This window comes from Podarcis muralis, chromosome 15 (genome assembly GCF_964188315.1).
Source record: "Podarcis muralis chromosome 15, rPodMur119.hap1.1, whole genome shotgun sequence".
Taxonomy (NCBI): domain Eukaryota; kingdom Metazoa; phylum Chordata; class Lepidosauria; order Squamata; family Lacertidae; genus Podarcis; species Podarcis muralis.
In genome coordinates, this window is record NC_135669.1 from 29,009,079 (window position 1) to 29,120,830 (window position 111,752).

The following is a 111,752-nucleotide window of genomic DNA, read 5'->3' on the forward strand; positions in this document are numbered from 1 at the left end:
CAGAGCTCTTCTCATGTGTGGCTCAGAGGAGCCTCTCACAGGGAGGAAAGCCTCTCTCTTGCATCCTGGCTCCTTTGGGATTTAGCCTTCAGCAGTGAAGACAATGAGGAGATGGAGGGGGCAAGAGCTACATCATTCCCTGGCTCACACAGAAGGTCTTTGTCTGCTTCATCTCCCCTATAAAACTGTCACTGGGGGAGGGTCAATGGCAGGGGGTGTTTACGCCTCCCATCTTCCCTGTGTTTATCTTTCTGTGATGTTGACATGAGAAGGTCTTGGGGATCACATTCCTGGGCAAAGCCACGGATGATGGAGACGTCACGCTGATGGGAAGGCTGATGGCGCAGAGACTCTTGGGTTCCAGGAGCCCAATTATACCTTGGGGAGCTTTTGCTGAAACCCTCACCTGAGGCGGGGGGGGGGGGGACGGGACGGTGCTTTGTGGAGCAAGCTTGTTTTCTGCTGCTCCAGAGAGGAGGCGCCGAGCCAATGGATTCAAATGACAAGAAAGGAGAGTCCGACTAAGCCTTAGGAAGGACTCTCTGACAGTAAGAGCTGTTTGACAGTGGGACAGATTCCCCCTGAAGGTGGTGGACTCTCCTTCCTTGGAGGGTTTTAAACAGGGGTTGAATGGCCACCCATCAGAGATTCTTCAGCCACGATTCCCGCATAGCAGGGGGTTGGACTAGATGACCCTCGGGGTGCCTTCAAACTCTACAGTTCTATGATTCTGTTAATCCAGTGGTTCTCAAAGGATGTGGTGCACCATACTGGTGTGGCAGGAGAGGATGGTAAGTGTGGCAGGAAGATTCAAGGGCAATCAATATTATATTTTGGGAATGATTCATGTTCTTATGTAGCTGCCTTGTTTTATACTTCCTGGATGTCCCACGATCATATTATATGTGTTCTATTTTTGTTTTCCAATGTATTTCTTGTCAATAAAAATAATAATTGGTGGGGCATGAGCAATTTTTTATTCTGAAAGTGTGGCCCGTGAAACAAAAAGTTTGGGAACCACTGTATTAATCTGTCAGTTTGGGTCCTACACTCTGCAGCTGCAGAAAACAGGCTTGCTCCATCTTCCATGGGGTATTTGAAGGTGGCTCTCATATCACCTCTCCATCAACTCTTCTCCAAGCTAAACATGTCCAATTCCATCAACCATTCCTCATAAGGCTTGGTTCCCAGACCCTTGATCCCCTCAATCACCCTCCTCATCTTGCTGATATCCCACACGGAAGTGGTCAGAGCTCAGATTCAGAGCCAGAAGGCCTAATCCTGTCCCTGCCTACATGGATTTCACGTTCTCTGCACGGAACAAAAAGAGACTGGTTCAAGTGTGGCCAACGACTTGCTAAGGCTGGCTCACCCTCTTTGAATATCCATAGAAGCAAGTCAAGAGCTGCGTTCCTTTTGACTCTTGAGAGCTGGACATGCGGAACTGGACATTCCAAGGCTGCCTTTCGTTCCCCCGTCTTGGGGGAATTTGTCATGATGTACACAATGCAAGGCAAGTGGATTGAATCCTCTCCAAGGGAGGCAACAAAACTGTCACACTTCAGAAAAGTGGAATGTGGGTCAGCCCTGCACGTTCTGCAGAAGAAACTCTTGGCTTCGTCATGGATGAGAAAAAAGGAGCTGAGCTTGAATCCTGGCAGGATGGAGACCCTGTGGATGAGCTGTTCCCGTGTCTGAGAGATTGCTAAGTTGCCTGTCCTGAATGCAGTGGCACTCCCCCTGAAGGAGCAGGCTCGCAGTTTGGGGGTGCTTCTGTATCCAACTCTGTCACGGGAGGCTCAGGTAGCAGACCCTTCAAGTGTCCATATTTTCCAGGGACAGTCCCAGATTTACAGAAGCCGTCCCAGTTTCTGATTTGATCCCATGTTATGTACTGAGTTGAATAGGATCCAAATTGCAGCAGTCTGATTGGTCCTAGAACAATAGGATCCAGAATGCAGCAGTCTGAGTGGTCCGCAGGAGCCACCCAATCTAACTCCAGGTGGAAGTGAATCTGCAACCTGATTGGCCTACAGGAGAATCCCAGAATGAGCCAATCATGTGGGGCCCATTGTGTAAATAATGTATATAAAGCAGACATTTCAGGGGAACTTCCATTCCTCACTACTATGAGCTGAATAAAGAGCATGAAATCCACACACGACTCCGAGTATATTTCATCCCGGAATGTCCTGCTTTTCTTTAGGATGCCTCTATTCTCATCAAAGAAATACTGGAGGGTATGACTGAATTACGTGACCCCTTCCAGCTCTACCATTCCTTGATTCTATTATTCTAATCGTTTGGGATCCCAACAGATTGTGATTTGTGCGGCTAAGGCTGTGTGCATGAAAAACAAAGAGAATTACGAGGGGAAGGAAGGAAGACAGTTACACTCACAGAACAGTGACTTCACTGCATCCTCGGAAGCTGGAACTTTGCAGAGTGTGAAGCTGGTTCCCCTCAAGATCCCTGGATGGTGGAGAAAGCAAGCAGTGAATTTTTTTTAATCCTGGGAACTGTAGTTTGTTAAGGGCACTAATAGACCCCTCAGAGAGCTGCAGGTGGTTTATAAATCGTAGAATCATAGAACTGATGTAGTCCAACCCCCTGCACTGCAGGAAACACATCGATCCCTCTCGCCTTCTGGGAATTGTAGCTCCACGAGGGGAAGAGGGATCTCTTAGTGACTCTCAGCAACATTAACAAACTACACTTCCCAGGATTCTTTGAGGGAATCCATGACCGCAGAGTGCTTTAAATATATAATGTAGATGGGGCCACCACCAGAAAGCCAGCCTTGCCTTTGTAAAAGGATTTGAACAATCCCGAGGCTTTCTATTTGATGTTGCCTATCCCAGCCCTTCTCTGCGCCCAGCCAGGGTGCCAAGGCCTGACCCCTCCATCCACAACCAGCCAAACCCTCCACAGTCTTCAAAAAGGAGGCTGAGACGGGTGACCCTCCTCTACGTGGGTGCAGGCAGACAACAGCAGCACGTCCCTCTGCCTGCCGTCTCTCCTTAAACAGGGCCTGCTGCCCCCTTCTCCAATCCCACCCACCCTCTAGCCAAAGCAGCTCTCCAGAGAAGAGCTGAACGCAGAGGATGGCTGAACCTTGCCCAAGTCAGATGGGCCCCTCCCGGTCTTCTGTTCCCAAAATCCAAAGAGGGGGAACTCACAACCAGTTCAGCTTTGGCATTTCTGAACAAATCGACGTGTTGGGGAGGCCTCTCAGGAGGTTGTTGTGCAGGTCCCTGGAATGGAAGGACAAAGGGTGATGGACAATGTGCACCCATGAAAATAGAAACAGTCCATGCCAGGGATTACAGTGATGCCTCAGGTTACATACGCTTCAGGTTACATACGCTTCAGGTTACAGACTCCGCTAACCCAGAAATAGTACCTTGGGTTAAGAACTTTGCTGCAGGATGAGAACAGAAATTGTGTGGCGGCAGTGGGAGGCCCCATTAGCTAAAGTGGTACCTCAGGTTAAGAACAGTTTCAGGTTAAGAACGGACCTCCAGAACAAATTAAGTACTTAACCCGAGGTACCACTGTATAAGGAACTGAAAACAGAATTGGCAATGCCGTAATGCAGTTAGGTTTAGGGTTGGTGATGGGGTGTTCAGCAGCAAAGCAGACTCTTTCAGGGGGTGGTGAGCTCTCCTATGGAGGCTTTTAAACCAAGGCATAATAATAATAATAATAATAATAATAATAATAATAATAATAATAATAATAATTTGTTATTTATACCCCACCCATCTGGCTGGGTTTCCCCAGCCATTCTGGGCGGCTTCCAACAGAATGTCAAAATACAATAATCTATTAAACATTAAAAGCTTCCCTGAACAGCGCTGCCTTCAGATGTCTTCTAAAAGTCTGGTAGTTGTTTTTCTCTTTGACATCTGATGGGAGGGCGTTGCACAGGGCGGGCGCCACTACCAAGAAGGCCCTCTGCCTGGTTCCCTGTAACATGGCTTCTCACAGTGAGGGAACTGCCAGAAGGCCCTCGGAGCTGGACCTCAGTGTCCGGGCAGAACGATGTGGGTGGAGCCGCTCCTTCAGGTATACTGGGCCGAGGCCGTTTAGGGCTTTAAAGATCAGCACCAACACTTTGAATTATGCTCAGAAACATACTGGGAGCCAGTGTAGGTCCAGATGGCCACCTGTCAGGGATTCATTGTAAGGGGGTTGGAGAAGGAAGCCCAGCCAAAGCCAAGCTTTCAGCACCACAATTCTATGGCTCTATAGTCCAAGTGTAACTTAATATTCTGCCTGTATTTGCTTGCTGTGAATTAAAGACTGTGAGTGCCCCCGGCTGAAAACACATGCAGATTTCATTTAAACATGACATCATTCCCAGGACAGAATCTGGAGCAGAGGATGTGGAAGCAAGACTCCAGTGCCCCCTTCCCTCCCCGCCCCGCCCCCATAAACTCCATACTTACAGAAATAGAAGCGATTTCAGCCCCTCAAAAGCAGTTGCAAGGATTTCAGTTATGTTGTTGTTCTCCAGGATTCTAGGGTGGGGCGAAATGGAGATCATAGTATGGTGAGCTTACTGATATAGCTCCATCCAGCATGAGACATTTAATCTCAGGGTCGAGGGTTTGAGCCCCACATGGGGCAAACGATTCCTGCATGGGGTGGGGTTGGACTAGGGGACTCTCGTGGTCCCTTCCAACTCCACAGTTCTATGATTCTGTGTACTTACAGCCATTTGAGACGAAACAAGTTGTGGAAGATGCGAGGCTTCAGATGAGTGATGTTGTTGGAATTGAGATACCTGGAATGACAAGGGAAGGGTTGGGTTTCTTCTGGATAATACAGTCAAGGTTCAGGCTTCCTAACTCCTATGGGGAATAGACAATGGAGGTCTCTTTCCGGCATTCTGGTTTTACAGGTCTATGCCTGATCTGGTGTGGGGGTCATTATTTCTACTGGAAAACAACCACACCTGGTACCTGGAAGGAGCCTGGTTGGAGGAGCAGGTGGGGAAAGGGGCGTGGTCTGCTGAGGTGTGGGGCTGGGCTCCCAGTGGGGTGAGGGGTAAAGAAGCAGAGCTCTGCATCCAGCAGGGAAGGGGCCACACGAGGGCAAAGCTCTCTTTGCCCCAGACAAAGCATGTGTAGAGCCTCCTAACTCCAAGCCATCCATAGACAATACGAAGTCATAGGCAGCCCTGTTTAGGGACGTTTTTAATATTTAATGCTGTATTGTTTTTAACACTCGACTGGGAGCTGCCCTGGGACATGGGTGGCACTGTGGGTTAAACCACAGAGCCTAGGGCTTGCCGATCAGAAGGTTGGCAGTTCAAATCCCCGCGACAGGGTGAGCTCCCATTGCTCGGTCCCTGCTCCTGCCAACCTAATGGTCAGGGGTCCCTTTACCTTTACCTTTACCTTTACCTTGGGAGCCGCCCAGAGTGGCTGGGGAAACTCAGCCAGATGGGCAGGGTATAAATAATAAAAAATTATTATTATTATTATTATTATTATTATTATTATTATTATTATTATTGAATCATCAAGAATCATCTCTCTCTCTCTCTGTCCTCCTGCACCTGTTCTTCCCTCTCCTGCCTCTGCCTCTTGTCTCCTAGCTGTTACTGGATCCCCCAGATCACTGATTCCATCTTCCACATCAGTCCCCAATGCCACTTCTTCCAGACACCACTCCTGTGTCCAGCCAGTCCCTGACACCCTGTTAACCTACTGGAATGTGTAAAGCTGGGGTTGGCAAGGTGATTCCCTGCCCCCCCCCCCCCGCAGAAGTCTTTCTTTCCTTTTTGCATGACCTGCCTGATCCCATGCAGCAAAACCAAAGCTCATCACTCACAGCTTCTTGAGCTTGACAAGTCCAGCAAATGCAGAGGCGGATATTGACTGGATCTTGTTATCTTGTAAGAAGCTGTTTGGAAAGAAAATTATGCAAAAGAGAGATATCCTCAGGATTAATATTGAATCCATGGTATTCCTGCCCCCTCCCACCAGAACCTGGGAAATCAATCATGGAATCGTAGAATTGTGGCATCGGAAGCCACCCCAAGAGTCTTGCAGTCCAACCCCCTGCAATGCAATGATCGCAAAGGCCAGCGTTCATTGTTGGATTAGTTGGATTTTACACCTGAGGGTTCCACATTGGCTCAGGAACATTTAATTCCAGGCTGGAGACATTTCATTGTTATTGTTGTTGTTTTAAAAAAGAACACTATGAAAACAGAGGGTTCTAAAATGCAGATTTTTAAAGGCTGGTATCAAATCCCCTGCATAGGCTGTGCAGTTCATACAATTGTCAAATTGCAGAGTTGGAAGGGTCCAAAGGGTCATCTAGTCCAACCCCCCTGCAAGTTGCAGAAATGTAGGGATTGGGTATCATACTTACAGTAACTCCAGTTGCTCATAGGCAATGAACTGATAGTCCAGCAGGGAAACGATCTCATTATTCTTCAGATCTCTAGGAAAAATAGAAAAAAAGTGACTCCAGCAGCTGCGAAGGTGGTTTCACACATTACACAGCAACAAACCCAAGTTTGCAAATGAATGTATGTGCACCACAGAGGCATGGTCAATCCTGGCCCTCTGATGAGGGCACCTGTATGAAACAGGTGTCTATAAACACCTGTTGGATGCATTCACACTTTAGGTGCAGACCTAGAGACAGCATAATTGGGAGATTTTGCTGAATTCCCAGAGTCGTCCCTAACAACTGAAAGACCCAGAATGGTGGGGGGAAGGAATTAATCTTTGGACAAAAATCAGATGTGACTGCAAAAAAAATCAAATTTATATATTTTTAAATTACCTTTTCCTAACACTCCCAGTTAAAGATACTGTTGAGATTAGGAAAACGACAGACAGAAACCTCAGGGCAAAATCCAGTCAAAGTTGAGCACTTTCCATCCCCACTGATTTCAATGGTTAAATAGCTGCTGGTCAGATTCTTAACTATTCTTTTTAAAAGATAGGAAGTTAGCTGCGATTCCTGCATTATTGCAAGGGGTTGGAGTAGATGACTCTTGTGGCCCCTTCCAATTCTACAAGTCTGTAATTCTCCTACCTCGCGGTATCAACCTTTCTCCCTGCAGTTTAACCCCATTGCTCTATGCCTGAATTAAAAATCACCACCCCACTTGTGAGCCTACCTGTCAGGAGGATCTGGCAGGTGCCAGCATCACACCTGTGTACAGAATCATAGAATCTTGGAAGGGACCCCAAGGCTGGTCTAGTGCAACCGTTTGCAATGCAGGCGTGCCATTTCCTCTGCCCTACATATTTCCACCTGCCTTGGGGTGCGGAGAGTGGCTTTGGTCTGCGTAGACTTAGCTCCTTGTTGTTGAATGAAGCCACCTCCACACACCCCATGGCATTCCTCCTCCACCCCTGTGCCGGCTGCCCAAAGACTAGGATGGCAGGGACATTTCACCCGCCATTACTCACAGCTCCGTCACGCTGGGTGAGACCTGGGGTACAGCACGCAGGCCCTGATCCTGACAGTTCACAGCGGTCCCCGAACACCCGCATCCGGCTGGGTATTGATTTAGGGCTGAGGGAACAGAGCGGAAGGCCGGCTAAGAGTCCAGAAATGGAATAATGATGATTTTGCACAAGGAACAGAATGGTTGGGGGGAGGCAGATTAGGCAGGAAAAGGGATGGCAGGGTGAAGACAGCTATGGATGGAAACAATAGCAGAATCATAGTATTGCAGGGACTCCCCCAAGGGTCATCTAGCCCATCCCCGTGCTGTGGGTGGTGTGAATGTGGCCACACACAAAAATATACTCACTGCAGTTGGCCACTCTTGATCCATCACTCGTCCTGCTGCTGCTGCTGCTGCTGTTGTTGCTGAGAAGTTCATTGAAAATCTTGGGCCACCCAACATCATTCACTGCAAGGAAGGATTTAGATTCTGTTATGGATGGAAGTTCGGGCATCTGAGCTTCATCCTCTCCCTCAGTACTTAGCATAGTTAGTTAGTTAGTTAGTTAGTTAGTTAGTTAGTTAGTTAGTTAGTTATAGAGCCCACTTTTCCTCCAGGGAGCTCATGGTAGCCTATGTACTTCCCCTCCCCATTTTAGCCTTACAACAACATCCCTGTGAGGTAGGTTAGGCTGAGAGGCAGTGACTGGCCTCCAGGGTCATCCAGTGAGCTGCATGGCCAAGTGGGGATTTGAACCCTCGTCTCTCCCAGGTCTTAGTCTGGTGCTCTAACCACTACACCACACTGGCGCTCTTTGTCAGAGAGCCTTTGCCCATGTACCAAGACCACCAAGCTCCCTTCTTCCCATACATACACCTGCATTCCCAACTTGAGAAGTGGAAACCAAAGGTTACCCTAAAGTTTCTCCTTAACAGTTGCCACCAACTTTGGACTTCAGGAGGCCTGAACTCTGGGGCCACCGAAAACCTGAATCTCATAGCTGAGCTTTATCTTCATAATGCTACAATTCTGTTATTGGAAATCAGCCCTGAGTGCTCACTGGAAGGACAGATCCTGAAGCTGAGACTCCAATACTTTGGCCACCTCATGAGAAGAGAAGACTCCCTAGAAAAGAACCTGAGGTTGGGAAAGATGGAGGGCACAAGGAGAAGGGGACGACAGAGGACGAGATGGTTGGACAGTGTTTACGAAGCTACCAGCATGAGTTTGACCAAACTGCGAGAGGCAGTGGAAGACAGAAGTGCCTGGCATGCTCTGGTCCATGGGGTCATGAAGAGTCGGACACGACTAAACAACAACAAAGCAGAGGTTGGATAACTGTCTGTCAGAGATTCTCAACCTGTGATTCCTTCACTGCAGGGGGTTGAATTTGATGACTCGTGAGGATCCCTTCCAATTCTGCGATCCTGTGATTCTAGGAATCTCTGAAGGCTCCCTGAGCCACCAAAGGTCAGAATGCTTTCTTTGGCCACCTCTTGAGGGGGGAAAGCCTCACAGAGTCTAAGAAGGAATTACCACAGTTCTCTTCGTCGGCTCCGTCGTCACAGTTGATCACCCCATTGCAATGGAGAAGTTGAGGTAAGCAAACGGTCATGTTTTCGCATGGGAACATTCCGGAAGAACAGCCGCCATGATCTGGATGAGAGTCAGCCAGAAAAGCCTCTGTCAAAGGGGAATTTGAGACAAAACACCAGAAATATTATATCCCGCTTCTTCATGCTTAGACAGTAATATTGACATGCTTTCCCTGAGCATATAAAGAGTGCCAGTCTTGCAAGTATAGGGAATGTCCCTAGGAGGGAGTACCAGGAGTCAGGAAGACTAACTCCTGGGGGAGCAGGCTGGCCCTATTCAAAATGTTGATGTCCACTAGCCATGAGGGCTTCACAGTAATTTTGTTTGTTTGTTTATGTTTATTTATGCCTTGATAGCCCACCTTTCTTCCAAGGAGCTCCAGGTGGAATACATGGCTCTCCCCCCTCTCATATTGTATTCACAACAACCCTGCAAGGCAGGTTAGGCTGAGCAGCAGTGACTGACGCCCAACGTCACACTCAGTGAGCTTCATGGCCGAGTGCGGGATTTGAACCCGGGTCTTCCACATCCTGGTCCTATACCTTAACCACTACACCACTCTCAAGGGGCTTGTGTTCAGAAATGTCAGTTTTGATCTAGGAGGTGTTGTCACAGGCAATTAAAACCACAGTCTATTCTGTCACAAGGGCTGTGTTGTGTAGTGGTTAGAGTGTCAGATTAGGACCTGGGATTTGCAGCTGGGACTCACCGTCCCCAGTTGGACTGTGCCATGATTCCCTCATTGCAGGGCGTTGGACTCTACAATTCTTTGAGTCTATGATTCACTGGATTCTTGAGCAGTGATTTCTGCATTGCGGGGGGGCTGGACTAGATGACCCCTGGGCTCCCTTCCAGCTCTACAGTTCTATGATCCTGTGATTCTAATCTAGCTTGCTCAAACGATGACCGACTGCAGTCCATTAGATGCCCCCGAGCAGGCAGCAAGAAGCTAGAGGTTTGCTCTACTGGGCCAGAGTCATCCTGAGGATTCGAGACCAGGTCTACGTGCAGGAAAGATCATCACATTGGGACAGGGAGGGGGGAGAAGACCTGAAAAAATTCCCAAAGTTGACATCCCATGAGCTATTGTTCGCTTACAGGCAAGGCATTTTTTCCACATCAGCTCTGAATTATGGCCCACATTTCAACTACCTTGTTGACTACTCTTCGCCAAAGTTAGAAATAGACGGCAAATATTTGGGAAGGCCTGAAGCTCTGCAAAAAAAAACCCCGTCCCTTTGAGGCCCAACAGCAGCTTACCCAAATTTACTATTGTTTGTATCTGAAATGTTTGCTCTTGGGGAGGATTCGGGGACAGGGGGAGGATCCTAAATCCCAACGAAACCTGCAGGAGTTAACATCAACCTTCTGCAAACTACTTAAAAGTCCTGGGCCTGGAGCAAAAGTTTTCCTGCAGCTTTGATTAATCACTCTCCAAACATGAGAGCTGGTCCAGGAGTTGCTGGGAGTCTGGACCATAAAGAATACCAGAAGTATGAGTCCAGCTGTCAACATCTGAGCACCTTCTAAAGCAGGGGGGGGTTTCCAATGCACGGCCCAAGTGTGACCGTTTTTGGTGATCGTCAGCAACGTTTGGACTCTATCGGAAGGTGGTGCACGCTTCATCATTGGAGCTTTTCAAACAGAGGTTGGATGGCCCTCTGCATGGGGTTCTTTAGCATGTGATTCCTGCGATGCAGCGGGTTGGACTAAAGGACCCTTAGGGATCCCTTTCAACTGTGACTAAGCAGGCAAATCTCAGAAAGGGGAAACAACTCTCAAAATCCTGGCCTGACAAACAGAATCCGCAATGCCTTGTGAGCAAAGGTGAGGACTTCTTTACTATGGAAGAAAATATCCTAATTGACCAATTCTGGATGTTCCCACCATTAATACAAACTGACTAGACAAGCTAAGAGATAAGCTGGCCGAGAGAGCTTCAGGCAACGAGGTTGCAATTCTATGATTTTAAAATGTAACTGCATTTTGCTTCCTGCAGGGCAGGGCAAAATGGGGGATCTTCCTTTTCCACCTTGACCAGACTGGCCGTTGAATTCCACGGCAAGCCCAGCAAGTGGTCCACACTCTTCATGGCATCTGAGGGCAGCCTCCTAGTCTAGCTGGCCACGGGATACATGTTATGTATTCATTGGTCTGTGTTTGCCTGAGCTTGAGTCTGGACTAAGGATTCTGAGCTCCTGTGTTCTGATTCGATACATGTTGTCTAATCACAGAACATTTCAGGATTTGGGCCTCTGCCATTGGCCCTTGAACTCTGAGTCATGATTCGCAGTTTGGAAGTTTAGACAGCCAATCATTTGGGGAGTGGGAGTGGCCCAGGCTTTCAGAAATGTATACAGTGGTACCTCTGGATGTGAACGGGATCTGTTCCAGAGCCCCGTTCGCATCCTGAAGCGAACATAAGATGTGACTGCGTGGGTCATGTTTCGCCACTTCCACACATGCACGTGATGCCATTTTGAGCGTCTGCGCATGCGCGAATGGCGAAACCCGGAAGTAACGTGCTCTGTTACTTCCGGGTCGCTGCGGAGCGCAACCCGAAAATATTTAAGCTGAAGTGTATTCATCCCGAGGTATGACTGTACAAGTGGTACCTCGGGTTAATAACTTAATTCGTTCCAGAGGTCCGTTCTTAACCAGAAACCTGAGGTACCACTTTAGCTAATGGGGCCTTCCGCTGCCACCGCGCTACGGTGGCACAATTTCTGTTCTCATCCTGAAGCAAAATTCTTAACCTGAGGTACTATTTCTCGGTTAGCCGAGTCTGTAACCTGAAGCGTCTGTAACCTGAAGCGTCTGTAACACGAGGTACCACTGTATAAGCAGTTGCTTTGCCTCTGTTTCCCAGTTATGTAGTTCAATAAAGGTTTTTGCTGTTATCACTGTGCCTTGCCCCATGGAAACCCACCTACACTTCAGTACATACAGAAGAAAACAGCCATGGATCTGCCACCACTGCCCTCCCACTTCCCCCAGCATCTGCTACCTGAGGCAGGCAGCCCACTTTGCCCAATGCTAGGGCTGGGCCGATTTAACAGGCCAGTGCCATTTGTTTATTAGATTTCCATCCCACCTTTCCTCCATGGAGCTCAAGGTGGCGACACATGAGATTCCTTCCTCCTCCCATTTCATTTTCTCTCCACAACAACCCTGTGAGGTAGATTAGGCTAAGAGAGACTGACTGGCCCAAGGTTGACCAATGAGCTTTGTAACTGGGTGGGGATTTGAACCCTGGACTCTCCTAAGTCCTAGGCCAACATTCTGACCACAATACCACACTGGCTGCCTGGTGAAATCTCAGAAGCCAGAGGGTGGCTCAACAGGAAATTTGCCTCTCCATGATTGTATGAGTGTACATCTCAACAGTTTGCACGCACAGGCAAGCAGGGGTCGTACACTCATTGAACAAAATGTGTGGATGCAATAGTGGAATATTGTAGAAGACGGTCACAGCGTGGAATCGTCATTGCTGTTTCTAGACTCCTAACAACTGTACGAGCAGAAGATCATTTAATCCATTAGCAGTGGACCAACGTTCCCCGTAAATGTTGACGCAAGCAGACTTCGCAGGATCCGTGCTGAATGGCTGGTTCACTCAAGCATTTCCGAGCGTTGGACATCACACATAAACAGACTCACTCATGCAAAGGAAGGACACGACATCCGCAGAGCTGAAGGAAGGGGGGGGGGTGTCAACTGCCACAAATACCAAACGGATAAAGAAATGCTCAGGGTTACATTCTTTTGGGGGTGAAGATACTCAGAGGAATGGGTTCACACAATGCTTCTGGTTGAGGAGATCATGGGAGGAGGGGAGATTTAAGGCAGCGCAAGCCCAGAGGGAGCCACAGGGCACCACAACTATGACATAGTGAACTGAGCAGAACAGAAGGCAAGAGGGATGCTGAATTTTGGCCTCTCACAGGGCTCCGCTGAAATGTGAAAGACCCAAGTCCGCCCCTGCTCTGGTGCTGCTTGCAGATACCTTTTTGGGTCATCTGCTTGGACACTGGGAGAAGAGGATGCTGAACTAGCTGAGCCATTGGCCTAAACCAGTGGTTTTCAACCAGTGGGCTGTGGCACCCTGGGGTGCCTTGAATGCTGGCCAGGGGTGCCACGAGCAACACTCGCCTCTGTCCCTCTTTCCTTTCCTCCCTCCTCTGATGCCCTTTTGTGTCTTTGCCTTCCAAAGGCTTGTACAGCTGTTCGTTGCAGCAGCCCTGACTACAAGTTCCGCAGGCAAATGGTGCCTCTGGGGCTGATTGCCAGGAGCTGAGGATGCTTTGGAGTAAGCAAGCAAGCAAGCGGGCGAGAGAGCCCAGCCAGCCAGTCTGCCAGCCCTTGCTGTCGGGAAGGGATGGACAAGTGGGAGACTGGGCAGACAGGCAGTGTGCTGGCCTATCTTGTCCTTGTTGTGTGCAAGGTCTACCTGGGAGAGTCAGTGAGAGTCAGTGTGGTGTAGTGGTTAAGAGCGATATACTTGTAATCTGGGGGACCGGGTTCGCTTCCCCGCTCCTCCACATGCAGCTGCTGGGTGACCTTGGTCTAGTCACACTTCTCTGAAGTCTCTCAGCCTCACTCACCTCACAAGAGTGTTTGTTGTGGGGGAGGAAGGGAAAGGAGAATGTTAGCCGCTTCAAATCCAAACTCTTCTTCTTCTTCTGAAGGGGAGCCTTTCCAACATGTAGGCACAGCAGTGCCCACTGCTACCTCCTAGGGTAAGGTGCTGGTCTCACGTTCACCCTTGGCCAGTCTCTGTTGGGGCACTAAGGCTGGGGGCATCCTCTTCCCAGGCCCCTGTGGGGCAGTGTGGGGAGAAACCTCTCTTTGGGGCGGGGGGGGGGGCAGCTCAGAGACCAGGGGTGGCAGCAGCGGCTGCTCAGAAGACTCCCAAGGAGAGGCAAGAGGAGAGGAGGCTGAGGGAACACTCCCCAAGGGAGGGTGTTCGAAAAAGGGTGAGAGACTGCCAGCTCTGCAGACAAAGGGTGGCATAATCGGGTTCCTGAGCCCCACAGGGGTGGCACAGAAAAAAACGTCGTGGTCAAGGGAACCGTGGACTCAAAAAGGGTGGAAACCTCTGGCCTTAACCACCAGGCTCTTCTGAGCCTCTTGTGGAACCTCCGGGTCAAAAGGCAGGCTATCTAGATCCCCAAGTTGTTACATACCTTCCAACATTATGGGAGGGCAAAGTGGGACACCCACCATCACCATCCAAGCCTCCCAGTCTCCGCTGTCCTTAGCCCCTCCCCCACCTCCTGATCTCTGCTTGCCCTCAGCCACCTGCTGAATGTTATGATGCCAAAAATATGGGAAATACGTGCAAAAATGCATGATTGGGGGGGTAGGTGGGAGATGTCCTGAGAGAAATTGAAATTGAGAGTCAATTACCAGTTTGCATGAAACTGACCAAATAGTGCCATTCCCATACCTGATGCCCTCCAAACTCCCATCGTTTCCAGTCAGAGGAGCCATTTGATGATGCAAACTGATCTAGAGTTGTGGTCCAAAGAGGGTTGAGAACCAGTGTGGCGTAGTGGTTAGAGTGTCAGACCAGGACCTGGGAGAGACGGGGGTTCAAATCCCCACGCAGCCATGAAGCTCACTGGGTGACCCTGGGCCAGCAGTCACTGCTTCTCAGCCTATTCTACCTCACAGGGTCATTGTGGGGATTAAATGAGGAGGGGGAGGAGAACCAAGCCACCTTGAGCCCCTTGGAGGAAAAGATGGGCTAGAAAATAAATAAATATTCTGCCTTTTGCCAACCCATCAGTGCCAACCCATCTGGGCAACCCAGCACTTAACATTTCCCCTCCCATGACTGATATGTTGGGTTCTGTGCAAGAGGCGAAAAGGGTGGTGGTTTTGTTTTTTTTTTTTAAAGAAAAAGCCACTTACTTGTAACCATCTGGAGGATCACCAGAAACAGCTTCATGGTGAACTTGGAAATCATCACTCCAGGAAAGGAGAAATCTTTAGAGGTGCCCCCTCCCCAGTAAAGATGCTTCTGCCTCTACTCTGCTAGGATCCCGCACAAGGTGACAGCTGCCTTCTGTGCAAATGTTTTGTCGCTTCCGGAAGAATCCCAATGAGGTCTGTCGATCAGGAACTGCATCCTTGAGTCAAAGAATATCCCCAAACGCCAACCACTCTGGTGCCGTCCACAGCTTCTCCTGGGGAGCCCCAGATCCCCTTTCAAGGCTGTTTCGAAGGCTGACATCCACAAGTGCCTGGCTCCCCTTGCGATGTAATAAAAAGTGGAAAAGGAATAAAATACAGGCAGCTTGATGGTTACTTCTTTCTGCTTCTCCTGCTGCAGGTCATTTTGAAACGGAATAAATAAATGCCTTTCCTTTGTGTGTGTGTCTAACTTTTTCTCTGTTGAATAGGGAGCCTGCTGGAAGGTTTCTCTTCAGACTGTCCAGATGGGGACTATAAGATATAGTGAAGAGGAGGAGGAGGAGGAGAGTCCACAGTTCTTCCCCACCACCAACCCTGGTGGCTCTCTCTGTAATACTTGACAGAAGGGCCCTCTGCTGGACTAGCCACTGAATGAAAAGTTGCTACATAGAATCAAAGACTTGTGTAGTCAGACGAGACCCCCAAGGGGCATCTAGTCCACCCCCTGCAATGCGGGAATCACAGCTCAAGAACACCTGACAGGTGGCCAGTCAACCTCTGCTTGGAAACCTCCGAGGAAGGAAAGTCCACCATCTTCAGAGGGAGTGAGATGCCCACTTTGGAACAACTCTGGAACAACTCTGGACTGCTGTCGTTTTCCTAACGAGGCAAAGCAGATCTTACTCTGTCTTTATTCCCAAGTTAAATACTCTCTCCAAGGCAAAGTGTCCTTTTTTTCACCCTGGTTTGTGTGTTTTTTACTGGACCAGTCTTTTCAGCATAACTTTCCCATAAGTCTAATGAAACCAGCTCCTGGAAGATTTTAAACAGCTTGTATTTCTGAGACATGATGCTTATTTAAAGTTCAAAAACAGCTTGAAGGGAAATACTACAGAACATCCAGATTGGCTGTAGTGGTTTAATTTTCAAAGGAGAAGCCAGGCTGTTTGCATGTGGGAGCCCATGAAGATAGAGAAGGAAGCAGACTAACAGAGATGCATGATTGGCAGTGGGGAGAGATTTGAAAGCCTGGCTCATAAGTTGATCACGGGGACATCAGAAGTAAATTCTTGGAATGGCACTAAGAACATAAGAGCCTTCTGGATCAGACAAGTGGCCCATCTACTCCAGCATCCTAGAATCCTAGAATTGGAGAACTGGAAGAGACCCTGAGAGTCATCTAATTCCAACCACCTGCAATGTAGGAATCACAGCTAAGGAATCCCTGATGGATGGCCACCCAACCTCTCTTTGAAAACCTCCAAGAAAAGAGAGTCTACCTTCTGGGTTCTCACAGTGGCTGACCAGATGCTCCAAAGGGAAACCCACAATCAGGATTCGAGTGCAGAAGCACTCTCCCCTCCTGTGGTCTCCAGAAACTGGTATTCAGAAGCGTCATCAGCTTCTGAAACAACATGAGCAGCTCACATAAAGCGAGGGTTCTTAACAGGACTTCAGCAGCCAGCAAAAGTGACACGTATCATTATCAACCGAAACTCCAGGGAGGAAATTCATGCTCTGTATTCAGAGCTGATCATGTTCCTTCTGGCCCTTAGCAATTCTCAGGCAGCTGGCTATTAGGGGTGCAATAAAAGCTACCCTGACTCAGAGAGGAATTACCATAAAATCTTCTGCAAAGGATGTTCACATGGAGTGACTGAAATTGCATCCGGCAAAGCTTGCTCCCCCAGAGAGCTTATCTCAAGTGGACAGAAAAATCTCACAGGCCTTACTCTAATGCTAGCCAAATAAAAAATAAAAATATCAGTTTTAGCTTGCAGCAGGAAATGCAGCCACCAGCCACCATTAAGGGTGGATAGATTGATAACTGCTTGGAGCAAATAGTTTTAAGGTATCAATTCACATCTGAAATTGGAGCCCACTGGATCAGGCCAAAAGAGGTCCATCTAGTCCAGCCTCCTCTTCTCACAGCACTGTGCATAAGAACTGCAACAGGAGAGCAGCTCCAGTCTCTGCAGCCACAAACAGAGTTGGTCCCTTTGAAATAAGTGCTCTGATGTTTTCAGCACCTGGCTGTTGGAAGTGCATTTTCTTATTGAGACAGGTGCTACTTCAGAATGGTGGGCACTCTGGTGCTGCAAGCAGAGGGTACAAACAGCCCTGCCTCCCCCCCCGAAAAACAGGGAGAGGGATACCAGGGGCCCATTTGAATCACAGAATCAGAGTACTGTATAGTTGGAAGGGACCCCATGGGTCATCTAGTCCAACCCTCTGCAATGCAGGATTCACAACTCATTCCATGGAGTCTTTGAAGACCATAGATCTCTTCCTGAAGGAGAGTCTCCACCCCCGTTGTTCTGCCCGGATGCTGAGGTCCAGCGCCGAGGGCCTTCTGGCGGTTCCCACATTCCAGAAGCAAAGCTACAGGGAACTAGGCAGAGGGCCTTCTCGGTAGTGGCACCCACCCTGTGGAACACCCTCCCATCAGATGTCAAAGAGATAAACGACTACCTGGCATTTGGAAGACATCTGAAGGCAGCCCTGTTCAGGGAAGTTTTTAATGTGTGACATTTTAATGTATTTTTAATCTTTGTTGGAAGCTGCCCAGAGTGGCTGGGGAAACCCAGCCAGATGGGTGGGGTACAAATAATAAGTTGTTGTTGTTGTTATTCCTGCAGGATGTTTTCTGCCTGCATGCGTCTAACTGGCTTAGTCAAACACTGTTTAAGTGCTTAGCTGCACTTCTGGGACTTGAAGAACAAATCTGAGCCATTTAAAGAGGAGGTGGAGGGTCTTCTCTGCAATAGGACAAGGCGCCCCAAACATTTTAACAACTCAGAGGGAATTTGTTAGGCATTTGATAAACAGCGCAAAGTACTTCTTGATTCAGTAATAATAAAACAAACTGAAAGCTTTATTGCCCTTTACACAATTGGTGTCTGTTGTAAAACTATTTTCTAGAATCCATGTCTGGAAGAGCATCTGTACTCTTGCCAAAGTTAATTTCTTTCCTACTGGTCTTAATGAAAGTGTTGTTCCTTGTGAGCCTGGGGCAAATAAAGCAGGAAGCAAGCAGATGTGCAGCCTTCCCTCCAACCTCTGGAACCACTGAACTGTAGTGCTGAAAGGGACCCTCAAGGTCACACAGTAAGGTAAAAAGGTAAAGGCGACGATGGGGTATGGCGCCGTTTACCTTCCCGCCACAGTGGTACCTATTTATCTACTCGCACTGGTATGCTTTCAAACTGCTAGGTTGGCAGGAGCTGGGACAGAGCAATGGGACCTCACCCCGTCACGGGGATTCAAACCACTGACCTTCTTTAATCTGCTTCTCTGCCCCTGCAAGTGACTCTAATGTTCACTTTTCATAGAATCCTATAATTGTAGACTGGCCAACTTCCTCCATCTCAAGCCCATCCTCCCCCCCCCCCATCCCAACTTGCTCCTTTGCAGGGAGAAAAGCCAATGACTTACATTACTCAAGGGATGAGATCCCATGTCCTGCTAATGGTTCCTAATTCAAATTATAAGGAGGATTTTTTGTTGAGACAAATGCATTGCGCGCGCGCACACACACACACACACACACACACACGGGAGGGGGGAAATGCTGATTATCTGCTGAGGGTATTTTTCCACAGCACAAAGCGTTTTTCTTCTTATTTCTCAGAAGAAACTAAGCTATTCCACTCCTAAACTGGAGAGAAGCGTTCCCCAGAAAACTGAAAATTCTCCCAGGTGAATTACAATCCGGTAGCTGCACTTGAACCCTTGGTTTTGTCCAGAATCAAATTTGAGATAAAATCATAGAATAGTAGAGTTGGAAGGGACCCGAAGCGTCATCTAGTCCAACCCTCTGCAATACAGGAATCCCAGCTGATCCTGGGTTCTTACCAATGGAAGAGTGTTGCAAGCTACAAATCAAACCGAAACGTAAGCATTCCTGTTAATTCCAAGCCTTTAGGACGCGTCAGGTTTCCTAGCTCCACTTCCTCCCTCCCGCAATTTTTACTGCTGTGCTCGAGACATTAATGCAAGAGGTTCTGATAAATTTGCCAGGGTCACCTACAGCAAATAGCTGGATGCCCTTTATTGCAGCTGGCAGGGAGCAATAAATGGGTCTGAGGGAGTCGGCCCAAATAATCCAGATACTAGCGCTTTGTTGCAAAGAAGTGAAGGAAACCCTTTCATTTTTATTTTATTTTTAAAGTACCTAGTGTCTTACTATATAGGATCTGCTGCTGGGTGTGCCCAGGAACACCCCTGGGGTCCCTTCCAACTCTCCAACCCTGCAAGTCTATTTTCCCTCAGCTAGTGTGTTGTAGTGGTTAGAGTGTCAGACTAGGGACCTTCGAGAGTCCAAGGTTTATTTTTATTTTATTTTATTTTTTTAAAATATTACTTTTTTATTATTAAAATAATTCAACATTAATACATACATGTTACGAATATACAAATATACATACATTTCAAACAATCCTTAAAAATATTCATACATACCCACACTCAATCCCACAAATACTTCATTTTCCCACCACCTCACCCCTCACCCCACCCTTGTGATAAACTTCCAATCTACTCAATTGCAGTTTCTTTCCACTTCTATTACTTTCTTTCACATACTTTTAAACCAATTTTCTGCTTCTTTTTCTGCTACACATTGTTATCAATCTTATTTATAACGGAACTTGTTTATTCTAATAGGAGTTCTGATTTTTCAATATAATTTTGCAAGTATCCTTTAAACACCTTCCAGTCCTTGTCTATCTTCTCTTTTGAGATCCTTCCAATTTCTCCCATTGTTTTGGATATATTGCAATACTGCACTAATTTGGCAAGTCACTCTGTTTTTGTCGGTATAATACCACTTTTCCAATTTTTCGCAATCAATAGCTTTGCGGCTAAAGGTACCCCTGCCCGTACGGGCCAGTCTTGCCAGACTCTAGGGTTGTGCACTCATCTCACTCTAGAGGCCGGGAGCCGGCGCCGTCCGCAGACACTTCCGGGTCACGTGGCCAGTGTGACATCGCTGCTCTGGCGAGCCAGCACCAGTGCAGCACACGGAACGCCGTTTACCTTCCCGCTATAAAGCGGTACCTATTTATCTACTTGCACTTTAAGGGTGCTTTCGAACTGCTAGGTGGGGAGGAGCTGGGACCGAAAGACGGGAGCTCACCCCGCCGCGGGGATTCAAACCGCCGACCATACAATCGGCAAGTCCTAGGCACTGTGGTTTTACCCACAGCGCCACCCGCATCCCAGCTTTGCGGCTACTGTTGCGTATAAATATAATGTCTTGTCTTCTTCCTTTAGACTTCCTGGTACTATTCCCAATAGAGAGTCCAGGGTTCAAATCCCCCCCAACTGGGCCATGAAGCTCACTAGGTGACCTGTGGGGCCAGCCACTGCCTCTCAGCCTGAGCTACCTCACAGGTTTGTTGTGGGGCTTAAATGAGGGAGAGCACCCCAAGGGTCATCTAGTCCAACCCCCTGCAATGCAGAAATCACAGCTGGGTGTGATACTAGACTCCCTTCAGCCATTAGGTACACCTTTTATGGGTCTGTTTGGTACAAGGGAAGTAGCTTTCAAGGTAAATATTTGCCCATCGCTCTCCTCTTTGGATAACTGTAGAAACAGAGATCTTATCAGTTGCTTTATGGTTGAGAGCCTATGGTAGTGGGCAGGTGGTATCACTTAAGGGAGAAGCCCCCTGAATCAGCCTTATTACGCCATCCCAGCAGCCATCTGGTACAAGTTCTCTCTGTCCGTCTCCAGGAAAGGGGTAGAAAATAAAACTCTGCCAGTCTGGTAATCCCCTGTTGCAAATGGATGAGGCCACCCATGGAATAATGTATTGCTGGGTGGCCATCTGTCAGGGATTATTTAGCTGTGATTCCTGCAATGGCTAGATGACTCTTGGGTTCCCTTCCAATTCTACAGTTCTAGGATTCAGTCTCCAAGAGGTGGGAGACTCCAGGGGATACCCTCCAACATTTCTCCAATGAAAATAGGGAAGTCCTGTTTCATCATCACCATCATTTAACTGGGTTTCCCCAGCCATTCTGTGCAGCTTCCAACATATATAAGAACATAATACTGTAAAACATTAAACAACTTCCCTATAAGTTGGCAACCATCACGGTCTCCTGCAGGCATGAGTTCCATAGTTCAACTCCTTGCTGCACAAATGAGTCCTTTGTTTTATCTATCTTCCAACATTCAGCTCCATTGGATGTCTATAAGTTATGAGAGAGGGAGAAAAACTTTTCTCTGTCTGCTTTCTCCATGCCATGCATCGCTTTATAGGCCTTTATCATGTCTCCTCTTACTCAACTATTTGCTAAACTAAAAAGTCCCAGGTGCTGCAAATAGGGGTGTTGCCCTTCTCCGGAGGACCCTAAGAGTCATTTAGCCTAACCTTCTGAAATGCAGCAATCACTGCTATGCTATTCTCTCTGAGGTCAGGTGCACAGAATTACATAGAATATGCCATATGTAATCGCACAATAGAGTTGTATAATGGCATTATATTGCCTTTTTTATCACTTTACTGAGGCTGTGAATTTGCATTTTATACTTTGCATTTTGCCTTATTGTACACTTCAACTCATGACACAGGTACAGTGGTGCCTTGGTAGTCGAATGGCTTGGCTCCCAAACAAATTGGCTCCCAAACGCCACAAACCCAGAAGTGATCCAGTTTACGAATGTTTTTCGGAAGCTGAACATCTGACACACCTTCTGTGACTTCTGATTGAGTGCAGGATGTTCCTGCAGTCAATCAAAAGCTGCACCTTGGTTTTCGAACCGTTTCGGAGGTCGAATGGACTCCCGGAAAGGATTAAAATTGAGAACTAAGGTCCACTGTATTCTGCCGTAAGTGGGGAAATGGGCCCACATCTCCCCAATGGCTGCTTGATGAACAGCCATCGTCACATTCCTGGCAGCACCACATAATGTAATAAGAACAAGATTGTGACTTCCTATAATATTAGAAAGGCAAAACTTTATTGTATTGTTTGAGCTGAAGAATTTTCAAGGCGCAAATTCAATTTCATTGCATCATATATACACCTACACTCAGTTATTTCCAAGTCAGGATTTGTAAATTGGCATATGATCACTTCCAGTTGGAATTATATGATATGTAAGCTGGTATACGACGACTTATTTTGGATGGTTGAGAAATTTGATTCCATTCAGTTGCAGGCCAAGCTCCCTGATTTGCAATTCCCAGAACTGAAAAACAGCACCCATCCTTTTATTATTATAGTAGTTATTTTTTAATTTATTATTTATTACATTTCTCTACCGCCCTTCCTCAGGGCAGCTTACAATATAAACACTCAAAAATACATAACAGTCATAAACAAAAACAATAACCCCCCCCAAGAGTTTATTGTGCATTATTGGGCAAATTTGCATGCAAAAATGTGTATATTAGAAGACATTTGCAGTAGAATACTGATTTTCATTATATTTATATATATATATGTGTGTGTGTGTGTGTGTGTGTGTGTGTGTGTGTGTGTATATATATATATATGTATATATATAGAGAGAGGGGGGGGGGAAATGTGAAGAACTGAATTGAAGCTTGGAAAGACGAGAAATCTAAACTGAAAGTTTTCCCCATATCAGCGATGCAGAAACAGAATTTGACTTAAAACAAGGTCCATTTATTCCAAGAGAAGGTGGAAAGACGTGAAAAGTGCCGCATTAGGATTCAGTGGCTGAAATGCCAAAAGAGGAATTAATCAATTAATAAGTCAAGCAGAGGCACCTAACGAGATGCCCTCCAGATGTTGGGGGGCTGCACTCCCACATAGGCAGTGGCGCTTAAGGAGGGCGGGAGTTGTCCAACATATGGATACGCCCTCCCTGAAATACGGACTAGATCCAGCTCAGAAACGCACCCCCCCCCCCGCGCTGCACAATGGTCTCTTCCTCCCTCTTCGCCCGCCTGCCGAATGACGAGCAGAGCGCTTTTCGCGGGCTGCCGCGGTGCTTGCTGGGAGCCGTACTCTTCCCTTGCTTTCCCGCCTTGCAAGGGAAGCCAGGGACGGGCTTCCCGCCGCACACGAAATGGAGTCCTCGGCTCCTCCCAGAAGCCGCCGCCCTTCAGCTCCCCCAAGATTCCGAGATGGTACGTTCGAACCAATCAGCCGCCAGTTCCTTTTTGCCGCCACCTCCCGCCCGTCTACATGGTACGTCCCGAGCGCTTAAAGGGAGCCGCACGCGGTTCGTTCGTTCTTTCGCTCGCGCCGCTGCTCGTCTTGTGTCTGGTCTGCGGAGGGGAGGAAGGAAACGATGAGGCCTTGCAGGCGCCGAGGTTTGTACTCGGGGCGGGGAGCGAGGCCGAGCCTCGGGGTTCTTTCAACACTGGGCCTTTTTCTTGGGAGGGGGGGATTCCCTCTCCGCGGGATGATGATGCCGTGATAGGAAGTGCCGTCAGATGCGAGAACTGACGAGAGATTCCCACCGGCTGACCTCGGAGCAGAGTCACGCGGGCCGCCTTTGACCCCCGCCCCATAGGGGCCCGTGAAGAAGAAGCCGCCCCCCATAACCCCCTCGTGGGGATGGAGAAGGCCGTGGGTGCGTTTGAGTCCCCCCTTGAAAGCACGTGGTAGCGAGATCTGGCCTTGGCTGCGAGGCGCGGGTTGGGCGCTCGTGGAGAGGCTGGATCTGCAGATCCAAACGGAGGATCTGCCCACGCGGTTAGCAGGGGGTACCATATCAGAAGTTATTTTGTCTACCGCCCCCCATTTGAAATAACGGCCACGAGGGTGGGCAGTGGGCTTCCGAAGTGCAGGGTTGTTGCTTTCCAGCTTACATACACCATAAGCTCATGGAATAATAATGGGGGGGGGGGTTGGTACCTCGCCCATTTGACTGGGTTGCCCAGTAAATTGACATCACAGCTGGGCTCCTGCAGAACTGGATTCTTCCAGCCTCTTCCTTGAGCCACTTACTTTTGAGGCGGAGGGAGCCCTTCACTTAACTGCCTCCCTGACATTTGCTCTCTTGTTGCAGGTTTGTTTCATTTGCCACGTGGGGCCAGACCTGAAGTGGCAGGAGGGAGGATGGATCCTGACCCGCCTGCTTAGAAGCTAGCTGCCCTAAAGGTAAGCCTACAAGTCCCTGATACAGAGTAGTATTCCCTAGGGAAAGCCTCACAGTGATGAAACAAAACCTCAACTAAGCTGGAATTACCGTCAGACTTCTGCTGTTGAGAAGGTTCTTTCTGAGCAATCCACACCCCAGTGGGGAGGAAGTGCAGCTGCTTCTGCTCCCTCCACAAAAAATAGCTCTGGTTAACAGGGTTGTCCTTTTTCTCTGCAGGGAGCTGAAGCTGTCCTCTTCCCAAGAGGAGCATTCCTGATTCCTGTAGCCCTGGCTTCAAAGGTATGATGAGGCATTTTTGATTTCAGAAATGGGAGGGGAGGTCTTTGTGTCCTGGCTGGTGAGAGCAAGAACATTAGTTTTGCTGCTTGAGGATAGCCCAGTTCACATCTAAAGCTACGTTAATGCTTCCTGTGAATGAAAATGTTGCAGCCACAAGTTTGCAAACCACCTGGGCCAAGCCAGTTTGGATTAAGCTAGCACAGTAGAGCATGACTCTTCATCTCAGAGTGATGGGATCGAGCTCCATGTTGAATTTCTAGATGGCCCTTGTGATCCCTTCCAATTACAATTTTATATATTATTGATGTTTAATAATGTCTCTATAATCCACCTGGATCAGGGCTCATTTGTTTGGAGCACTGTTACAGTAATCCAAACAGATTTAGCATCAGGACTTGGGTTGGAGCAGCTGCAGCCTTCAGTCTGGGAACTAAACTGGCTTGGGGAACATTTTTTCCGTCCGAGAGCCACAATAGGTTGCCGGGGGAGTTCTCTCACCCTTGTTTTAGTGTTACATGTTGAGCAGTCTGCTAAGTAGCAATTGTTGAAGGGGAAACAAATTGAACCTGTGATCCTCTGCTGAAAACCATTTGTGCTTTCTTGTTCATAGAGGGTGAAAAGAAGCAACTGTTTGATTTCTCCTCTGGGTGGCAGCAGGGTCAAGAACAGAGGGCAATGGATTTCCAAGAGCCTGGAAAAGCCAAATGCTTCCCAACCAAGAGGTATGTGTGTTCCCTTGCCTACACTTGCTCACTGAGGCCTGGCACATTAGCAGGGCAAATACGTAATGACTGCCTTCAAAGCACTGCACTCTGGTTTCTAGCGTCTCCTGAATTGCTGTGACTGGGTGTAATTAAGTGTGGTACCACTTAGCCCTTAGGCGATCTCTGCTGTAGATTCCTTGTGCCTGCTTCTTCACAGAGTGGAGAGGGGTGAAGATTAAATCATTAGGGCCTATGGCAGGGCTGGGCAATACCTGGTTTTGAACATTTGAATATATCACAAGGTCTGAAATAAGAGTGGAACTATGTAGAAGCAGCGACTGGCTTCAGGTTTTTCCCACATTGTGATTTTTGCATAGCGCAGACATACGAGAAACTAATATGATATGGACTGGTTTGGGACAATATATTGATATATTGCCCAGCCCTAGTCTGTGGTAGATGGTGCAGTTAACTTAAGCAGTGCTGGTCATGGTATTTCTACTGAAATGAGTTTGTTGGAAGGAGTGCCAGTTACTGTATTTACATGTAAATTTTCATGATGTCTTTTCAGGTTAGTGGCTGGTGACTTGTTAACCACATACAGCTCAAAAGCGGCCTCCCCAGCATTTTCTTCAAGGCCTTCCCAGGTGCACCCCACCACCTCTATCTCTTTGCATATGGCATACCTGGCAGTGTGGCTGTGACTCCAAGAAAACAAGTAGAGGCCCATTCCAATCCAACCCATCTTTGCAAAGTTTTGGGAACAGGGCAGAAGACAGAAACCTGTTTTGAAAAGTCTCTTCTGTATGTGGCCACAAATATTTATAAGCTGTGAGAGTGAATAAAACTTATTTTTGAATGTACAACTGCATTGCACTGGTTTTTTACGTGTGCCTGAAGGAAAGCGTGCGAACAGGCTACTGTGCTATAGGCTGTGTTCTGTGTTCAAACTAGGTCAAATGCTCATTGTCTGCAGATGTTGGTGGGTTTCAGTTATCACCCTCTGCCAGCACACCCAGTAGTGTAAAATTCCAGGAGTTGTAGTGTGGAAGGCTACAAGCTAGCCCTTTTAAGTATAAAGCAAGCCAGGAAACATTGCTTGAGTTTGAGATGCTTCTGGGCCAGAGAGGTGGCCCTCAAATCAAATACTTATGTGTGCACACAGAAGATGTTTAGACTTGGTGGTTCTCGCTATCCTGTTGGTGATAGACCAACCAGGCCCATCATATCCTATGAGCAAGCAGGAGTGACAACCTGCCCACTGCTTCTCAGGCTCTTTCAGAACTTTAGATGGCTTTTGCCTTTCCTCTGCTGTATAGCACCAGGCAACATGGTAGCTGTCAGCTATAACACCCTCACAGGGCTAGTGGGAGTGAAATACCATCTGTAAGGCAACAGGCCCTGTGGTGTAGCCATTGTCTTGGGTTTTTTTTTCAGGGAGTGTTGCCACATGGTGACATTTTGCCCATCAACAAAGAGTGAGGCTACAGGGATTTATCCTTTCCTGTGAGTTTTAAGTGGGAGGGGGGCAACTTATTTAAACATTGCAGTCCTTTGTGTTGCACCAAAGTCACCTCTATTGAGCTTGCTTATTTGCTCAGACACCTGTAAGTGTAGCAGCTCACTGGAGAGAAACTTGAAAAATGTGCTTTTGTGTGAATTGATGCCTTGGCAGATACTTTAAAAACACTTAAGATTCCCTGATGGAAGTTCAGTTAACCAAAGAGATTTGGCACCAGCAATTTGAGTTAATAGTGTGAGAGAGGCTCATTCTATTTGCCGTAGAAGCCTCACGCACAAGGTATCCGTAGTTTTGGCACTCAGCCCCTCCTTTGTTTTTTTTAAAAAATATGCTTTTTATTAGGTTTTCATTTCATATACCCCTTGTCCACTCTCAAAAGGGGCAGTGTGCTCATTCCCTGTATGGTGAATGGTGGGTAGCTGGTTGTTCAGAGACGCTTGGTGAGTCTATCACAGACTTGGCCCTCCCTGAGACTGGCATGGTTAGTAATAATAGTCTTAAGCACTGCAGGCTGTGAGGCAGTAAACACTTGTATCTCGTAGGCAGCAGGATGTTGCCTTCATTAATGCGCCTGCCTGCATTTCCCAAGCAGACAGGTGCATGGATGATTACAAATTGAAGGCTGAAGCTACACAGGAAGCGAAAATGGAAGGGGTAATGTCACATCTCTCGGGCATGCTTCTGCCATGCAGCTTTCCCTTACTGCCTCCCCCAACTGATGCCATCCAAGGGGAGAAGCTCAATAGATGGCTAAATCTTAGCTGCTGGCATGTAAGCAGTACTGTTGGGCGCTCTTTTGAAACAGCCGGAGCTTGTGGTGAGCAACAGCCAGTGGATTTGCTCATTCTGTTCACGTGCCTGGGAGTATCTGGCTCACAATCCAGTATGCAGAGCATTCAGCCTTTTTGTCACGGCAACACTCTCATTCTGAAGGTGTCACAGATAAGCCCAGATGCACAAGGGCAAAATCTCAAAGAAACTGAAGCAGAGCTTGGACTGCTGTTTGAACACATGAAGGTGATCAACACAAAGTCTCGCTCTTGGGCTCTCAAAATCCTGCCTTCGCTCTTCCAACCAGCTTCAGGTAGTGGGAGAAGAGCCTTGTGGCCATGCTGCTGCCTCCTGGGCTCTTAACAGAGGCCATTGGTAATGGAGTTACACCCCCACTCTGCCAAGGCACCTCCTGTCACTCCCCCTCCCCCTGTGCTAGCCACCCTGGCTAGAAGGCAGAGGAAAGAGCACATTCTTTGGTTCAGTGTCTCCTTGCTTCAGCTGCAGCCTTTGCCTCTTAAGAGCACTATTGCAGGATTAGCTCCCAGCACACAAGACGAAGACTGTCACTTAAGCTGACAGCTGAGAAACCCTTCTATTTAAATAAAATACTTTTATTGTTACGCCTGCTTGACAAAGCATATAAAAACAGTTTCAGCTACATGCAAACTATGACAACATTTGGAGCCACCGATGGGGGTGGGGGGCAGGGTTAGGTTGGTCCCTCTGGAGTGTAAAAGTGGGCACTCCGGTCAACTGAAAATGTGGAGTTGCATTTGTGCCATGGGGGAAACAGCTGAAATAAGCCTGGTCCAGTGTCTCCCCCCGTCCCTCCCCCGTGGAGAAGAGAGGTGTTGGAAGCTGAAATAGGCTTTATGAAGATCCTGGCAGTTGTGCAGGGCCTGTTTCAAATTGGGTGTTTACCCAAATTAAAGCACTTAATGCATATGGGGTTACTGACTTAATCCTGGGTGGGTGGAGTGGGAAGTGAGTGGTGGCTTACCATGTCCACAGGCAGACTGGAAAACGACAAGAGCTAATATGCTCGCATGGAGCTGAAGTTCAGCAAGGCCTTAGCTGGCAAACGGTCCACTAGTGGAGGCCCCAGGGCTGCGTTTTGTAAACTAGTAACTCCCCTCTACGGTCTCCTCCTCTGTCACAGTGATGGGAAATCCAAAAGAACCGAAGACACCACACGGAGAGACTGTTGACACACGACAGCTATTTCACACCACAATTGCGACATGAACATCTGGAAGCATTGGCTTGATTCCCTCTGGTATTGTCACCAGAAGCCACATGTTGGTGACCCCTGAAGCAAAGCAGGCCACACTTAAGCCCCAGCAGCTTTGGAGGGGAGAGTGAAGCAAAGGGAGTTTGGCTTTTCCTGCTTTGCTGGATCAACTGACCTAGAATCTGAGGCTTAGGGCAGCAACTTTTGCACCTGCCTTCACTGCACTGAAACTCAGCGTGTTAAATTGTGAGACTCAGCGGCAGGGGAGGGGAGAGGCAAAATCCACTTATTTCTTGCATTGTTGGTGCTAGTGAACAGTGTCTGTTCCTCTGCTGCATGTGGGAATGGGGAGAGAAAGGCAATTTCCCAGTCCTTCTGGATCAGGCTGATGATATGCACTCCTAACATTTGAAAAATCAGCATTTCCCCCAGTTCTGTGGGATAACTGGCCCCCTGCCTTTGATGCAAGGATGAAAATCCTTTCCTGAAACTTCTACCACGAAAACACTTGGGAACTTTTTTTAAAAAAGCAATCAATCTGTAACCACTATGAGGAACAGAAAATAAGCAAACGTGAAAGTCCTGGTGAAGAGTTCTGCGTAACTGGGAACCTACACCGGACAAAGACTGGCTCAGTAGTGGTGTTGCCTTCTCAGTCTGTCTTTCGTTCTCTGGAACTAAAGAGGCTGCAGCACTAGAGATCTCCCCTCTGTGTCACAAGATCTTGGGAGTTGAAGGGCCGAGAGCATCACTAATGTGCTGAAGGGTGCAGCCTGCCTCCCCAACGCCACTTCTTTCTGTCCTCTCGTTTATTATCCTCACAAGAGGACCCTCCTCAGTATCTGTGGAGTCTGGGGCCAAGATCTTTGCTGCTGATGCTGCTGTCACCGGGGTGGGAAATGGGTGGGTGTCTGCTGAGAGCATTCTGGCCAAGTGAGAGGTGCCTGCACCTCATGTCTGAAGCAGCCCCAGGGGACCTGCCTCCTCGCCTGCCACTTGACTCTCCAGCAGCCTGACCTCAATCGCCTCGCCTGTCTGCAGCTCTCCGGGACTGGCAGTGCCCACACTGCTGCTGCCGCCACTTGCATCCTCATCCACGGAAGGCAGACCCTCCTGACTCTCCAAGTCACTCACCTGGCCCTCCCCGAACTCCAGGATGGTGGGGAGGTTCCCCTGGGTGGGGCAGCGTTTCTTGAGGCTGACCAGGAAAGGCTGTGGCAGGGAAAAGATGTCGACGTTGTTGCCCAGGTCGATCCACGTCATGCTGGGGAAGTTCCTGGGGTCCTTCAGCGCCTCTGTCAGGTCCCGCAGGATAGCCTTGGTCAGCCTGTTGCCGTTGAGGGAGAGGGTGGAGAGGTGGGGCAGGGCGCTCAGGACGGGCAGCAGCTGCAGGAACACCTCGTCCGTCAGGTCCGTGAAGCAGAGCTCCACGTTCTCGATGTACTCCGAGGTCTGCTGGAGGTAGGGGATGACCCGGTCCAGCTCCTTCAGGGTCAGGGGGATGCCCGACAGGTCGACGGTGTTGTCCCGGGGATTCCCCACCAGGATCATTTTCAAGCTGCAAGAGAAGAGGAAGAGGCTTCGTGAATTGTCTCTGGCCAGTCCCTAACCCGCACTGCTGGAAGGTGGAGGCACCATGGAAAACCTCCCGTTAAGGACACAAAGAGGAGGAAATGGAAAGAAACTAGGCAGACATTTCAGGGCCAGGTGTAAGAGAGGCTCAAGCAGCCATCAGTTTTGATCGTGGCTACAAAATTCCCATGTGTGCTCAGAATTCAGCCCAGGGTTCCCCAAATGGCTAAAGTAGTCCACCTACATTTTTAGGTGAGCAAGCTGTCCTGTAAGGTCAGCAAGTGACAGAGAGAAAACAGGTGCATCTCAACTTCCATATACGTTTGGATAAAAGGCACAGACAGTGCTATTTTTCTAGGGGTGAAATTAGTTAACCCTTGACCAAATAAAATAGTTAATCCTTGACTAGAATTCAGTGTTTCCCAACCTTGTGCCTCCAGCTGTTTTTGGACTACAATTCCCATCATCCCTTGCCACTGGTCTTGCTAGTCAGGGATGATGGGAGATGTAGTTCAAAAACAGCTGGAGGCACAAGGTTGGGAAACACTGGACTAGATAACCCTTAGGGTCCCTGTCAACTAGGATTCAATCCTACAGAAACACATTTTATTTTTTAAGTTTGGGGGGGGGGGAATCTACCCCACAGGACAAAGAACCTGGGAGCCCCTCAACTCTATAATGCTCCTCAAGAGCATGCTAAGCGGCTCAGGCAGCGGCAGCATCTCGCCCTCAAATGTAATCTGCCGTCCAGCAAAAGGGCTGCAGAGGTTGTGGCTGCCAGATGCTTTCGAGGTGCAAATCTGCTGCCTACGAAATCCCTTCCTCTGGCTTTGTAAGCACCGCCTTACCCCACCATGCTGCAGAGCCTGACGTTGCAGTGGAGAGTCTCTGCCAAGCTCAGAGTCGGCTGCCAGGGCCAGCTGCTCTTCCTCACCCTGCAGAGCCACCTGTGGGTGGCCACTGAGCACCCGCCTTCCCTGCTTGGGGGAAAGGGCTCCCTGACTCACACGAGGACCCTTCTGAACACAAGAGCAGGCAGGCACAGACCCGCAGGCGGAAGCCGGCCAAAAGCAAGGCATTCATCACACGGCTCGTGGCTGGAGCAGAAGGCAGCCCAGATGCACTGTTGTCGGCAGCCCACACAGGCGCCTCAAGAAGCTTCCTTCTGGGGCCTCAGATGCAGGGGGGAGCACTGAAGTCAGTGGCCTCGACAAGGATGCAGAGTCACAGCCACAGTGGCGCCTGGAGAGCATCCAGCCACGCTTTGACCACTCAAAAGCAGAGCAAGTCACGTCGCTCCCTGAATCAAGTGAGGGGGGGGCAGAAGCACAGGCAGAGCCAGACTCCACCAGTCGCTGCTGGGCTGACTTCTCCTGCTCCAAATCCAATTGTACGACGCAGCACTGCTGAAAAGCAAGGCGGCGGGCAGCTGTACACCCTGTACACTGTTATCTTGCGCCACGGGGCCCTCTGCTCTTGCTCAGAGGCACGTATCGCTGGTTTGTTGTTTTTTAATCCAGTGTTTCTCCTATCCAGCCCTTCTGCTCCCGACTGAGCTACTGTCCGTCTGAGATTCAAGGGGGAGGGAATAAAACAGATTATCAGGCATCGTGGTGGCTCTTCTCTCTCTTAATGGAAGACTCTCAAATGAAGAGTTGGCCACACAGAGAACCAGAGAGGGTCTGTGCCAGAGCCAAGCCCTACTAGGGAGGGGTATTCCTGGCTGCTCCTGCTGCAACCCCAGCCAGTCCATGTCCCCCACTCCACCTTGACTGAGGGGCAGCTGCAGCCAGGAGAGGGTTCCCCTGCCGGGTGCGGAGCCCTTCTGGTGAACATGAGAGAAGCATCCGCTTTAAGACGTAAATAATTTTCCCCCTGTGATGCTAAGCAGCAAGGAAGGGAAGCCAATTCAGATGCTTGCCTGCCTGCCTGCTCTGACCTTCCCGCTGGCTGGCCAGGAGTCAGCCTTGCCAGAAAGGGCAGCAGAGAATCTGAAGTGACAAGTGCCGTTTGTGCCGCTAAAGCGAAGGCAGCAGCTGGCTGGGAGCTGCAGCCTGGAGGGACACAGCCGAAGAAGCAGCAGGAGGTGAAGGAGTTTGCCACGGAGGCTGGGGTGCGGTGGGGGGGAAGGCCACCCCCTGGTGCTCGGTGGCTGAGAACACAATTTAAGGATGAGGCTCAAAATGTCCGCAGGATCTGGAGCCCCGCTCAAGACCCCAGGAACCGTTCCAGTCCAGCTGCTACCCAGAACGGTTCAAGTTTGGCAAAAAGCAGGGAAGAGGAGGGGGCTCCCTTGGAAGAGTCACCCTGCAAAACGTTCGCCCACGTGGGGAGGGCGGGCTTGTCAAATTTACATCCTAAAGTTGTTCCCCACCACCAAGAAACAGAGGATGGAGGCAACTCCTGCGAGAGACAAGTGCTGTCTCTGCTTTTTCCAGAGGAGCGATTCCACCCACCTGGGAGCTCGCCTGCCTCCCATCACAGGCCCGGCCAGCCTGCGTTGCATCGAAACTGCAAATTACTGCATTTAGAGAGAGAGAGAGAGAACTGCTCCGTAAACAATCCCGTTGCACATTCCTTCCTTGCAAAATGGAATCCGCTGCCTTGCTGGCTCCACAGGCTGGCTGTAGTTATGTCCGCACGTAAAAAGAAACTGCCAGAAAGCAGTGGCAGATGGGACAAGAACCCTCTCTCATTTTGGGTGGCGGGGAGACTTGCAGGTGCAGGTGTCCAAGACTTTTCCAAGGGCCTTGTGAGCAGAGGGTACATATCAAGGCAGCAGCAGTTGGGAACAGACCCTTTTCCTCTTGGGTTTGCTACCCTTGTGGTTCACTACCTGCAGCCTCTGCCTGGGGCATTAAAATGCAGGCATTGCTCTGGGAAGTGAATGCAAGTATTTCCTTTCTGACTTTAGCATGATACACAGACAGAGAGCCTACCAATTTGTTAGAGGCAGCTGAGGGGGAAATGTCTCCTCCTGCCAGAGTCACGCAGCCAGTAAAAAAAGTGTGTTTATTCTGTTGGAAAATGTTTTAATTTTTAACAAATAAAATTTTCTGCTTCCAATTGTCCTGAAACTATATAAAAAGTAGGGTGAGGGAACTTAAAAGCCAGGAAAAAGGAGAAGGAGAGAAGGAAGGAAGGAAGGACGGACTCTAATGGAATGGGAGAATAGGGTAGCTGCAAGAGGCATCAGGGGCCACATGCAATGGAGTCAAGGGCCGCATGTGACCATATAACTAGACATTAACCAACCATTAACAGCTAAATCTATGTAGAGATGCATTTTCTTCTGAAATTTTTGCCAGAATTATCTAAAAGACAAGGGCAGAGTATTAAATTTTAACAACGCAACAAAAAGCATGCATTTTTATTCTCTCCCTTTTACTGCCTTCAATAATAACCCCACAAAATAGTTCTTTCCAAGAGAGTTCATGGCTTAATCACATCATCTGCTGCTACAAAACCCACTTCAATTCGTAGGATGAAAATCACTAAGGGGAAGTGGAGGGGATCCAGGTCACTGTGTGTCACGATGAAAAGGAGGCTCTCTGTTAAAGAAATAACTCCTAAATACATTAACATTCTGCCTGAAGACAAGAACACAGGAAGGCAGGAGGCATCTTCTTGCCCCTCCAAGATCAGCAGGGATTTCCCTCTGGAGGGAAACTTCAAAGTGTTTCCAATTTCTCTGACAGCAGGTTGGCAGATGAAGCCAAACAGAAATTAATCTCCAATTAATCTGAACAAAGATTAGAAGGAAGGCTGGTGCCCAGCCAGGATCACTCAGGGTGAGATGATTATTTTTTTAAGCGGGGGGTGAGGGGTGGAGTAAGGAAGCCAGGAAAGAACCCCTACCAACCCCTGTCTTACTTTACCCAGCAACAGAGCATCTCCACCCTAGGCACATCCTACAACCTGCAAGCTCACTCTCTCCTCTGGCTCCTGAGCTCACAAGAGGCTTCAGTCCGCATTTCCCCTGTCAGAGGGAGGGGAAGCCCCGCCTTTATGAGCAGGGCACAGTAGGTACAAAATAAAATAGGCAATAACAATACGCTTAGATGTAATATAGCACCGTGTATTGCAAGCACTACAGCAGGCAGAAAAACCATTACGTGCACCCACCAAGGCCCTCTAAAATTGTCAAGCACTTCTCGGGGGGCAGGGTGTGGATAGGAAACTTGCTTTATTGTATTTGTACATATTTTAAGGCACCTTGATATCCTGTGTGAGTGGGCGGCATACAAATATTTTTTATAAATCAGCAACGTCAGCACAGAGAAGCAACAAACAGCCAAGCCCAGCCACATTTTGCATGGAGAGGCTGGCACTCTGCACTGTTCTTTCTGCAAGAGGGGAGATTTACGGGTCTCCAGGTGCTTATGAAGCCAACCCTGGAGGGGGTGGGGGGAACCCCTCCACACAAGAGAGACAATAACAGCTCTACTGCGCCAGGCCTCCTCCTCCTTTACGTGCTCCAGCTTATCTGCATGCCCAGCGAGGCCTCTGCAAAGGCAGGAAGGGATTGGCGCAGCGGAGTAAGTGGGGGCTGGAAGAGATAGGAGGAAGCTCCCATGGAGCCAGGCCAGACCCTACAGAAATGGGAGCATCCCTAACCAGAGCTGAGCTCATTTGCTTTGCAAACTCTTTGAGCTGTGTGCGTGTGTGTTGTGCTTGCAGAAAAGAGAGAGCAAAGGAGGTCACTCACTTAGGTCAGCCAAATCTGCTTGGTCTCCAGAGACCGTTCTTGCTGGGAACGCAGAAGGATTCCTGGTGGCAGCAAAAGGCTCCCTTCTCCTCCCAGAAAGGAAAGACAGGGGCCCAACCACTATTCATCTTTTAATAATACAGTGGTACCTCGGGTTAAGAACTTAATTCGTTCCAGAGGTCCGTTCTTAACCTGAAGCACCACTTTAGCTAATGGGGCCTCTTGCTGCTGCCGCACCGCCAGAGCACGATTTCTGTTCTCATCCTGAAGCAAAGTTCTTAACCCGAGGTAATATTTCTGGGTTAGCAGAGTCTGTAACCTGAAGCGTATGTAACCCAAAGCGTGTGTAACCTGAGGTACCACTGTAGTATCATCATCCTCGTTGGGTCATAAGTACAATTGGAAAGGTGGAGGTTCTCTGTTTTCCTTGGCAGCTTCCGGCAGCCGCCTTTGCCCACCTGACTCAATTCCACACAATGTGGAATGCGACATCTCTTTTGTTTTAAAAACCGGGCATTTTTATCTGTACCATTTTATCTGTTTAACCCTTTGCCCCCCCAATATTCCCCCAAATCCCGCCCCTGTCAGCCCTAGCTGCTAATTGGTGGGGTGTTGGGGGCGGAAGGAGCCCACAGTTACTTCTGGGAAGGATGACTTGGTCAGTCTTAAGATGCAGAGATGGGAAGGTTGAGGGGGGGGGGGAGCGGATGGGAAAATGCCAGGAACTCTGCACCCTCAGTTTCTTCTTATTTTAACAATTTTTCCAACAGGAAGACTGGAAATGTTGGAAACGGCTGAAAAACAACAGCTCCCTATGAAATATTCTGTTTTTGAAGGATTGACAATTCTTATAAAGACAAGGTTCTGCTCAGTGACACACTGTAATGTGAAGTTTTCTTTCAGGCCAGACAAAATCTATAGCTTTAGAGGTTTTCCTTGAGGTTTCTACCCATTGGGCCTACTTGAGGCGGCTGAAAATGGGTGTCGGTGCAGGGGCAGAGCCAGTCCTAAGGGATAGCATAATCAGCTGGCAACTAGCAAAATCACTTTCGGCCTGCTATCTAATCCATCTTTCGAAACTGCTAAATGGTTCCGACATAGCAGTTGCCTTGTGGCACTGAGTTCCACAGGCTCAAGAAAACTGCTGGCTGCCAACGTCTGGAGGGCACGAGATGGGGAAAGGCCACCCTAAGTGGAGAAGGCTTGTTCTTTTATATTTTCCTGCCCCAAAGTACTTTTACCTACCCCTTGGAATGTCTTCTCCCATTCTCAGATCTATCTGATAAGAAAAGCCCCACTTATGCCAAAAGGAATCATTTGTACGCAGATCGCTTGGGGGCACGAACTTGGCTTATATGGCTCCTGCCCAAATCAAACCCTGTGCTGGCCTGAGAAGGCTCCTCTGGCTTCAGGGCCAGCCCCACCAAGCCACAGACTCAAGACGCAAAAATGCCACTGCTAGGAATTTATGTGGAAGGCTTCTGCCATCCCTCTTCAAAGCCCCAAGTGGGTTGTGAAGGTAGAGCTCTCCCTGGGGCCTGCTGGCCTCCACGTTCCCCCCGCCCCTGCAAACCCCCCCTCCCACCCACAATGGCCTTTGCACACACAAACTGGTCCCAGAGAGACGGCGCTGGCTGAGAGGTTTTCTCTGCCCCAGAATAGGCCTTTTGCACTCCAGCTACCGACTTGCATCTCTTGACAGGAAAAATGCAATCAAGTCTGTTAGAAGTCAGGAACACACACACTGAGCAAACTGCTAATTAAAAATGGGGCTGGTAATTAGAAACATCCAACCAAATCCTTTAATTTATGCTTCAGAGAGTTCCTCGGGTCCCTTGTCTTCCCAAAGGGTCCTCACGGCCACATCAAGAGTAACCAGGATTATATCCGACTTAAGTGGACATCAGCGCAGGGGGTGGGCTGCAGGCCAGGTCCCCCCCTCCCTCACCACCCCCATCAACTCCAAGACAGACCAGGCTTTGCTGGGCATACAAAGAAGTAGTTGCTTATTCAGGCTGTGCTTCAAAGCCACTCCAAGCCTTTTTTTCTGTTTTGGTGGGGGACATAAAGGATGCCCCAACCAGCTGGTTGCAGCCCCTAGCAGAAAACTCCTAGCCTGAGAGGGCAGGGCAGGCGACAGCAGGAAAAGAGGCTTCGGTGAGAATGGAGAAGAGAGAAAAGGACCACAGTGTGAGGGTGGCAGCCCACAGAAAGCGCTAGTTGGGCAGCTGAACTGGGCACTCCACCAGCCTCATCTGCTTTCCAAGTACCAGGCCCCGATCCAACAGCCCTCCTGACATTTTGCCATTTTACCATTCAAGCCACGCAGGGGACAGACAGTGCCTCCAAGAAGGGCCCGGCTCACCCCATGTGCTCCAACATCACAGAAAAGGCCAGAAGACAGAGTTCATTAGCTCACAGAGCCCAGAGTCTTTTCACCAAATGCTGCCACCCACTGAAGGCGAGATTTCCTGTCTTTTTTTCTTCCTTGGCTGAACAGACAGACGTTAAATGACTGGGACAGCTCTGTTGGTAGAGCAGGAGGCTTTTCATCTCAGGGTTCGAGCCCCACAATGGGCAAAAGATTCCTGCATTGCAGGGGGTGGGACTAGATGTGACCCTTAGGGTCCTACCAACTCTATGGTCAGGAGGAGACACAAGTCATTTTGCAGTGACTTGGGATGGAGGCTCCTTTGCACTGCTGGTGGCTCCACCTCTGCCCCAAGCCCGCCCGTCCCACCCTCAGCTCCCCCAAGAACGCCCCTCTGCCAGCCTCCCCCCCCCCAGCCTCACTCACCAGGCCTGCGGCTTCCTCTTCACAATGCCCTGGCGTCGCCACTGAGAGTGGGGGCTTAGGTGGTAAGTCAGCTGCCTGCAGAGCTTTTCCATGGTTCCCAGAGAGTCGCCTTCCTGCAAGAGGAATTGGGGAGGGGGTCAGTTGCACAGGCACCAGTCAACATTGGTGATTTCAACCAGTCACAGTGATTTCATACTCTTTATTGCAGCTGGTAAAACAGTGATTGAATTTCCCCCCAAACCTCAGGCCTTTATATACATTATTTACAAAGTGAGTCCTGTCTGATTGGCTGATTCTGCTTCTCTCCTGAAGCCTGATTGGTCTTCTCCTGCAGGCCAATCAGTTGTTGCAATCTACAATCCTACCAGCCTAATAGGCTGATTAACTTCCTCCTGGAGCCTGATTGGTCTTCTCCTGCAAGCCAATCAGTTGTTGCATTCTAGGATCCTACCTGCCTATTGTTCTAGGATCCAAGCTTAGTACATAAGAGCAGGCAGAACAGCCTCTGTGCCTCCACCAGCTCCTGGGGTGGGGGGAGGCTTTGAAACTCCCACCCCATTCACCTTACCCAGGCCAGCTAGAAAACAAAATATCAGCAGGACATTTCTCCTTATGATGCAACATCACTGGGAGGTTCAGCTAAGCTATGCCTGGTTGGGTGGCTGCCTCTCAGGGATCCTTCAGCTGAGATTCCCATATTGGAGGGGGCTGGGCTGGTTACCCTTGGAGTCCCTTCAAAGCCTATGGTTCCATTACTCAATAAGCTCTTTGCCATCCCATCTACAGCATGAGCTATCCTAAGGCAACTTCAAATAGTGCATCTAATTAAAAAGGGCCCATGCATGCTTTTCCAGCTCAGTCCCACCACTCCAAACCTTATTGGAAGACCACCCTCCACCCCCGTCCCCCAATCATTTGCTGGCTTAAGCAGGCAGGATGGCTGACGCTGCCAGCTTCACATGGTCAGTTTGGCATCTTCGCATGACAACGGCAGAGAAAGCCCAAAATCAGAACCATAGCAAAGGAGGAAGAGATGGCAGGTGGAGCCCCATCTGACTCCCAGGGCCGTAAAAGTATGTTTGTTTGAGTCAACTGAGGGTTCCCTGCTCAGCCTTCACCAAGCCAAACCAAGATGGATGAGCCTCAGTTCAGAAGATGATGCGGACAGGGAGCTCAGCAGATCCACCTGCCTCTGGCTGCAGGAGGCGACCCTCCTGCTGCACTGCAAACACTCACGTTCCTAGCACAAAGGCAGCCAGAGGGAGGAGGAAGACACCCTGTCCAGGAAGACACCCTGGTCAGCATCCCTGAGAGCAGCGCTCCCAACAGGACAAAGAAAACACATGGGATGGAGTCGGGAACAGCCTGCTAAATGAGTAGAGCAGAGCCATGGCTTGGCCTATTCTGCTGGCAAAGGCAGCTCACTGACCAGCCCAAAGCCAGCAGCCTGCTCTCACCCATCAAATTTACAGCTCCTTGAGCACCTCCCTGGTTCATGTCCCCTTGTCAGCCATGTGGGGCCAAACTCCACTGCTTCCCAAGGGCAAATGGGGGAGCGGAGCACACTTGTCTCCTTCTACATTCATTGAAAGGAGGGCAGAGAGGAAGCCAATGAGCTCTCAGCACCAGCACACATACTTGGAGATTAGAAGGTGGTTTATGACATGAAAACAATACAAACCTATGACAAAAGTGGTCATAAACAATAAAGGAAACATTTTTAAAAAATACAAAACCAAACCAAACAATTGCCACATACAGTGGTACCTCTAGTTATTAACTTAATTTGTTCCGGAGATCCGTTCTTAACCTGAAACTGTTCTTAACTAGAGGCGTGCTTTCGCTAATGGGGCCTCTTGCTGCCGCTGCACCACCGGGACACAATTTCCGTTCTCATCTTGGGGCAAAGTTCTCAACTCGAGGTAACTCTTCCAGGTTAGCGGAGTTTGTAACCTGGAGTGTTTGTAACCTGAGGCGTTTGTAACTCAAGGTACCACTGTAAATCACTACAAAATCTAAAATAAAGATGCGAGAAACCAACGGCAATAATCCCTCCTCTCCCATAAACAACACACATCTCAGCAAGAAATAGAGAGCTGACACTGGAAATAATCCATATGTGGTCTTTAACCACTTGCAGACTGGCTTATTCTTCTTCCTTGCCAAGATGCTGGAGTGGTTGCCAAGAAACTACTACACGTATATACATGTGTGGTGGTCCTGTGCCAAAGTACAGCTCTTCTGGAACTCAATTTTTCAAGAAATAGGTAAAATTGTTGACCGTGAGATCGTTGCCTCCCTGCAGATAGCACTCCTCAATCTATTTGAAACTGGAAATGTCCCCACACACTGCAGAGAGATGGTGTTGCATTTATTATTGGCCACTAGGGCTATTCTTGCCAGGCACTGGAAAGACTTAAATGGGGCTGCCCTCTTAGCATAGTATGACAAAGTGGGCGAGATGGCGCTGTTGGAAAAACTTACTTGCAAATTAGAAGTAGCAAGAGGACAAAATAAAACTAATGAATTCTCTGCAATATGGCATGCTTTTATTAAGCATGTAAAGGATGGTTTGCACAATTTGAACCTGCATCCAGCATTCAGAAGTCGATGGCTGCTTTAATAAAATACAGTGGTACCTCAGGTTAAGTACTTAATTCGTTCTGGAGGTCCGTTCTTAACCTGAAACTGTTCTTAACCTGAAGCACCACTTTAGCTAATGGGGCCTCCTGCCGCCACGCCGCCACCGCACGATTTCTGTTCTCATCCTGAAGCAAAGTTCTTAACCCGAGGTACTATTTATGGGTTAGCAGAGTCTGTAACCTGAAGCGTCTGTAACCTGAAGTGTCTGTAACACGAGGTACCACTATATAGGCCACAACTTTCCCTCTCCCTATGTGCTCATGTTACTGTTAAGAAATGTACAAATAAGCTCCTAACTGATACGGATCCCCTCCTCATCCTGACCTTTCCGTTGCTTATTGCATAATTCTGTAATATATATCTTTCAAACTAAGTGCCTTTAATATTTTGCAACACTGCATTAAAAAAAAAAAAATGAAACAAAAAGCCACTTCCCTGTTCCCATCCTGCTCTGAGAGAATTAAGACATGTCAGTCATGCATGAGTATGATCCAGGTCTCTGCCGCTGCCCCCCCTAACTGAGCACCTTCCTCTGTGGGTGCCAGAACTAAAGACAGCTGGTCTGGCTGGCTGCCGTTCTTGGGGGCAGAAAAGGCAAACTGCCACCCCTGTTCTGCATCCCCTGCCGCAGACTTTGCTGGTCTCTGGGATTCGCTCTAGGCTAGGCTATAAGGGCTCCCTATTCTCACAGGCTGCAGAGGGCCAAGAGCCCCCTTTGTTGGTTGGGGTGCGTGTTGCGTTTATGGGTCTCTGCACAGAAGCAAAACTTGGATTCTCAGGGAAGGATTCTCAGGTCAGCAGGCAGGGTTGGGTGGGGGTGGAGCTCCTAGCAGGGACTGGTGACTCAGCCAGGTGGCCTGTGCCCCCCTACCCCTCCCCACAACAGGAAAGCAACTAATTGCTCCATCCAAGCCAGCCCCCTGCTGAATTACTGCATGAATTCTTTATCAAGCCGCGTGAAATATTCATGGCGACCTATTTTACAAAGCAAGATATGGACCACGGAGGGCAGGTAGCAGCGCACTGTGGATCATTCCTCCTGCTTCGGAGGGGCTGGAGGAAGGAAGGAGAGCTTTGGGAGGCCTTGGCATGGGACGGGCAGGGCATTCCTTGAAGTGGGAATCTAACTGGTCCTATCAGTTAGGCAACCGCCCAGAGGCCATGTCACCATGTGCAAAAACAAGGCCATGTGCAGCAGCCCTGCTCCGTGGGTGGACCCAGCCTGGATGGTGACATTTGGGAAGACTGTGGGTCTTTGTAGACAGGCAAAGAGAGAGAGAGAGAAATATATTTGTGCAGCAAAAGCAAAGACAGCAGATTGCTAACTGAAAGCAGGTTTTTGTTCTACCAGGAGAACAAACCTTTTATTCAAAGTCCTCCAGCATAAGGCGAAAGCACCTTTGCTCAGTTGTGTCACTCTGCGCCCTTGTGACTTCACAGCGGTGACGCTCCCAGCCCTTCCCAGAGGCCAAACATGCAGCACCTTCCCAGAGAAGACCAGAATGCCAAAGACTCCCATCGGGGGAAGCAGCAATCTGCTCCAGACTAATTCCGGGCTTGGCAACCGGCTGCAATCCGACTCGGAGAACCTGCGGGGAGAGACTCCGTGTTCCCTTCCCTGCAACATCCTTTTGGGGACACAGAGGATGCGCTGGCCCAGTTTGGCACCAGCAGACGCCGGGCTGCCATCACGTCCCACAGCAAGAGCACCGGCATGAACATCTTGCAGCCAAGGAGGCCGAAGGAGAGACGCTAAGCCAGAAAAGTGCTAACTGGCAATGCAGAGCTGAGAGATGATGCTGAGAGGGTGTGTGTGTGTGTGTGTGTGTGTGTGTGTGTGTGTGTGTGTTAGGAGCAGACGGAGAGGGTGCATAGCAAGCAGGTTTCTGGATTTGCTGTCCTGGAGACCAAACAGAGGGTCGCAGGAGAAGTACCAGCAGATGGGTGTTCCAAGAAGTGCTGGAGCCGCATTGGCCACAGCCCCAGTAAAAACCTGAGTGTCATTCTGTGCAACAAAAGAGAAGGAAAGAGCAACTGGAAGAATTTACAATGGCAATGGGAACCCAGGGACTAAGACTTCCTTTTTCTTGCTCACACATCTCCAGGCTTGCTTTAACCATCCTAACAGAGAGGCGCTTTGTTTAGAAAGGGGAAAAATGCCAAATGAATAACATTCAGAAACGTGGTTGCTCCACCTGCCCCCCCTTGGCCACCACTACTGACCAGGTCCATCCCCAAAACCCAGGTGGGGGGGGGGAGTAGGTGCCACCTAAGATGGCCGCCTCCTTGCACACATAGCTACACCCACGCCCAGCTCCATGAATCGATTCCAATAAAATAAAATGCCCAACTCCAGCAAGCCTCTCTTCTGAAACTTTGCCCCAGAGACCTCTGAAACCTCACTAACTCAGCCTGCAGGTTAAGGAGCCTTGCTCAGGGCAACTGCTTTCACACAGGAGCCCAAATGCTGAAATGAAAAACAGAGTGTTCCTTTTCGCTCCTAGCGACTATCCAAATGCAGCTGGAGTAAACAACGCATCATACGCCATTTTATAAAAAAACAAAAATACTGTCAACTTTAAGGAATTCTGTTTGTTGTTTATTCAGTTGTCAACAAGCATGTTTTAATGACGACAGCGAGGGAGGAGCCTGTTTCAAGGAAATGAGGGTTTATTAGCGGTCAAAGCTGCATCATTTGGCTGCAGCCACCAATGTGCCCCTGCTTTCCAAACAGCACGCCCTCTGCCTGTATGCCTGTTCCCCCTGCAAGTCTTTCTTCCTCTGCTGCCGCCCATCTCCTTGATTAAGTCGTTCATCTCACCCACATTAAGTCTGTTCGACCCACTTGCTGCACAGCAGGGGGTTTTTTGGGTGGGGGAGAAGAAAAATATCCTGAGCCTTCACTCTGCATATCCCAGCCCCCCACTCTCAATTAAAGGGAAGATTCTCATCGCAGTTCCTCACCTGTAGAAAAACAAGATTTGCCTGAGGGGGGAAAGAATCAATACACTTCCTACCTGTTTAGTAACTCACATCCCTCAATTACATTATTAAATGAACTGAACTCAAACGGCAATTACTCTCGCAAAGCATCAATAAAACATTGCAGCACCAGTCGCTCAGAGCTGCCCATCGCCTCTTTCTGGAGAAGCACCACTTTCCAGGGATGGGATTGCTAGTCCAGGATACCTGCTTGGATAGGAAGCATTGGCTTGGTTTAAACCCTGAAAACATTATTGTTGGGGGGTTTCTAAGGGTCGTGTAGACTGCATCAGCTTATCTGGAAGGCTGTGGGTGCCTGTTTACCAAGGGCAGCAGCTGGTTGACCAAAGATTCACCCACAACCTTCAGAGGCTGGAGTCAGAAGGATCAACCCTTGGAAATTCCGGTCCATCTGCAGCAGCTTTCCCCAACCTGGACCTCCCATCTTCCCCAGCCAGCATGGCCAATGGTCAGGGATGGTGGAAGCTGGAGGCCAAGGCTGGGGAAGGCTGACCAATGGTCAGGGCCAAGACCTTTGGGGGGGAAACCTGGAAATGGTATTAGCATGGGTGTTGGATGTATGTCGGTCAGCGCTGAGTGGCTACAGTAACAAAGGGAGGTGTGGAAGGCTGTGGCTTATGGACAGGCAAGAAATGGAGGCATGTCTCCCCCAGGAGAGGAGCCGAGCCAAGAATGAGCCCAGCCCTGAGCAAGCAGGAAGAGTAAAGCCAAGGAGAAGAAAGTCGTAGACTCTTCCGAACTTCCCTCCCCCACATCAGAAGAGCAAAAAAGCATCTCCCCTCCCATCAGATGCAGCTGCAGAGAGTAACCCAGAAATCTCAAGAGACTGCCATCGTCAGCTGAAGACTTGTCTGTGAAAATCTCCCAGGAGAAATCTAATCCCATTATAGGGAGCGATAAGCAAAGGCTGCCTGGAGGGAGAGGAAGGCGAGACAAGGAGGAGGGGGCAGCCGGGAGGCAGGTGCGGCGTCACCTTGAGGAGCGCATGGGGGGCATTGGGCCGAGTTCACGGAAATGAACGGACCTCACTTAGTCATGCTCCTTCGTTTCAGTAGGGCTAGTCTGAGCAAAGCTTAGTGCAAGACCACTAATGAAGTTTATCATGGCAGAAAATTGTCGGCTTCTGCCAATCATGTTAACATGCTGCACTCTGCTGCAGAGGAGACTTGGACTTTGAGGGATGGGGAGGGGTGTAGTTGGGTGTCAGTTCCCCAGCCCCAAACAGGCTGCCTCTTCTGCATGTTTCGCTCTTTTAAACGGTAACAAAATGTAGGAATGACTGCAAGAGAAGGAGAGGGGCCAGCAATGCCTGACTCTGGGCTGGGCATGTAACCCTCCCTCCCACCCCACCCCAGCCAACATGGCCAGACTTTGGAATATCAAAGTCCAGAGCTTATGAACACACCCACAACATGCCTCCTCTTGAGAAGAAGGAAGTAGCAGCTATAGCCCCCCCGCCCCCAGCTTCTCACTCTTCCTTTCAACACAGCCCAAAGCAAACCCCACCAAGCACTCACCGGTTTGGGGCAGTGGATGTACCTGGCCAGGCTGATGATCAGGTCATGGGTAATTGGATCAACCAGGTTCCTGAAGCTGGCGTAGCGATACAGGACGTCATCCAGCGAAGTTGACTCCATGCCCAGGTCCTGCAAAGGAGCAAAGCCAGTCAGGTGGGCGGGCACCTTGGAGTGCCCAGGCAAACCAGGCAAACCTCAGCAACTGGGCGATGCCAGCAGCCACAGCCCTGCAATCACACCCAGAGCCAATACCCAAACATTCAGGAAGGCTGCACTACAAGGCCACTACCCCACCATACCCCAATATTTGAGGATTTTAGGGTTGGGGTTGTCTTGACCTGAGAAGCTGCATAAGTCTGGACGGGCACCACTAAGTAGGTAAGAGGTGCCAGCTGGATCAGGCCAAAGGCCTGTCTTCAGTGGCCACCCAGATGCCCCCAATGAGAAGGCTGCATTCTGGGCATGAGTGTAAGACAGGAGTCAGCAACCTTTTTCAGCCATGAGCTGGTCCCTCAGACCATGTGGTGGCCCAGACTATATATATTTTTTGGGGGGGGGGGTGTGAACGAATTCCTATGCCCCACAAATAACCCAGAGATGCATTTTAAATAAAAGCACACATTCTACTCATGTAAAAACACGCTGATTCCCGGACCATCCGCAGGCCGGATTGAGAAAGCGATTGGGCCGCATCCGGCCCCCGGGCCTTAGGTTGCCTACCCCTGGTGTAAGAGCACCTCTGAAGTGGGAGAAGGAGCAGAGGTCATTTGACTCTCTTCCTCACACGCCAACTGTTTGCTGAGGCACCTGATGGGTTGAGTGGACTTGTAGGGCTGTGTGGGTCAAGGAGGGAAGGGTGAGTTTCCCTCCCACTCATCCACATTGCTCAACCAGCCAGGTGGGTCACATTGATGCCCCCATGGCCCTGGACCAACTTCTGCTCCCTCACTCCTTGGCAGCTCCCCTTGCAAGAGGAGATTTGATCAGGCCCCTCTGAAAGGGAAAGGTCCCTAGGTGGGCAGAACCCCAGGCACAGGCAGCAATGGGGAGCAGCCCCACACAGATTCAGGCCAATTGCTCAACTGCATCTCAACTCTTAACTTTTGAAAACAGAGGGAGGAAGGTGGGTGGCTGCTCCTTTCCACAGAAGGGGTCTTGGTGGGTGGGTGGGAGACAGCAATATGAAACCTCGTCAGCGCAATCCAAAAGGTTTCTTTCTGCCTGGGGTCCCTTATGCTGCTCTGGGGAACCTGCTGCTTCCCCAGTTTTCAATCATTCCAAAGTGTGACCTGAGCAGTGGTTGGATGGAACAGGGTGACAGAAACTGAACTCCTGCCAGCCCTGTCAGCTGGAGAAGGAAGGTGAGCCATCAAGTCTGGCAGAGCCACCCATTGACACTTGAAAACCAGCCAGGGTCAAGTGGAGGTTGCTGGGGGAGCAATTGCATCACGTCTCTGCGAGCACTTCTGGATCCTGTAGGGGATATTCTGAAACACAGAGCCCATAAAATTCTGCCCCTCTCCCGTCTTGAAATGAGCATTCAGCGCACACACGCACAAGCCCCAAATTGCTGCAGCACAGTGATGCTTCCCCTCCCCACCCTATAGTTGAAACCTCCCCAAGTGAGAGCAGCATCCAAGCCAGATGAGCTCATCCCTGGCACAGTCTGTCACTGAGAGTCTGACTTGACTGGGCAAATTGCCTCCCAGCTGAGCACACTGGGCTATCTATCAACCAAGACGGCTGTTAACAAACCTCCCCAGTAAACAGGGGGAAGTAGGGGAGGAAGGAAGGTGGCTTAGGGCCTGTGCCAATGAGCTCCTGTTTTGAAAACTGAGGAGTGAAACCCCCTTCTGTGCAAGGACTTTCAGCAGCCCCCTTTTATTGCATTTCCTGCAAGGAATTTTGTGCAAATACCACCATGGCAAGAGCACCATGCACCTGCACAGCTTCTCTGTACATGAAGTAAACTCCACCTCGTGATTTGCAGAAATACCCACTCTGTGTGCAAGAGGAATACAGGGAGTTCCTGAGGCAGAGAGAGAGAGAGAGGGAGCTTGAAATGCAGAGGGGTCTCTTCCCACTCCTGAGATCATCAACTTGTTAAAGTGCTGCTGGAGGTGATCACATGCCCACCCTTTTTTTTGCTCTTCAGCAAAAAGACTCAACAAGCCATTTCAAATAGCGTAAGAGAGAGACTAATGCCAGTCTGCTTGGTGTGTTAGGCCCTTTCGTGGGCTAGTCCACAGGTATCATCAGTCTACCACCCCACCACAGAATTTGTCACTGGAATGGGCTTCAGTGGCTGGGAAGCTGGGACCACTTCACCTGAACCACCTTCAGCTGCACAAGGCCACAGGGTCTTCAAGCAAGTCATTTGCAACCACAACAGAAAGTCATAACAAGAAGAGAGAGAAACGAGGACACTCTTGTTCCAAAGCAGAGATGAAACGTGCAGCACACAGAGCATCTTTTGGGCAGAATATGCAAAGAAAGAGAAGGAACTGCCAGACATCAGTTGAGCAACAAGAAAGAGAAGGAACTGCCAGACATCAGTTGAGCAACGGCGACTGACCGTTTCTGTCAAATTTGGCAACAGCAAATAATGTAGCAACAGAGCTGGCACACTGCCTTTGTTCCATGAACAGGAAGCAAATCTTTAAGTGACCTGACAACTTGGATAAGGGCTCCAGAAACTTGGGTGTCTCTCCAAGTCAATGGACCTCGGCGGGGGGGACGGGGACACAGAGTGCAAGGCCTTCCCCATCCCCATCCAAAATAAAAATGGCCCTCAAGAAGGATAGATGACACCAAGTGAGCGCCAAGCCTTGCCAAAGCCATCACCCAGAAGAAAGCACTGTTGACTGATGCCAGTCTGGGCAGAATTTGGGAGAGGAGCATCTTACCCCAGTGAAAACAGAGCTGCAGGTAATTCTCTCGAGGCCAAACTGCAAGCCTTTCCAAAATAGTGTCAGCTTCTTCTGAGCTGTCACATCAAGGATCCCCACCCCCACCCCCCAAGAGATGAATGCCAACTGTCTGGGCATGTGACTCAAGTGGCCGTGAGTCCTTGGTGCCTCTGGGCCTGAACAGAGACGGAGCAAGAGCAGCAGGACTCAAAGATATGGATCCTAGGAGCTCTCCTGCTCAGAAGTCCCATAGGACAAGAAAGTCCTACCTGAAGAAACATTGGGCTCACTAAGAAACTGACCTGGACACTTTCCCCATTATCTCAGACATTAAAATAACCCTTGCCTGTCTCTCAAGGGATTCACATTTTAAGGGTCTGAGCACCTGACCTCGAAGGGAGGCGATCATGGTGGGACCATGGTTAAAGTTGGTGGCAGTCGTGGGGTCAGATGACCTTGATTCATGATGGGCAGGATTTTAAGGATTCCTGTTCTAGAGACTCTTTAGCTTGTGAAGACATCCTGGAAGCAGCACCCACTATTTGGGGGAGCTAGAGGCAAGGAATTTACACTCCCACATCCTTTTAACAGCCCAGCCCTCCCGGTTCTCCACTTCTTCCACCTTTCCCCACGCCCAAATGACCACCAGTGGGGCTACCGCAACCTGATTATAGGAAGGCTGTTATTTCACTCCATATCGTCCCCATAAACTTTTCCAATTGGCCTCCCACTTTTTCCCATTAACACACTCAGTATGCAAATACTGTATAGGGCTGCCATACAACTGGGATTTCCCAAACGTATACGGGATTTGCCCATTGAAAACAGCATCCGGGCAAAATTTCTGAAAATTGGTAGAAAATGTCCAGGAAAACCTGGACATATAGCAACCCATGTCAGAAGTGCTGATTTTTTGGCGAATTTCCTTAAAAATAGCTCACAAACTTCAATTATGTGGCAACCCTAGGAATTATAACAGCTATCAAACTTCCTTCTGTCTCCCCAACTCCAGCCACCACTGAAACTCTATCCTTTTCTGTCTCTTTTAACTACTTTATAACAACAACAATAATAATAATTTATTATTTGTACCCCGCCCATCTGGCTGGGTTTCCCCAGCCACTCTGGGCGGCTTCCAACAAAGATGAAAAATACACTAAAATGTCACATATTAAAAACTTCCCTGAACAGGGCTGCCTTCAGATGTCTTCTGAATGTCAGGTAGTTGTTTATCGCTTTACTTTACTTCCTCTTCCTCCTCCTCATAGTGTAGAAAGTCTCTTTCTCCAAATGGGCAGCTGCTGTTCCCACTATAAGTGCCAAACTCCCACCGTGAATCCCTTGCCTCCCCAACATTTCCCCGCTTTAACAGACTCCCCACTCCTATACCCCCTTTTCCAAACTCCCGGCTGTTCTCTGGGCCCATCCAGCACAACTCAGGACTCAGGAAGGGGGAGCTAGTAGCTGCCTGCCGGTTCCCAGGCCCTGGGTCCTTGCCCTCTGGCTCCTAGGGCAGCCCTTTCCTTGGACGATGAACCAGAGCATCTTGAACTCCTTTGGGGCTCCTTATGTGAGGCAGCAGCAACCTTCCAGTCCAAGGCTCCGAGGCAGCTGAAAACACTCATTGCCCGACCCCTCTTTTGCTTAAGGCACCCAACTCCCACCTGCCCCATGCGGAAAATTGCCCCTAGCAACAGCTGCTGCAGCAGCAGCAGCAGCGGATAATTCTATTAAATGCTGCTACAGGAGGTCTCTCCAGGGGCTGCATGCCTGCTCCTTGTACCCATCCCCAACTGGACTACTGGATCATAGGGTGCGGTAGGTGGGCCTGTCTCCCCCCCCCCAACTCAGCCTCCAAATGACCCACGCATCACAGTCCCTCGCTCATTGTCAGTGCCAACCCAGTTTAGAAATCTCTCCCTTTGGGTGAAGCTGGAGGGTAATGCAGAAAAAAGCTGCCACAAGAGCAGATTTGGGAGAGTGCTACAGTCACACTCGCAACCGGCACATGGTACAGCCCCCTCCTGGGTCCAGGTGGGGAGGTCAGAAAGAGATCTACAGTGGTACCTTGGGTTAAGAACTTAATTCATTCCGCAGATCTGTTCTGAACCTGAAACTGTTCTTAACCTGAGGCACCACTTTAGCTAATGGGGCCTCCTGCTGCCTCCGCACGATTTCTGTTCTCATCCTGAAGCAAAGTTCTTAAATCGAGGTACTATTTCTGGGTTAGCGGAGTCTGTAACCTGAAGCGTCTGTAACCTGAGGTACCACTGTACATGGAAAGTGGAAGTCAGTGAGGGAGGGTGAGGGAGAAGAGCTCTCTCACTCTTTCTCTTAGGAGCAGGGAGGACAAGGTTCGCTGCTTTCAGTGCTCTTATTATTCAGATCCTTTTATTTCTCACACCACACCCCCTGAAATCTTCCTCCTCTCTCTGCAGAAACAGCTCCCGGGGTCATTATTCTGTTCCTCCCACAGCCAAGGAGAGCCAAGGAAGAGGCACAGGGAAGCAGATGCAGAGGGGCTCCCATCTCCAATGGTTCACACAGACTCATCAGAGAGAAAACAAAGCAGGGGGAGAATCAGCGCTGCCCCTCCCCCAGCATCAGCGGAGAGAAACTGGCTGGGAAGCCGGAGCAGGAAGCAGAAGACTGCCAAGAGGATCCCTCCATCCGGCAGCACAGCGGGTGGGAGGGCAACAGAGGCAGTTTTGCCGCTTCCGGCCAGGGGTGTGTGTGTGTGTAGAGGGAGCAAGATGCTGTGGCAGAGGCAGCAGCAAAGTTCTCCTTTCCTCTGAGGCTGCTACTGCTGCCACCAACCTTCCCCCCTCCAACGCACCATCCAGAAAAAGCCACTCTGCATTTGCTGGGGAGTTCTCTTCTCACCTGTGGGAAGGGCAAAGGCAGGTCCATGCCCCTAGAAATACAGTGGTACCTCGGGTTAAGAACTTAATTCGTTCTGGAGGTCCGTTCTGAACCTGAAACTATTCTCAACCTGAGGTACCACTTTAGCTAATAGGGCCTCCCGCTGCCGCCGCGCAATTTCTGTTCTCATCCTGAAGCAAAGTTCATAGCCAGAGGTAATATTTCTGGGTTAGCGGAGTCTGTAACCTGAAGCGTCTGTAACCCAAGGTACCACTGTACAAGCTGGACCCAGCCAGGGGAGGTGTGTGGCTGGTTGCTGGGATCGGTGGCCTGGTCTCCTATCCAAGCCAAGAGCGTTTTGAGTTGTGTTGGGCGGCAGGGGTGAGGACAGGTCTGCTTGTGCCCAACGCCTCCTGCTAGGAAGCTGCCACACCTACCCTGCCATATTCAAATGTGGGAAGGTGCTCTGCACATGCCTCAAGGCCTCTTGGAATCCTGTGCACCAAATGCAAAGCAAAGCCCCTTTCCCACTCTCTCTCTCTCCTTTTCTCCTCTTGTGATTACTGTATTTTCCTGCAGGTTGCTACTGGCCATGCTGCGCTTTCCCATCCAAAAAGGAAGCTCAAGCGTTGAAGTGTGTGGGGTGTGCTTGTGTGAAATTATAGAAATGAGAACCCCGCACAAGAGAGGAAGACCAGAACCCTCACACCTGCCCAGGCCAGCTCGCTGGGCTTCCCTCGCTGGATGAGCCCCAGCATGGGGGAAAGCAGTTCTGGAGCTCAGCCATGGCTGGCTGGCGGAAAGCCCAAGACCCCCCCCCCCACTATGCCCAGGTGGCACAACTCCCCCTCCTTGAGCAGCTGATAAGCTGCCACACACAGAGCCAAAGGGTTAGCTGCTCCCTGGCCCATCAGCAGCAAGATTGCCCAGTCTGGGGAACATCAGCTGACTCTCTGGGCACCAGCCTTTCCTTCTGCTTCCCCTTGCAGGATTTGACCTCCCGTCTCCACCATTGGATGTGCACCAGACCTCCCTGTCCCTGAGCTTTCCATTATCCTCACCGCTCACACATGGCTGCCCTTGGCTTTCGCTCTTCCCTCATCGCCTCTTCTCTCCCACGCAGCCCCCTGCTCCAAATGAAATTTCGCATCATTTAAGCCAAGATGGATTACGGGCGGGGTGGGGGAGGCAGTCCGCCCAAGTGCAGGCAAAGAGGCAGGCGGGGCCTCTCCTACACTCCTCGCCCTCCCCAAAAGCTTGCTTCTCCAAAAGGGACAAATATATTTGCAAGGTATTATTTGCAAGATTACAGGAAATGTGAGGAGCCTGTCCCCGTCCCCCTGCACCTCACACCATGGAGAACGCCAAATGAAAGATCTCCTCTTCCTCTAGGTTCAATAAGCCCAGATTCTTAGTGAGCTTGTTTTCATTCCTTGGCAAAGAGGGATAAGCCGGTTTACATACTGGCATGCAGGGTGTGTGCTACACACATATCATGTATGCACAAAAAAGCATGCACACACACAGTGCCGAGGTGAGAGCAGGAAAGGTGAATCAAGACCCCACGAAATGCCCTGGAAAGGCAGTTTTTCCACCTGCTCTTAGTTAAGCCTCTCTCCCCAGGTGCCAGCAGAGCTGCTGAACTCAGCCAGAACTGGAGATTCCTACCAGAGCCAGGAATTTGGAATATGCTCCCAGACCAGCTTACAACTCCAGGGCACTATCCCTTCTCCCTGGCTAGATGCACATGGACACACGTACACTCCCCCACACAGAGAGAAAGCTTCCAAGCCCAAAGCGAATTGCGAGACAAGGCTTTTCAGTCAATTGACTTAGAAGTGGGGGTTGTCACACGCAACGCCCAGAAATCAGCAACGTTAGAATACAAGCGCAGCAGGTATGGAACAGCTCGGAGTTAATGACAGACTCTCGCACCAAACTCACCTCTCAAGCAGCCACAAGACAGCTCCATGGACAGACCCAGGAAGGGGTGCGCTCTGTCCTCTGCCCTGGCAAAAGGCTGGCATGTTGGCCATGGGGATGGCAATTGTGCAAGGCGGGGGGGGGGGGGAGGGACTTGCCTGCTACTGGGAGCTTGGAAAACAGAAAGAAACTTTAAGAGACAGCTTCCCACTCCCCAGAAAATCTATTTTCTACACAATCCAGGCAGCAGCTGGTGCTGCCTTAAAGCACCCCAAGGACTGGGCTACCCATTCCTGAGGCTGTCCTTGGGAAAAGATTTCCATTGGATCCACCAGCTAAGCCTAAGAGAGCTTAGGCCGTCACACAGAAGGATCAATATATGGACTGTTTGCAGGTGGGGGAAATCGTGCCCTGAATACGAAAGGAAGCAGATAGCAGCCAACAGGCCCAGCACCACCCTTCTGGCGGAAGACTCTGCTTGGCAAGGAAGCCACCGGGGTGTCTCCTGCCAAAGGGATTTTCTGTGGACTTTAATACTGTTTTATTGGCTGGGGTTTTATTATAGCTCTGCATGTGTTTATGCGGAAAGGTTTAATGAAGGTCAGGATAGAAACCCACAAGAAGAAACCAACAGGCAGAAACAAGGCAGAGTCTGGTCCTCCGAAGGAGCGACCAGGAGGCGGCAGCCCATGCCAGCCATTTATGAGCTGAGCTCACTTCTGGAAAAGGAAGACTTTGGCGGCGCGGCGACCAGGAAATGTAGATGACCCCCTTGCCTCCCCTCATCCACCCGCTGTCACCTTCTCACCAGAATGGGGCAGCCCCCCCCCCACACACACACACTCCAACTGTCTCCATTCACTTTCTGGCTGAGTTTCCTTCAGAGGTGAGCAGTCTCCCTCTGGGTGCGTGATGACACCCAGGAAGCAAAGCCGCTTAAGAGCTATTCCCCCTCCTGGAGAAAACGGGGGGGGGGGGGGCAGGGGGGATCAGACTCTGCCGTTCCCAGGATTCTTTCAGGGACAAGGAGCCATGCAAGTTAACTAGCATAAAATTAGCATAAACACGCTGCGTTCCCATAAGGCAACTTGCACGATAGCCGCGCACAAAGCTGGAGGCTGTTCCCCTTCCCCCTCCTGGGCGCACGTGCCTTTCTTCCTCTGGCAACGAAGCACGCCAAGTCCTCCGCAAGGCTCCCGAGGCCGGCCCAGTCTCCCTCCCTGCCTTTAATTAATTTTCAACAAATGTAACTCAATTACTAGAAAGCCTTTGCGCACCACCGCTGAAATGCGCTGGCTGGCCAGCCTTTGCAACCAAACATGCAGGCAGCTTGCCTCCGACCTCAGCAAACTCAGCCAATAGGGCTGGAGTTCCCTTCCCCAACCCTGCAGCCCAAACGCACACTGTCCGTCCAGCCTCTCTGAAATCCGCATCTTGCATGCATGGATCACAGACTGTGAAGGTGCAGTGGCCATGGGGAGGGAGAGGGCTCTGTGCCCCTAGCCAGAAGGGACCACATCTCCCACGAGTGGCCAGTTCCACTGCCACAGCCACACACGTCTCTGTTTCTTTAAAAGAGTGGGTCAGATGAGGGCCGGGGGGGGGGGTGATAGATGCTCACCACCATCCAGCCCACAAGCAGCCACAGGAAGACACCTGTTCATCATAAGCCACTGGCACAACTGTGCTGCCTACCTGCCTCTTTCGTGGGAGAGAGTCTGTTGCTCTTTCTCTGGCTCTAACAGGGCCAGAAAGATGCTCACGTGTTCCACAAGCCCATTTCAAGCACCATGGTCACAAGTTCAAAGAGCCCATCTCTTCCATAGTAGTGTTACCCAAGCCCACAGAGGCCCAAACTCTTCACGGCCCTCATGGCAAGGAACATGAGGCTCCCTCCATGCTTTGGCCACCAAGGATGGTCTGCCAAGGTTGCAGGTTCAATCCATGTAAGGGATAGCTGCATATTCCTGCACTGGAGGGGCTTGGACTAGAGGATCCTCAGGGTCCCTTCCAACTCTATGATTCTCTATGACTCTATGATCTTGCAAGGCTTTGTCCTTGGTCATTTAAGACTGGAGAAGTCAACTGAAGGAAGAAAGTTTGAGTAGCAAAACTGGCTTAGGCTACAGTTGTGTCAGTCAGCCCACACTTATATTCTTGGATTCAAGAAGCCTCCTCTGCTGCCTATCAAAACTCTACATCCTGCCCCTATCTCAACGGAAGAGCCAGAAGGGAAGCTCCCAACTTCATTCAGATAATTCCCCCTTGGAGCCCCCGTTCACAGCAAGAGGAAGGAGATGGTGGTTGGCGAAAGACTCTCCCCTTCAGGATTCAGCATGGTTCTGCTCGGGCTTCAGCTTCTGTGAAATGGCTCCTCAGAGAGGAAGAGAGAAGAGGAGAATCCCACTCAGATCTCTCCGTGGAGAAGAAGATGAAATCTCACGCAGCAGAAACTGGAGCCTGGCTGTGAATCTGAGGCTGCAGCAACAGCAGCTTTACTTGGCAGAGCCTGTCAACAAGGGCCTGGTGCGGACTCGCTTGCCATGGCACTTCGCCCACTTTCAGTCTCACACCGGTTTTCATACCACTTGGCAGTTTTGTTTCCTCAAACCAGGAAGGAAACGTAAACAAGTCCAATTCAGGAGAGAGTGGGACAGCCATCTCTGTCCACAATTTGCAGAAGTGGAAATCACTAAACAGGAAGTCATTAAACAAGCTCAAGGCCACCCTCCAAGTCAGGTGTCAGGCACAGACGGCCCTGGTGCACAAATTCTCCTTGTTTACAACATGCTTTGTGTTGGGGGGAGGGGAGAAAGACGCAGACCAAATCATTATATTCAGGGACCAAATTTGACAGGTGGGTGGAGTTGCTCATGTGACAGCACAGTGATGTCAGGTGACCTTTTTGTCCGCAGGGGTCTTGCAGAGTGCTTTGCAAAGGGTTTCCAACTGGAAGCTACTTCCAAACACCCTTTCAGCTGAGCCAATTTTTTACCTACGTGTCCTACAAGATGTCAGATGTGGGGCATGTGAGAAATGAGTTGGCTGAAGTGGCCTGGCAGCCATAAATTTCCCCCTTGCTGGAGCGGAGCCTATAGGAGGAGCCTCCCATCCCACAGCTCATTTGAGGGAGATGGAGGCTTCCAAGGCATAATTCAAGCGAGCACCAAAGCCCTTAACCAGAAGTGCAGGTTAAGGGACAAGAGTCCACAAGCCCAAGAAGTGTTGGTAATTGGGGCCAAGACACAAGCCAACCCCAACCCTCTGTTGCATGACACCTGCCAGCAGCAGCATCGCCCCTTTTGTCCAGATCAGATCGCATGCTAAGCGTTAGGATATACTATGCTTAAAAGCATCCGTGGGTCTTGGAAAGGCCCCCCAAGGGAGAGCCAAGACGTTCCTCCTGGGGTAACCCCCCTTCTTCCTCATTTGTGGTCGGGCAATCCCCCAGGAAGGCTCTGCCCTGAGGAGGCTCCAGAGCAATCACCAAACCCATCAGACCAACAATTTCCCTTCCAAGACCAGCGAACCTTCCACGAACCAGGCGAAACTCGCCCGCTTGCCCTCGGCTCTGATCGCGACCCTCCTGGACAGACAAGTGGGGTGGGGGTGGGGGAGGTTGGCTTTCATTCCATTAAGGGGCAGGGAGAGGGAGAAGCCGAGCTTCTAGGTGCCCCCCAGTTCCGCCTCCCCGGGCACGTGGGGGCTGCGAAGGCGAAGCTTCCCGGAGGAGGGCGCTTCGGTCGCCCGACCCCCATCCCTCTTACCTGGCGCAGGTGCTTGAGCAGGTCGGTGGCCTCCTCCTGCTTGCCTTGCTTGACCATCCCCAGCATGTCCTGGATAAGGCCGATCCGGCGGTGATACGGGGGGAGGCCGCCGCCGCCGCCGCCCCCTCCGCCACCGCCCCCCTTGCCAAACTTTTCTCCGGATCGCACGACGAGGGAGGCCAGGAAGTCGCCGCGCTCCCGGGGTGACGGCAGCATCCTCCGGCGGGCAGCCGAGGCGGCGGCCTGGGGGCTGCCGGGCAGCGGGCAGCCCTTGGTCTGCTTGGCGCCCATGCTGGATGGTGCCCAGCCGCCGGCCGGCCGGCCTTCAGCGGGACATGGCAGGCTCCGGCCCACGAGGAGCAGGCGCTGCTGTCGAAGCGCGGGGCAGCCGCCGGCCCAGGAACCACCGCGGAGGCGAAGAGGAGGAGGGGGAAGCAGCAGCTACGACGGCAGCGCCTTCTCCGGGCATCTCCCGCGCGCCCAGCAAGTGCCCCCTCCGGCTCCCGCAACTGCCTCCCTTCCCCGCCCTCTGGCAACTTCGGGAAAACTGTTGCACGGCAGACCGAAGAGGGAGGGAGCGAAGGAGGAGCCGCCAGCGACGGAGGAGGAGACCGAGACGTGCCCGCCGAGTGTCCCCGGCGAGCGAGCGAGGCTCTGGCTGCTGCTGCTGCTGTTGCCGCCGCCGCCGCCTCCCTCCGTCTGGAGCTGCTCAGTCGGGGCGGAGCCCGCCTCTCCCCGACCGGCGGCGGCCTTGTGTCTGCCTGAGAGAGAGGGACCGCCCGGCCTCCTCCTGGCTCCTCCTGCCGACGGCGGGGGGGGGGGGGGGAAGAGGCACAACCGCCGCCGCCTCGCCCTGCTCGCCCGGGCTGCACGTGACGAGCGCGCATCTGAGGACGTGCAGAGCGCGCGCGCCACGGAGAAGCAGCTCCTCGGGCTCCCCCGCCCGTCCTCTTCACGAGCAGCTGCCGCCGCATGGAGCTCAAGGGAGGCCTCGCCACGACTGGAGCCGGGGGCTTCAGTGGCAACACACGCAAACACACACACACACACGGGCGTGGAAGACGCCTCCCCATGCAAGACCCAGGCACGCCCCAACTCAGGTGAGGCGGCGCCTCCCGGGGCTCCCCCTTGACACTGGCCCCCGAAAAGCCGCGGGACCGGAGCTGGCCAAGGAGCCCGCCTTCGCGACACCTGGCCCGGGGGAGGGAGCTGCTGTGAGGCCCGGGGTCCCGAGCGCCTCTCCTCTCCTGCCCGGAGCACCTCAGGGACGAGGAGGAGCCACCTCCCCTCTCCCCACATCCCGCGTGTGGTTTCCCGCGCCGGGGTGGTTTCCTCCCCGCGAAGCGTTTGGGACTGAGGAGCGGAGCTCCGGGCGGGCGGCTCAGCCCCGGACTGCGACCTGGCGACCTCGGGGCGCTGTTAAAACTACAGTTCCCATCCCGCTGTGCTGGCCCGCGCTCATGGGATCTGGAGCCGTCAGCAAAGCTGCACTGCAGAGCCGCCTTCGAAATGCTCAACCCATCCAAGCCTGGAAAGCAGAATTCATCGGGGGCTTTTGCCAGCGGGCAGTGGATCCACTAATGAACAGCTTGCCACGCCCCCCCCCCCCCAAAAAAAAACCCAGACACCACAAGCCAGCTGGACCGTTCTGTGTGGAAATTCATTCGGTGGAAATTCATTTGCTAAGTTGGTGCAGTGGATGGATTCATACATCTGAGGAACATAGGATGCTGCCTTTTACTGCCTCAGGCCATTGGGTCTACACTGACTGACAGCAGGGGTTCTCCACAGGCTGGCGTTTAAGGTAGGGCCCCAAACGCTGCTCTTCTGCCACAGAATATAGCCAGCTGTAACTCAGCTCTGCATCTCCTCCAACATAACTGTGAAAGAAAGAGGCAAGTGTGACATTAAGAAGCAAGGGGTTGAGCCTGGAGCAGCAGCAGCAGCCTGTGGGGTGTGGAAGATGCAGCCCTTCTTCAGAAACTCTCCACAATAGTAAAGTTTCCTCCTTGAATACATTTGGGCTTCAGAAAGTCTGGCTCAAGAGCATTTTAAGTAAGTAGGTTCCCTCTATTTTTATTTTTTATTTGCCAGGAAAGATGTTTTGCAAAGCCGCCTTAGTGCTTTTTTTAGTGAGCATAAAAGCAGGCAACTCCCTGAGGTTCTGATGGGCAGCTATTTATTATAGCTTTTGGCCTCTGAATATCAACTTTAAAAATACCAGATGGGTTGTAGGAAGCCCTCTCTGCTTTCTGTCCCTTGGGTATTACGTCTTTTAGGAGGGGGGGCATTTATTTTCAGGCGCCTGTTATGTAGAGTACCCAGCAAGAACTGCAACTGCATCAACTGACAAGCCAAAGTGTTGTCACAGGAAACATAGGCATGAATATTCCTGCTTGCTCTTGGACCAAACTCACCCATTCCAGTTACCTCAAAGGGGATCCTGTCGCCATCTAGTGATGGCTTCCTGACACATAAATTGTGAGGTCCAAGGTCAGTTTCACAGAAGCCAGTTTGGGCTCTCTCCACATTGCCCCAGCATCTGGATTGGCAACTTGGGGTGGTAAAAACAGGGTGAGATGGTGCTACCTCAGGACCAAAATGCTAGGCAGTGGAAGCCCTCAAGGTGGCTTTGTGACTCAACCAGGAACTCCCTTCCAGAATCACCGGCCTGGTTCTCTGGGTACCACCCACTGGACTGCTGCTGGGAACTGAAAAGCCCATATGGTTTGGATCTCATTGATGATTTTTTCTTATTGTCCATTTGAAGCTCAGATGCTGGTACACAGCTCCAGATCCTGGCCCCATAAAAGGCAGAAGAAGTTCCACATAGGAGAGTTGCCCTGTGATCATTCTAGCTGCCCTTTTCCAACTCTCTACAATATCCTTTTTGAGGTAAGGTGACCACAACTGTATTCAGCACTCCAAACGCTATGACGCCATAGTTTTGAATACAGTGGTATCTTGGTTTACGAACGGACTCTGAGAGTCCGTTTGACTCCCGGAACCATTCAAAATCAAAGCGCGGCTTCAGATTGGCTGCAGTAGCGTCCTGAAGCCAACCGGAAGCCGCATCAGACGTTCGGCTTCCAAAAATCGTCCGAAAACTGGGATACTCATTTCCAGGTTTCGATTGTTCAGGAGTCCCATTTGTTCAGGAGCCAAGGCGTTCGGCTTCCAAGGTACGACTGTAATGGCATTGAGTTATTGACACTTTTACTTCCCTTTCCATTCCTAATGATGCCTAGTAAGGAATCTGCCTCTTTTTAAAAAAACAAAAACAAAAAACAGTTGCTCCATATGGGGTTGACATCTTCATTGAGCTAGCTGCTACAAACCCAAAGTCTCCTCCTTGGCCAGGTCAGACCCCATGAGAATATATGTGAAATGAGATTTTGTGCCCCAGCATGCATCACTTTAACTTGTTTATACTGAATTGCATTTGCCATTTTACTGCCCATTCCCTGGGTTTAGAGAGGCCCTTTTTGTTTAACGACCCTGAACAATTTGGTATTGTTGGCCACCTTCACTGCTCAACCCTAACTGTAGATAGTTTGTGGGGGCTTTAAAAGAGGACGAGACAAATTCATGGAGGAAATCTCACACTGGGTGTAAGGTGCTTCCAGAAACAAAACACTCTCAAGGGAAATGAATGATAGTAATAAACTTTTATTTTGCAAAGCAATATCCACATCTTACAAACACAAAAAATTAACCTAGGAGAGAAATGTCATTAACAAATCAGTTACTGACCACCAAGCCCAAAGGTAAGTCAAATGCCACCTTAACTCTACAACATTTCCTGCAGAGGAAGCTGTAGGTGAGTGGGGGGAGAATAGGGAAATTACAAACCTTCATATCATGCCAGAGAAGCAAATTGGAATGGCAGGTTTCTAACGAGGAAACAAACAGAATCAAAACTGATTCAAGTAATAGTGAAAATGAAAAAGAAAAGAGGCAAGATCAATATGATCCGAACAGCCACTGTCACATTCCACTTGTATACCCTCCTGCCTGGAAGTGTCTGACCTCTACGTGCCCACCACCAGCCCTTCCTCCTCCTCCTCCTCCTTGCAGATCAGCTCTGAACCACTAACTACAATGGTCTAGAACGGACCATAAAAGCAAAAGTTAAGAGAAACAACATTCTTCTTCTGAAGCCCCCCATCTATTTTCCATTTAAAACTTCTGTTTGGTTGGGATTTTAATTTCAAGAGGATGCATTTTTATTTTTTTTAATCCACTACCAGACTCCTTGCCCAATCCTAGACCCCGAAGGTCTCTGGAGATCATCCCCATATCTTGGAGACGTGACAAGACACCAAGCAAGCAAATGAACAGATGAAGGAACTCTTCCCAAGGAAAGGAAAGCCACACATCACATCCTTCTGTGCAAACGCTAAAAAGCCATTCTCAAAACTATCGTGGGGGAAGAAACAGGGTTGCTTTGATATGGAAAGATGCCGTGGCTGCCACCAGAGAGGGAAGCTGAAGGGGGGCCCGTTAAGGCAACCAGCAATGTCTTCAGAGCAGGGGGAGGGCGCGATGTCCTGGAACTCTCTACATTCTTAAAGAGTGAAACTGGAAGTGCAAACTAGGAAGCCACTCCAACGAGCGAGTCTGGAGTTGTACCCGCCTGGACAGCACCCCTTTGCAGCACAAACTGGCCCTCAGCATCTCTCTCTGCAGGCAAAAGGCACGGCAAACACCAGGCCTGGTCCCAGGGGGCAGCTTGCCCCAATGCTGGCTGCCACTTCCTTTCACCATCAGGGACTCCACCACCACCACCACCAAAGCCCAGCAGAAGCTCCCAGTCTGAAGAGCAAGAGCTGGCCTACACATGAAGATAATAAAACTGCATCATTCCAGACAAGGCGCTCAGATACCTTCCCACATTAAGAAGATAAAAAATACCTGCACCTTAAAAAGCAAGCATGTCAGAGAGGCAGCCAGCCTTGAATCTTGTCCTCAAAATTCTAGTTTCCTACAGGCTGGAAGGTGGTGACACAGGTGCAGCAAACTAATCTTTCTCTCATACACCCTGACCATACTGTCTGGAATGGTGCAATCCCAGGAATTCTGTAGCATGTCACTTAATCTGCAGCAGCCTGATTTGAGGTCCAGGATGGCACCAATGGAGATTCTGCCTGTGTTGGCTTAAAGAAATTAGCAACACTTAAACAAACAAACCCAGAGTGCAAAGTGGAAGATGCTTCTCTTGCTTTCCTTAAACTAAAATTACAAGTACGCCATCTTTCCTAACTACAGCCAGTATTAAAATATGAATATGCCAGGTGGGGTATTTTTGTCTTGTTTTTAAAGAAATCTAGAAATGTTGGTATCTTTCTGCAAGCAGGGAGGAATTGGGAAAAAAGAGGAGCAAACACATTGACTCAGTGGCTTTAGAGCTGCAGTACAGTAGCAGAGAGGTGTGCCCTGCCTCAAACACACTGGACAGACCATGGGGGGGAAATAAGGTGCTTTTTCTGAGACACTTGCAAAAGGCATCCGGACTGTCCCACTGCAGCAAGACAGACACACACAGAAATGTCTCTGGCTCCTTCACAAAATAGCCTGCCACGAACAGGCAAAGAGGCTCCCCACAGCCCAGGGCTGTATCGGCTTAACTTATTCCAAGTAGACTCCGCCTCCTATAAATAACCGTTACAGGCACTTAAAACGTCTTTGGTTGGAATAACCCAACGTCACAAGATAATTAATTCATAACGAACCAGGGTCTAGTTCTGGGTTCGGCAGGCGATGGTTGCAGCAGACACTGTCACTTTTGGAGAAAGGAGGCAGGGGGTCACGCTTCTGAGAAAGCAACCTGGAGGAGGAGAAGTCAAGAAAGAAAGGGGGGGGGGGTTGAGCTACCCATCAAGGAAGCTGGTACAGTGCCCCCGCCTGTCACTGTCAGGGCAGAACTAGGAAGTGGGGCCTGGGTGGGAATTAGAAACTGCACAAAAGTCCAACTTGCATTGAGCTCTTCACTGAGCACCACCCAGGAAAGTGAGCAGGATGTTGCAGCAGGGGCTGGTCACACTTTGCTCCTGCCTCTACAAACCTGCTTGGTTTCTGTACTGGCTGTGGAGGAAAAGAAGCCCCTTTCTTTCCTTCGTTCCCTGAGTGTGGGGGCTGGGTGAAGTCATAGCAATCCAGCCCACTGCATTTTGGTGTTGGACGTGCAGGGTGCAAAGGCCAGCAAAGACGGCAAGCGGACTGATAGTCGAGAGACAAGTCACTCTCCTCCTCTGCTGGGCTTTCACACAGGATTTGCAGGAGTTAAAAATCCTCTTCCTGAAGGCTACACATCAGTACCAAGTGGGCAGAAAGAGGGGAGCACTCTTGGCTTCCACTCTGCCAGCCCACAGCCTGCTTTGTACTCTGAAGGCAAAGGAGGGATGGAGCACTCTGCCTATCCTCCTCCATCAGAACCTTCTATGAAGGAGGAGGTGGAGGCGGCTGGTAAAACATTATGTACACTAATATTCTTGGGGCTAATTTACCAGGCTGGCATGAGTAACGTCGAGTGGCTGGGGCAGAGGGAGCAGCCTAGCAGGCCAGGAGTCTACCCAGCTCAGTGCTGCTTCTTAAGCAGATGGGCTCTCTAGGGTTTCAGGCAAGGTTCTGTCTCGCAGCCCATGTCACAAAGGAGACCGTCTCGCAGACTCCCTCCCCCTGCCTGAGCCACTGACCAGAAGAGCAGCCACACCCCCACATACCTGCCTGACTCTGGGGTGGCTGCGCACAAGGTGCCCAGTCAATTGAGGCAACGAGATCCCATTACGTGGGCACTCAAGGGCTCCTTGCCCACCTACCTTTTCAGGACAGAACTCTGAGTTGCTTTGCCGCAGTTTGCTGGGCCTGCCTTTGATGACTGCATAGCAGAACATAGTGATGACCATCACGAAGAGGAAGTAGCTAGTGTGCATTAAATGCAGGTTGATGAGGGAGCGGTCGTCCTGCACGAAGGGAAGAAGAGGGGGAGGGCTGAGATTTTTCTGAGGCTGCAGGAACTCTACGTGCAGTTTCCACCAAGGATGGGGGCAGGGAGGGAAGCATCCCCGAGGCTGTGTTTTGTACAGAGTGGATCCCCCCACCCACCCCTCCACATGTACAGTTGCAGAATTTGAGCCCATTGAATTTGAGCAGTGTAACTGCATCACTTACATCCGGGACAATAACCGTCAGTTTGGGATTCAACGCGTGGTAGACTTTTCCAACAGCTCCTTTGTAACACCAGAAAGGGTTGTAGTCTTGGGCATATTTGGTGTTTGAATCCCTCGCAGTGGTGAAGATCTTGTACCAGAAGGTCGCGTTGATGTATGTCTCTGGCACACAGTGCGGCGGCTGGCTGAGGAGCGAAGAGACAAGGGTGAGCTGGGTTGGTCAAAGCACAGCACAAAGCCGGCCTGAGACACAACTCTGCCACACTAAGGTAGCTAAGCATTCCACACCCCTCTGACACCTTGATGAATTGATTCCCCGTGCTGCCCGTTCTCAAGCCACTCTCTTTGAGCTCCTGCCCCATTTTGTAAATTGGCTCTGCCTCCACCCCACCCCACCCCTCACACCCCACCTCCGGCACCAGCAACCAATTTACCATGCAAGGGTGTGGGGCAGCATGGGTGGTTTAGCAAGATTGCTCCCCTCAGCTCAAGTCCCACTCATTCACTTTTGGGAAGGGGGCCCAATCTGTATGTGGATAAACTACAACCTCTGCTTGCTGCTTCTCGAAATGTATCAAAAAGCCAATTAAAAGTTTTTAAAATATGAAGAAGCATATTAATAACCCTCAAGGAAAGCCACCTCTTGAACTGTCTCAGGGTCTCAGAGGCAAACCTGAAGGTGTTAAGCCGCCTCAGCAGGAGATGCTTACACTGTGACAGGGAAGACCCCAGCGGCAGCTGTGACGGTCATGCAGGTTGTGAAGACAGCCTGGTCACAGTGGCCGTGCAAGACGCAGTCATCCGAATTCCAGGCAGCCGGCAGCGTGAAGGTGATGTTGATCTCCTCATGTGCTTCTCTGCCTTTTGGGGGGATTGGCAGGGGGGAGGGGGGATGAGAAAAGAAAAACATTGAATTAGGTTCAAAGTAGAAGCAGGTTATGCTCAATAAGCAATAAGCAAGGGGAAAGCTGCAGCTGCAAAGAACTGCAAAGAAGCTTTGCTCCGGCCAGCTCAGGGTTCATTTGAAGCAGAGTGCAATACTCAAGAGTAGACCCAGTGAAATTAGTGGGCCCAAATTAGTCATGTCTAAGCTGAAGTACACATAACAGAAATAACTGCAAATACTTCCCCCTTCCCTCCCAGCTTAATTCTCCAACATTTCCCTGTGTCTGTTTTTGGAATGCATGCCCCACCCCCCACCCTGGGCACTCCCTTGTAAAGCGACACACAAGGTGCTGTATTAGCAGAGAGGCATGTACTTTGGCAATCTCCCACAGGGCTCAGCACAAATTCAGCTGCGAGTCCTGTTGTACCTGAGAGTCCAATTTGATGTCCGAAAATGGTGGAGCTCAAGTGCGTGACATTCCGCGAGAAGCCCCCAAAGGGCTTGAGGGGGTCCAGCGTCAGGGTGATGGCAACCGAGGTGTTGACTGGACCAGAATCCTCAAGCGTCTGTGGCGACGGTGTGGAAGGACGGGCCTGACTGCTGGTCATGGCACTTTCTGGGGTCGTGGTGTCATTTATGAGGTGCTTTAGCGTTTCATTCTCCGAAATGCAGAAGTCGAGGTCGTTGAACCGCAGAAGGAAAGTATTCCAGTCCTTAAAGACAAATGGGTCTTGAGTGCCCCTCCGGCTCTCAGCCCTCACCACGTCAGTGCCAAACACTCTGTGTCAAGACCAGCTGCAGGGAGCCAAACCCAACCCAAAACTAACCTCTGAATGTGATCAAGTCAGTTAAATCAGTGTTCCCCAACCTTGGGCCACCAGCTGTTTTTGGACTACAACTCCCATCATCCCTCGCTAGCAAGACCAGTGGTCAAGGATGATGGGAATTGTTGTCCAAAAACAGCTGGAGGCCCAAGGTTGGGGAACACTGAGTTAAATCACAGTGAAATCCTGCATTTATGATTCAGCTGGTCAGGGAATCAAAGGTTAAAGGTAAAGGGACCCCTGACCATTAGGTCCAGTCGTGGACGACTCCGGGGTTGCGGCGCTCATCTCACTTTAATGGCCAAGGCAGCCGATGTACAGCTTCAGGGTCATGTGGCCATAATGACTAAGCTGCTTCTGGCAAACCAGAGCAGCACACGGAAACGCCATTTACCTTCCCGCCGGAACGGTACCTATTTATTTACTTGCACTTTGACAGGCTTCCGAACTGCTAGATTGGCAGGAGCAGGGACCAAGCAACAGGAGCTCACCCCGTTGCGGGGATTCGAACCGTCGACCTTCTGATCGGCAAGCCCTAGGCTCTGTGGTTTAGACCACAGCACAAATTTTACAAGTATCCTATCATCTTTTATGAGGCAGAATGTCCCAGAAGAAAACAGACGAGATCTAACCTCCCTCCCACAATTCTACAGCAGACAGACATGCAATGAAACAACAATTGTCAAGTCTGTGGGTCTTCCCCATTCTTATCATTTCAAACCTGAATGGTCAATGCCCGTTTGTGGTCCCAGGAGGGTGGCTGCAGAACGGAAGCACCTGAATTGTCTTATCAAAATGAAATCTGCCTTAAGCCTCTGGACCACTCACTCCTCTGACCCAGGCAGCCCAGAGTCTTTGGGCAGAGACAAGCCATCTTTTGGCTCCATTCCCCCAGAAACCAGGCTCCTGTCCCATAAGGCAGTAAATTCATTCCTGTCCACGTGGTGGTATTTCTCTCCGGCCCCAAAGGCCAAGCTTCCAGAGCACATCCACCCTTAAGGTGTGAAAATTCAAGCACTGCTTTGTGATCTACCTCTGTCATTTCAGGCGACTTGATCTCCTTGATTTTGAAGAAATAGCCCAGAGTCAGGAAGGCGATGGCCATGGCACTGACACTGATCATGAACACCACCAGTGGTGGGCGGCTGCTGATGTAGACCTTGAGGTTCTCCAGAGGATTTATGTTGAACATTATTCTGGTCAGGCCTACCTGAAAAACAAGGAAACCGCAAACTGGAAAGAGGGCACCACATTCACTGCCAGGAACCCCAAAAGCCTAATTACTCTGAATGGCCCAGAACTTGTCCCAGGGATCAATCTAATGATATCAAAGCACAAAATTGCAAAGGCTTCAGGATAAACGGAGAAGCAGTGAGACTCTGCCAGAGCAAAGGCTTTTTGTCAGTACCTTGTCTGCAAGGGACGCAAACAGAAGGAAAAGTAGCACCCCATGTCCCCCTCACATTCACCCCATTTCATTTATGCAGATAGAGGGATAGGTTATTCTTCCCCGCCATGAAGAAAACCGAAAGGGGCTGCAATTATTCTGGAAGGTCCTTAGGGAGAAGAATTCCAAGAGGCTTCTGCCTGCTCTTTTCGATCACACCCCCTATACACACACACACACACACACACACACACACACACAAACAGAGCCTCAAGAAAGGCACTGGATGGCTTACTAGTTCCCCAGGCCATCACGAGATTCAAGTTCAGGGGCTCTAGTTTCAAGAGCAAAAGTCCCATTTCAAGAACACAGGCTGGGAAACCTGTTTTATTTCCACCTCAGCTGAGAAACACTGGATTGTATTATTTTGTGGCATCCGGATACCACCATGTCTTCACCTCGAACCCACCACCCCCTGGGCCCAAGCACTGGCTGGCTCATGCACTCCCTAGGCAAGCGAGGCCTTGGGCCTCCCTGCTCCCGCATTGCCTGAGTCAGATGCTTTTGTTCTCCAGGTGGCCCTGAGAGCTCAGCCCCCTCACCTCTGCCTCATGCCCTTCTCTTGCACTTGGGTGTGGCCAGAGAGAGACACTCAGTAGCCTCCCAGGGTCTTGTTACCAGGTCAGCAGTTCCTGGTGACAGATGAGAAGGCCTAGGAGAGACGTCAAGGAGCCCCTTGTTTGCAAGAGTGGGAATCAAAACAAGCAGAACCAGAAGAAAGCCATCTTATTAACTGTCATTATTTGCTTCACAAATGCCAGGTCTCCTAAAACTTGGATTTGAACTCTGTTTCCTCATAAACAAATCCTTCCCCTGTATCAAGACTAACATTCAGGAAGTTTGTTTTAAAAAAAGAAAAGGAAAAAAAGCAGACAGCAGAAAGAAGTTGTCCCTCCATGCCGTCGGGGCTGGGACTCTGGTGCAGGAGCTGCAGTTACCTATACTTCATCAAAATTAAAGGTAATTTCAGGGAAGTTTTCCATAGCTAATGAATAGCAATATGGTCCAAGGTAACAGCTCCCTACCCCAGCAAGCTGCTTGCAGCTCAAGCCTAAATTAAAAAGGGGGGGAGCCCCCCAAGTGAACCAGCAACCCAACCAGAGAGAGAAATGGTGTTTATGTTCAGTAGACCGTTCAAAGACAGGAGGAAAACACCACTTTGAAAAATCTTTGTGCTGTCAGAGCAACACGTAACCTCACCAATGATATATGCATGTAAATGAGCAACATGCATTTGTGAGTTTGTGGTGAGAAGTCCACTTCTCTTCCTCTGCTGCTTTTCCTCTTCACATACACACTGATTAGTCCCTGGTTAAAAAGCAGAGCCACTTGCCAGGGTGTACCAATTTAACTTGCAGGGAACACTTTGTGTCCTTCGGTTGAAAAATGAGAGAAAAACACCACCACCCCACACTGTCAAACATTACCCAAAGGTAAACAGCACAGGATGAAGCTCCAAGCCTTGTAGAACAGGAAAGATCAGTTCAAGAGCCCGGCTGTCTCTGAAGCACGGAAGCAAACTTGGCGGGGTCAGCTGCCACTTGGAATACATCCAGGTGTTTAAGGTGATGCCCAGACAGACGTTTCCTCTACCAGTGGGAGATTCTTAACTTGTTTTAGAAAAAAAAATCCAACTTTCCTGCAAAAGTTGAAGGTGGCTCACAAAGGAGGAATAGTCATACCTTGGAAGTCCAATGGAATCCATTCCGGAAGTCCGTTCAACTTCCAAAACGTTCGAAAACCAAATTGCGGCTTCTCATTGGCTGCGGAAGCCCTGTTGGACGTTCAGGTTCCAAAAGAATGTTTGCAAACCGGAACAATCAGTTCTGGGTTTGCAGTGTTCGGGAGCCAAAACATCCGAGTTCCAGGGCGTTCGACAACCAAGGTATGACTGTACATAAATGCAATTAAAAATCCCTAAAGGTAGCAGCTGACAAAGACATTAAGAGCAGCAGCTGAAGAGCTACTAAAGGCCAGGTGGCTTTCTGGGAAAGGGATGTATTTGCACAGTGGCCAAAAACCATCATGGGGGAAGGTGGACCTCCCTGGGCAGGTGGGAGCACCAGAGCTCAACCATGGCTGCCACAGGCCCTTTTCCTTTTAAAAAAAATATGCTTTATTGTTCATACTTGCACCTGTACATCAAATACATATCTTCCCTATTTTACATAAGTCAGTTTTGTCAAAACGAAAATCCAACAAAAAAATGTAAGTCTATATTTAGCACATAAGTTTGACTTCCCGTCCTTTCCCAATTTTCCCACTCTAATAAACCTATTGCCTCAATATATTACTCATGAAATAATAATTTTCATACATATATAAATCTGTTTTCTCCCTTTGAACCTATATTACTCGCAGAGATTACTCACAGGCCCTTTTCCTGGCAAAACAAGAGCAGGCCAGTGTTGATTATCTCAATACTTGGGAGAGTTCTCTGTCAGTCTCCTCAGAACTCTGTCCTCCTGGGCCTGACTCTGGCAACAGACTCAGCTGACCGAGCATTTGCTTGTGAACCTAGCAGGAAGGCTGAGGTCAGGGCAAGCAGGTTGCAGAGAGACTGTGCAAGGGGAGCACTTACCTTGCCCTTATTACACTTCCTGCTCTCTCCCTTCAATTGCTTGCCACCTGTGTCTTATGTCAGAAGCACTTCAACAAGTCCACCTGAGGACTGGAAGGCGCCTGCCTTGCCCACCAGCCTTCCTTGAGGGAATCCGCTGTGAATGCCAGAGAGGTTCTGCCGCTGTTCCAGAGCTCCCAGACATTCTGTCAGTCACAGGCACAGTGCATGGAGTCCCTGCAGGGCACTGGACTCAGCTGCAAGTTGCCAATTCCTTCCCACTCCCTGCTTTTGAGATTGGCAACAGGCATTGCACAGGAGAAGTCTCTGCTCCCGCTGCTGACCCAAATCCCAACAGCAACTGTGAGGAGCAAGGAAAGCAGTGCAAAAAGGGTTGTGGGGAGGCGGGCGTCCTCTCACTATACCTGCAACTGCTTCACCCACCCTGCTTTCCTTGGGCAAAAAGCAAGCATGACGGCAGGAGAAGGGAGACAGAAGGCCCCCCCCCCCAAAGTTCCGTCCACCTGGGACAGGAAATAGCCACCTACTGACGGAGCCTCTCTGCTACTGCTGGTCCCCCAGGTGCGGTTGCCTTCCAGCCCCAAGAGCAAGGATAAGAAGGATGGGGGCTGGAGGCCAGCAGCATCCGGAGGGGCGCCGCCCGCCGGCCACAGGTGCTCCGCTCACCTGGGATGGAGATGCTCCTGCTTGTAGCCTTTAGTGAAGGAGTAGAAGCCAAAGCCTGCCCTGCCCTAGCCCCTCCCCTTCCGCGTGAAGCCACAAGGAGCAAAGGCAGAGAGGCTCCAGGGCGGCGGCGGCAGCCGGACCCAAAGGACTGCTCCTCCCCTCCTGTTGCCGGAAGTTTCCCTCCTCCTGACCAGACGCTACCGTCAAGCAGGGAGGGAGGGGGAGGCCCAAATCCGAGGAGGGGGAAGGGGCATGGAGGGGACATCATGGGCGCCCCCCCCGTAGGTGTGCTGGCTGGGGGGGGGGAGGAACCCTCCCTCATTCCCTCCTTTTAAGCCCCCCCCCCCGGTTCCTCGCCTGCCTGAGGGCAGCGGCAGCCTCCCCCTTCCTCGGTGTGCCCCAAACAGGCCTCGGGACCTGGGGGGGGGCTCTTCCCCCTCCCCGCCCAAGGAGACGCACTAGCCGCGTTGGGGGGCACTCTGCACATGCGCAGGGGCCCGCCCAGAGCTTACCGGCGGCAGGCTCAGCGCCGGGGCTGCAGCATCTTCCTCTTCCTCCTCCCTCCGGCTGCTTCCCGGCCGCGGCCGCCGCGCGAAGAACCCTCCTCGGCTGCCCCGCCCGGGAGGAGAAGCAGCGCGACGGCGGCGCAGCGGGGACAGACTTCCTCGGCCGCCCGCGAACGGGAAGATCCGGGTGACGTCAGCGCAGCGTCGGCCAAGCCCCGCCCCTCCCGAGTGCAAACGGAGTTCCGAAGCGCCTGCTAAGAATGCGGGGAGGGCGGGAGGGAAGCGGAACCGGCTGGGGCTCTGGGCGAGGGGCTTCCCGGCTGCGCCCTGCAAAGGTTGAGCCGGAGTGGGGGGGGGGTAGTCGCATAAAAGGCCCCTTCCACACCAAGGGCGGCTCTTGCCTCGTGGCTCCACCTGGTCAGCCTCAGGTCAGGTAACCCGTCGCTGGCTTAGAAGTGCGTTACACTTAAAAGACAAGATGCGCCCTGGAACTCAAGCGGGGGGGGGGGGAAGGGTGGTGATGGATGAGCTCCCTCGGTTTCTTTCTCTGCCTCTCCCCGCCCCTTATTCTAACGGGGCTCCGGGAGGGACGGGGCAAGTGCGACCCCCCTCCCCGGTCATCTCACTGCAACTCCCATCACTAGTGAGCATGCATGACCCATGATCAGCCACGATGAGGCTTGCTCTCGAGGGTCTGCAGGTTCCTCACGCCTGGAATATATCTATGCGCTCCTTCCAACTGAGAGGTGCTGGCTCTAGCCCTCCTGCACACACTACACCCATCCTTCCCTCAGAAGCCGCATCTTCCTCACCACTGGGCTACTCATGTGCAACTCGGACAACTGCACAATGGAACAACAAGGCAGCCCCCAACAGCCTGCTGCTAAATCAAGCCTTTGGAACCCCTCCTTTTTTTTTTTCTTGCACAGCTCCCCAAAGTCAAGGTGGCCTCCAGAGGTCCCTGATGCTGGAACTCTGCCATAGTAGGGCCCAGGGGATGAGTTGATGGGCTCCATATGAAGGAAAGGCAGCCTAGAAATGTAATCATTGCATAAATATTTCCCACTGGCTCCTCCCTCCTCAGCCCCAATCCACAGCAGGTTTCTTTCCCCTCCATAACACCAGAGCTAATGGACATCCAAAGCAGGTGAAAGTTGGAAGCCTCCGGACAGATAAAAGGACTTTTTCACACAGCACACAGTAAAACTATTGAACTTGCTCCAACAGGAGATAGTGGTGGCCTCCAATCTAAATGGCTTTAAAAGAGGATTGAATAAATTCATGGAGCATGTCCACTAGCCATGATGACTATGCTCAGCCTCCGCTCTTCTTGAATAGCAATTGCTGGAAACCACAAGAGGGAGGCCTCTTGTGCTCAGGTCCCACAAGCGCAGGAGTCAGCAACCTTTTTCAGCAGGGGGCAGGTCCACTGTCCCTCAGACCTTGTGGGGGGCCGGACTATATTTTTTTTTGGGGGGGGGGGAATGAACGAATTCCTATGCCCCACAAATAACCCAGAGATTCATTTTAAATAAAAGCACACATTCTGCTCATGTAAAAACACGCTGATTCCCGGACTGTCCGCGGGCTGGATTTAGAAGGTGATTGGGGCCTTGGTTTGCCTACCCATCCACTAGTGTGTTTCCCATTAAGGGCATCTGGTTGGCCACTGTGAGAACAGGAGGCTAGACTAGATGGACCGCTGGCCTGATCCGGCAGGCTCTTTTAATATTCCTGTCTTTGTATGAAAGAAGCCCTGCTGGCTGGAAGGGTGAGTGAAGACACCAACAACTGCAGCCCTGCCAGGTTGAAGACCACCAGCAAGCAAGAACTCCAGGTGCCACACAGCAGGTCTGCCAGCAACATTCCAAAGTAGCAATACAAGGAATGTATACATTAGATGCTTCCCTCCAAAGGAATAAAGCCCACTTCTATCTGAAAACCACCAAGCAACTACTGCCTGCGGTCTGTTCAACTGGCCTCACAGCTTGCTCCATCTTGAAGGCTGGGAAAGAGCACCCAATGAAATGTGCACCTGAAACATGCAAGTGAAACAGCAAATCTGAGCTACAAGCTTCACTCCTGCCACCAACATCCAACCTGTGCAAAGAAGGAGCATTCTAGTATTTCTGCTCCCTTGAAAAGGCTGAGCTATTTGTTCCAAGGCCTGCCACAACTTCCTGCTGCCCAATCACTCTTGCGCCTATGAAGCCATCCACTTGCTCACTCTGCTTGATATGTCACAGAGTTCTTCTGCAGAATACATGGCAGTCAGAACTAAGGCTCCAGGCTCCACAGACAGTGAAAATGCTGAGATCTGCCAAGTCCAGGGTAGGAACTTTACTTGCAACATGAATCTTTGATAAAGTATTCATTGTATTGATAGGTAGCTACATATCAGGCTTTAGGGGGGGGCACACACACTTGAACAGTCTTTTACAATGATAAAACACTGCATTTACTTACTTTTGTCAGGTATGATCTTGAAAAGCCATATTTAAACACATAAGGTTCAGTTAAATTTTTTAAAAAGGAAGCTTTAGAGACCAAATGCTGTTAGTTTATCCTCCCTGCTTCCTAGGCTCCAGGCTGCTCTTCTCTGAAATAAAAGCTCACAGCTCATGATCCCTCAATTTCCCAAAGCCCAAAACGTTTGTCTATGGATAAAAGTGGGAAGGGGGGGGGCCTCCCACTTTGCCAAGGGGAAGAGGCAGAAAACCCAAAGATGGAAGACTCATGGAAAACTTCAACAGGGCAAGGCAATAACTTTTTCTGCTACAGGCAAAAAAATATTCTGGGTGCTTCACAACTTCCTGCAGAACAAAGGGGAAGGGTGTTGGAAGGAGAGCCACACAGAGAAGAGCTTCCCAAGGAAGAAGGAAGAAATAACTACCTTTGGCATTGGGGGACATTTGTGGCAAGGGAGAATGAATCAACCAAAGACATTCATGTCATGAGAACAGAAATTGTGACAGAATGTAGGCACACGTCCTATGCTGGGGGCAGTGATCCACCAGAAACTGGCCCTTGCAGCTGCTCCCACCAGTTCCACTCTGGCTTCAGGCCTGAGTACCACACCCAGCCAGCCTTGGTCACCCTGATGATTTGTTTTAGCAGAGAGATGCAGGGGGCAGAGTGCTATCCCCTGCTTAAACCCTCTGAGGCTTTCAACACCACTGATCGTAGTATCCTCTTTGAGCAGATCTGGGAGTTGGCATTTATTGCTGTGGTTCCACTCCACTACCAGAGACCAGCACTGGCAGACAAATGCTCAGCCGCCTGGCAGACTCGTTGTGTAGCCTGCAAGGTTCTAGATTTTGTCCCACATGCTGTTTAACATCTCCTGCTGGGGTGTGTAGTACGGTTTTGTGGTGCAGCATCATCAATATGCAGATGACACCTTACTTGCTCCTCTCTGTTCCATCAGAATCAGGAGAGGATGTGCAGGTGCAGCCTACAAACAGAAGCTCTGTCCCTCTCTCCACCTGTGGCAACCTGGCTATCCCTTATTTTGCATGCATTCAAGCAGCAATTTAAAACTTATTTGTTCCTGCAGGCCTCTATTAGGTAACGTAATTGATGTAACTGTCAACTGTACTTTATTGCCAATTGTGATTTTGCTTTGTTTTTAGATGTTGGTTTTGTGGATTGTTGCAAGCTGCCCTGGGCTCTTGTGAGAGGAAGGGCAGGGCAATAAGTGCAATAAATACTTCTAAGGCTACTACTACTATTACTAAGAACAATGATAATTTCAAAAGGGCCTGCACAGGAGAGGCTCTCATCAGGCACACTATGGGGCGGAGCTTCCATTCAATCCTATGCACACACACAACCATGTTCTTCTCATTCATATATATATATATATATATATATATATATATATATATATATATAAAATTTGAACTGCACATATGAAACCACCATGGTAGCTTTCACACTGTAGCCAACAGCAAAAAATAAAAATCACAAATATATATATATAAAAGTTAGTATTTCCAATGCTGGATTCCTTTGAACGTTACAGATGGAAATAATTTTAAAGTTACTTTCAAAGACAAAGAAAAAGCACCTTTCAGGATTTCGTGTACCCTTTTCAGAGGCTTCCAACTGTTCAATCTTCATTTTAAGTAGGAAAGGATCCTGGAAACAGAAAGCCAGTTCTGGTGGGTTCTATCCAGCATTGCTGGCGTGGACTGTTGCTGCCTTCACTTGGGATTTCCTGCCAGTATCATTCTGGAGGAGGAAGAGCAGGCAGCAGCGGCCGCTGGAGCTAGCCCTCAGAGCCTGCCCCAGCTAGCAACCCGCAGAAGGACCAAGGTGGTCATCAAGGAAAGTCCCAAATCCTTTGAGGGAACTGCTGGAACCATTTCCCCCTCTTAAAAGAAACCAGTACGTGGAAAGCCTAAAGAACATACAAGTCTCCTACAAAACCCCCAACTGCTTTCTAGGGGAACAAACACACAGACATTCACTCACGCACTCTTAGCCAAGGTCACCTCTCTCTGCCCCGCAGGGCCACCTTGCACCGCAGGGATCGGACATTCAGCAGGGCAAGAGGCTCCTGGGTCACGCCGGGCCTGGCTCCCACTTTGGGGCCAGGGGCAACAGTCACCTGGGAGCGGCAGCAGCAGCGCCCCAAAGGCCGTCACGATTCTGTGTCTGAGCCTGAGCTGCTCTCCCGGCTGATTTCGATCTGCAGCGAGGGCAAGTTGTCAAGGCGGCTCTTCTTCTGGCGAGACTGCTCCTTCTCTTTGATGAGGGCCCCCCAAGCCCGCTGGAGCTCAGAGTCCTCTTCTTCGGGAGAGGCCGACGACTTCTCTGCTTTCTCGGGGACTTTCTCCTGCACCTTTGCTGCAGATCCTAAACGGGTCCATAAGTTTGCTAATAATATACAGAAAGAGAGAGAGATTGGAAGAATTGGTAGCAGCAAGGAAAAGGGGCACTCCCAGATAAGCACCAACTCCTGAGTGACACATTGCCCAAACTGGGGTTTTAATGAGCCCTGACATTCTCTGCACACCGAGGATGAAGATGAGGCTCAAAGTGTGGTCCCGCTTTACCAGAGCATCCCCCTCATTCATAAGAACTTCAGAACAGCCGCCCAGCTGGATCAGGCCAAAGGAGGCCCACTGAGTCCAGCATCCTGTTCTCACACCAGCCAACCACATGCTGCTTCTGAGAAGCCTGCAAGCTGCCTTGCTTCCCTAGCATTTAGACAAAGACATCAGTGATTCAGCCTTTCTTTCTCATTTTAGTTATTCTTGTGAGAGCTGTGAGGCCAAAGGCATAAGAAGAGCCTGCTGAATCAGGCCAATGGCCCATCTGGTCCAGCATCCTGTTCTCGCAGTGGCTCATTCCACTCTGCAACTGGAACCAAATAAAAAGAAAAACCCAACAGCATTGTTGCTCTTTCCTTGACTAGGCAAGCACATCTCTCTCTTGAGGGTAATGCTGAATATGGGAGGGTGGGTGGACATTAACAGCTAGTTTGGGCGGGGGGGGGGGGAGAGAGAGAGAACAAAGAGCCAAATGTTGGCATATGAAATATTTTTGACTGAATCTCGTCAATAGCTCTACCTGGGACCTGTGTTTCCTTGACTGTAGTTCCACCAAGCCACTCTTCTCGGGGCTGGTGCAGATGCAAATAATTCTTGATACAAAGCAAAACATTTTCAAATGGCTCTTTCTGAAGCCAGACTAATTCAATACATTGCATTGTTTGAGTATATTACACCAATCCTGGCCCAACTGCACTGGCTGCCAATTAGTTTCCAGGCGCAATTCAAGGTGCTGGTTTTGACTTATAAAGCCTAAAACACCTCAGGACCGTGATACCTCAAGGACCGCCTCTCTCCATATGAACCTACCCGGACTCTGCAGTCATAATCTGAGGCCCCTTCTTCACGTGCCGGCTCCAGGAGAGATCCAGAGGGTGGCAACACAAGAAGGGCCTTTTCAGCAGTGGCTCCCCATTTGTGCTCTCCAGGGAGGTTCGGTTGGCACCTTCATTATACACCAAGTCTTTGGCTGATTAATATTCTGTGGCCTTTTAAATGTGTTGTGGGAGGGGGAATTATTCATTTGTTTTTGTTCTTATTATGTATTATCTGTTTTTATATTGTAATTTTATTTTGTGAACTGCCCCGAGATCTGCTGATAAAGGGCAGTACACAAATTTAATAATAATAAAGAGTTTCATCTACATCATACTCATCTTCCAAGAAGTACAAAGCGGAATTCTCGCCTTGCAACAAGGAGTGAAAGTTAGGCCAAGAGACTGATTCACGCAGTCAGCACCAGCATGCTGAAATCCTTGCTCAATCTGCTTTTGCCACACTATCATTTCTGCCCAATGGTTGAGCCTCAGCGTACTTGGCGATTCTGTGGTCCTCTCTGGGCCACCATTGTTTCTATAGGCAAGGTCGGTTGACATTACGTAGCACCTTCTCCGCCAGGGACTGACCTGACTTCTTCTCTCTGGTATCAGAGTAGAGGCCTTTCCCGTCCTGCTTGGGGATGCCCAGTCGACTGTGCACATCGGAGAGAGGCTCACGATGGGACGTGGAGGGGCTTCCAGGTGGGGTGTGGGCTTCGGGGGAGTGTGGCCTCTTGCCAAGCCTCTGCCGAACATCTGGAAACAATGGAAGGAACAGTCACCCACTGGACTTAATTCTGCTTGCTATTATCCCCACATTCCTCCACCTGCTGCAAAGCACCCGTACCAAGCTGTGTGTATGGCAAGAAGCCTTTGATCCAGAAGTCAGACGGAAGGGTAGCAGTGACAGAAGGGTGGGAGAGGATAAAGGTGGAGCAGAGGAGGAAGAGAATCCTGGGAAGGCGGGGGAGAGCTGGCCCAGGATGAAATTACGAAGCGTCCCCTTCTGAAATGGATTCTGAGAGGTAGCAATGAGACTCGTTGGCATGAAGGAGCATGATAGGTGCTGAAGCTGAGGATCTTCCCAGCAGGCAACTTTTAAAGATCAAAAGGGCCAATCAGAAGGCAAGACAGCAATCTGCGGCTTCACCAGATGTTTGCTTCAAAGCAAGGGAAAATGCGAGAAGGAAACTGGGGGGTTGGGGGATCTCAGAGGTGACTTTGTTGAACATACAAAAGACATGAAACTCCTTCCTCTTTGGGCAAATAATTTTCTTATTTATGTACAATGCACTGTACTGTGTGTATTCAAAGTGCTTCCAGGGCACTGTATATCAATAATACAAAAACGCTTACAAAAACTAGATCTTCCTAAAGCAGAAGCAGACTGGAGCAGCCCCCTGACAGAGAGGACCCCCATACCTGATCTCACGGAGTTCAGTGGCTGGCGCGGGCTGGGGTTTCCCTGCCGCTTTTCCTCCAAGAGGAGCCGCACATCAGCCACTTTCTCTGAAGTCCCTTTGCTTCCAATTCGGTTCTTGATGTTGCTGGCTGCAACACTATCTGCTCTCATCGAGTTCCTGTGATATTTAAGGAAAAAAGAAAAACAATCCCTAATTGGCCCAAGGCTGTCCAAAAGGCCTTTCTGCATGGGGGAGGAGTTTTTTGTGGTGCAGGTGTGCCTGTTGGCAGTGGGGTCAATATTGCACCCTGGAAAGAAAAGGCTGAGGCACGTTGCTTTTGTTTCTCCTCTCTCTCCCCCCGTGTGCTCCCAAAAAGTGGTGGAGAGGCTAGCAGATCAGGCCTTATACCAAAATAAAGATGCCAATTCCCCCTGCTTAGCTGGAAGACCCTCTCACATTCTGCCCCACTGAGCCAATGGGGATGCGCCTCCCAGGGAAACTAAAGGCCTTGAATGCAGAAGGCCCAGCCAGCCCTGGCCATCCGAGAAAGGGCAGAGCTCACACACTGGCACTCTGGCCACCACCTCCCCCTCCTGGCCCTAATGGGATGGCTCAGGCCACTGCTGCTTCACTAGGATGCCTTTCTGAGAATCAGAGGCCTAGTGGTCTTACCTGATGCTCTTCAACTGAGACTCCACCTCGTCGGCATACATGGTCATCTTCATGCTCTTCTTGGGGGAGGGAGTGGAGATCATCTTCAGCTCCAGGTCATAGTCCATTTCATCCGAGTCAGACTCGCTGGCTGCGCTGGACCGCCGGGAGGCACTCCGCTCCCGCGACTGCTTGAATGCCTGCAGCTCATCCCTGTACTCCACAACCACCCGGTCGTCTTCATCCATGTCCTGATCATCGTCATCTTCCTCCTCCTCTTCCTCCTCAATAGGTTCCTCAGGAACATTTACTAAACCTGCAGAGCAAGAAAGTCATTTTAAGAGACAGCATCAGAACTGCAGAGTTGGGAGGGAGCAAAGTCATCCAGCCCAACCGTCTTGGGAAGGAAACCCTTCACCACAGCAACACCTTTGAAGGGAGAAGATGGCCTCTCCTGGTCTCTGCTGGAAAACTTCTAAAAATGGATAACTCGCCACCTTCCCAAGTATCCCAGTAATGGCTGGAAAGTCCATACTGGGGCAGAACCCGCACTACCAAGGTGCAGCAAGGGGGGCATGGGAAAATAAAGTAGGCAAAGGCCAAGGGCAAAATAAATAAATGGATCCATTCGCATCCCAACGCAAGTCTTTCTGCTCTGCAATCACCATCATTAATTGTACTCAATAGCAGAAATAATATGAAATGGATTTTAACAGTTTTTAAAAGAAGCTAAATAAATGGGCTAGCTGCTAATTAAAGTACAAGATCACAACTTCCAGAATATTGGTGGAAAGTTCTTATGTTGGTTTTTAAATTAACTGTATAAGAATAAAATGGGTTTTCCTTGTATTCTTGTCAATATTGCATGGGTGTTTTAATTTTTTTATTTTTAAAAATAATTTCTGGTTTTCATAAGGAGTAATTTTTGTGCCTTCAAACGGCACTCAGCCAGAATTAGTCTGACTCAGCTTACTGGAACCATTTTTGTTCTCACAAGACTCTTCTGTACTTCCTTGAAATATTCATCCCTCACCCTGCCTGCTTTTCAGGGTGTTTTATTACCAGGCTTCTCTCTCCTTAGAGGCTGTTGGGTTAATATACAGTATTCTAATGCCACGTTTCAGAGCCAAAGCCACACGACACATGCAGGCTTTCTACGTGACCTAAAACAGGGAACAGCAATAATGAAAAATCCAGCCCAACATCTTTTAATGACCAGACATTGGGCAGCAGGAGGGTCTTTTCCCCTTGGCTGTGCTCAGAGACCAGCTGCCTTTGCAGCTTAACAACTGGTGCCTGGGTTTGCATCTTTCTTCCTGCCTCCATTTTTTCCTTATCTCTTAGACTCTAAGTTTGAAGGAAGGGAAAGTCATGTATTTTACTGATTTGTAAGCCACTCTGGGACCAACTAACCATGTTTTGAATAAGCAAAGCAAATTAAAACAAAAAGGTCTTTGCCCAACACATCCTTGGGGTTCCCAGAGCAAATTGCATGACACCTCAAGCAGCCACACACCTTCAAACAACCAGAGGTATTGGCTTGAACCTCTCAAGCCCCTGAAGGCAAGCAAGGTCACCCTCTTCCCCAACATGCCGATTCCACAAGGCCCCTCTGCAAGCCAATAGCTTCTTCTGCCAAAGGGTTTTGCCTGCATGCAGAATCCAGCCGCTGCCTTTGTTTGGGAAGAGGAACCCTAAAGGAAGCCTTTGCTGTTCTGCTTTTGCAAGGCCCACAAACCACATGGGGACACAAGGCCCACAAACCACATGGGGACACATTGCACCTGTAGCTCTCAGGTACCTGAGTGGCGATGTTTGTAAGGAGGCGTGAGGCCAACATCATCCCCAATGAGAGTCCTTTTCTTAATCACGTCGCGGTGGAGCCTGCGTGAATGGTATCTCCGCTTCCTGGAAAGCCACACAGAGAGGACACAGCTGTCACATACACCACCACCAAGAACAGAAGGAAATACCTGTCTGTTCCCTTCCCCGGCAGGGTGGGTCACAGAGCTATAGGCTGCCTCCCTTCCTCACTCACCAGGAGTTGCTCAATATGCCTTTCATGCCTCCATAATTGGGATTCCCATATTTCATGTAATACTGGCTCCTCCTGGCAGCCCCAAGCTCCTTTTTGTCATCTGCAGGAGCAAAGCACAAGCTCAGGGACTACCGTCGGATACTTGCTTTAAAAGTGCCCATCCTATCAAGAACCCCCAATCGAAAACATTTCAAAAAACAGGATGCAATTTTAATCAGCAAGGCAGCAGCACAGGCAAGACACACACACCCCAACAACGAAAAAGGCCAATGGAAGACTCAATTGCCATTCCACCCATCTACCCTCAGAAAATGTTGTGTTTTCATAGAGGATCTAAGACCAAGCCAGGAGGGAGTGGGAGAGCCTTGCTGGAGGAGGAACCGCCCGTCCTGTTTATTTTTACACTAGAACAAACCATCCCTACAGGAGAAGCGCTTTACCTCTGGTAGCAAACCTCATGAAGAGCTTGTTGCCTTTGGCCAGTTTACTGGCTGGACGCAGGTCATTCCGCAACAAGGAGTCTTCCTCCGCCTGGGAGAGAGTGTCCAGCTGTGGAAAGAACACCTGTCAGGCTCAATCTCTCTGCAGGGGCGGAAACTACTGCAAAGGCCTGATTGTTAAAAAGGGGCAGCAATTTCAGCTTTGCCTGAAGACACAATATGGGCGCGGAGAAGCCCAGAGGTCCTGTACCCCAGGGTTCAGAGACCGATCCCAGTAAGGGGTGGGGGAGGGCTTCTTGGAAGCATATGGCTGCCCTCTGAGGGGAGGAATCAGGAGGCTTAACCAGATAGGCCACTTTGGTGTGCTCCAGCAAGACTCTGCTTGCCTTCTCATGACATTCCATGGGAGCAGGGAGGAGAAAGAGAGAAGTGTTCTTATATGGATAAATAGCCAAGTATTTGATTGCTGAAAGATGCTCTTCCTGGCAGCCTTAACATTATCGGTTTTTTATTACAGCTTGAAAAACAAGGAAAACATGATACAGAATACCCTGTGGGTATAGGGTGGTATACAAGTGTAATAAATAACAACATCAAGTATGAAGCACTTTTTAAACATAAAAACTAAGAGAGAGAAAAGAAGGGGGGAAAGCAAAATACTTCTGATTCTTTGTCTATCAGCTATATAAACTTATGCAAAATACTTGCTCTTCTACTTTCCATAAACCATCCTTTTTTCAGTCCTCAAACCCACATAGCAGTAGAAAATATTCCTAGGCAAATGGGGAAATGAGTACGTCTGCATCAGAAAATGTTCGGATGCCCAAGTGAAACATGCCTAATTCAGCACGTTTATTCTACTTTTATTCTTTAGAAACTGCCAAGTTCACCTAATGTTTATCTGACACTAGTACCCATTCACTGTTACTAGTGAATTTTCCGCGGAACTATAAAGCAGTGAAAATTTCCTGACCCAGCCTCCTGCACGGACCTCGGTCTCATTTGGATGGTCGTCTTCCACCTCGCCCTCCTCCGCCTCGTCATCAGAGCTCTCTTCCTGTTTCTCTGAAATGAAGTGCACACAAAAATGAATGTCAAAAGGTGGTGTGTGCCATTGGATGATGTGCTGCTTCACCACCTCCAACTGCCACAACTCCATAGAAACCACCCCATGAAGTGGGATCCCTCCACAGGAAGGAGGGGAGAGGAGCCGACAGCTTGTGCAACAACACACCAGCACCCTGAGCCACATGGGGTTGAGAAGCAGAAGTCCATCTACAAGAGGGAACCCAACTGAGAATGTTCTCAAGGTACAGCTTTGCTGAACAGCGAGGGATGGTGATATTCGAAAGGGCACACAGCTGAAGGGCAGGGAACCTGCTCTGCATGCATATGGCCCCAGGCAGCAGCAGTGGGGCTGGGAAAGGCATGGAGCCCTGAAGGAACAGAGGATGCTGCCCTATGAGACCGAGACAGGCCTCTGGTCTCTCCAGCTCAGTACTGCCTACACTGACTGGTAATGCTCTCCAGGGCTTCGGGCGGAGGGGTGCAACCGATGTCAGTCTCGCAGAAATTTAAGGGCATAAGTGAAGTCACATCCATTAGTTTGATTGGCTTTGCTCTGAGCAGCACTAACAATGGTTGCCACCCGGGGGGTTTTCAGTGATCCCAAGGATCTGCATACCAAGGGGTTGCTCTGCCAGTGAGCTCAGGCCCTTTCTGTAAAACATTCAACGTTGTCTCAGTGATGTAACTCAGTGCCAAGCAAGCAGTTTCATAAGCACATCCAACCTGGGCTGCAGGTTATTCATGACCATCGGTAGCCACCTTGAGGGTCCCATGTGCCAGGATGAAAATAAGACCACAAACACCAATTTTTAATATATGACCCTGCAAAGCTGCCTGACGCTGCCAGATTCTGCTGGCAGCTATGGCAGCTCTCAGAGGTCTTTCCCAGCCCTGCCATCCAAAAGCCTTTTCTCCCTGGTGACAGAGACAAAACACACTGAACTTTGGACTCCTGGGCTTTTGCCACCCCGCTTGTAGCCTGCCTTTTCTTGAAGGAGCTCCAGGAAGCAGTGACTTTACAATGGGATTTCTCCTTTCCAAGGCTGAGAAACAGTGAGGCCTTGAACCAGCACTTCACACAACCGAAGGCAATACTCCAACCAGTGTGCCACCCTGGTTGGTCCCAAGGGTGGCACTCCAGAAATGCACTGAGCAGCTCTGAGTGCAGGTGCCCAGGCGAGCCATGCCTCAAAGGCGAGAGCTCAGGGACTCCCTCCCCAGGGACCAAGGAAAGGTCAGCTTCCAGAAGCATCTACCTTTCTTGCTTGCCTCCACCACCGCCACCTTCTTGCTGTTTTCTTGGGGTTTCATCTTCTCCTCCTCAGGCATACAGCTCATGTTGATGAGCGCTCGGGTGGCTGTTACCTCGTCAAGCCAGACAACGTTGCCTTCAAGCAAAGCAGAGAGCCAGTCGGTGGCCCAGCCAGATAAAATGACAGTGCTGCAATGTCCCAATGCACAGGGCAAGCATGAAGCTTTGTTATGGTTTGTCTTGTGCATGAGGTGAACAATCCTGAACTGCTAGCATCTAAACACAGAATGGGGAGCGGGGGGACATGACAGACAGACAGAACTGGGTCCAATTCACCCCACATCAGCCAAGAGCCGGGGGGTTACACACCCTCAAGCAACTTACATGAAGTGTCATCCAGCCACTCGATGTGAGCAGGAGGATACTCCTTGAAATAGGCAAAGATGTCCTGGGTGCTCATTTCATCAACACCACAAACGTAGATGGTGTCCAGCCGGACTTTCGGGATGGCTGCAAAGAAACCCATTATCTCCTTTAGCTGCCAGCAACAGGAGGCAGAAACACATGATGGGGAAAAGGAAAGGAAGGGCACGAGAGGCCTCACCAAGTGGCAATGATGAAAAAGTCATTACAATTTGCAGAGAGGCAAAGAACCGCAAGAGAGGAAGATGGTGGGGAGAATAACAACCCACCTCATGAGACATTTTTTAGGGGCAGGGTTTGAGCTAAACTACTAGACTATTTTATTTTAGAATGAGTCAGTTATGTTTTAAAGAGAGGGTTTAAAACTATTTGCATTATAGCAGCACTTTCTCCAGCTTATTGATAAAGCTGACTCTTCCTTCCAATTTTTAAAAATCCTTTAGTTTACTACAATGCTGATGTTTTTTGTATTCAGTATCATTTCTCTCGCCCTCTCCCTATATATTCTCAACAGGTAAAAGCCAAGCTCTGTTGGGCTCAATCTCCAACATGGGGGCATATTTATGTAGAAAAAAATTATAAACCACTTAATAATAACAAGTCTAAGCAGCGTACATACATTAATTCTCAATAATAAAATCACCCCCAAAATAGGCATACATAACTAGATTATGCCTGTGTTACCAACTGAAACAGTATAGTTAGCATGCCTGTCTAACAGCATTTGCAGTTCTTGTTTAATAAACTGGGGCATTTATATTTCTAAATTTATTAACAGTAAAAAGTATATTTTATATGCTTATGTATAACTTAACACATGAATATCGGTATTCTTTCTGTGATCATTACATTTCAAAGAACATAGCAAATTATGCTTCTTAGTATTAAACTAAGTTTAGAGCTGGTAAGAAATAATGGATATATTTCCATTTCCTTTAAAAAAACAACAAAAAACCCCAGAAAATACTGATTTTTCCCAATGCTTCAAAATTTCCAGAAATTTTATATAATGATGTCCCCACAGCCACTGTTACATATGAACACTTTAAACATTGTAATCCAAAGTGCTCAGCCAGAAGGCTCCACATATTTATACCACAAGTCATTTCTTACAGATATGATAGCTTGTGAAAAACTGGAAGTTTTCTGTCATCAGCCTCTTCTCCCAAGTAAATAGATTTTATTGCTTTATAAAACAAGAAAACTCACGAGGAGGAAAAGCCCCTCCTTCCCAAAGGCCAGCTCTGGAATCCCCTGATACAGAAAGGAGCCTGAAGCTCAAGAAGAACAATATCTCTTGTTGCTTAAGCCGCTTTCTAAGCCACACACAGCTCCAAATACCTTTCTTCACCATGTCTCGGTCCAACGCCACGTTTCTTTGTGCGAGATTCACCTCTGCACGGAAATGAAAACGCTTTGCTCTTTGCTCCTTCTTCTCGATGGCTTCCTACAAAAAGCAAAGGCATCAAAAGGAGAAAGAGCCGGCTAGTCAGGCATCATAGGCAAACCAGGAGTCATAGAGCATCTGGCTCCTGACACAGGAGGAACAGAGAAAGTTCATCACAAAACCCTACAGCTAAATCCCTCGTCTGACAAAGGATTGCCTCATTACCTGACACAGAACAGCAACAAAACTTATGGTCTGGTACTTCAGGAATGACAGGCCTGTTCCCTTACAACAAGCCTCCATGCAGTTTGGACATTTCTGCCTCTCCCAAACTGGGTGACGAAATCCAAAGTAAGTATGGTGGGTGAAGTAAAACCTAGAGCCAAGTTAGCATTGCAGCAAAAAGTGCCCAAAGGAGTGGCTTAAAACAGGGATGCAAACATCTGAGGGAGAATGCTGGAGGCTGGCTTTTGAGGTAGTTACAACAGTTTGGTGACACAAACTCTCTTTGGGTTTGATGGCTGGAACCTTCCTCTCAGAAGACAGGCGTCAACTGGCATAAAAAGCTGTTCGGAAGCAAGTCCTAGTTCTACCACTAGTACCAGCAGACCCCCAACAAAAAGGGAAGTTTCCTTTCTGAAGTAAAACTCCTCTTCTTATAAACAGGGCAATAGAGGGGCTTTGCAGCCTCAATGCCGTGACACTTGGATACTTTGTGTAGCTGTGACACAGCCATCCGCAGCTGCCAAGAACTGCTGCTGAGCTGCCTAGGGAGGACTCCCCTGCTGACAGCCTGCCTCTCTCCACCTGGCCTAGGGCAGGGCCTGGCTGGCCTCATAAGGACTGCTGCTGCGGCTGCTGCCCAACAAGGACTGGGGTATTTTGGGGAAAGTTTTGTTGGGAGTTTTTGCTGTTGTTACTGATATTAACTTTTTGTATCTTTATTTTTATGTGGAAATTGTTCAGTTTAGTTATGTTGATTTTAATGTGTTATTTATTTTTATGACTATTTTGCTATGTTTGTAATTATGTAAATCTTTTCATATTGTAAGCCGCCTTGAGCATTGTTTTAACTGTGAAAAGGCGGCATACAAATAAAATGATGATGGATTCCCAGCAGCTGCCACCTTACGAGCCTCCTACACTTCCAGAGGTGGCATTCTCAGCCCTTCAAAATAATACCGACACAGCCTACAAAAACACAGAAAGAGCCATTTGGCTCAACCCCCGTAACAAACCCAGCCTCTTCAATAAAGTGTTACAGCACAGAAATACCGTGTGCGACAGCCAAAGATAGCTTGTGTCGCAAACATAAAGGTGCCCATTATCAACTGAATGCGTAAAAAACTAGCAACATAACAAATGATATTATCAGCTGTAGAAAAATAGACGAACTGAATCTGAAACCCACCATTTGCTATAGCAGGCATGTCCAACCTGTCGATCGCAATCTACCATTCGACCGCAGGACGTCCCTTGTTGATTCTGGTTGATTGTGTGATACTGAAAGCTCCCCCCCCCCCAAAAAAAAATAGCCCAACAACTTTGGTGCAACCCCTCCCAAAAAAGCTCAACACCTTTGGTCAATCCAATTGGTAGATCACTGCAAGTATTTTTATAGTGGGAGTAGACTGCAGTCTCTTGGGAGTTGGACATGCCTATGCTATAGTTTCAGGTTTGGTGTAAAACCTCCAAGCATGGAATACCTTTGAAGTGACATCAATCCCAGTGATGAAGCTCCCGGCTTTGTTTTCGTATCTTCTGCTGGTGTCCTGAAATGAAAACAAAATCATAAGTAAAGCAGATAAGCAAGCTACAATTCTACATCGGGCCATACACAGGTGCTGCTTTTGAGGCCTCAGAATGCCAAAGGACACCAGACGAGAAACCGTTTACAGTGGTACCTCGCAAGACGAATGCCTCGCAAGACAAAAAACTCGCTAGACGAAAGGGTTTTATGTTTTTTGAGCTGCTTCGCAAGACGATTTTCCCTATGGGCTTGCTTCGCAAGACGGAAACGTCTTGCAAGTTTGTTTCCTTTTTCTTAACACCGTTAATACAGTTGTGACTTGACTTCGAGGAGCAACTCATAGGACGCGCGCGGTGTGGTGGCCTTTTTTGAGGTTTTTAAAGACTTTGGTGATTTTTGAAGCTTTTCCAAAACTTTCCCGACACCGTGCTTCACAAGACGAAAAAAATCGCAAGGCGACAAAACTCGCGGAACGAATTAATTTCGTCTTGCGAGGCACCACTATACTGATAAAAGAGGGGAGCCCACCACTGCTGCCCACCTTCCGTCGAGAGCTCCAAACCAGGTGACCTTCTTCGTAGGGCCAATTCACAAGGCCGCTTCCACCTGCTGCAGCTTTTCCCTCGGCCAGGGCAAAGGGCAAGTGCAGCCAGCCGGCTCCCTCTGCCAAGCGACAGTAGCCCACTTAAAAAACAAAAGCGGGGCCTTCTTGAAAGCTGACCCCGCCACCCCCGTGTTACGTGGGGCTTGAGAGTGCCACGGGCGACCCTTTGTCTTCCGAGCTCTCGCCGACCTGCCAGAGCCCGGCCCTGAGTGAGGAGGCGGGTGCGGAGGGGTCGGAGGCCTCACCCATCGCCATGCGGGGATGGGGTGCACGAGGCCCCTCTACCTGTGGTGAAAATGCATTCTGCCCATGCCCAAGGGAACTCTCTCCTCTCCGACTTTGCAGGCCCGAGGCCTTCCCGCCCCAGCCCCCTGTCTCCGTTACCGGCAGCAGCTCCCTCAGCGAGCGCCGCACCGGCACCTCCAGCTCCTCCTCTTCCCCGTCGTCGTCGTCCTCCTCGTCTTCGTCGTCTTCTTCTTCTCCTCCGGCGGGGGCGGCGTCGGGCGGAGGAGGCGCGGCGTCTGGGCCCGGCGGGGACGGCCTGGCCTGCACCACCAGCAGCTCGCCCTCCTCCACCTCCATGGGCTCCGGCTCGGCCGCCTTCACGGAGATGCGGAGGCCCCGCACCGCCGCCATCGCCTCACGAAAAAGCCGCCGCCACCGCCGCCACCGCCGCCGAGGGAGGGAGGGACCGGAAGCAGGAAGGGCCCACAGAGGGAAAGGCAGCCCGGATGTCCGGAGAGAGCGTCGCCGGAAAACGGCAGGGGGCGCCGGTGCAGAAGAGAGAAGAGGCACAGAGCGGGCCCAGGACGAACACCGTCTCGTCATCGCCCCCTTCAGGCGCGTCTCGGAACAAGACGTACCAACAGCCACCAGTAGGGTTTAGGCAGGGCCAAGATGGCGGACTCTGACCGGCAGCCTCTTCGGGGCGGGCAGGGACCACGTTCTTCTCACTGCAGCTGCTGCCGGCTTCGTCATCTCGGGTCTGCTTGTCCCCTCCCTCCATAAATCGATCCAATCCGTCTCTAAACCCATCCAGGTTGGCAGCCACCACTGCCTCTTCTTGTGGCAGAGAGTTCCACAGTTTAATTCTGCGCTGCTGCGTAAAGAAGGTCCTTTCTCTCTTTTGCTTGCGAATCGCCTTCCCTTCAGCTTCAAGGGAACAGTCCATTTGAACTGGGGCTAGGAGAGGTTTTCTCCCAATCCACTTTTTCTGCATCATCTCTTATTATTATTCTATCAATTGGGACTCAATTCATGGGGCCAAGGTTCCTTTGGTCCCCCAGTAAAATATTTGAGGGCGCTGGGCCCCAAAGTTGATGGGCATTGCCATTCAGATGGTGTGCATGCACCACATCTTGTGATTGATTACATGGTGCAGGGCTTAACTGGGCTTCCCAATATTTTATTCAAGTTGGCACCCCTGAATTAGAGGGGTCAAATAATAAAGATGATAATGCAAAAAAATTTCCTTCCAGTAGCACCTTAAAGACCAACTAAGTTAGTTCTTGGTATGAGCTTTCGTGTGCATGCACACTTCTTCAGATACACAGGACTTCCATTTCATGCGGCTCAATGTGGTGCCTTCCATAGTTCCAGTTGCAGATGGGTAGCCGTGTTGGTCTGCCATAGTCAAAACAAAAAAAATTCCTTCCAGTAGCACCTTAAAGACCAACTAAGTTAGTTCTTGGTATGAGCTTTCGTGTGCATGCACACTTCTTCAGATAAAGAAGTGTGCATGCACACGAAAGCTCATACCAAGAACTAACTTAGTTGGTCTTTAAGGTGCTACTGGAAGGATTTTTTTTTGTTTTGACTATGGCAGACCAACACGGCTACCCATCTGCAACTGGAAAGATGATAATGGGCAACCTTGTTTTGTCCTGCAGCTAAATTGACATTTTTTGTGAATACATATTATGCTAATTGTAGGAGATGTACTATCATGCATATTTTCTAATATTCTGAAAAATTTAGGGCCAAATGCATTCTTTTCATCACTCTGATTAAATACTTTGGTTCCATGCAGTCAAATGCTTTAAATTTACCTAGTGATAAACAGGCTAGTGGTGAGGTAGTCTGTTTACTATGGTATATTATGTTTAATAATTGCCTAACTGAGTCTGTGATTTTACACACCAATACAAACCCAGCTTGATCCAGATGAATCATTCCATCAATTTTTATGGGAGTTTGGTGGGTAATCGTTCATTATTTTCTTGTTTCATGTAGTCAGCCAATAAACGGTTGCCAGGTACTTTAAAAAGAAAAAGTTCTGGCATTCCTTGATCGGTCCAGACTTGATTAGTCAATGCATTCTTTTTTCTTAAAAGGCCAAACATCTCCACATTTTTATCATGCTTTAGCCTATCCTGCCCTTTCCTGTGAGCTCAAGGAGGGAAAGAAAGAGCAGCGAAGAATCCAAACAAACCCATCTGGTGCAGAAAAAGCGGCCAAGTCAACAGACACTCAGTCCTATTTGATCCTGGCCCTGGAATGCGAGCCCAAAGTGGGATCTCTTGGCCCCAGGCCCCCCAAAATTGAGGGGCAACAGCTTAAGGTTCACAGAAAGCTCCCTGGCCAAGGAAACCGAGACAGCCTCTCTTATATACAGATGGACATCTGTCTGTCTGTATGATGCAGCCTGGCCGAGCCCTGCAGAAAGCAGATGCAATCCCACCAGCAAACCTGGTGCAAGGCCTGATCCTGCAGCTTGCCTGTCACCCTTGAATGTGAAATGCCTCCTTGCGGCAGAGACACAAGTCCTTTTCATTTCTGATTTTTAAAAGTGAAACCAGGGCCAGCTAGGCTGGTTTTCTTCCTACTACAGTGGTACCTCGGGTTAAGTACTTAATTCGTTCCCGAGGTCCTTTCTTAACCTGAAACTGTTCTTAACTTGAAGCACCACTTTAGCTAATGGGGCCTCCTGCTGCTGCCGCGTCGCTGGAGCATGATTTCTGTTCTCATCGTGAAGCAAAGTTCTTAACCTGAGGTCATATTTCTGGGTTAGCGGAATCTGTAACCTGAAGCGTATGTAACCTGAGGTACCACTGTACTGTACCTCCAGTCTGGCATGGCAGTCTCAGCTGACAAGTGCAGATGGAAGCCCCCTCCGGCAGCCTGGCCTGCCGAGGAGGAACTGTTCTGTTCCCATATTTTACAGACTGATTTACAGTTGGGCTATGGCTGTAAATCCGTCCTCTCCTGGACAGCCAAGATTCCAGAAGGGCTGCAGCCATCCTGGCAATAAAACAAGCCAAGTCCGGACACATCTTGGGAGAAGAGCCACCTGGGGTGGGGTTGGGGCTGGAAATCCTGTGGGGAAACTGCCAGATAGCGGAAGTTGGGATTGGAGCAGGAGAGGGAGGGCAAGGGAGGTTTGGGGGGCCCCCAGTTTGGCTCCTGGGGGAGACAGGCAGCCAACGGAGCTGGGCGGTGGTAGTGAGAAGTTGGCAGGGTTAGAGGGGACAGGGGTTAGGATAGAGGCAGTATGGTGTAATGGTTAGAGTGCTGGACTAGGACCTGGGAGAGCAAGGTTCAAATCCCCGCTCAACCCTGAAGCTCACTGGATGGCCTTGGGTCAATCACTCACTCTTAGCCTAAGCTCCCTCACAGGGTTGTTGTGGGAAAGATATGAGGAGGAGGAGAACCAGGCACATCACCTTGAGATCCTGGGAATATAAAAGTGGTACATAAATGTAAAAAATAAATAAATAGGATGTGGGAGCCAGGGAGAGCAGGGGCTCCTGGCTTGTGGTTTTCCTCAGTCTTGAGTGACCCAAATGTTTTAGGCCAGGTGAATTTGACCTGTGCTTAATTCATTTCTAAACTGGGCAACTTTAGAAGAGAAGGAAAAGGAGCATTTCAGAGTTTCCCTCCTCCTCCTCCTCCTCCTCCTCCTCCTGGCTGCCTTCCTTGACCTCCCCAACCCCCAGGCCTAAATCGTAGCCTTGCCAAAGGAGCAACCCTAAGCAAGGAGCCTCTTTCACACCCAGATCTCCCCCTGGCAATGTTGGCTGGCTTTCCACACCTGCTTGCCTTGGCAGTTCCAAGTCACATTGAGAAAGAGAGAAGGGGCCACGCCAGGAACAGCTGCCCCTTCCCACTGGTGGGCTGGATTAGGGGGACATAATAGGCCTCTCCTCCAGAGCAGGGCAAGGGAAGCCAAATGCAGTGGAGACTAAGGGCCAGCTCCCCCAGGACCAGGGCAAGGAGCAAGGCCACCTCCTTTGCAGGGGCTGGTTATGAACCCCTTCTGGAAGCAGGGTTTGTCTATAGAGCCCCCAAGCAAGGCTCAGCCCTGGCACTTGGGAAATCAATGTCAGAGACGTCTGCCCCTGAGCATGTGCAGAATGCCTTTCACTCATCACAGATCCCGGTCAAATATGAAGGAATAATAACAAACCCATTTCTCCTCGGCAAAGTTGCCAACTCCCCGCACAGCCCCTGTGTTTTTAAAACCTCCTGGGCTTAGAAAATGTGAGCCAACATAGAATCATAGAGTTGAAAGAGACCCTGAGGATCATCTAGTCCAACCAGCTGCAATATGCTGTTTTCCCATAAGGGGATTGAACCTGCAACCTTGGCATAATCAGCACCAAGCTCTAACCAGCTGAGCTATTGGCCAGATGCCTCTTGTTTGACTGCATGAGGCAGGGGCACTTGAGAGCAGCAGCCTGCCATTCTACACATCGACAGGCAAAGGGCTCTGGGAGTAGGCAGGGGACAGCAAACTTTTTCAGCAGGGGGCTGGTCCACTGTCCCTCAGACCAGTGGCGTAGCGTGGGTTGTCAGCACCCGGGGCAAGGCAAGTAATTTGTGCCCCCTAACCCGTGGATTTGCGCCCCCTAACCCATGGATTTGCCCTAGCCCCAGATGTTGCGCCCGGTGCGGCCGGCCCCCCCTGCACCCCCCACGCTATGCCACTGCCTCAGACCTTGTGCCAGACTATATTTTGAAAAAAATAAAAATGAACGAATTCCTATGCCCCACAAATAACCCAGAGATGCATTTTAAAAGGACACATTCTACTCATGTAAAAACATGCTGATTCCCGGACTGTCTGCAGGCCGGATTTAGAAGGCGATTGGGCCGGATCCAGCCCCCGGGCCTTAGTTTTCCTACCCATGTAGTAGAGCTAGTGAAGGCAAGGAGCGCTTGGGGGAAGGAGCAAAGCAAACTTAGCAGACAGTTGGAGCGGGGGGGGGGGGCGGGGGAGTAAAGGGACCCTTCAGGGTGGTGCAGCCAAGCATTTGTTATCATCCCCCAGGAATGTGTGGGGAGGATTGGCCAGAACTCCTGGAGAAGTGTGGCTGTCAGCGTGAAACCGGTTCTCCAGCGTTGGCCTGGCAACTCAAAAGCCCCCAAGGGTGTCCTTTAAGGGGAGCTGCAGGGGATAAGAATCATACAATTGTAGAGTTAGAATGCACTTAAGGGTCATCTAGTCCAACCCCCTTGCAATGCCATTATTATTATTATTATTATTATTATTATTATTATTTTATTGTTGTCCAACATGGGGCTCAAACCTATGACCCTGAGATTAAGAGTCTCATGCTCTACCAACTGAGCTGTTGGGGCTCTGGAACGCCCAGGGGGTCGCCATATAGAATCCAGTGAGGAGGCGAACAAAGAAGACAAAGGAGAGCACACACGCAGGATTTAGGCAGAAAAGCCCTCTCCCTTCCTGTGGTGCTCAGCAGCTGGTATTTCAGAAGCATCACCTCTGGCTATGGAGGCAAAGCCTAGCCATTGTGGCTAGTAGCCATCGATACGCTTCTCCTCCACAAATTTGTCTGGGCTTCTGAAGTCACCCAAGCTGGTGGCCATTGCCTTCTCTTGTGGGGGGGGGGGAGTTCCACAGGTTAACTCACTGCTCCATGAATCTTCCAACAGTAGAGGAATTGCCTCAGCATCCTGGTGCAATCCCACACTGCAGGGAGGACAGTGTGCAAGTGGATAGGGTAGCAATGAAAGGGGGGGCAGTCTCTTGGGTCTTTCCCACCAGACGGCCGCCTGTGTCCCCTTGCTCTGCGGACTGACACTGCCATGCCAATGTGGCTCCACCACGGGTCTTGCAAGTAAAATGCTCTACAGCGGTTCTCAACCTGTGGGTCCCCAGATGTTGTTGGACTACAACTCCCATCATCCCTGAGCTCTGGTCTTGCTAGCTAGGGGTGATGGGAGTTGTAGTCCAACAACATCTGGGGACCCACAGGTTGAGAACCACTGCTCCAGAGGATGCCGTGTGTGGCCTGCCTGCCTGGGGTTTTCCATGCAGCCCGGAGATTCCTTCCACCTTCCAATACTGTGAGCGAGTTTGGCCGCTGTGCAAACATTTGATCCTGTCCTAACGGCTGCAGCTGCCGGATTCCTGTGCCTGGAGGAGAATGGAGGAGGAGATAGAATAATAGATTCTTAGAGTTGGAAGGGACCCGAGGGTCATCCAGCCCAACCCCCAGCAATGCAGGAATCTCAGACAAAAGTTTATGAAATAATACATGGCATGGAGAAAGTAGATAGAGAAAAGTTCTCCTTCTCCTTCTCTCCTAACACTAGAACTGGTGGACATAAAATGAAGCTGAATGTTGGAAGATTCGGGGTGGATAAAAGGAAGGACTTCTTCATGCAGAAATGAGTTAAACTATGGAACTCCCTCCCACAGGAGGCGGTGATGGCCACCAACTTGGATGGATTTAAAACAGGCATAGGCAAACTCCAACCCTCCAGATGTTTGGGACTACAATTCCCATCATGCCTAGCTAACAGGACCAGTGGTCAGGGATGATGGTAATTGTAGTCCCAAACATCTGGCGGGCTGGAGTTTGCCTATGCCTGCTTTAAAGGAAGATTAGACAAATTCAGGGAGTCGGAGAGGGCTATCAGTGGCTGCTAGACAGGGTGGAAACATCCTGCCTCCACAGTTGGAGGGAGTGATGCCTGTGAACACAAGTTGCAGGAAAACACAGGTGGGGAGAGTTGCTCTTGCGCTCAAATCCTGCTTGCAGGTTTCCCCCAGCCAGCCACTGTGAGAGCAGATGGGCCATTGGCCTGATCCAGCAGGCTCTTCTTACATTGTTAGGGCGGGAAGCCTCTGGGAAAAGCGGAAAGCAAAAGAAGAGAAATTGCCCCCATCTGGGCTGCTCAGGAGGGGAAACAACCGCACTTTAATTCCACCTCTGCAAACACCCAGAGTGTGACTCCAAAAGGTTCATTTGGCTGTCTGTTTAATTTGGTTAAAGGTAAAGGTAAAGGGACCCCTGACCATTAGGTCCAGTCGTGGCCGACTCTGAGGTTACTGCGCTCATCTCGCTTTATTGGTGTGCAGCTTCCGGGTCATGTGGCCAGCATGACTAAGCCGCTTCTGGCGAACCAGAGCTGTTATGTACTGAAGTTCTCACCCTGGGCCAGCAGTGGGATACTGTAGATAGTTATGCAAATGAAGGATCGAAAGTGACGTCTAGTGATTGGATGGTTTGTATGCAAATGAAGGATCGAAAGTGACGTTCAGTGATTGGATAGTTTTAGAAAATGGCAACAGTTACATTGTTCTGGAGCTCTATATAAGCAGGCTGACTGAGCTCCTCAGTTAGTTCTGTTCCAGCTTACAAATAAAGAGCTGCTTTGGAAGAATCGCCGTGTCATCTGCTATGTTCTCCCACAACTTAACAAGAGCAGTGCACGGAAACGCCGTTTACCTTCCCGCTACAGCAGTACCTATTTATCTACTTGCACTTTGACGTGCTTTCAAACTGCTAGGTTGGCAGGAGCAGGGACCAAACAACGGGAGCTCACCCTGTTGTGGGGATCCGAACCCCCAACCTTCTGATCAGCAAGTCCTAGGCTCTGTGGTTTAACCCACAGCATTAAAAGTGTGTGATGGTTTCTGGCACATGGGAGGTGTGCAAGTGTCCCCAGCTCAGTCACGCCTGCCCTCCTCCTCCTCCTCCTCCTCCTCCCAGGAGGGGAGACAGTCCAGGCTTAGCCCTGTGTGCAAAAGAGTCCTTGTGGTCCGTCTCTCCTCCGCAAATAAACCATGGGTGGAAACTGAGGCTTCTTCGTAGTTTAACACTCGTGGTTTTCTGGAGGAAACAAACCTCCAGACCGGGATCATGCGCAAAACTCCGAGCCAGACTCTGGTTTCTTTCCTCTGGGAAGACATAGGAACATGAGTCAGGTTTTTGCTCTATCTAACTCAGTATTGCCTACACTGACTGACAGCAGTGGCTGTCCAGGGCTTCAGGCAGGGGACATTCCCAGCCCTGCCCTGAGATGCTGCCAGTGGGGACTGAACCTGGCACCTTTCGCATGCAGGGCATTTGCTCTAACCACTGAGCTACAACCCATTAAGAGTGGGGGCAAGCACGGTTAAGCCCATACACCATTGTTTATTTTTAACTATGGTTTAACACTACATGCAAACCTGGCTCTTGTATGTGTATTTAGAAGTGGTGTTCATTCATTCATGGGTATCCAGCACTATTCATGCTCCCTTCCTGCCAAGGATCATACAATCTAAAATTTCACACAGGGGAGATATTGGGGGGCACAGGAAAAAGCACTTAGTCGTTTCAGTCCCACATAGTGATGCTCAGGATGGCAGAAGGACCAGGAGGCAGAAAACATGGTTCTGGACGGGGAACATCCAGGAAGTGAGGGATGCAACTCCTCCCAGAGACATCTGGGGTGGGAGTCTAGCAGGTATAAGGAGCAGAGAGCGAGAAAAGGGGTCTTGCGCTGTGGACTTAAGGAGCCCCACAGCTTTGCCCACCTGATTCTGGGCCCAGAGGGGGCAGGGCAAGGAGCTTCCCTATGCACAGAACCCACCCTCCGCTCAGCCCCCACTTCTTCTGAGATCCTCCTTCCCCTGCCCTGCTTGACCCATCTGGCCAGCAAGACTAGCAATGTTAAGTTGTGGGTGAACATATCAGACGACACAGCGATTCTTCAAACAGCTCTTGTTTATTCACAGGCCAGAACTGAACTGAACTGAAAGGTTCAGTCAGCCTGCTTATATAGAGCTCCAGTACAATGTAACTGTAACAATTTTCTAAAACTATCCAATCACTGAACATCACTTTCGATCCCTTATTTGCATAACTATCTACAGTATCCCCCTGCTGGCCCAGGGTGAGAACTTCAGTACATAACAAGCAACTTGCTTTTTTAAAAGAACAGCTCTGAATCCCCTCCTTCCCCCTGCCCTGCATGTTCACACTCCCACATATTTGCTGTCAGGGTAAGTGGAAGGTGGCATTTGTGTGTGTGTGTTTGCATGCATGCATGTATCCTGCAGTCACTGGTGGGCAAAAGGAAGGCTCAGGTGCCTCTGGGGGATGGGGGGGATGCTTATCTCAAATGCCCAGGGGCGGGTCTCTGGTGCCACCTCCATGACACATCAGGCCAGGCATGGCTTTCCATCTGGACCTTTGCTCCTGCTGCTCTTCCTCCTGGGCTCCCTGCCTTCCTTCCTGGGTCCACCCATCACAGCTGGGTTATTTTGGGGGCAACTGAGCTGTCCCAAGGGAAGGGAAAGTAGGACATAGATTCTGCTCTCAGCTTTTCATCTCCATGCTCCTGCTAAACATGGGGCAGCCCCACTTGTGTGTTCTGGGCGACTGGGGTGTTTACTACTTTGGGATTTTGTGGAAGGAAGCCCTTATGTGAGGAAAGGTAGAGAGATATGTTTAGGAAGCAAGATGTGGTCTAGTAGCCATCATTAGCCCTCTCCATGACAGACCCTCCAAGTGTCCCTCTTTTCCAGTGATAGTCTTGGATTTACAGCAGCCACCTCAGTTTCTGATTTAATCCCAGAATATCCCGCTTTTCTTTAGGACGTCCCTATTTTCATCAGAGAAATGTTGGAGGCTATGCGGCCTGGAAAGTTATGCAACCCCTGAGCCATGGAGATAAGTAACTATACAGTACAAGCTTTAGAAGACATCTGAAGGCAAGCAGGCCTGTACAGGGAAGGGTTTTTTTTTTAATGTTTAATGTTTTATTATGCGTTTATAAATGCTGGAAGCTGCCCAAGGAGCTGGGGCAACCCAGTCAGATGAGCAGGGTATAAATAATAAAATTGTTGTTGTTGTTGTGGAATAGGACATCCCTATTTTCATCAGGGGACGCGGGTGGCGCTGTGGGTAAAAGCCTCAGCGCCTAGGGCTTGCCGATCGAAAGGTCGGCGGTTCGAATCCCTGCGGCGGGATGCGCTCCCGTTGCTCGGTCCCAGCGCCTGCCAACCTAGCAGTTCGAAATCACCTCCGAGTGCAAGTAGATAAATAGGGACCGCTTACTGGCGGGAAGGTAAACGGCGTTTCCGTGTGCAGCTCTGGCTCGCCAGAGCAGCGATGTCACGCTGGCCATGTGACCCAGAAGTGTCTCCGGACAGCGCTGGCCCCCGGCCTCTTGAGTGAGATGGGCGCACAACCCTAGAGTCTGTCAAGACTGGCCCATACGGGCAGGGGTACCTTTACCTTTTATTTTCATCAGAGAAATGTTGGAGGGTATGCAAATTTGTCTAATGGTTGTTTTAAGCCATCCAGGTTGGTGGTCATCACAGCCTTGGTTAGGGCATGGGCGTAGTTAGGGTTTTTTTGGGGGGGGCAGAACCTAAGACCAGTCCCAGAACCAGCTGCGTGCCTCCTCCCTCCCCCCCCCCCATCTTCCCATCTTGCCTCTCTCTGCCAAGGTATATCATGTTGCCTTGCCCTGCACACAGCTAGAGCTTTGCTCTGGAAAGAATGGGAGCCAGCCCAGGAATGAAAGAGATGGGCTGCTCAGATAACGCTGGGCGGCTGCCGCTGCTCCTCCTGAGGGAGGTGGAGAGCTGTCCAGCTGGGCCCAGCCCTGGCCGGGAGTCAACACACACAGGGAGAAAACAAAGTTTGCAGCCATAGCAGCAGCAAATGGGTGCAGCGATGGGATTCTGCCTCCCGGCTCTCCAGGGCTCCGGTTTCTGCAGACCGAGGGAAGAGGCCTCCTTTGGGATCCTCAGCGGGGCGGGAGGCAAGGAAGGGAGCCAGTGGCTGTCGGCAGGGTCCAGGTACAGAGCAGAGCCAGCTACCTAGTTGGCTGAAGAGCTGGATTCATGGTGGAGTGTTGGCATGAAGAATGGAAGGGTCAGCTCAATCCCTTTCCTTCACCAGAAGACTTGGAGCCCAAGGGGAGCTCTCTGGGTCTTTTGAGGCAACTGTGGGTTTCCCCCCACTGAGAACATCTTGAATGGCTTTGAGAGAGGGTTAGACCAATTCATGGAGGAGGGCTATGGATGGCTGCTGGCCACAATGGCTGCACTCTGCCCCCAGGGCTGAAGGCAGCAATGCTTCTGAATACCAGCTGCTGGAAACTTGCAGGAAGGGAGAGTGGTGCTGTTGCACTCAAATCCTGATGGAGGGTTTCCCATAATGGGCATCTGGTTGGCCACTGTGGCAACAGGATGCTGGACTGGACGGGCCATTGGCCTGATCCGGCAGGGCTCTTAGGGTAGCAGGCAAGCCTCTCTCCATATGCCCCCAGCTCCTCCCTCCCTTCCAAAGGAAAGAGGGCTTTCCTTGGGGGGTCAGAAATGGTGGTTGTGGCCTGTTCAGAAACAGCCCACCAACGAGGAAGGGTAGATAGAATAATAGAATAAAGAACTGCAGAGTTGGAGGGCACACCAACCTCCTGCAATGCAGAAATTTCAACTAGATGACAGAAGCCATCCAACCTCTGCTTAGAAACCTCCAAGGAAGGAGAGTCCACCACCTCTCATGGGAGTCTGTTATGCCATCAAACAGCCCTTACTGTCAGAAAGTTATTCCTGATGTTTACTAGTAATCCTCTTTCTTGTAGCTTGAAGCCATTGATTCAGGTTGGGCCCTCCGGAGCAGGAGAAAACATACACAATTCCTTCAACCGTTCCTCATCAGGCGTGGTTTCCAGACCCTTGATCATCTTGGTTGCCCTCCTCTGCACACATTCTTCCAGCTTGTCAATACCCTTCTTAAGTTGTGGTGCCCAGAGCTGGACACAGGTCTCCAAGTGTAGTCTGACCAAGGCAGAATAGAGTCGTAGTATTACTTCCCTTGATCTAGAATTCTGTTGGTGCAGCCTAGAATTGCATTGCCTTTTTTTGTTGCTGCATCATCACACTGCTGACTCCACTTTGAGGTTGTTTTGCTTTATAATCAAGCAGTGTATACGTTTTGTGAAATAAATAAGTAATAAATAATTGCACGACCTGAATTTCTGATATGTTATCAAGGCCCAAGGAAACTGAGCAACATTCTGAAAGTGCCCTGTGATGGGTCCAGATGCCACGTACATCACCTGTGAAATTACCCTGGGGAGGAAATCCAAAAATGGGGTAGGGTGGGTTGATTGGGTGGGCAAATGAGATAATAATGTTGCACACCACCCCAATCTCTGAGCAGTGAGAGATTCCAGGGGTTCCAGGTACTTACCTGGGGTTCGGTTTCCATGGAATGAAGGACAGAGACTGTGGTGTCTTTATGATATATGGTTTATTTACACATATCAACACAACTTGAGCCTAAGATGGAGGGGCTCACAGCCTAAACACCCCAAAAGGTATTGCTTCTCCCATAGCCACGGCCTTGGTTTCCGTCAGAAATAAAACACAGCTCTGTTTCTCCTGCTTCTAGTTCTCAGTCCCCGCACCCCACAACTCCGGCCCTGGCTTTTGTTTTCCAATACTGCTAGTGTTGAATAGTGGGTAGACATGGCAGACGACACAGCGATTTCTCCAAAGCAGCTCTTTATTTTGTAAGCTAGAACAGAAAACTGAACAGCAAACAGCTCAGCCGGCCTGCTTTTATAGGCAGCCAGCTATCAACATTGTAGCAACAACAACCCAGGGTTTCCCGCCTAAAATACCGGTAACTGACGAGGACCTGAGTGAAAACTATCTACAGTATCCCCCTGCTGGCCCAGGGTGAGAACTTCAGTACATAACAGCTAGCTAGGTGAGGCTGGTATACCTTTTGTTCTCTGGCACAGAGCAACTTCCTCTGTGGTACTGAGGAAGGTTCTTAGGGCCATTAACTCACCAAGAAACTTGCCTGACTAGTTCAACAAGGGAATCCGCCATTTAACACTTGCTGGACCTCAGAAATTAGAAGGCATCATGCAGACTTACCCCCTAAATCTCACAACAATCATTATTAACGCCTCAGTGCACAAAACCATAGAATTATTGAGTTGCAAACCCTCCAAGTTTCCCTGTTTTCCAGGAACAGCCTCAGATTTACAGAAGGTATCCCGGTTTCTGATTTGATCCTGGAATGCCCTGCTTTTCCTTAGGACGTCCCTATTTTCATTGGAGAAATGTTGGAGGGTATGGAGTTATCCGATCCCTGAGCCATCTGAAGGCAGCCCCGTATAGGAAAGTTTTTTAAAAAAATGTTTAATGTTTTATTCTATTTTTATATATGTTGGAAGCTGCCTAGAGTGGCTGGGGCAACCCAGTCTGATGGACAGTAAAATCATGATGATAATGATGATGGAATAGGTCATCCCTATTTTCATCGAAGAAATGTTGGATGGTATGGAATTGTAGAGTTGGAAGGGACCTCAGAGGTCATCCAGCCCAACCCCCTGCAATGCACAGTGCTGAATGGTGGTGCTGTTCTAGAAAGATCCAGTTATTATTATATCTCTTTCTTTTTTAAGGCTGGTCAGCCATCCTTTCTAGCTCTTGGGCTGCTCTCCTGCACTTATTATTATTATTATTATTATTATTATTATTATTATTATTATTAATATACAGCCCTATACCCGGAGGTCTCAGGGCGGTTCACAGAATAAAATCGAAATATAAACCCACAAAATACATAATCAAAATAAAAGCAACAACCCAATAACCCCTGCCACACACACACTTGTTTTCCCGGAGGCTTCCTCGCTTGCACGACGCCCCTTGCCTTTGGGGTCTCGGCCAACACCAAGCCAAGATGACTCAAAAACAAGTTGCCTCTCGGCTGTTTTCACCAACCGAAGACCCCTGGAGGCGAGCCAGCCTGAACTGTGTGTTATATCTCGCTCAGCTGATTTCCAGTAAGCTCCCCAGATTAGCCCTAATGACTTCAACATCCAGCCCTCTCTGCAGAAGAGGAGGAGGTGCTGGAGGAGGAAGGGGAGGAGGGGTGGTCTGCAGTGGGGTCTCAGGCTGAGCTCCCCCACCCCCAGAGGAGCCCTTCTCCCACACCCATCGGGTGGGCCTTGGGTGTTTGCAGGGAGAATTCTAAGTCCTTGGTCAGGGAGCATGCATGGCAGCTTTTTCCACTTCAGTTCAACTCTGGAATGGAAGAACTGGAATTGCCCAGGAAGGCAGAGAGGTCAGCAAGGCAGGCAAACAGACAGAGAGACAGGCTCAGCCACCCTGCCCTAGTCACCTTATTGAACAGAGGCCCAATTCAGTGCTGATACCCCCCCACACACACACACACAAAGGCCAAGCACCCTCCGCGGATCAGATTCCTATGAAGAGGGTGGCAACGGGGCACCCTGCCAAGCGGGGACTGGGCTGGCCCCAGTTCCCTGGCACTGGGTGGCATTTCAGTTCCCCATAGCAGGCAAACCGCTGGCCTCTGCTGTGAGAGGAGAGAGAAAGCTAGAGGCCACTCAGCCAGCCGGGCACAGCATCCCTTCAAGGGCCGGTGGAGTTTTGTGGAGGGAGGGGCACAGCAGGGCAGGGAGAAATGGCATGCTGGGGGGGGGCTCCTGCTGTGTGCCTTGGGCCCGAAATGCAGGGGGTTGGACTCGATTAAAGGTAAAGGGACCCCTGACCGTTAGGTCCAGTCACGGACGACTCTGGGGTTGCAGTGCTCATCTTGCTCTATAGGCCGAGGGAGCCGGCGTTTGTCCACAGACAGCTTCTGGGTCATGTGGCCAGCATGACTAAGCCGCTTCTGGTGAAACAAGAGCAGCGCACGGAAACGCTGTTTACCTTCCCACCGGAGCGGTACCTATTTATCTACTTGCACTTTGACGTGCTTTTGAACTGCTAGGTTGGCAGGAGCAAGGACCGAGCAACAGGAGTTCACCCCATCGCGGGGATTCGAACCACTGACCTTCTGATCGGCAAGTCCTAGGCTCAGTGGTTTAGACCACAGCGCCACCCGCATCCCTGGACTAGATTAGGCATAGGCAAATGCGGCCCTCCAGATGTTTTGGGACTACAATTCCCATCATCCCTGACCACTGGTCCTGTTAGCTAGGGATGATGGGCGTTGTAGTCCCCAAACATCTGGAGGGCCAAGTTTGCCTATGACCCTCGGGACCCTTCCAAATGTACAATTTTATGATTATCACCAGCACTTGCTGTGTCAAAGCACACAGTGGAAGGAGAGGCGGGGCAGGAGGCAGGCAGGCAGGCAGGCAGGCAGAGGAATCCTTGAGCCCCCAGACCCATTGGCAGTTTCCTGCTGCTCAGTCTTGGCTCCTAAGGTCCCTCCCCCCCCCCCCCCCCGCACGCGCTCCTCTTTCTTCCTCCCAGGGATCAGGCCAGGGGGTTTAGCAAGGGCCCCCAGTCAGCCTCTTCCCACAAGTGATCCGCTTCTGGAAGGAAAAGATGATTCACAACCCCCCTTCCTGGGGGACCTTCACAGCTGCAGCCTGAAGACATTTTGGAGCTCAGGGCCTGGGGGATATTTTTAGCTCTGGAGTGAGGACTACTCAGCGAGCAAGAGGGAAACAGAGGGTGCATCCTGCCAGGTCTTCAGCTGCAGGCATGAGAGGCTTGGATCTGCTTACTTCCTCCTCCAGATTGCAACCTCAGCCCCTTATTGTGCAAGGAAGGTGCAGCCTGCAGGGAGAATGTCTCTCCTGTCCCACAGTCGCAGGGGTGTGTGTGACATCTTTCTCTCAACTCAAGTTCCCTTAGAGCCTGGTGGATAAAGCCAGTGGCCCACCTAGCCCAGCATCCTGTTATCACCATGGCCAAATGTAAGACTCTAGATAGACTGCCTCTGTACCTGGAGGTTCCACAAGAGCATCAGAAGATCCTGGCTGCAGGATCAGGCCAAAGGGGCCTATCTGATCCAGCATCCTGTTTTCACATTAGCTGACCAGGTGCCCCAGGGGAACGCCCAAGAAGGATTCGCACCACAAGCCCTTTCTGCTTCTTCCAGCAACTGGTGTTCAGAAGCATTGCTGCCTCCAGCAGCCTCTCGCTGCCAGGAATTTGTCTAATTTATTTTAGCTACTTAGGGGTGAGGGGCCCCCATTTCACATAGCCTGAAACAGACCCTCCAAGTGTCCCTATTTTCCAGGGACGTCTCTGATTTAGAGAAGCTGTCCTGGTTTCTGATTTGATCCTTGAATGTCCCACTTTTCCTTAAAGGTAAAGGGACCCCTGACCATTAGGTCCAGTTGCAGATGACTCTGGGACTGCGGTGCTCATCTTGCTTTATTGGCTGAGGGAGCAGGCGTACAGCTTCCGGGTCATGTGGCCAGCATGACTAAGCCGCTTCTGGCAAACCAGAGCAGCGCACGGAAATGCCGTTTACCTTCCCGCTGGAGCGGTACCTATTTATCTACTTGCACTTTGACGTGCTTTCGAACTGCTAGGTTGGCAGGAGCAGGGACCGAACAACGGGAGCTCACCCCGTCGCGGGGATTCGAACCGCCGACCTTCTGATCAGCAAGCCCTAGGCTCTGTTGTTTAACCCACAGCTCCACCCGCGTTTCCTTAGGACGTCCCTATTTTCACTGGAAAATGTTGGAGGCTAGGGAGTTATCCGACACCCTAGCCATCTGAAGGCAATCCTGTACAGGGAAGTTTTTTTAATGTTTAAAGTTTTATTATGTTTTTATATATGTTTGAAGCTGCCCAGAGTGGCTGGGGCAACCCAGTAAGATGTGAGGGGTACAAATAGTAAAATTATCATTATAGAATGGGACGCCCCTGTTTTCATCGGAGAAATGTTGGAGGGTATGCTGAAATGGTTAAAACCAAAAACGCCACCCTGAAGAGGGTCCCTCCCCCAGCAAGGCCTCAAGGCTATACTCCCTTCCTGCCTGTCCTCTGTCATTCTCCTTCTTTCTCCAAACTGCCCCTGCGAGGAAGGCCCTGTGAGCAAGACCATCCTGCAGGAAACTGGAGCACAGAGCGAACAGACTCGGGTGGAGAGACGGGCAGCCCTTTGTGATGCTGACGCCTGAGCTGTGATCTGGTCCCTGCTCTGTTTTCTCAGCACTGAGCCATCAGCCCCCGCCCCCCAAAGGCCGCATCTGTGAAAACAGAGTCTTCTTTCCCCTTCCTCAGCTGCACAGCGGCTGGCGGCAGCAGCCATGCATTCTGCACGTGCTTAGAAGCCCTCTTTTTCTTGATAGCTGCATCACACATTTCAGAGATGAGTCATGACAGCAGAATGGACTGGGGACAGGGAGACTCAGTCCAGGCTCAAAATAAAACCCTGACACAGAGGATAAACTAGCTGTGATTCCTGCAGGACAGGGAGTTGGGCTAGATGACCTTTGGGGGTACCTTCCAACTCCAACCATTCTGTGATTCTGTTATTGCCAGTTCCTTGCCTGTCCTTGCTCCTGTGCAGAAATTCAGCGGATGAAGCTTTACCCAATTTTTGATTCATTCACTGTAAGATTTCATATTCCCCGCCCAGCGCCCCCCCCCCCAATCCCACCTCCCATTTGGAGCTTTTTCCCCATTACTTGATCTCCTGGCAAGGAGATCTGCTGCTGTCTCAACTCTTTTTAATGGCACAGGAGCAGGGCCTTTAAAAAAACCAAAAACAGTTGGCAACCTTCCGGAGGAAACCCCTCCCTCGGGGAAAGCAAAGTGTTTGTTTCCATGACAGGCGTGCAAAGCGGAGCCTAGATCTGGGAGGCAGCTTCCCCAATCTCTCCTTCCCATGGAAGATAAGACCCTGTCCTCCCAGTGAAGCAATCTTGCCAAGGAAAGACTCATGGGAAGGCCGGAAAGCCGATGGGAGAGGTGGAAGATATGAGCACATGATTTTTTTGGGGGGGAGCAAAGGAAGAGCAGCCAGGGGTCTCCTCTCACACGACAGCACCAGAAGGAAGGACCTTTGGCTCAGGTCAGCCTGACATCATCCGGGTTCCCACCTCAGATACGGACAGGGCCAGATTAAGACCTTTAGAGGTCCCAAGCACTTAAAAAGATGTTGGTGCCCCCATATATATTGAATTCAAAATGAAAACAAGAATAAACCATACATTGTTAATCTCTAATATTACTATTTTATTATTGTGTGTATATACAGTATATTAAAGGTAAAGGACCCCAGACGGTTAAGTCCAGTCAAAGGCCAAGGGAGCTGGCGTTTGTCCACAGACAGCTTTCTAGGTTATGTGGCCAGCATGACTAAACCGCTTCTGGCGCAATAGAACACTGTGACAGAAGCCAGAGAGTGCACAGAAACACCATTTGCCTTCCCGCCACAGCGGTACCTATTTATCTACTTGCACTGGCGTGCTTTCGAACTGTTGGTTGGCAGGAGCTGGGACAGTGCAACCGCCGACCTTATGATTGGCAAGCCCAAGAGGCTCAGTGGTAGACCACAGCGCCACTCACATCCCTGTGTGTATATATTTCTGTGTATGTAATTTTTTATTTAATTTGGGTCCCTTTTTGTGGAGCCTGGTTCAGGACCCTAGGATGGGGATTTGGCTTCCCAGCTGGCCGGTCTTGCCTTTCCTTTTTCTTTAGTGACTTCCACTTTCCAAAGCTGGAGGAAAGCGGAGGATGTGGGAGTGACAGAAAGTGGGGGAATTATGAATTCCATGGAAGAACAAGAAGCCGTGAACTGCACAATTTGCAACACTTGACCACTTGGGCTTGTTTGGTGTTGCTCTCTGGCAACAGAACCTAAATGAAGGAGGCACAATCAGAACCACAGATTAGTCCAACTCCCTGCAATGCAGGGAGGATCCCTGACAGGTGGCCATCCAACCTCTGTCCAAAAACTTCCACTGAAGGAGAGTCCATCACTTTCCAGGCCGCAAACCCTCCAACATTCCTCCGATGAAAATAGGGACGTCCTCAGGGAAAGCGGGACATTCCGGGACTAAATCAGAAACTGGGACGGCTTCTGTAAATCCGGGACTGTCCCTGGAAAACAGGGACACTTGGAGGGTCCGCCGGGAGCACTGGAAACATGGTTCCTTCTGCTTGCGCTTCTTCCGTGACTGTCTTTGCTTGGCCTGCCAGCCAGGAGGCTAAAAATAGGAGCTCTTTGAGCCAGGAACATGCCTCCTCCTCCTTCTGGCTGCTGTCTAGGTTAAGCACAAGGTATATCTGGATGAGCCCTGGCCCATCATCAGGCCATGGGCCAGGCAGCTTCCAGCTGGTCCAGGCAGGGGGTTGCTGGCTCGGTTTCCTCTGCCAGCTGAAGAGTTTCCCCCTCTGCCTCCACCAGGGAAGCTGGGCTTCCCTTTAGCAACAATGGAACAATGCAGGCCGGCTGGTGGCAGCCCCCAGTTTCCATGTTTCCCAGCCCAACCATTGGACAAAGGAGCCCACCTGCCATAATGCCCAGGAAAACAGGCAGCCCATGCCACATGGAGCTTCCTCCTCCTCCTGGGTTTGTTTTTTTAAAAACTCTTGGCCAAGGAGCTGGTCCCTGGGGGCTGCTCTCTACAATCGCCTTCCAAACAGATGATAATCCGGGGACAGTGGGCTCAACTTGGATTAGGGAAGAACTTTCTTTTGATATTCATATTTTATTAAGGTGATTTCAGTTAAAATAAATAAAGTGATACAGGAAAAGTGAGAGGGAGAAAAACAACAAAGATACATATAAAAGCGAAAATATGCAAAAAAACAAACAAACCCACAACCCAACAATATACAATACTCCCATGCATTCTTGTATAAATTGGTATAGTGTTATTGTCCTAGTGCAAACCTCTCCATTCTGAAGGAAATCAGCCCTGAGTGCTCACTGGAAGGACAGATCGTGAAGCTGAGGCTCCAATACTTTGGCCACCTCATGAGAAGAGAAGACTCCCTGGAAAAGACCCTGATGTTGGGAAAGGAGAAGGGGACGACAGAGGATGAGATGGTTGGACAGTGTTCTCGAAGCTACCAGCATGAGGAGGCAGTGGAAGGCAGGAGTGGCAGGTGTGCTCTGGTCCATGGGGTCACGAAGAGTCGGAAACGACTAAACAAAAACAACAACAGCCTAGTAAAGGTAAAGGTAAAGGTAAAGGGACCCCTGACCATTAGGTCAAGTCATGGCCGACTCTGGGGTTGCAGCGCTCATCTCACTTTACTGTCCGAGGGAGCCAGCGTACAGCTTCCAGGTCATGTGGCCAGCATGACTAAGCCACTTCTGGCGAACCAGAGCAGCGCATGGAAACGCCGTTTACCTTCCCGTCAGAGCGGTACCTATTTATCTCCTTGCACTTTGATGTGCTTTCGAACTGCTAGGTTGGCAGGAGCAGGGACCAAGCAACGGGACCTCACCCCGTTGCAGGGATTCAAACCACCAACCTTCTGATCAGCAAGTCCTAGGCTCTGTGGTTTAACCCACAGCACCACCCGCGTCCCCAATAGCCTAGTACGTTTTGTATAAACTCATTCCAAATGTTATCGCATTTATCTACACAGAGTCTGTGCCTGTAAGCTGTCTGTTCATAAACTGCCAGTGATGTCATATCGTCAGTCCATTGATTGAAGGGTATCATATATTTATTTTGCCAATTCCTCTTGGCCACCATCAGGGCACAGAAAATCCATTTCCCTCATCCCATTGATAATTTCCATACTGCAGGTATATAGTTCAGTAAAATATTCTCTGCTGAAAGATTTAACTTTTCCCGCACAGTCATAGTTACAGAGCACTTTTTCCGAAAACTTAAGTAAAGAACACTGTACAAACATGTGTTTCAGAGAGATATTGTCCTTGCCTCATCTCCAACACTGAGCTATCTTAGCTAACCCCTTTTTATACAACCATAAAGGAATCCAATAAACTGTAAATATTTTTTTCTGTTGTATTAGTCTTAATTTTAAATCTGATGACCACTTACATATTGAAGCTAATACATTTCCCCACTGTCTGGGTAATAATGAACATTCCAATTCTTTATTCCAATCATCTCTTATCATCTGCATATTGAACATGTGTATTGTTAATAGAGATCTATAAAAAGTAATTGCTGGCTTTTTATTTTTGAATGAGTTGTCCAGTTGCTCCAATATCTCAGGTATCTCGGAAGCTGAAAGGACTGACAGCCCAAACACACTTGTTAGGAGATGTTGCAATTGGAAGGTATTGTCATTGGGCTGTGTCTGATAGATGATATTTTTGTCTTAAAATAGCAAAATTATAAAATTCATCTTCCCCGTCTATCAGTTGGCACCCCTGCTTCCATCCAATTGTTCCATATCACCATTTTTTTGCAATTTTCAGTGTGGGGTCCGTCCCCCCCCCAGAGTAAGTTTAACATGTGAATATGGATAAAATTTAATGAATTTTTTTTTAAAAAAAGTGGTTATTAATATCCCTTGGCTTTTTGTAGACTTCACCTTTATCACCTTTAATACATGGGATAAGTGCCTTTTCCTTCTTTTGTTTTAAGCGATTTGCCAAAAAAATTCCTGGTCTTTCACCATTCCCCCAATATCTGTGTCATACACAAGTGAGCATAAATTCTGTTTGCTGAGACAGTACCTTATTTAATTCAAATTTCCTTTTTTGTACTTCCTTATATATCATAGTGGTTGGATCCCTGACCATTTGAGCCCAGAGGCCCTTAGGTTCTTCTTTCAACCATTTCCCCCTTTTATTCTTTCGTTTATTTTTATGTGACGAGTATGCAATTATTCAACCACAAATATATGCTTTGTATGCTTCCCACTCAAATTTCTGATGGGAAGAGCTGTTGGCTCAGAAGGTGGCGGACTCTCCTTCATTGGAGGTTTGTATGGAGAGGTTGGGTGGTCATCTGTAAAGGATTCTTGCACTGTGATTTCCGCATTACAAGGGGTTGGGCTAGATGACCCTTGGGGTCCCAACTCTAACATTCTATGATTCATTGGAGGTTTTTCAACAGAGGTCAGGTTGCCATTGATCACAGATGCTTTGTCTGCGATTCCTGCACTGCGGGGGGGGGGGCTGATGGCCCCAAGCGTGTAGCGAAACCTGCAATATATCTGGAGAACAGGTCTCCTTTTGCCCACTTGCGTTATTCTCATCAGGGTGGTGGCTTTGATTTGCCTTCCTGTGACTGATCCATGCATACTGCGTTGTGTTTCCAACTCAAGACCCATTGAAGAACATCTCATCGAGTTCAATCTTTGAAAAACAGCTTTGAAAAACTTTTTCATATTCTCCAGTGTGCTCCCCTTGCCATTGTGGCGGCACTGGGTTGCCGTTCTGTGATTGGACTTACGCTACTTGTTGAACGGTCCATTCATCCAGTCTCTATAACGTTTATTGCACATGTAACTTGTTAAGATAGAGTTGTACAATTATCCACTCCATGTTTACAGTATCTCCCGGCTTTGTTTTGCACATGGCACCTTAGTATGTTTGTTGCTTGAATGGTTACAAGTCTATCTCTATTCCAGTTATTATTCTAGTAAATTTGGTTTTATAAGCCAGTTTGTGGTGTTGTTGTTTTGTTGCATTAGTATTACTGTCACCACGTTTGGTACTTTGTGTATATACTCCCACGGGGTCCCTTCCAACTTTACAATTCTATGATTCTCAGGATGCCTCCCTGGGTTGGAGGGAAGGGCAAAGAGAGGAGGGAGGAAAGCAGGTGAGTACAGAGGAGGAAAGGAGCAGCTGCAGCTTTCTCCCTTGGGACAAATCTCCCCCTCACTTTCCCGCAAAACACATCCTTGTCGTTCCTGTCTGTTGTTGAGGAATGTCCAGCGCACCTAGAGTGGTTATCTTGGCGCCCGCAGTGCCTTGTCCTCCTCCCCATTCTTGGCTGCTCTCTGCACGGCTCTGGCAGGAACAAGATAAGGAAGACGGGCAGGCAGAGCAGAGTGTTGCTCAAGAGGAAGGAGCGAGCCAAATCCAGTGGCAGTGACCTCATTTTTCCCCTCCTCAGCCACTACCAGTTGAGCATTGCAGGAGAACGCCAGGCAAATGGGCCTCACTGGGTGATGGTGAGCAGAGCCCCCCTCCCAAGAAAAGCCAGGGGGTGGGGTGACTTGAAACTTGGAGCAATTGGACAACTCATTCAAAAAGAAAAAGCCAGCAATTACTTTTTATAGGTATCTATAGCTTTTAATAGGTACCATAGCTTTTAAAGGTCCGTATAGTAAAAGCTATGGTTTTCCCAGTAGTGATGTATGGAAGTGAGAGCTGGACCATAAAGAAGGCTGATTGCCAAAGAATTGATGCTTTTGAATTATGGTGCTGGAGGAGACTCTTGAGAGTCCCATGGACTGCAAGAAGATCAAACCTCTCCATTCTTAAGGAAATCAGCCCTGAGTGCTCACTGGAAGGACAGATCGTGAAGCTGAGGCTCCAATACTTTGGCCACCTCATGAGAAGAAAAGACTCTCTGGAAAAGACCCTGATGTTGGGAAAGATGGAGGGCACAAGAAGGGGACGACAGAGGACGAGATGGTTGGATAGTGCTCTCGAAGGTACCAGCATGAGTCTGACCAAACTGCGGGAGGCAGTGGAAGACAGGAGTGCCTGGCATGCTCTGGCCCATGGGGTCACGAAGTGTCAGACACGACTAAACGACTAAACAACAACAATTAACAATACACAAGTTCAATGAAAACAGGCCCCAGTCCTAGACTTGAGGAACACTAGCTGAGAGGCTCTTGGGATTTGGTAGAATCCCAGCTATGCTGGCTCAGTGGGGAACGTACACCAGCAGGACACCCCAGACCCTGTAGATACTCTCAGGCGATAGAGCATGATATGTTTAATCTTAGGGTTGTGGGTTTGAGCCCACCTTGGGGGAAAAGATAATAATTTTTGCATTGCAGGGGGTTGACCCTTGTGGTCCCTTCCAGCTCTACAATTCTATGATTTAGGTTTCAGCAGAATCATAGGACAGGAGTCATCAACTCCAACCCCTTGCAGTACAGAAATCACAGCTAAGGCAAATGCAGGGCAAATGCATTTCATATAGCCACCCCGCCTCTAAGCCAATCATAACAGAGGCTCCATAAAGGCTGTGGGTCTGAAGGAGGGAACTGGATCACTTCTACCTTTATAGATAGAAGCAAGAATTGCAAAAACACCCCGCTTCGGAGACAATCCTCCTGGAGGCTGCAGTTCAAGGGGGTGGGATGTTCTCATGTGCAACAGCTCCAGCTGCCCCTCCTGAGTGTGTGACCTGCACCATCATTATCATCATCACCA

At 49.9% G+C, this 111,752-nt stretch overlaps 4 protein-coding genes, 2 long non-coding RNA genes and 1 other non-coding gene across 12 annotated transcripts in view; 3 read left to right on the forward strand and 4 right to left on the reverse strand.

Annotated features, from left to right (window-relative positions):
- The window catches only part of LOC114585774 (relaxin receptor 1-like), a 23,018-nt gene extending 7,401 nt beyond the window's left edge, over positions 1-15,617 (reverse strand). The window contains exons 1-10 of one of the 2 annotated variants that reach the window (XM_028708650.2): positions 14,936-15,614; positions 8,960-9,106; positions 7,790-7,891; positions 7,443-7,548; positions 6,388-6,459; positions 5,842-5,913; positions 4,718-4,789; positions 4,452-4,523; positions 3,180-3,254; positions 2,401-2,472 (exon numbers count right to left, since the gene is read on the reverse strand). In XM_028708650.2, coding sequence (XP_028564483.2) covers positions 2,401-2,472; positions 3,180-3,254; positions 4,452-4,523; positions 4,718-4,789; positions 5,842-5,913; positions 6,388-6,459; positions 7,443-7,548; positions 7,790-7,891; positions 8,960-9,106; positions 14,936-14,990 — 845 coding nt within the window. In that variant the 5' untranslated portion in view covers positions 14,991-15,614. Of the gene's footprint in view, positions 1-2,400; positions 2,473-3,179; positions 3,255-4,451; positions 4,524-4,717; positions 4,790-5,841; positions 5,914-6,387; positions 6,460-7,442; positions 7,549-7,789; positions 7,892-8,959; positions 9,107-14,935 lie in introns of both variants that reach the window. The other variant, XM_077919391.1, reaches the window with a different exon arrangement.
- Positions 15,618-23,307: 7,690 nt separating this feature from the next.
- Positions 23,308-26,094, forward strand: LOC114585417 (uncharacterized). Its single transcript, XR_003703894.2, has 5 exons — positions 23,308-23,451; positions 24,153-24,244; positions 24,462-24,524; positions 25,135-25,246; positions 25,800-26,094. It is a non-coding gene; the product is annotated as an uncharacterized LOC114585417 (long non-coding RNA).
- Positions 23,540-23,610, forward strand: LOC114586023 (small nucleolar RNA SNORD49). Its single transcript, XR_003704037.1, has one exon. It is a non-coding gene; the product is annotated as a small nucleolar RNA SNORD49 (small nucleolar RNA).
- A 2,020-nt stretch (positions 26,095-28,114) lies between the features above and the next one.
- LRRC75A (leucine rich repeat containing 75A) lies at positions 28,115-57,229 on the reverse strand. Its single transcript, XM_028708054.2, has 4 exons — positions 56,457-57,229; positions 44,996-45,124; positions 37,833-37,945; positions 28,115-30,313 (listed from the first exon to the last, which is right to left on the reverse strand). The coding sequence occupies exons 1-4, from the start codon at positions 56,745-56,747 to the stop codon at positions 29,707-29,709; spliced, it is 1,140 nt and encodes a 379-aa protein (XP_028563887.2). The 5' UTR covers positions 56,748-57,229; the 3' UTR covers positions 28,115-29,706.
- Positions 57,230-57,285: 56 nt separating this feature from the next.
- On the forward strand, positions 57,286-61,832 carry LOC144325636 (uncharacterized). The gene is made up of 2 exons (XR_013390825.1): positions 57,286-58,511; positions 59,227-61,832. It is a non-coding gene; the product is annotated as an uncharacterized LOC144325636 (long non-coding RNA).
- TMEM248 (transmembrane protein 248) lies at positions 60,110-70,698 on the reverse strand. 4 transcript variants are annotated; one of them, XM_028708057.2, is made up of 8 exons: positions 70,542-70,689; positions 67,325-67,434; positions 66,369-66,545; positions 64,939-65,224; positions 64,336-64,486; positions 63,627-63,810; positions 63,275-63,418; positions 60,110-62,283 (listed from the first exon to the last, which is right to left on the reverse strand). In XM_028708057.2, exons 3-8 carry the CDS (start codon positions 66,525-66,527, stop codon positions 62,263-62,265), a joined length of 945 nt encoding a protein of 314 aa, XP_028563890.1. In that variant the 5' UTR covers positions 66,528-66,545; positions 67,325-67,434; positions 70,542-70,689; the 3' UTR covers positions 60,110-62,262. The 4 variants fall into 4 exon arrangements, with proteins under 4 accessions (XP_028563890.1, XP_028563889.1, XP_028563892.1 ...); XM_028708056.2 differs by lacking the exon at positions 67,325-67,434 and having other exon boundaries at positions 70,542-70,698; XM_028708059.2 differs by lacking the exon at positions 67,325-67,434 and having other exon boundaries at positions 66,369-66,541.
- Positions 70,699-74,509: 3,811 nt separating this feature from the next.
- Positions 74,510-88,115, reverse strand: NCBP3 (nuclear cap binding subunit 3). 2 transcript variants are annotated; one of them, XM_077919370.1, is made up of 13 exons: positions 87,811-88,115; positions 86,779-86,844; positions 85,027-85,132; positions 83,647-83,772; positions 83,267-83,398; positions 81,916-82,007; positions 80,943-81,051; positions 80,503-80,602; positions 80,266-80,372; positions 78,486-78,780; positions 77,833-77,990; positions 76,999-77,166; positions 74,510-75,416 (listed from the first exon to the last, which is right to left on the reverse strand). In XM_077919370.1, the coding sequence occupies exons 1-13, from the start codon at positions 88,060-88,062 to the stop codon at positions 75,181-75,183; spliced, it is 1,947 nt and encodes a 648-aa protein (XP_077775496.1). In that variant the 5' UTR covers positions 88,063-88,115; the 3' UTR covers positions 74,510-75,180. The 2 variants fall into 2 exon arrangements, with proteins under 2 accessions (XP_077775496.1, XP_077775497.1); XM_077919371.1 differs by having other exon boundaries at positions 81,934-82,007; positions 87,811-88,114.
- Between the last annotated feature and the right edge of the window lie 23,637 nt (positions 88,116-111,752).

Excerpts from the sequence above, each read along its gene's own strand:
- NCBP3 (XM_077919370.1), bottom strand. The coding sequence starts at position 88,062 with ATGGCGGCGGTGCGGGGCCTCCGCATCTCCGTGAAGGCGGCCGAGCCG. Across the intron at positions 78,781-80,265 it reads TTACAAACATCGCCACTCAG|GTTTAGTAAATGTTCCTGAG; the intron begins GTACCTGAGAGC and ends CTTGCTCTGCAG. Across the intron at positions 77,167-77,832 it reads ACTGAACTCCGTGAGATCAG|ATGTTCGGCAGAGGCTTGGC; the intron begins GTATGGGGGTCC and ends CATTGTTTCCAG.
- TMEM248 (XM_028708056.2), bottom strand. The coding sequence starts at position 66,527 with ATGTTCAACATAAATCCTCTGGAGAACCTCAAGGTCTACATCAGCAGC. Across the intron at positions 65,225-66,368 it reads AGTCGCCTGAAATGACAGAG|GACTGGAATACTTTCCTTCT; the intron begins GTAGATCACAAA and ends TTTGTCTTTAAG. Across the intron at positions 63,811-64,335 it reads GGGGTCTTCCCTGTCACAGT|CCAGCCGCCGCACTGTGTGC; the intron begins GTAAGCATCTCC and ends TTCGCTCCTCAG.
- LRRC75A (XM_028708054.2), bottom strand. The coding sequence starts at position 56,747 with ATGGGCGCCAAGCAGACCAAGGGCTGCCCGCTGCCCGGCAGCCCCCAG. Across the intron at positions 37,946-44,995 it reads ACATCCACTGCCCCAAACCG|GAAGGCGACTCTCTGGGAAC; the intron begins GTGAGTGCTTGG and ends TTCCTCTTGCAG. Across the intron at positions 30,314-37,832 it reads AAGAGGAAGCCGCAGGCCTG|CTTGAAAATGATCCTGGTGG; the intron begins GTGAGTGAGGCT and ends CTTCTCTTGCAG.